This window comes from Emys orbicularis, chromosome 8, assembly GCF_028017835.1.
Source record: "Emys orbicularis isolate rEmyOrb1 chromosome 8, rEmyOrb1.hap1, whole genome shotgun sequence".
Classification (NCBI taxonomy): domain Eukaryota; kingdom Metazoa; phylum Chordata; order Testudines; family Emydidae; genus Emys; species Emys orbicularis.
In genome coordinates, this window is record NC_088690.1 from 19070210 (window position 1) to 19214388 (window position 144179).

At 43.7% G+C, this 144179-nt stretch overlaps 2 protein-coding genes across 2 annotated transcripts; both read left to right on the top strand.

The window, feature by feature from the left end:
• The first annotated feature begins 26980 nt into the window (after nt 1-26980).
• Nucleotides 26981-91539, top strand: DNAJC6 (DnaJ heat shock protein family (Hsp40) member C6). Its single transcript, XM_065409659.1, has 19 exons — nt 26981-27203; nt 50969-51119; nt 52179-52228; nt 52345-52493; nt 58920-59042; nt 60848-60981; nt 64514-64708; nt 65182-65299; nt 67834-67913; nt 70051-70244; nt 70356-70436; nt 71382-71828; nt 75691-75825; nt 79736-79804; nt 80796-80915; nt 82652-82918; nt 83673-83818; nt 89904-90080; nt 91438-91539. Exons 1-19 carry the CDS (start codon nt 26981-26983, stop codon nt 91537-91539), a joined length of 2961 nt encoding a protein of 986 aa, XP_065265731.1.
• An 18466-nt stretch (nt 91540-110005) lies between these two features.
• Nucleotides 110006-119513, top strand: LEPROT (leptin receptor overlapping transcript). The gene is made up of 5 exons (XM_065409124.1): nt 110006-110128; nt 113212-113287; nt 114222-114408; nt 115056-115863; nt 117514-119513. Exons 1-4 carry the CDS (start codon nt 110113-110115, stop codon nt 115170-115172), a joined length of 396 nt encoding a protein of 131 aa, XP_065265196.1. The 5' UTR covers nt 110006-110112; the 3' UTR covers nt 115173-115863; nt 117514-119513.
• The last annotated feature ends 24666 nt before the right edge of the window (nt 119514-144179 follow it).

The following is a 144179-nucleotide window of genomic DNA, read 5'->3' on the forward strand; positions in this document are numbered from 1 at the left end:
GTCCACTACAATATAGTCTCTTTAATCCATAATATTTTTTGGATTTACACTGATTGTTTAATGCAAGAAGGGATTAGAATTGTTATGATCTGTAGCCACAAGTGTCATTCCCCAGGGGAATGACAAAACATAGAAATGAATGTATCTGCATTTCTAAGCCATCTCACTTGCTTATTAGATGCCTTCTGATTTCAAGGTTCTCTACAAAGAACGCCTTTTGGATGCTGTTTTGTCTACATGCTCCTTTACCACTGATTTTTTCCAAACGATTTAGATTTTTTTTTAAATGAAACTTGATTCAGAACTGAATTAAGGGAAAATCCTTTGACTCCAGATCCTACTCCATGCCACATTTTAGAAAATGTGTTATGTCTGCTTACATCCTCATCCTTCTCTGCTTCTGTATAATTCTAACTATAACCCAATACCAGACACAGTTGCATACAATTATCACACATCAGTGCCCTGGCTTGATGGACATAGCCTCCATGACCTATGACTGGCCGTGAATGACAAATCAAAAGTCAGCATTTCACAAATCAGCTAGGCTTCCTGCTGATCTGCAGCAAGAGGAGGAAGAGGAGAATGAAAGAATCTGAAAATAAAGGTAAGAAAAGACCATAAAGGGAATTGCATACAATAGATGAAAAATGAGATGGTGCATAGTTAAATAAGTGGGACTGTTTACAGTATATTCAGCTGAGTAACCATTTTAAAAATGCATCCTGCATCTTTGATGCAAAGATCCCAGTTAAAAAAAAATGCAGTTATATAATATGCTGAGGGAAAGATTTTGCATCAACATCTGCTTCTGATTTCAATATATCACATATTACCATTTGATGGCAAGTTAAGATGCTGAATTTAGCAAGTGCATAGCTGAGTATTTAGCATTTGAATAAATGAAAAAAATCCCCTTTTCCACATACCTAGCTAATTATGTATAGATCATTAAAGCTTTGTTTGACTATCTAAATGTATATTTAACATTATGTTATCATCTGAGCATATTACCTTCAATAGAGAAAAATAATGTGATGTTTCCAGGTTAAAATAATAATGGCATGGTGTGATTAGTAGCTGAGTGCATCTCTGCTTCTGAGGGAAAGATTAACCAGGTATATGTTTAAGAATAAAATATTTAATATAAAGAAATACAGGCATTCAGTCTTTTCAGGATATATGGTCAAACTGACCTTCATAGCTAGAAAATTTTGAAAATTATATTTCAGTTCAGAAAAGACTTTATCACTTTCGGTTAAATGTAATTTGCTTTGACCTTATTAAGACAGATGCAAACAAGACTGCTCTGAGAGGTGAAGGCAGAAACAAATAATAACAGAACGTCAGATATGTTTCTGAGGCTGTGAATTAAACTACCATTTCGAAGGTATATATTCCGTACTGTAGTGTTTCTAGGTTCCTCAGGCTTTAAAACATGAAATGTTTTACTTCTTCCTGATATATTCTTGCCCTATATTGCTGTCCATAGTTTGGATACTATGGGAATGAAAAAGGCCTGCAGCACTGGAAAATTGAACCCTGTATTCAGATATTGAATTTGGATTAGGGCCTCCATCTTCTAACATCCCCTAAACTGAGGGTTTTCTCTGAGTCATAGCATCATTCTAGGGGGGAAAAAATCAAGTAATTTAGATGGTACACACAGCATTAAAACAACACTGGCTGTGCTATATTTAGTCAGCTGTGACAGAGCCTGCTTGTTTGTAGTCCCAGAAATGTTAACAGCTGATACATGCAGTATTTTTGAGCTCTCTGTCTTTTAAGGAGGAATCAAATTTTGCCCTTGAGTACTGGTTTTTACTGCATGTCATTGGTAGTGTGAGCTCAAATGTTCAATTGCTGACTGAACTAATCTGTTTCACATACAGCTTTACCCTGGTGCAGATTAATCCTGGATGTAGCCAGATAGCATAGGCCCCAAGCCTGTTCCGTTGCCTGCTGTATGTTTTTATTTCCCCCCACACACACAATCTTTTTGACAGAGTTGTGTATTTTTTTATAAGAATTTTCTAAAACTGCTTCTACTTGGATGAGGAACTTAACAGGAAACGGTTGTCAAAGGAAGTCCGTTTACTTTGATGGTGGAGAGAGTGTAGCATTGAAATGCCCTGTACAGAGGATTTTTGGATCAACATTAAAGAAACTAGTCCTACAGTCTCAGAGCATATAAATAAATCATGGTGCTTTTAATCTAATATCTAATACACACTCAGGATTGTGTATCCTGACACTATAGGTCTGTTTACATTTCAATTATCAGTGTTCGAGCCTGTGTACTGTAGATAAGGATATAATATCAACACAACTAATGAATACTCTGGAAGTGACTACTGCTCTTGAGCCAATATGCTTTGGAAGCATTCAGAAATGTATTAACTAATGCTAAGGTATTGTGAGAATCTGTTCTTCGTTGTGTGTGTCACACACCTGTTAATGCTAAGGCAAAGAGAGGAGAATAAACCTCTATAAACATGCACAATATATTCTATAAACCACAATTGTAACGCTACAAGATAAATAGGGTGCCATAATTTCCATTCACTTTAAAAATCAGATACAATGAGATGCTGATTCACCTTGGTACTGATGCATAAGCAGCTGTGTAAAGCCGCTTAAATGAAAATACCCATAAATATTACTTTACACACTCTAATTATTTGTATTACAATAGCATGTAAAGGCCCCAGCAGAGCAGACACTGGAGCCTCATTGTGATAGGCTCTGCACATACTCATAGTGAGACACAGTCCCTGTCCTGAAGAGTTTGCAAACTTCATAGACAAAAACATACAAAGGGTGGGAGAAGAGATGCAATCCCTGTGTTGTAGTTGGGGCACGGACACGGAAAGATTAAGGGAGTTGCACAAGGTCATACAGGAAGGCTGTGGCAAAATTAGGAATTAGACCCAGATCTCCTGAAACTGGTTTTCAATTAGAAATTGAGGTTTTGGTGAAACTAAATGTCTGCAATCCATGGGATTTTTTTTCATAAAAAAACAGAACACCCAAACATTAAAAAAACTTTTGGCTGAATGTTTTATTATTATTATTTGAATTTCTGCCAAAAATATATATTTTTTCCTATGGAAAATTTAGATAAAATATTTTTTTTCTGTTTTAAAACATTTTGCACAATATTCCCCCCCCCCAAACAGCCCTATTCCTGAGTCCCAGTCCAATGCCATAAGCAGACCATCCTGCCCCATAAGGAACCCTGGAGGTGTGCCAATAATATAGGTAGAAATTATTTTTTAAAATAGAAATTTCACTTACTTTAATTCAGAATGTCCACAGTTACCATTCTTGGAGCTGTGGGGACCTTAAAAATATGTCCCCTACAGTAGGCACCATTAACAACTCATTCGCCACTCCACACTGAGTACCACAGCATCTTTTCATTTAAGTTACTGCAGGGCCTGTGGAGGTGAATGTTAGGATTTTAATGGCAGAGCATCATCCCACTTCTGGGTAAAGTTCATCTGACTCTTGCACCAACAAATTGCAACTGAGGGAATTCCCTAAGTGACCTTACCCTCTGACTCCAGTCCAGGAGAGTTGTGCTTCGACTCTTGGCCTCCCTGTTAATATGTGTATGTGGCTGTGACTCCTTGAACATGTGCTGGAGATTTAGCAACATCCTGGAGATGAAGGGACACAGAGGTGGGAGGGAACTGTTTGAGGCCAAATATGTTTATTTAACTAGAACTTTCGAAAACCTACCGCTGGTCCCTGTTTTGCTATTAGCTAAGACAAGGTCACATGACCTTATCGGAAAAGAGACACCTCAGATGATGGTAACTAATGTTGCTGAAATTTTAAGGCAAGGTCACTTTTAAAACATATAAGAAATCAGGTAATGTGGTATATAGGGCAGGAGACCATCTTTTTTACACCCTGATCCCATGGGATTTCCTGTAGTTGAAAAATTTAAGCATGTGCATAAATATTTGCAGGATTGGGACCTTAGATTTCAAACTCTATGTTCATGAACATAAAAGACTGTCTCAGCTAGTTGTGTGAACTAGGCTCCTCAAAGTTAACTTTCAGGATTGATCTGAGTGATTGTAAATTAAATGTTTCTCATCCCAACTGATAGCAAAGAACATGAAGTGTATTTATCTGGAGAACTGGATTTTCTGAGAGATTCAAGCCTTTTATTCAGCCCTGTTCTTCACCATATCAGTCACACTTTCAGGGAGAGGCAAAGTCAAATCCTGTGGCTCAACAAAATTTTCGTTGATTCACTTAACCAGGTGCGAAAGGCAGACGTGACTTCATATCTTTGTGAAAAGTGAATCTCTTCTGCTGGACAAAGCCTACTTTCATTTAAATGGTCTTGATGTTCTTTTATTGTACAACATCCAAATACATCTCAGGAATGCAAGCCAAGACAGATCACAGGGCAGACTCCAAATCTTTGTAATCCACAAAAGGATCATTTAAACACGAACAGTGAGCTCAGTGCTGAACAAAACAGAGGATGATGTGAGTCCTGGTTTTCATTTACACTAAGGCAGGGGTGGGCAAACTACAGCCCGTAGGCCGGATCCAGCCTGCCAGCCGTTTTAATCTGGCCCTTGAGCTCCCGCAGGGGAGCGGGTTCTGGAGCTTGCCCTGCTCTGGTGCTCCAGCTGGGGAGCAGGGTTAGGGGCCGCTCCATGCGGCTCCCAGAAGCAGCTGCATGGCCCCATTCTGGCACCTATGCGTAGGGGCAGCCAGGGGGCTCCACTCTGTGCGCTGCCCCTGCCCCAAGCACTGCCCCTGCAGCTCTCATTGGCCAGGAACTGCAGCCAATGGGAGCTGCAGGGGCGGGGCCTGCGGACGGGGCAGCACGCAGAGCCGCCTGCCCGCGGCTCCACGTAGGAAACGAAGCAGGGACATGCTGCTGCTTCCAGGAGCCGCTTGAGATAAGCACCGCCTGGAGCCTGCACCCCCTGAGCCTCTCCCCGCGCTCAACCCCCGCCCCAGCCCTGATCCCCCTCCAACCCTCCAAATCCCTCGATTCCAGCCTGGTGCACCCTCCTGCACCCCAAACCCCTCATCCCCAGCCCCACCCTGGAGCCCGCACCCCAAACCAGAGACCTCACCCCCTCCCACATCCCAGCCCCAATTTTGTGAGCATTCATTGCCTGCCATATAATTTCTATTCCCAGATGTGGTCCTTGGGCCAAAAAGTTTGCCCACCCCTGCACTAAGGTCTCTGTACTCCACTTTGGCAATATAAAGGGGCCTCGAAGTGTGCACAAATGACATTTACATCCATCTGAATGCCCTTTACACTACCACAGGGGGATAAAGGGGTCTCCGATTGCAGTGTAGGTAGGTATTAGCTTTAATCTAGCTAGCACTGGTAACAGTGATAGTGAGAAAGAGGCAGAGTGGACTACTACCTACTCCAATACAAGTTCGCTGAGAACTCTGGCTATGTATTTGGATTGCTGATCCATGCTGGGATCCATGCTACTGCGTCTTCACTACTACCGTTACCTGTGCTAGCTAGACTAAAACTAGCACCAGTGTGCCTACCTGCCCTACAATTACACCTTAATTTGCGGCGAAGGCATACCCTCTTTGTGACTGTGAATCAGGCCCGAGGTCCCTGCACCAGTGAATTTACAGATCTAACTTCATGAGGGTTCATCTTGCGATGCCAAAAGTTGTTCCCATTCCAATGAGCGAAAATGTTTCTTCATTAGATTTGCACGAGTTATTCTTCCACAACTACATGCTACTCTGTATTTTGTCAGCAACAGATTGGGAGTGGGCGCAACCCAAACAGCAGCACAGGGGTGTACAGGTGAATAACTACTTTGGAGGTAGTGGAGAGAAGAGTAACAATTTTGAACCCCAAAATTCCATCCACGAGAGCAGATGCATGGCATGTCTATGAGTGCTGCAGATTTGGGGTAGGGACCATCTTTGTTCTGTGTTTGTACAACATGCTGCACAAGGGGGCCCTGGGCACTGCCACAGTAAGCAATGGAATCCTATAAAGGAGCAGAGAAACGTTCACGAAGAAAACAGTGATAGGGTGGGTTACTACAGATGGCAAATCTTGAAATGTTTGGTCCAGCTACAGTCACACTATAGCTCATGGGCCAGACTTAAAGGAAAACTGTCAGATTAGAAATCATATTGAGGGAACTCCATGAAATTTTCTTACTTGCATTAGGATCTAAGGCCCCACAGTCCTGTAAGCTGATCCCCTCTCAGGAGGACCCAGGCACCTGCACAGAGACTCACTGAAATCAATTATCAGAAGGGTAGCCATGTTAGTCTGTATCCACAAAAACAATGAGGAGTCCGGTGGCACCTTAAAGACTAACAGATTTATTTGGGCATAAGCTTTTGTGGGTAAAAAACCCACTTCTTGAGAAAAAGTGGGATTTTTACTCACAAAAGCTTATGCCCAAATAAATCTGTTGGTCATTAAGGTGCCATCGGACTCCTCGTTGTTTTACTGAAATCAATGAGACTTCATGTAGGCACAGGGATCCACCTTCACAAATAATCCCCCAGGATTAGCACCTCAGCCTGTGAAAACAGAACTGTTTACAAAGGAATTTTAAAGTTTTGCTTTGCTCTTTTTACTGTGAATGCAGATTGTTTCCTTTGCATTTCACTCAGGTTGGAAAATGAAAATAGACTACAGTAACTCCTCACTTAAAGTCATCCTGGTTAATGTTGTTACGTTGCTGATCAATTAGGGAACATGCTCATTGAAAGTTGTGCAATGCTCCCTTCTAACGTCGAAGAGCAGCCCGTTGCAGCTAGCTGGTGAGAGCTTGAAACCAGGGTGGACCGGCAGCCCCCCATCAGCTCCCTGCTCCCCTAAGTTCCCTGTGCAGCAGCTGCCCAGCAGGCTATCAATTGCAGCTGTCCCTCCCCCCACTGCCATGTGCTGCTCCTGCCCTCTGCCTTGGAGCTGCTCCCCGAGACTCCTGCTTGCTGTGTGGGGGGGAGGGGACGAAGAGGGGGGCTGTCAGGGTGTCCCCCTCGCCCCCTGCTCCTGCACCCTGCTTACCCCATCTTCCATAGAGCAGGGGGGATACACGACAGGGCTCAGGACAGAGGGAGCTTGCTGGCAGCAGCAGCTGCGGTCTCAACACGCTGATCTAATTAACAAGGCAGTGTACTTAAAGGGGAAATGTGCATCTCTCTTTCACACACACAGTGTGTGTCTGTGTCTCTGTCTCTGTCTGCGATGCTCTCTCCCCTCCCTCCATTCCTGTTGCCTTGTAGACTGTGAGAGTTAACCCTTGAGGGCTCAGCCAATTGCTAGTTCATCATTTAGCAGTAAGGCATTCCTGGGAAATATCCCACCCTCTGACTCCTCCACCTCAACCAAGCTTCACAATCATCATCACTGTGTACCAGTATTAAATTGTTTGTTTAAAACTTATACTGTGTGTGTGTGTGTCTGTGTGTGTGTATATACAGACACACACACACACACACACACACACACACACACAGAGTATAAGTTTTGTCTGGTGAAAAAAAATTCCCTGCAACCTAACCCCCTCATTTACATTACATCTTATGGGGAAATTGGATTCACTTAACATCATTTCGCTTAAAGTCCCATTTTTCAGGAACATAACTACAACGTTAAGTGAGGAGTTACTGTAGTCCGTTTTACTTTGATTTTCCTTTTCTATGGCACTGCAGCAAAGGGGGTTTTATACACCCTGCAGGGAAACATTTAAAACCAACTAAATGAAAAAAACCCATTTCACTGAAATAGGCATTTTAAAAAGCAATGGAAGTTTTTGACCTTTAGGTTTTCCAAAACCTTGATTTCACACAACCTAAACATGGAGGCTAAATTGATCTGAAGATGCCCCTTTGAATGTGGCCTGCATGCTGGAGGGAGCATCAGTGGCTCTAAGAACTTGCTTCTTCCCCACCATTGGGAGTTTAAAAGACATAAGGAATATAAACAGCTTCTCCACATGTGTTCCTTCCCTGTATGAAGCAAAAGGGAGAGAGTGGAAAGAGAGATGGAACAAAAGGTGGGAGAAAGAAAGTGTCAGGAGAAAGACAAAATAGAAGAAAAGGAAATTTTACTAAGAAAGATGTAGCCTGGTATGTGTGTATAGGTACATTTGTAACACAACTAGTGGATTAACTGCCATTGCCTTCCAGCCCCGTTGCTGGTTACTACTTCTACTTCTATTTTTCTGTCTTTTTTTTCTAACACTCCTAGTTGTGTTGTCGCCTCTTCCCTGCTCTGTGTCTTTCTTTGGAGGTAAAGGAAATGTGCTTCTTGGGACATTCCCTATTAGACTTTTTGACCCACATTTAATCATTTCTGGCCTACTGCTGAATATGATCAGGTACCATCACCATTTGGGACAGTTCTGCAAGGTCAACTAAGTGAATGAGGCAATGAAGCCGATGAAATGAAGGGGTAAGGAAGGATCCTCAACTTGCCCCCTCATGTACAGCTTCGCATAGTTATTGCAGACTGAGATGCAGTGTGATTCAGTGGGTAGGACACCAGATTGGGAGTCAGGAGACCTGAGTTGTGTTACCAGCTGTGCCACTGACCTGCTGTGCAACCTTAGGCAAGTCATTTCAACTCTTTATGCTTCTATGTTCCCTTTGACTCCTTGTCTGTTTCAAGTGTAAGTCTTTGGGGGTATGGACTGTCTCTTACTCTGGGTTTTATAGTGCCTAGCACTATGAGGTTCTGATCTCAGCTGAGGCCTCTCGGTACCACCTCACCATACAAATAATGATAGGCTAGGTGTAATATGGGTTAATATCAGCCATTGGCAACTGCCAGGGTGGTAGGATATAAAACTTGATGGAATAATAATCTGATACATTTCTCTAATTTTTCATTAAAACATTTTATAGACCAAGGAGAAAAACTCTTAATTTCATCATAGCTAGTGGGGAGCAGATGGCCTGATTTCTTTTCACAGATACTGAGTAATAAAGCCAATGAGACCTGAAAGTTCCTAACACCTCTGAAAATCAGGTCATGAGGATTTCTGGACATACAGTGCTGACTGCATCAAATGACATTTGAACTGGATTTGAACAAATATGCTCAGGGATCTCAAATATCTACGAAAGGAAATCTATTAGGTTCTTGGTTTTTAAGCTTTTCTTTAAAAAAGAAATTACTTTCTTTAAATAAAAAAATTGGGTTTTATTTATGTTTAAATATTTTTCTCTTAAATGAACCAAAACTCTTTCAATAATTTTTGTGCCCTAAACTGAACATTACAGCAGCAGGAATTGAAATTATCCAGTGGCAAGTCATTTGCTTATATTTCTAAAAGGCAGTCTGATGTTTTTAATCTTTATTTTAGCTAGTTGCACTGTTTCATCGAGAATGATCCCTTTTAAAAAAGAAATTCAAGCGCTGCAAAGTTATACTTTTTTGCAAAAACTGATTCCCAAATTCTTGCATTGTTGAGGTTGCACTTTTAAGCACAACTGAAAAACCCTATAATGCAACGTGCAGCTACAGACCTTACTTATACACAAAATGGCTAATTAATCTTTGTGACTCACTGCTGCACAATACTGAGGCAAACAGCTGAGTAAGTTGAATTGGAATTTTCCAAAGCACTCCGCATTGACCTAATTCTGCTCATGTTAAAATCAATGGGAAAACTCCCACTGACTTTAATGGGAACAACGGCGAGTGCTTCTAAAATTCTCACCCTCCACAAATCTAGTCGGTTAGTTTGGGTGCTTTAAAATATACATTTTTCAGATGTGCAAACAGGCACAAAGAGGTTAAGTGATGTGACCAAGGAGTCACAGTCTGTAGAACAAAATGCATATCTTCTAATTCTACATCTTGTACTTAGACCAGCAGGTCATACCTCCTCTCCAATGTTTTAACAAGATTAAAATATGACTACAACTCTTCAAAATTCAGACAAACAAAACCCATTAATGAGGTCTAATATCAGAACAAGGAAAGAAAGGGTTGGGGAGGAAGATTATAATAATTATGGGGCCAACACTGGTCATAGTACAAAACCTTGGTCATAAGAATGTTGAGGAATTTTTTTTAGCAGGAAATGAGGAAGGAAGCTATGTCAAGGGGATAGCTCTGCATATGGTAAAGCCTTCCATAGTGAAGGTAAGACCTAATGATGGTACTGTCTGAGGGCAGATAACAATTGAGACAAGGCTCAAGGAGGCCCATAGGGAAAGAGAACTGGAAGAGTTTCAGATTCAGATGTATTGTTTTAAAGATTCTTAGTAGAGCTGGGCCAACTATTCAGAATGCGATTTTTTTATTAAACTAGCCCTTTGCTCTTTTCATGACTCATTCTTGTTTAGATGTAGATTTTTACAAACTTGTTCAAAATTATTTGACAGATAGTTTAGACAAACATTTCTCTCTGTAGATTACTTGTGAACTACTTGCCAAGAAAGGCTTAAGTGAGCAACCTCCTAGCACAAACACCATAAGTCACATGGGAATGAATCTGCTCCCTGACTGACTCACTCTCAAACCACAAAATACTTTCAGGATGGCTGAATGAACACTTCTGGTGCAAGTATTTGAATGAGTACAATTGCAAATGTGTTTGTGACTTTCTTTCTTTCGCTGAATATTCTTGCTAACCCAAGATCAGATACAAATGTTTGTGGAAAACTATAAGAAGGGCCTTGAATAGTCACCAAAGTGACTTCATGGTTTAAATGTTTGTAAATATTTTTGAGGTATTTGATCTGCTCCAATAAACATCAACAAGGCTTTTGAGATCCCTGTTTGTTTTATACTTTGCTACAGTAGCACTCCTGGCTTCATCTGACATGGGAAAACAAATGTTTAATGCCTGAATCAAATGTCTCAATGTTCAAAGGCAAATCTGAAACATTTCTCACCTCTGCATTTACCTTTCACTAGAGATGGGCGAAACAGGAACAGCAATTCAAATTGTTTTGAATTTCAGCAGGAGAGGAACAAGGATTCAGATCACCAGATCCTACCTAGCCCTTATTGTTTGGTACTAGATTGGAACCAAAAGAAAAAGGGACCTATTTTCCAGTGACAAACTTTCCAAAATTTAAAATTTTCCTGAAAACACTATTCATGTACTAAGCCTGGGAGTAGTGTATCGGCATAAATATTATTGGCCAATGCATAGCCTCTCCCCAGTGATTAATGAAGCCTCTGATCACCACACAAAGGAGGAGCGTATCAGCCCTGTTTTACAGATGAGGAAACTGAGGTACAGAGAAGTTAACTGAGTCATCCAGCGTCACACACATACTCTGTGTCAGAATCAGGAACAGAATCCAGGTAGACTGACTCCTGCTTCTATACTTTAACCATGAGACTCTGCTTCTTCATATTATGTATGACTAAATATAGCTTCTACCACAAGAGTGTTAGGTGTCCATTCAGATAGGATGGTGCCTGTATCCGTATTTTATCAGTTAGCTGCATGTCTACAGGAGCATAGTTAGTGTTGCAATCTCTTGGCAAGACTGAGACCCCGCTCCCCTCATACAAAGTTCCTGTTTACCTCAATGAAAGGTCACTGAAGGTGTGGATTGGACATCAGAATTCTGGGTAAGGCTCCTAGAAGATATATATTGGAGACATCTGCAGCTGATCTAGAAGGCTATATGCTCTCCAGAATCCACCTGTGTCTGACTAGTTTTGAAGAAAAGTTATCAAAGGCCAGCTCCTGAGAGACTGCTAAAAATGCAGGCAGCTGCTGGAGCCTATGCTAGAGCTCCCACTGGTGGACTGGCACTGGTGGTACACCTCTACCCCGATATAACGCTGTCCTCTGGAGCCAAAAAATCTTACCGCGTTATAGGTGAAACCGCGTTATATCGAACTTGCTTTGATCCACCAGAGTGCGCAGCCCCCCCCCCCAGCACTGCTTTACCGCGTTGATGGCAATTTTGTTACCCATAAAATGTCATAAATGGGCATAGCTCCTTGTACCACCGAACTCATAATCTAAGGCCTTGGCCATGTGATCAGATCTTTGTGGGAGGAGCTCTCTACAGCCCACTGAAATCAATAGAACTCTGCGTAGGCCTAGGGTCTGCCCACATTAAACGGTTTGCAGGCTCGGAGCCTGAGTTTAGACAGAGTAAAATTTTCTAACACGCCTAACTGACTTTGGAGCCTAAGCCCCATTTTCAAGCATGACTTGTCAATGCAACTTAGGCACTTTTGAAAATGTTTCCGATAGTACAATGGATAAGGGTGACACAAATGTGGGTTAGGTAGAGCTGGCCAGGAATTTTCCAGGGAAACATTTGTTGGAAAATGCGAATTCATGTAAACCAACAGTTTGATTTCAACAATCTTCTGCCAAACACAGGCAGCTTTCTACTAGAAACCTGCCTGGTTTCCTCCCAGCTCACCTGGTAGGTTGCTGGTGAGCCTGGACTGCCAGAGTCCGCAGCTTCTGGCAGCCGCAGACTGTCTTAGGGCTAGGGCTTCCAGCTTCCTGCTATGCAGCTAAGAGCCTGGGAGTCCTAGCGCAAGCCATCAAATAATAATTCAAATAGAGGCACATCTTACTACTACCGCAAAGGGCTACATAATATGCAGGTGATGGAGCTCAAGTCCCATGCAGCAGCGGTACATCTCTGAGATGGATGCATATAAAATATATGTGCTATTCAAGCATTCAGATAGGGCCTTGAGAAACGGAACTGATGTGCATGAGTGGAACTAATATGTCCAGTTGGGAGGTTTTAATTTTATTTTTAAATTTAAAAAAATAGTATTTTTCTAGTGTTCAAGGGTCATCCAACTGTTTGTATAACAATGAAGTTATCTACAGTGCTAAATTATAGCTGAAGAAGAAAACTGTCATGCTTTTTTATATATTTTTTTAAAGGGTGTAAAAAAAAATGGTCGCTTCAGTAATGACCACTACTAGAGACAGTGTTTTTGAAATAGTCTGAAAGAGAATGTAAACCCAGTCTTGGACTCTAATTCTGTAAGGTATCAAGAACTGGCAGCCAGTGTCTCAGCAGATTGGACCTTTAACATGTAAATGATGCAGTGCAGATACCAAAGAGATGAATGTGGTATTAGAGTAAAAAGGTTAGATTAGGTAGCCTTATTAATGCTAGTAAGGATTCTGCTAGCTTTCCAAAAATTATGAATCTTAACTATGCTAAATTCTTGCAGTCTAACTACGCTAAACATCAAAATAACAAAATGGGAATCGAAGGAATACAATCCCTCCCTATCTAATATGTACTAGCTACTATGCTATAGATTCTAAGTACCTTAAACATTTAACAAGGGGAAAGCTATCTTTGCCACTCTCCTCTTACATTTATTAAACTAATTATTTTCACTAAGGGGAGTTCTCTTCCTTGGAGGATGGCACAGATCTTACACGCTTAAAACCACTAGACTATAATAACTGCATGCTGCATGGCATGGGTTGCCAGATTAAGGGCATCATCCGTCAAACCTTTACTCATGTGGGTAAGTCCTATTGAGTTCAATGTGACTTCTTGCTTGAGCTGGGACTTCTCACTGAATAAGCATTTCCAGGGATGAGTTCCAAGTACAGCCACTGAGCACTTCAGAATCTCAAAATTTGAGTCACAGGTATCCAAGGGCAGAATTGCTGTAGGGATTCTACCTTTTGACATCTGCCTTCTACATTCTTTGCTCTCCTGGGCCTTGCCTCTTAAAGCTGCAGACACTAATTCCTTTAGTGGTTTGGGCAACCCTTGGGGTGCAGCAGTTTGCCATAAAAAGGGCTGCTTTAATGACCACCAATTTGCTTATTCCCTTTTTGCTCATATGTCCTCAAATAAAAAATGCTGTGACACAAGAAATCCACGGAAAGAGCCTCATTAGGCCTCATTGACTGAACTGAAATAGGATTAGTAGCTGGAGCCACTTCAGATGCTGAATGAAAAATCTGAATGTACTTTAATGAGCTTCATTCACGGGGCATTGATAGCACATATTTCTATCTGTTGGAATAACCAGAGAGGGTCATATCAGTGGAAACTGAGGACATATAATATGGAAAAGCTGCATTCTTTGTATAGACTACATTCCACAAAACACAGGTATATTAAACATCAATGTAAATCCAGCCTCATTTGGGACCTGATCCAGTGCCCACTGAAGTCAGTGGAAAGGTTTTTGCTTTGGATGAGGCTATCAGGACCTGATTCTTCTCCAATCAAAGGGAGTTTTTCTATTGGCTTCAATGGGAGCAGGATCAGCCCCTTAATGCGTAGAACAACATTTGGTGACTAGCCCAAAATGTTTTGAAATATGTGAATATTTCAACAGTGCCCCCAAAAGTTCACTAACTTGGTTTCACTATGGTAAAACAGAATAATGAATAAAATATACTTTTCAAAGGAACTGAATGTAGTAATCAAAGCAACAATTAGTTCATGATTTAGGATGCAAAATTATTTTCCTTAAATTACACACCTTTTGTTCAACTGTCTTTTCTAAATATAAAATTTAGTCACAAACTTCAACCATAAATTTTTGTAGCTAGGGTGAAGTTGGCTTTGTTCTGATTCTCAGTTCCTATTGCATGTGTATTATTGTTCTGAACTACATTGATGAAAGAAACAAAAACATATCTTAAACAGCATTTAGAGCCAATTTAATTAACTAATTGAGACTACAAATGAGTTACACTTTCAGGAAAACTTTCTTGTTCATTACAGAATAGACTAATAAAAGGGAATGAATAAAAGGGAATGAATATCCTATGTAAATACTATATTGATACAGGCAATTTTTTGTATATTTAAAGGGGATAGAGATCAGTGAAATATTCAGATATGAAATTAGCTAGCCTTATTTAGAGTTGCCATAGACTTTAATCCGTTCTCCTCAGGTGTAGCTCACAGCCGTCACCTCTGTAAACCAGAGAGAGTGACCTGTTTATCAGACATTAGGATATTGGGTTAGTCATGAAGCTGTTATACTATGATGAGTGATACTTATAGGCGTTGTTCATGATCAATGTTACTAGTTAAGTGTATGGGTAATATCCTATTTTAAGGCAAGATGGAAGGAAATTACATAGCATGGTTAACTAAGTTCTTCCAAATGCAGGCTTTTAGCTAAAGGCACAGGAGAATGTTATTAGCAGTAGCCAATTACTTCATTTTTATCATTCATTTACTGTGTGATGTTGTGATTAACTAATATGTCATGTTATACATAATCATTGTATGCTAAATAAAGTTTAGTTGTAGGATTATAGAAGTATAAGATTGATTAGTAGTTAGAAGGGATAAGTATGTATTAGGTATCTAAGTACATAGAGCTAAAATGCAAGGCTTACACGCTGAGGCCTGTAAGATTTTAACTTAACCTTACTAGGCCATAAGCTTAAGAAATGCTTGCCATAAGTAAGTGACCAAAGAATGACCCTATGCCACAAAATTACAGGAACAGATGTACCAATGGGTGGTATTGGGAAAAATTAGCAGTAAGATTAATTTTAGATCCCAAAATGCCCTAGAGGCACATTTTTTTCCTAACACAGGCCCTAATCACAGGGTGCCCTATGTGTGTTGATGCTAATGAGAATAAAAGGGTCTACAAACAACCTATTAAAAATGGGGTACCCTGATATTCTTGGGGAACACAATACAAATGAGGAAAAAGAGTGTGGACACCGTCACGTACATGCGCAGAGTGTTAGGTGTAGTCAGCAAGACAAGATAAAAGAGAGCTCCCAGATTGGGTAAAATGAGTTCCCTATGGGAAAACTCCAGCAGGAACCATCCCTCTACTGATGATCAATTGGCAAGGCATCCATCAGACTCTAAGAATATCGTTAAGGATGTGAGCATGACTATATTTGTAACTTGAGCATAGGTCTTTATAGGATTTCTATATGTATGGGTAATCATAACTTTAATTGTAACTTTAATAAAACTTTTGTAAAACAGACTAGACCTTGTACTTGTACATATATGTGTGGTCACTGTCCTTGGCTTTATGTGTTGCTAGAGGCTCTAAATCTGAAGCAAGTAGCAGAAGTGACGTTCACTCTGTAGAGCTTGAAACTATAGCCATCAGAGCCTAACCCCCGGTGGTGTAATACAACATTACTAAATTCACTTTAAATAAAATAAAAGGCTATATAGCTGAACTTTTATGTTACATATTTGAGAACGATGAGTTAAAAAGTTGGGGCAAATGTTTAGTGAAATAAGAAAAAAAGATTTGGGGTTGCATTTAATTGTTTTACTCTGTAAAAAGATTTATTTTTCTTAAAGAACTGGAGCTGGCCTCCTATGAAATAGCACATCTATCACTCTTCTGTGTCCAACAATTCAAAACACACCACTACTTTTCCACCTATGTACATCTCTGAAAGGAGTCAGTTACAGTTCATGTACTCGCTTCAGAAACCTCTGGTCTGTGGAAGCCTTTATGCAATGTGATGTGTTAGCACTGTTCATAATGGAATAACTTTTGAGCTGATAAATATTTTCTATGGATAAAATTTACTTTGTAAAGGAATCGTTTAAGATATCAAACTAACTTTCAAGTTATACTTGTACCTTCGTTAAATTGAGTCATACTTTTCTTAGCAATGTACAGCTGAAATATATCAGTGAAGAAATATATCAGTGAATAGAATTTAGTTCTATTGCCTAAAGCTTCCAGTGGAGATTCGGCCTCACTGTACGAGGCACTGTATAAACACAACACAAAAACCAGTGGTCACCCGATGAAATTAATAGGCAGCAGGTTTAAAACAAACATAAGGAAGTACTTATTCACATAATGCACAGTCAACGTATGGAACTCATTGCGAGGGGATGTTGTGAAGGCTAAAACTATAACTGGGTTAAAAAAAGAATTAGATAAGTTCATGATGGATAAGTCCATCAATGGCTATGAGCCAAGATGGTCAGGGATGCAACCCCATGCTTTGGGTATACCTAAGGGTATGTCTACACCGCAATTAAAAATCCACGGCTGGCCTGTGCCAGCTGACTCAGGCTTGTGGGGCTCGGGCTACAGGACTATTTAATTGCAGTGTAGATGTTCAGGTTCAGGTGGGAGCTTGGGCTCTAGGACCCTGAGAGGTGGGATGGTCCCGGAGCTTGGTCTGCAGCCGAAGCCCAAGTCTGTAGCCCAAGTCTACACTTAAATAAAACAGCCCCTTATCCTGAGCCCCACGAGCCTGAGTTGGCTGGCATGGGCCAGCCACTGGTGTCTAACTGCAGTGTAGACATACCTTAAGTCTCTGACTGCCAGAGGCTGGGACTGGATGACAGGGGATGGATCACTTAATAAATGCCCTGTTCTGTTCATTCCCTTTGAAGTCTGTGGCACCAGCCACTGTCGGAAGACAGGATACTGGTCAAGATGGACATAGGTCTGACCCAGTATAGCCGTTCTCATATTCTTATGCAACACATAAGTCTCTGCTCTAAAGAGCTTGCAGTTGGCAAGACGAAGAATTGGAGGCACATAAAGGTGAATTGACTTGCCCAAGGCCACATAGCATGTCAGCGACAGAGCAGGGAATAGAGGCCATTTCTTATGACTCTCAGTCCAATGTCCTAGCTACTGGAGCATGCTGCCTCCCTAGGTCTCTACCAACTCCCATACTATTTATGGCACCTTATGGTGTTTGTGTTCAAACATGAATATACTATCTATCTCAAAGTTTTAATATCACTAGCTATTTGACACTTTTATGAGTTTCTCTAGCGTGCTCTGTTTCTCTTGTGTACAGTTTTTGGGAATTCTGCATGATGTAGATAATTATACTTAAACCTTATATGGCATTCTTGATCTTATATAGACCTCAAGGGAGGACAAATATCCTTCTGCTTTTCCCCTGGAATTATGATACCAAGGACCAGTTATGGCTCCTCCTTCTGCACTCCATCTTATAGGGGATCTCTGGGAAAATAAATTATATGGCCCTAGACTGCACTATCTCTTCATTTAAGTTGTCCACAGGGCATGATGCATATCCCTGTGTCCAGGCCTCACCAAACATGGGGCTACCATCACCCTGGTCAAATCCCACCCTGTGAAGGGGCCTTTGCAGAAAAGTGAGGGAACTAAAGGTGGCAACATAGGTGACCGCAAGCAATTTGGGGAAGGGACTGTCTTTTTGTTCTGTGTTTGTACAGTGCCTCTCACAATGGGATCCTGGTCCATGACTAGGATTCCTAGGCTCTACGGTAATAAAAAAATCAATAATAATAATAATTAATTAATACAAGGGGGGGATCCATGCATGGAGGATGGATCCCTCTGTGGATTCCCCACCCTCATTTACAAAATGTGAAGGAAAGAACTGATAGAAAAATCATGGATTAAGCTTTGTCTAATATAAGTACAACATGCCTGTAAAATACTGGAAATGTAAATGTTGGGCCAGAAAAACATGTGCTGCAGATTTCAATGGAACCTGATAACAAACTTGAATATAGGGAAACTCCATTTCTAATGATGTCTAAAGCAAATATCAAATTGTTTCAGTGCATAGTGAAGTGTAAGCTACAATTCCAGCTACAGTGAACCTCTGCTTGCAGTGAAACTGTTTAATGAAAAATGACTTCAAAGTAAGGTTCCCACTGCACTTTATAACAGGAAAGGCTGTGTATTGGAGTGTCCAGTAGAGACTCTCAGTATTTACTTGTCCAGGATGAGTTAAGATTTAGGGTCTGGCTCCACCTTTACTGATGCTCTTGTGCTACGACTGGACAAAGATAACAGAAAACAGATCAGTAAGTGCACTAGGCAACAGTCTGCTTAAACAAGGCAGATGTCCCTCCCCTTGGAGTGGGGCAGCTGGCACTATGGCTATTCCACTCCAACTTGGGCTAGGCTTTACTCAAGGACTAAGGCCTAGTCTGGTCTACACTGGGAGAGGGGGGGAGATCGATCTAAGTTACGCAACTTCAGCTACCTGAATAACGTAGCTGAAGTCGACGTACTTAGATCAACTTACCGTGGTGTCTTCACCGCGGTGAGTCGACTGCTGCCGCTCCCCCATCGACTCCACCTGCACCTCTCGTGGCGATGGAGTACAGGAGTCGACGGGAGAGCGTTCGGGGATCGATTTATTGTGTCTAGACTAGACATGATAAATCGACCCCCGCTGGATCAATCGCTGCCCGCCAATCCAGCGGGTAGTGTAGACATACCCTAACAGGACCATGAACTCTTTCAGAAAACACTGCAAAAATTGAATAGTCGCACTTTGAGCAGGGACACCAGTTTGGTATTTTTGAATAAAGAAAACAGAAATAAATTCACTCTGACTGATTGTACAAACATTCACAGCTTGCATAAGGGCAGCATAGGAATCATTCAGGATTTACCGGCTGCCTCATGTGAGGTGTGTCTCTCAACACTGCACGGATCCAGTCAAGATTAATTGAAAAAAATACATGAGTTTTGCTCTACTGGATATTCAGATTGGTTTCTTGTCAACATATTTCTCACATGAAGCATATTGGCGAGATTTGCTCTCTGCATTTTACTTCATACAGTATTTTAACACAATATAACGAAGGGGCAGAACTTATGCAAACCTACTGCAGAATTAGTTTTGATTTTCATTCCAAATTACATATCTTTGGAGATGGTGTCCTTTATTTTGTCACTTTCAAACTCGTGTGTTCTCCTTGCATAGGTGCATCTGTGGCCTAGAATCTTCTGTACCCAGCAATATAGAATTTGAGTTATATAATCAATAGTACATGACGAGTTATGATTGTACCAGCTGCCCACTCTCATGACGTGTTAAGCATAAGGTTGAAAGCCAAGTGTCTTTAATACCTCAAATTGTGGGAATTGCAATAGAATTTCATCTTGGCATTACTGCTTTCATGACTACTGCTTTACAGGAAAACACAATTTGTTTTAATTTGTTTTGCTATGTCCAAATGGTGATGAAACAACAAGTAGGGCAGGATGTGGGGAGGCCCACATGTAAAGCAATAACATTGCTTGGTTGCTTTGGTAGGCTGTGCAAGCTTCATGGTGGCTAAACTTTTTTTTTATTTTTTTTTTTATAGTCTGTATGTCAGATTTTACACTCCTAGATCACTACAAACGGAAATGACTAAAACATGAACTACCTAGGGTGCTTAAAATATAAATGCAGAGTAACATTTGACTATTGTATTATTCAAAGACAATCCTCTGTGTTATACAGTGAGAAATCCACCTATACAAATGTCTAAAAATAAATTGGGCAGAGCAAACAGAAGACAGGCTAGCAATTAATGATAAAAATCAAACATTTCAACTTGACCACCACCCATTCTAACCTAGTCTGGGCTGGCGATCTCTGCATCTAGATACTCACATAGGCTTCAGCACTGTAGTCAGTATCTGAGCACCTCACAGTCATTAATGGATTATATTCAGACAACACCCCTGTGAAGTAGGGAAATGTACCCATTTTTTACAGATAGGGAAGAGAGATTAAGTGATTTGCCCAGGGTCACACCAGAAGTCTGTATCTGAACCAAGAACTGAAGACAGGTCTTCTGAGTCTCAGGGCTTCTACACACCAGCACTTATGTTGGTATAACCTGTTTTACTCAGGGATGTAAAAAAGCCACCCCCGAGTCACGTAAATTACATCGAACTAAGCACCGGTGTGTACAGTGCTATGTCAGCGGGAGAGCGTCTCCCATTGACATAGCTACCACCACTCGCAGAAGTGGATTTATTTTGCCGATGGGAGAGCTCTTGCTGTTGGCATAGAGCATCTGCACTAGCAGCACTACAGTGGCACAGCTGCAGTGATTCTAGTGTAGTCTGACCCCAGTCCATCATGCCAACACTACGCCATCCTTCCTATCCTGCATTGGTCTCATCAGATGGGTTCTTGGTCTATATGAAATCAGCTTGGGTCATCCAATCCACACCACAAAATCCACCATCACAGTAGGCATGAACTAGCTGTTTGTTTGGCAGCCTCAGCACAGAGGCACCTGCATTATGGTAACCCTAAAACTGGGCTAAAGCACACATTCAGGACGGTGGCACTGTCAACATGAAGAGCATAAACTCAGGGATTCGGGATTTCATGGTCCAGGGCTATCAAATAAGCACCTTCCACAAACAAAACAAACTCTCCTAACATTTATTTGGGAGTGGAGAGGAGGGGAAGGAGGAGAGAGCCAACATTTAAAAAAATTGTTTGTGTCTCTGAAAACATCTGCTTCTCTGAAAATGTCGGCTTAATGTGCAGTGGCAGTCAAAAAAGCTAACAGAATGTTGGGAATCATTAAGAAAGGGATAGATAATAAGACAGAAAATATCATATTGTCTCTATATAAATCCATGGTACGCCCACATCTTGAATACTGTGTGCAGACGTGGTCGCCCCATCTCAAAAATGATAGATTGGATTTGGAAAAGGTTCAGAAAAGGGCAACAAAAATATTTAGGATATGGAACAGCAGCCATACGAGGAGAGATTAATAAGACTGGGACTTTTCAGCTTGGAAAAGAGATGACTAAGGGGGGATATGATAGAGGTCTATAAAATCATGACTGGTGTGGAGAAAGTAAATAAGGAAGTGTTATTTACTCCTTCTCAGAACACAAGAACTAGGGGACACCAAATGAAATTAATAGGCAGCAGGTTTAAAACAAACAAAAGGAAGTATTTTTTCCACACAACGCACAGTCAACCTGTGGAACTCCTGCCAGAGGATGTTGTGAAGGCCAAGACTATAACAGCGTTCAAAAAAGAACTAGATACGTTCATGGAGGCAGGGGCGGCCCTAGACTAGCTGCCAGCAACTGGCACCCCAGTTGAACTGTGCAATTGGCACCCCCACCCCCAAACACCAAGGGCAGGTCTAGGGTGAGGTTTTTGGTAAACTGGGAAACATTTTGCCCCTTTTTTCCTTTTGTATTTTAAGCGGGTTTTTTTAAACAGAGGCTTAATTATTCGGTTTGTCCATCCGTCCATCTGTCCAACCAATGTTTCTGAGATCAGATAAAATAGAGACATGAAACTTTCAGAATAGATTTGTAGATGACAGCTAGATGATATTTCAGTCCGATTTCAAATAAAAATGCATTAAAAATGTTAATTATAATTTTTATTATTACAAATCCAAAATCATCCATTACGCTATCCTGCTTTAACTGCCATTACCACCACATCCAATATAGAAAGAAATAAGAAAACTCTTCAATGAAGAATGAATCTGTATTTACAAAACACTCCGAATAAAAAACACTCTGTGCTCTTAAAACATGACTTTTCTTGCTTTAAGTTTTGAAAATTCAGTCACTAGTTCTTTTAGATCCAGTTTTCCAGCTATTTCACGTTCTGTTGACATTGTGGCAAGTCCAACAAGTCTCTCTTGCACCACTGTTGAATGCAGATACGTTTTTATCAATTTTAACTTTGAGAAGCTAAGGCTACATCTACACTACAGGGGGGGGGTCGATTTAAGATACGCAAATTCAGCTACGCGAATAGCGTAGCTGAATTCGACGTATCGCAGCCGACTTACCCCGCTGTGAGGACGGTGGCAAAATCGACCTCCGCGGCTTCCCGTCGACGGCTCTTACTCCCACCTTCGCTGGTGGAGTAAGAGCGTCGATTCGGGGATCGATTGTCGCGTCCTGACGGGACGCGATAAATCGATCCCCGAGAGGTCGATTTCTACCCGCCGATTCAGGCGGGTAGTGTAGACCAGGCCTTAGTTCCCCACTAGCTACAGAAACTGGCAAAGTTAAAAGAATGCGTAGAGCTATACAAATGTTTGGAAAAATGTCTGAGAGTTTATTTTCACAAACAAACTTCAGTACTTCTTCAGGAGTGGAATGTTTCTTAAGTTGTCTTGAAAAAGCCTGAAGCTCACTACACAAATCTGTAGCATCAATGTCTTTTGAATTTTCATGAGTCAATGCTGACTCCAGTTTTATACAAAATTTTCTGATCTGTTTTGCTGTTTTCTTTTGCAAGCTGTGGATATCATATAGAAAGCCAAATATTGACTCTAGCTGCTACACCTGTTGAAATCTTTCATCAACCGAGTGAATAGCAGTATCAAGGACTGCAAAGTAGAAATTCACTTTGGGTTCTGAATGGGTGTGTCTCGTCCTTCATACGAAAACTGCTGTTTCTTTTGCCCAATGCGAACTGGCTCTGGTTCAAATTCTGTTGGAAAGTCTATTTCTTCAGCAAGCTTGAGAGAATCTACCAGTGTTCTTTTGAACACTTCATCACTTCTGAATTCCTCCAGAATATTTTTAGTTTGCTGCAGTTTTTGAATAGCAGAATGTATGTTCAAGTTCTTTTCCTGAAGCTGCTTACTAGTGAGATTAAACTTGAAAAAGATATTATACCACAAAATGAGTGAAGTCACAAATTTGAACTTGGAAAGGCCATTTGCAAGAGCTTCTGCATCTGAACGTGCCATATTGCCAGATGATTCAGTAAAGGTAGTATCATCAGAAATTTCAATTAGGGCATCATAAATGTTTCCAAGTTCATAGCAAAGAGGCTTCAAAGCATCATTTGTTCAACATGACTCACATCTGGTGTACAGTCCAGTATTATTGAAAAGTATTTTGCAGAATGGGCAGCTTCTACAATTTTCTTTTTAATGACATTTGCTAGGATTTGAATCAGTTCATTCTACATATTTTTTTCCTTAGTAATGAACCTATGTTTCATGATCAGTTATTTTATGTAGATGTTACTTCATGACTGGATCAAACAAAGCTAGGTATTCAACAAATTTTAAAAAGTTTCCATTACCTAGAGTGTATAATTTTTCATTTTTACAGCGGCCGCGGAATGCTAAATTTTGCCCACTGAGAACTCTCACTAAAGCAATCAGACACTCTAATATTTGTTGCCAATATTCTTCTTTTTCCTTCATCACACGTAAATTTTCTTCATTGATAGTTTTTCCTTTTTTTCGTAATTCAAGTTATTTCAAATTTTGAAAACATTCCAAATGTTCTGTACTTCTTTCATGTGAAGAGAGAATTGAAGATATGTTTTTCCAGTCCTTCGAACCATTTTCAATAAGTGATGTACCAATTGCTTGATTTTTAAACAACTTGCAGCAAAAGCAAAACACAGAGTCCTTCAACACTGCATATTGTAACCAGTTTTGATGAATTTCTTCCCCATTAATGAGTTTCCTCTTGTAATGCTGAGCAGAGAATTTTCTTTTATTTCCATCCTTAGGAAGGGAAATTCATGAACTTGTCTGGGTCCATGTTCCATGAGAATTTGCCGCACACTGTCATCACATCTGGGCCATGAAGCTGGGTCGCCATACTGTAACTTGTTTGTAACTTCCTCATCCTTTCTTCCTTCTACTTCATTTACTTCAATGTCTGCATGTGTCTCTGAAGGTGAATAAATTTTCTCCACTTCCATATCAGATGCTGTGAGCTGCCTTCATCTAGAAGTAAGTTTCCATCATCTTGAGTTTCCAAACTGCTTTTTTGTGGATGTGAGCTACCCTCATCTCGAAGTAATATACCTTCATCTTGATGTTCCAAACTGCTTCCATGCGGATGTGAGCTAACCTCCTCTCCAAGTAAAATTCCTTCATCTGGATGCTGTGAACTGCTTCCATCTTTATTTGGATTAAAGAGAAGATATTTCAAGAAGGATCCCTGCTGTTTTGCTTGGTTCTTTTCCTTCTCAGCCTTTTGTTTACGATACTAAGCTCCTGAGGGTTTTCTTTTTCCTCTTTCTATCATGGGGCATTTGAATATTGTTATGTACTATGCTCCCGACTGCAAGCATTATAGCTTTAAGGATGGCTGACACACCCACCACATGGTTGGCGGTTTAAACCACATTGCAGCCATCCCAACATGTCTTTTCACTGCTTAAAGATTCAATGATTAGTAACATACACTCACTTACCTATTTAAACAGTTAGTTACAGTGTTTACATGGAAACAAAATGACCTTTTTCGACGTTATAACCCAACACCGGTTGTTTGGAAAGTAATCCCCTTCCTCACAGTTACCCGCTTGGAGTGTGACATCATCACTTTCATAGTCTATTAAGCGTTAACACTATTACTTTTCTTTTATGGACCTTATTTATTACATGTGAACCAGTTATAACAAAGAAAAGTTCATAATTATACAGCCCGATAATAACGCTAAGGTTTAATAACGCTTAAAGATACTCACATTTTGGATTTATAATGCTGAAAGACGTTATTCTTTATTCTTTGGCACCAAGAAATACAATTTTCCACAGTATTCGCTCGATTCTTAACCATCTACCTGCGATGTGTGTTAAAACGACCGTTTGACATGTATCAACTTGCGATATCTCCGCTCTATATGAATTTCTGGCTATGCGACCTTGATGTATATTCAAGTTAGGTGTCACTAACATTGCAGCTCTTGCTGCTGGCAGATGTGTTTCATTGTGGCTGAGTTATTGCTTATCAAAATTGCGGAGTGGGTCATCTTGACCCTATATTGCAAATTGAATTTTTTTTCGCTAAAATATTATTTATTTTTGCAGTAAATAAAAGATTTGACATATTAATAAATTATCAGAAATGTAGAGAAATGAATTATAATTCATATTCCCTCCGTACACGCACGGGAATTGAAATAATGGCATCATTGTTATTTTATTTGGGTTTTTTTTCGTCTTTTTCGTTTTTTTTTTTTACATTTGATTTTTTTCATCGAATTAGGCGCCCCATTTAACTTGGCACTTTAGGCGACTGCCTAGTTCGCCTATATGGACTGGCCACCCCTGCATGGAGGATAGGTCCATTAATGCCAGGGATGATGTCCCTAGCCTCTGTTTGCCAAAAGCTGGGAATGGGCAACAGGGTCACTTGATGATTTGATGATCACTTGATGACAGGATCACTTGATGATTGCCTGTTCTGTTCTTTCCCTCTGGGGCACCTGGCATTGGCCACTGTCGGAAGACAGGATACTGGGTTAGATGGACCTTTGGTCTGACCCAGTATGGACATTCTTATGTCTCTGCCACTGTCAATTTAGTCTAAGCCCTGTGGCGAGAAAGGTGGCATTGACAGAATTGTCCGGTGTAATTTGTTTGAGGGGGTTTGGTCCAAGTATCCTGGCAGTGCCAGTGACTGCAGTTTGTCTGTGGTTTTACAGTCCTTGGCATGGTTAGATTAGGTGAATTATAGCTCCGAATCAGAGAGACTTTCTCAGTTTTCTTTTTCCTTTTAACTCCTTGACTGCTAAGAGAAAATTGAGTTCAGAATAAAGAGCGGAGAAGACATGAGTCGATAATATATAGGGTGTATGTGCAGGGTGTGTATGGAGATAATACATAGGGTGTATGTGCGGGGTGTGTATGTAGATAATACGCAGGGTGTGTGTAGATAATATAATATATGGGGGGGGGGTGTTACACACGTGAGACAGAATTTTCGAACAGAGGCCGCGAGCACTCTGGCCCTAAGGCTGAAATCACCCCCCTCAAACCCTTTTAAAACGGGGGGGGGGGGGGGGAGGAGAAAGGCTTAAGAGGCTTTTTTAGCCTTAGGCTGAGCCAGGCCGCCATTAGGCCTTTTCACCCCCACCCCCCCACTCCCGCTGAGCGGCCCACCCACTCCCCTGCCCTGCCGGGCGGGGGCCGCTGCCATGCGTGCCCCTCCCCTCCCTGTCGGTGCCGCGCAGCCCAGGCCGCGAGAGGCAGGGCGCGGGCCGGGCCAGACGCCCCCTGGATTGCTTCCGGGCCCGGGCTCCAGACAGGAGCTGGCTCCCGGCCAGGGGCGCCGAGCACCGAGCGCTGGGCTGTGGCGGCCGCCGGGGAGCGCTGTGCTCAGGCCGCGCCGGTGGAGTCCCTGCGCCGAGCCGGGGAGCGGAGCCGGCGGCCCACGCCCAGCACACAGGGCCCTGCTAGGGCTGCTCCTGGCGGCCCTTCTGCCCCCGGGGAAGGCGAGGCGCGTGCGATTTCCCGCCCCTGCCCGCGCAGCCTCCCCCCCTCGGACTCGCCCATGAGCCTGCTCGGGAGCTACCGCAAAAAGCCCAGCAATGACGGGTACGAATCTTTGCAGCTGGTGGAGAGCAACGGTGACTTCTGCGGGGGCAGCAAGGAGCGAGCCGGCGGCAGCAAGCAAGGGGTGATCCCGGCCGTGTTGGCCGCAGCCCGGAGCCCGGCCCGACAGCAGCCGCAGCCGCAGCATCTGGACGGCAGCAGCAGCACCATGGACAGCTCAGGTAAGGGGCCTCCTTTCTCCCGCTTCCCCCCCAAGGGCCGACCGGGAGCGGGGTGGGGATCGTGCTCCTCGCTGGGGCTGACTGAGCTGCCCCGGCCCAGCCAGGCGCTGGCAGGGAGGGGGGATCTGGCTGCACTGGATGTGATCCTCACCCGGTGTCTAGGGAGAGGACACCCGAGATGGCAGGGTCCTGCAAATTTAAAGAGCTCTTCATTACCAGCCAATGAATAAACACAGCCCAGGTGCTGCTGCTCTGTCCTGCTAATGGACGAGGGGGCTGCTGGGGCTGATGTATTGTTCCTGTGGGGGAGGGGTTGCTGACACTTCTTATGGCAGGACATTTTTGAAACCATAGCAAGAAAATGTACGTTCATCGGAATGTAATCTGTGCATTTCCCAGGCATGGTAAATCTTTTGAATGAGCATGCTTAGGAGAGTAGGAGGGAGTTCATTATCTAAATGAGAAATGCATTGTGCTGTTGTGCAGCTAAATATACTGAATAGGAAACAACTATCCTGAAGATGTTGATGCTATTTTGTAAGCATTGATTAACTAAACAATGGTGGAGTTACCTTTGTAAGGCACCATGATCATGAGCCTGTATGGTAAGTGACAACAGAAGTCCTTTGTCCGGGCTAACAGCTTTCATAAGAGTAGGAACAACCTAGGTGGTTTGGGTGGTGGTCAGGTCATTCATAGATTCAATGCAATTTCAGAGAGATGGAAATCAGAAACACTTCTTGATAGTGTAAAATTAAAGGCAAATGACTATCATTGCAACTGATTTCTTTGTAATTTCCCCCAAAGAGAAGAAAAGCTGTTGTGAAACCATGGTAAATGGGAATCAATAAAAGGGGGAGAAATCCTGAATATAGTCTATTGATTTCTTTTGAAGTCATTTGGGAATCATTTTGTTCTAAAAACAACTTGTAGAATTAAATCGGATAAATTTTGATGCATGCTGCATGAACCTTTTTGTGTGTGTGTATGTGTTAAATTTTGCAATGGAGGGACCAGATGGCCCATGTGATTGGTAATAGGATATAGAGCCCTTCACCTCTGGGTCACATATTCAAATTTGCCTGAGTTACTAGTGATTTGAACATACTTATCTGATGATGGCCTTTCAATGTCTGCAGAAATGAATTGGTTTCAGTCCAGTTCCTAGTGGGCCAGGTGGTCACATCCCAATTACTACCCAGAGTCTTTTCAGAGAATTTTAGAGTGGAGACGTATATTGAGTAGTCGTAGAAGTACTCTTTTGAGCTCTATGGGTCCAATTTGATGTCTAAGCACTCTTAGAGGATGATATAGGGAAGTTTGCACTACCACAGTCTCCTTGAATACTTATTCTTTGGATGGGGAAGTTCAGTCCCAAGGCACACCTGTCAAACTAAGTCTGACACTCTACAAGTAATGAAAAGAATTTAATGTTAAAATATATTAAAATTTCTTCCTTGAGGAAAAGAATTCATGGCATAAGAAGTACCATACGGGGAAATAGTTACTTTTACGAACATGTGGGGAAAGTTCAGGTTAAGTACGTTTTTTGCAAATGAATCATGTCTTTCTAGTTTCTAACCGCCTCTCGCTCTGAGAGAACATAGAAATCTACTTTAATACTTGATAGTGTGATGTTGGTGCTAGACTTGCTTGCTAGACTCAGTATGTCAGCTGATGCTTATTCACAGTAGGTTGCTAAGTTCTAGCTATCTAGGTTCTCATATCTAGGCACCCATACGAGACACTTGGAGGCTATGGTCTACTTAACATATATTGTATTTTTGACATATTATTAAAGCAATTGGTCTTGGAGTTTATTAGAATAATAGAAATAGAGGGTAAGTGTGGCAGATGATTATATCTGGCCAGGTCTGGCAAATAGTGTATAGTAAATGTCAAATGGTGACCTTTGCTTAATGTTAGCTTGTACGTTACTTGAGTGTTCTTGCAATTGCTCTGCTGTTTGTTCAATTTTCATTATTTCCTCCCTCGGTAAAAACAAGTGTTCATGGTGGTGTTTACATAGTATTTTTCTATATAAAGGTATTAATGCAATTTTCAGCCATATCAAAAGTTCTACTGCTAAATATCAAGAGTCCCTGTGTGGTTAACTGTATAACTCCTACTATGAACTTCTAGAATTTGCATGCGCAAAATACATTGAATGCTGAAGGGCTGTTTCCAGGACTTCTCCAACACTTCTGCATTACACTTGTGTTGTATTCGATTTTAATGGTTGAGAAATCTGATTAGCCTTTTTCACTTCCTTCCGCTCAGTCAGCTGTTCTCACTGGGAGTATCTTTTGTTGTTGTTACTCTGCCCAGGCCTCCTGGGCGGGTCTGTTCGCCCACCTCTCCCCGTGCTCTGCCAAGTTCCTGCCCCTTTGAATGAGGTGTCTGCTCACCACATCCCCAGTGAAGCTGGAAGATGAGTGCCCCACCAACACCACAAAGGAGTCTTGGGGGAAAAACTGCAGAGAGGAACCAGCCAGACACCCCATCTTTTGGGGGCAGGGACCTTTGGACATTCAGAGAACTTTCCACAGGTTTCACTGGACTTTCTCTGCCATGTGCTGATTGATTTGCTGTGTGCTACAACCCTCTTCCTCTCCTACAGTCTCTTCACCGCAGCTTTATTCCACACCTGCCTCTCTTGTCCTCTTCTTATCTGTCCTGTCCCCCTCTCACCCTTCCTTCCCCTGCCCCCATTTAGATGATTCCCCTGACCTAAACCCCCATCCCTCCCAACAAATCATAGAACATGCAGTTTGGTGCCATCACATTGTTCACTCTGCTTGGGTGTTTTACCTCTTCCCCCACCTTGTGTCTGTCTTGTCTAGTTAGATTGTAAGTGCTTCAGGGCAAGAGTAATTTACTACTCTGTACAGCACCTAGCACATTAGGACCCCATTCTTGGTTGGCCCTTGAGCACTGCTGTAATTAGCATGATTAATAATATCCATTTGATGAATTTCAGAGGTGCTGCAAGCAACTGTGTGTCTAGACAGTGCAACAACAATACTCTGTTTATATGCTATTGAAATTGGCTTATGGGATTTCTTGATAGTGATTTGTCTCTGCTAAAAATGAAACCATTTTTGGATGGATGGAGTATTCTCAGCAAGATCAGGAATACTGGATCAACTGTGATATTCTGCTTAAAACTTGATGTCCATTTCTTCCACCTGGTCTTCCCAATTAAACTTTTTATGCTTACAAATGAAAGATTTTATCAGTTGTAGTCTACAGTAAATACATACATATATAATTTAGCTAATCTGCAGAATAAAACAAGTTTTAAGAGCTGAAACTACCTCTCAGGTGTGCATGTGGTTCCCATTGACTTCCACTGGGGAGTTGCTCATGAATGTAAGGACATAATTTGGTTTTAAAGCTGTACAAATGCGGATGGGTAGGTGGGTGAAATTAGCTAGTCCTACAAGACAAAGACAGTAAACGTAACCTAGTAAAACGTGTTATCAAAGGGAGCACACAGCAAAAGTGTCAAGATAATCTCCTTTCTTGGTAATCTGTATAAAACTTCCAGTTGTGATGTGGTGCAGTGTCACAAGATGGTTAGGGTCAGAACAGGCCAGTGTAGCCGACAGCCAATCCCAGACACCTAAATGCTGCAAGAAGTGATGTTGGTGATTCAGGTTTCTCTCTAAACCAATGCCTTATCATGGTGTTAAGGAAAATTGTTCTGTGCTTTTTTTTTTGGATGAGAGAAAGTGATTCCTGATTTATTTTTTTTATATGGATTACATATTGTATATTCAGAATATACAATATATAATCCATGATGGGGTCTTCTGGCCAGATTATAACTCATTTACTTTCTACCGACATGACTTTCCCCTGGCTTTTCAACAGGATACAATATTCTTCACTTCCCACGTTAAGTTATGTTTAGCGTTAGTGTTGGAAAGCTGGTTCTGGAACAGTTGCCATATTTCTATCACGGAGTTGGCTGTATTTGCGTGGTGGGAAAAGTGATCCCTCGGTGTAGCTTTAAGTTGTCAGGCATCTTGGGACTGTTCAGATTACAAGATGCCAAGAATGCAATGACTTGACATGTTTGGTTGAGACAGTTGTTACTGCACCTCTGTCCTGCATGTCTTTGGCTGCAGTGAAAGACTGGGGACCTGATACTTCACTGCATCACGTCGCTTCTGCACTAGTGGAACTCCACCGAAGAACCATTCTGTAAAACTGGAGTAACAGCGGGGAATCAGGCCCTTCACCTCTTTGCTGTATCAGTACATTTGAAAGAAGTTTCCAGAGTCAAATAGCAACCCCTCCTATTAAGCTAGACTTACACCAGTGGCTGAGGAGAAATCGTTGCTACTCTCCTGCAGGTGTTCCAATGGGGAAAGGCAGCTTTAAAATCTGTCTGGAGCTCCATAGGAGTCTCATTGATGGAGGCTTAATGAGCACATTTTCCAGTTGACCACTCTGGATCCCTCTTAGGCAAGCAATACCCACTTTGGGGGCTGCACTCGCTGGGCCTGGGCACTCAGGAGAGCAGGTGTTACTGGTAGCCTGTACCACCTGCACTCCTGGTGCACTAGGGTGCTGGAGTTTGGGTTCCTCTGGCCGTGAAGTGAACTGGACCCATAATTTTGATGCTGTTATGTTGCTGGTAGTGTTTCTTAGTGTTACATTTAAGAATGCTCTTCACTGTGTCAATAGTACATTAATAAAGTGCCAGTTACATTACACAAGGAAAACTCAGAGGAGAAAATAGTGCCGGAAATTGGGGCATAACCTAGGATTGGCTATATGGTTCCAATGTAAATACCAACACTTCATGACATAGATGGGTTTGGGTTTGATCAAACTCTGGCTTTCACTTGATTTGGGGTTGTTTTAGGTTTGCCAGTTATAACATATTGTCTTCTCAAGTCATATAAGATTAAAGGGACTTGTTTGTGCATAGAAGGAGGAGGAGTGCCCAGAGACCGACAGTGTGAAATATAAACAGATGTACAAAATATATTCCTTTTATTCCAGGTAGGCACTGTATGCTATTTCTGTTCTGTGAAGAAAATGTTGTTTAAGATTCGCATTTTGACAACATTAAATTTAAAGTAGCTTCATTACTCTAGAAGCATAGGAAAGTGTAGATGTAGATACGTTATAAAGTAATTAGGGAACTGAGGGTGGTGAGGGATTATGGTGAAGACATAACATTGGGAATTCTGGATCAGAACCTCAGCTGGTGTAGTAAAGTCAGTGCAGTTGTGCTAACTTATCCCAACTCAAAATATGGCCCTCTAGTTAAAAAACAAAACAAAAAAGATACTAAACCTTTTTTGGATGGTACTTAAAGATTGAAAGTAGGTCTAAACATTGGCTTGCAATCCTATAAATAACTCCTTGCAATAAGAATAACCAAACCTTTAGGCTGTATTCTAACTTCCCAGATACTTATGCAGGTAGAATGAAAGAATACCTTAAAAAAAATTTTTTTTTGAAGGATTAAGTTAACTAAAACCATATTTTGGCATATCTGGGGGGAAAAATCACTTTCAGGCAAATAGATATGGTGTGTGGGTATGTGTGTGTGTGTGTGTATGTATATATATATATATATAAAATTACAAAATGTAATATGACTAGAATGGGAGATTTTAACTAAAGTAAGTCATGTTTTGATCTGAACATCCCCTTCCATTGATTCTGTAGCATGTAAATGTGTTTGGTCCAAGCCCCGCAACATCGTGTTAGCACATGAAAACAAGAGACGACCTGACTGGTCTGTGTCCGTTGTCCAAGCTGAGTGAAATGGAGAAAGTTCCTGTTTGAATAATTTAAGATGTTGGTAATACAAGGTAGGGAATTTGTTTTATTTAAATAATTTGAACTTCGTTTCTCTCTGACACGACATAAGACATGAAATTTTAACATTCTGGTTCAAATTGCAATTGTGTTGACTTTACTTTTTGTTTTGATTAAGTAGGAATGCAAAGGTATAAATGACCCACAGTAATGCTGAACATTTACTGGTAGGATTCATGGATTTAGCTCATAGTTTCATAATTTTTGTTCTCAGTCATTATATTCCAGATAGGGCTGGTATCAGTGCTTATTAAGATTGACCAACATTTTCCATTATGAGACCCTGTGTTCAGTTGCATATAACTTTGCCAAACTTTAATCGTTTCAGCTGAAACTTTCCATGCTGGGTATCTGAATTTTTTCAAGAAAATTTAAGGCAAAATGGTCCAGTTATTGCCAAGAACAAGGCTAGGGGAGAAAACATTGTTTTGCTCATATTTTTAAAAAAATACATCTTGAGCTCTTTTCTTTGACCAGCTCTACCACACCTATGCTTTGGAGCAGGGATTTGAAATATGGCTGGTCTTTGTATCAGGGATATGCCTTTTGCTGTCCCTGTAAAATCTGCCCAAATTTGGCCAATTTATAAGTCTTTGAAAAAAAAATCTTAGTTTGCACATGCTCAGTAGAGAATTGCTAATGCTAAAAGATTCCATCGTCACTGAGCATGCTCCAGCCCTTCACCGCTCCTAGGGCTGACCAGACAGTGCATGCGTTAGTGAGAAATGTGTGTGATCCTGTAACTAAAAACTGTATCATAATGTATTTGTATATGTACCAGGGGGCCAAATTACAGCTGCATACTTTGAGTAGAAAATCATCCCAGACTACCACCACTACAAGACTTCCTTATGTCATTTTAATAGGTTCACTGCTTATCTTTGTTCAAGAATAATCTGAAAGACCAACCTCCAGAGAGGAATCTTAGGCTATGGCTACACTACAGAGCTTACAGCAGCGCAGCTGAACTTATATGGATGTAAGAGGTAGTGTGTACACAGCCTTAGGGTATGTCTACGAAATTAGGTCGATTCAATAGAAGTCGATTTTTTTAGAAATCGATTTGATACAGTTGATTGTGTGTGTCCCCACTAAGCGCATTAAGTCGGCGGTGTGCGTCCACAGTACCGAGGCTAGCATCGACTTTCGGAGCGTTGCATTGTGGTAGCTATCCCACAGTTCCCGCAGTCTCCGCCGCCCATTGGAATTCTGGGTTGAGCTCCCAGTGCCTGATGGATCAAAAACATTCTGGGTACATGTCGTCAGGCTCCCCTCCCTCCCTCCCTCCCTCCGTGAAAGCAACGTCAAAAAATCGTTTCTCACCTTTTTTCCTGGGTTACCCGTGCAGACGACATACCACGGCAAGCATGGAGCCCGCTCAGCTCACTGTCACCATATGTCTCCTGGGTGCTGCTGGCAGACGCGGTACTGCAGTGCTACACAGCAACATCCCCTTGCCTTGCCTTGTGGACGGCAGACGGTACAATACGACTGCTAGCTGCCATCGTCGTCCCGTGGGTGCTCCTGGCCGACCTCGGTTAGGTTGGTCGGGGGCGCGTGGGCAGACATGGGTGCTCCCGGCCGGCCTCGGTGAGGTCGGTCGGGGGCGCCTGGACAAAAATGGGAATGACTCCAGGTCATTCTCTTCTTTAAGTTTCGTCTAATGGAGATTCAGTCCTGCCTGGAATATCATGCCAGCTGGAGGCTTCTGCCTCAGGCTGCTCTCCCAGTCGGCAGCACCACGCGGTCGCATCTACCCCAGCCTACCCCTTGCTCCCATGGCTCATGAAGCCTGGACAGTAGTAAGGAGCAGTTCAACTATAGGCTGAGCAAGTGCATAATGGTGGACGTTTAAAAGCTCGCTGGCACAGTTTACTGACTCGGTTAGACCTCAGTGAAACCAATATTCCCATCGTTATTACTGCTTGCTGTGTGCTCCACAATATCTGTGAGAGTAAGGGGGAGACGTTTATGGCAGGGTGGGAGGTTGAGGCAAATCGCCTGGCCTGTGCTGATCAGCTCGCCACACTGGCCAAACAGGAAATTAAATTCAAAAGTTCGTGAGGCTTTTCCTGTCTACCTGGCCAGTGCATCTGAGTTGAGAGTGCTGTCCAGAGTGGTCACAATGGAGCACTCTGGGATAGCTCCCGGAGGCCAATACCGTCGAATTGCGTCCACACTACCCCAAATTCGACCCAGCAGGGTCGATTTCAGCGCTAATCCCCTCGTCGGGGAGGAGTACAGAAATCGATTTTAAGAGCCCTTTAAGTCGAAAAAAGTGGCTTAGTCGTGTGGACGGGTGCAGGGTTAAATCGATCTAATGCTGCTAAATTCGACCTAAACTCGTAGTGTAGACCAGGGCTTAGAGTGGACTGAATTTAGAACGAGGACAAAAAAGGCAAAATTAGTAATGGAAGATTTGAGCAAAAGCGGAAAGAGACAGAAAATATAAAACAAATACAGAAAAAAATAATACCTGATACGGAATATGGAGAAGAGTTTATGGGTGGCTGAAAGTGGTTAGAGAATGAGGAATAGGCAATGGAGGAGTAAGATGAACTTCTTGCTTCCGCTGTGATGTGTAGTGATGCTCTCTCGCACTAGCAAGCTGAATATTGAAAGAAAATGAGTGTTTGGTTAAACACACAAATATGAAAGTAACAGTAAGAACACGCTTAATAAAACTAATGAAATTGCTGTTCACATTGGTCTTGTACAGTGTTCTTAAATTATTCATAATCTGAAAATTATCTAAAATCCATTGGAAGTATAAAGTCAGGATTTCTTTAACTGTTTTAAATTTGCATACCCACAAATCTAAACTTTGTGTGTTGGTGCTTACCCCGACTGAGTCAGGAGAGAGACATCTCCATATCACTGGCAATGAGATAGAGGATCTCTCAGACAATGTCTGCTTTGTTTTGTGTCTCTGCATTTTTAAAAGAGAAGGTTCCATTTCATAAGCCTCTTTGTTCTGAACACTGAATAGCATGGCCTGATTCTTCTTGCATGTGATGTGGCAGTAGCTTTACATGCTGTTTTTTCTCAGTTTTAGATTTAGTGTAAACTTTAAAAACAAGTTTCATGGCTTTGACAAGTTTCAGCATTTAATCACTTTGACTGCCAACACATTTTGCTCATCATAATGTAAATTTCACAAACAAGGAAAATCTTTCATTTGGTATAAATAAACTTGAATGACCAATGGGGAAGGCGGGGGGAGAGGGGAATTGCTCACAGTGCAGATGTTTTGCTCAGGTCACTTGTAACACTGGGTTATTTTGTACCCTTTCCTTAAAATATATCTGCTTGTTGTTGTTAAGGAATATTGTTTAGACAACAAGGCAAACTTGTAAAGTTCTTAAGAAACAGCAGTAATATTTCCTAGAGTTCTCAAAAATGTCATGAAGTTTATATGTAGGCAGTCTGATTATAAAACCTTAAGGCTTTACTCATAAAAAATTACTTATGTGGTCATTCTGTGTTGGTTTTATAAATTTGTATACAAATGTAAGAATTATTCTTGGAATTTATAGTGCTGTATGTTTACATGAGCTGGTGGGGGACGACGACTTGAAATTGAAAGAAACTGAAGAAAAATTACATGTGGAATTTAATTGCTAGAATATTCACATGTAGCACTTTTCATTGGTAGATTTCCAAGTGCCTTACAAAGGAGAGCGGTATCATTATCCCCATGTTACAGGTGGGGATATTGAGACACAGAGAGGGGAAAGTGACTTGCCAAAGGTCATCTAGTAGATCACTGGCAATGCCAGGACTAGAACCCAGGTCTCCTGACTCCCAGTCCATTGCTCTAGCCACTAGGACTTACTGTCTAGGAGTGGACATAGCCTTTCTGTACATTAGCAGTGACTGCATAATAAACAAAGCTCATTCCTGCAAGTATTGACGATTTCTCTCGGAGTCTCTATTAGAATGCATTGTCCTGCATGGCAAGAACCTGCAACAATGCTCTGCACCTTTCAATTTATACATGGCCACCATGGCCAATACTTCTTCAACTTCTTATGCACAGAATAATGTGTTACTGTAGTCAAGAGCTCTATTTTAGTTACTCAGATAGCCCCCATTACCTTAATATCTAAGTGCCTTGCAATTTTTTAATGCTTTTATCTGCACAACACTCCTGTGAGGGATCCTATTCTCCCTTTCAGGCAGAGTCATTCATGCCCCTACAGGAGAGAATAAGGCCCAACAACTTTCCAAAAGGAGCTACGTTATTTGTAAAAGTAGACTGTCCTGGAACTTGCCTTTGCAGTCATTGAAACCATTTGGGACATATATAAAGTCTGGAGGCAGTTTCTGCCTGATGTACACAAAACTCCAGATAAAAGGTGTAGCCAAAACATGGGTGTTACAAGTTTAGTAAAATCAGAATTTGGACAAAATATTTAAATTGATGTAAATGCTAGGGATGAGTGTGCAAGTCACTTATTAATACTGCCTCATTTGAGTGAGCAGCATTCCTGGAGGCTGGGCGATCCCTGACTTTGGGTTTTTTAAACTAACATCTCTCAGGGATAGTCTAATCCCGCTTCAGTGTGGGGGGATGGACTGGGTGACCTCTGCATTTCTGTGACTATAGATAATTCACACAGGACGTAAAGAAATGCCTCTTGTTTGAAAATGAGAGATGGGTGAATCTCCCTTTTTGGAAGTGTGTGTGGGGAAAGGTTATATAAATAGGAACAGTAAAAGGTGTGGGGTGTGTGGAAGAGGAGATAAGCTTGGCACACGTTCTGGAAGGCTACACCTGCACTTGTGGCTGTACACCATTACACGTGCCTTGATGTGTCATGACCTCCCTATTACCCATATCTAAAACTTAGGGGGTGCTGGTGCCATCATATATTTATTTTAAACCACCATTACTTAGAAATTTAAGACAAAATTGTGAGTAGGGACCCATTTTTAGATTGTCTGTCCCTGTACATCCTTTATTTCTCCCCCCAACCTCCACACACTTTCATCTAAGATCAAATATAATATCCGTTTAATATCACGATGTGGTGTGCCCACACCTTGACTACTCTGTCCAGTTCTGGTTGCCCCATCTCAAAAAGGATATAATAGAACTGGAAAAAGTTCAAAGAAGGGCAACAAAGATGATCAAGGGTATGAAATGGCTTCCATATGAGGAGAGACTACAAAGATTAGGGCTGTTCAGTTTAGAAAAGAGACGACTAAGGGGAGATACAATAGAGGGCTATAAAATCATGACTGGTGTGGGAAAAAAGTGAATAGAGAAGTGTTATTTACTCTTTCCCACAATACAAAAACCAGGGTTCACCTGATGAAATTAATAGGCAACAGTTTTAATACAAACAAGAGGAAGTACTTTTTCACACAATGCACAATTAGCCTTTGGAACTCATTGCCATGGTATGTTGTGATGGACAGAAGTATAAATGGGTTCAAAATAGAACTAGATAAGTTTATGGAGGATAGATCCATCAATGGCTATTAGCCAAGGTTGTCAAGGATGCAACTGCATGTTTGGGGTGACTCTACACCTCTGACTGCTAGAAGCCTGGAGGGGAAGACAGGGGTGGATCACTCGAACTGCCCTGTTCTGTACATTTCCCCTGAAGCTCTGGTACTGGTTATTGTTGGAAACAGGATACTGGGGTGACCCAGTATGGCAGTTCTTATACTTTTATATTTGTAATCATCGACTTGTCATTGACTTGGACTATTATCCTGCATTATGAAGGGAAATGGACACGATCAGTCAAGTCAGATAAGTTTTTTTCCTTGTTTCTTCCTGACTTTGGGTTTGAGAGGGAGGAGAGAATGGGTGTAGAGGAGAGGTAAATTGGCTAGGTTACCAGCTTCCTACAGAAGTGGTTTTCAACTTTTTTTCATTTGCAGACCCCTAAAAAATGTCAAACAGTGTTTCAGACCCCTTTGGTAATCTTACATATAATCTGTGGGTCTGCAGACCTCCAGGGGTCTGCAGACCACAGGTTTAAAACCACTGTCCTAGAGAATTGTCTCACTTGCAACCTTCAAAAAAGTGTGAATGTTTACCGATAAAGGAATAGTTGGATGATGATCTTAATGTTCCATTTTACATGGAACTGTGCTCCAGTAATATACTGGTTATGTCCTAGATGAATGTCTGAGAGAATGCATCTGTGCTTTGATAGATGTAGACTGTAACTTCATAAACAAGTGTTAGTGCCAAGAAATATGATAAATCACTGCCTTTTATAACTCTTTCACTAGAACAGTACCCAGAAACGTCATTTACTCTTCATAGAAAACAGCTAATCAAAACTTTCAGTTAGAACCCTCTCTCTGATCAAAATTAATCAATCAAAATCACAATTGTGCTTCGTCAAGGGCTGTATTCCCTTACCTATTTGTGTTACAGTAGGACCTAGATGCCCCACCAAGATTGGAACGCCTCATGCTAGCCATCGTAAAAACATATACTGTGTCCCTGTCCCAAAGGGATTACAACCAAAATGAACAAGGCAAAGGGTGAGAGGCAGAGAGTTGTCACAAATAGTGACTTGCCCAAGGTCACATGGCAGATCAGTGGGAGAGCTGGATATAGACCTCCAGGTCTCCTGACTCCCAATCCAGTGCATTATCCACTCAACCAGTATTTCTCAAACTTTTGAAAGAGGAACCCCACTTCAGGAGAATGTAACCAATTGTGCTCCCTCTTGTGCTGTAAAGGCCTACCCAAAATGAGGGGTCCCTCAGTGTAGATTGTGTAGATCTTCTTGCATTCTTAGACCAGCAATGAAACGTCAACAATGTTTACATTTTAAAATATCATCGGCATTTGAGTTAGCCGCATGGGGAAGAAGGAGGCAGTTCACACTACAGCACTATTGTTTCTCAGGCTGTCTGCAGACCCAAGCGAACATCACTGCATTACTTCCACTCAGGTCACTTTTTGGGGGTTTTCTTTGCAACCTTAACTAGAGACTCTTTCTAATGAAAGCTGAGACTCTGGAGAACAATTGAGACCTCTCTATGCCCCCCCACCTCCACTGCGAGGTGGGGGTGGGGGGTACACGCTCTACTTTACTTTGGAAAACACTGCACTAGACCACAGTGCAACAAACCTCTTCCTTCTGCTGTATACTTCACATAACCAGTCATGGCAGAACAACCACAGCCTGTTGGCTTGTTAGCTGACTGCCTCTCCAACATTGCTAAGCCGCTACATCATGGAGCTACAAAAGTTGTACCATTTTAAAAGTTCACTTTGCAAGTCTTAATGATATTTACTAGAAGTACAGGAATGAAACCTGTGTAATGGGATCCCAAAGGGTAGGCAAACCTGGAATTGATTACTATGCTCTGCTGATCTGCTCTGCTGATCTACTCTGTCAGAGCACATCTTGCTCATGGGGTAATGTTTCTGACAGGGACTGAGCATCTCAGGTATTACTTTATAATAGCAATACATGTTATGAGTTTTGTCCACCTGTGTTTGAAGGATTCTAGGGAATCTAACAATACTGAAAAACTAATACAAAAATTAAAAGGGCAACTGGCTCAAATGAGCAAAAGCTGTAGCTTAAATATTTCTTCTTTCAAATTTGCTAATTCTTTAGAAGCAGAGTTTAGGGTCTAATCTTTCCTGGATGCCTGAGAGATTTATGCAGGTAATTTTCATTAATGTGAGTGAGTTCCATTTATAAAACTACTATGCACTTTAGTGCTTTAAGTGTCTCATTTAAATTAGATGAATCTCGGAGGTGAACAGCATATAACTGATCACCTCCAATTTGCAATTATAAATAGGCATGGGCAAAGGATTGTCTCTAACACTTGTTAGATTTTGATGGCTACTCTTGCAAGTATATTTGACAAATGCAGCACTTAATATTATCCATTATGAGTGGCTGAAAGGAGTCACCTGTGCAGAGAAGTGTCCTTTAGAAATAACAATCACCTTCACATTTTAAGTGTGGGTTTGTATATTTCCATTAATGTTTATAAAATGACTTGAGATCCTCGGATGAAAGGCACTAAGTGACAAGCATGGAAGATAGCGTCAAGGCTCATAGTCTAAGGGAAAGAAGTGAGTTAGGATATCCTCAATTCTAATCTCCATTGGCACTCCCTATGGCCTTGAACAAGTCATAAATTTAACTTTCCCCTTCTGTAAAAATGGGGATAATACTGAAGCACTCAGAAATTTCACTGGCAGCTCTGGGGGCCCAGGGAATGCAGGATTAGATCCCTTCTTGCCTGTATCACAGAGCTGTTGTGTGGCTTAACATTGACTTAGAAGAGAAGTGCTGGATCATAATTATAGAGGTGTTTGTATGTCTTAGAGTTTGTTTAAAAACAGAACTCAAATGACATCCCTGATGCTGCCATGGTAATGACTTCAGGAAAAAACAATTCCCAGATCTGTAAAGTGAAGTACTTCGGGGGGAAATGTGGCATAAAGAGCCAGACATTTGGAAATGGTCAGGGAACTGAAGCACCGGCTGTGCAAAGTCACTTGCAAAGCTAGCTGAGCGCCTTTAAGTAGAGTGTCAGACTTCTCTCATGGAACCCCACGTATTCATTAGAGCATTTCATACTTTCAGAATGAAAGCAGCACTGATATGTAGAAGAAAATAGAAATCTTCCATTTTTTGATTTTTGAATTGATCTGTAGTTCCCACTCTGACTTAAATTATATTCTATTTTATTGCCACAGTAAATTTAACATATACTCTGCCAGCAATTTACAGGAGTCACCACCACTAGGGGAAACAGGAAGATATTTTTTCTCAGCATAGGGTGCTGGAGCATACTCCTGGGAGCTTCTTTGTTAAAGTTTTGCCATGATATTTAAGAGACAATTAAGGTGATTATACCTGTGCTTCTGGTAGAGTAACTCCCTCTTTGGATACTGCTAATACTAAATTATCCCTATGAGTGATTGCTTATCCATGGGTATAATGTAATGTTTAAAAAGCCCTAAAGATCCCTCCCCTCCTATTTTGAAATGGACCAGATTGCACCAGGAGGGAGGACAGTCCTGATTCTTTGGGGGAAGTGAGTGAGAAAGGGTTAACTTGCTGCAAGGACCACAGCTGCCTGCTCTTGTTGCAGGAATCTGCAAGAGAACAGGGTGGGGTTAGCCCTGGAGGCTTGGTGACTATTCAGTCTCCCTCAAAAGGGAGCAGAGAGCATGTGCAAGAGTACAGGGAAGAAAAATGTTCCTGGACTGGGAGCTGTCCCATGGAGAGTACCCTAATGATGTTGGTAAGCTGAAGTAAACCTGATTCCTTTGCTCTCTTTCTGTGTACTTCTGTTTGCCTTTGCCTTAAAGGGGACTTTCTTGGTTTGTTAGTTGTCTGAATGAAGGGTCTTATCTGGCTTAATTTCCTGACCTTGCATGTCTGCCTTCACCCCCCCATTTCAAGTTAAATACTGTCCTATCAACATTAATATTCAGACTAGCTCTTGAAAGTTTGCAAAGTGCATTTTAAATGCTTGTTTGCTTAATGGCTTTTTGTTTCCTTCCTAAGGTATAAGAAAAAGCCCTTACTGAAATGGGAAAGTGTCCTAGCCCTGCACCTGTTGCTGCCAGCACATGCATCTCTAGCACACTGGGTTTCTCACAGGCTGAGGTGACCTGCTTGTGGAAGCTTCTTGTCAAAATATAGGAAACTCATCTCTGCTATCGTCTCAGTCACTATCCTAGTATCTGTCTGCAAACACACTACATAAGAAGTGTCTCTAAGAACCCTGCATTCAGGGAAGATGTATGTAGAGCACTAGATTGGAACCAGCAGCTCTGATTCTAGTCCCAGCTCTAGCAGTGACCTTTGCACAATAGATTTAACTAACCTCTGGGGGGTCTGTTGGTTTTCACTCTTAAGACTTCTTCCTCTTCAGAGAGAGCCCAATAATTAAATGGCTCTAGAGGAGCATAAGCAAGATAAGACTGATTGTAAAGGAATTGAAACTTGAAAAAGAAGTTTAAAGGTGAGGGAAGGGCGGTAGTTCCTGACCCTTGTGTTGCTGTTGGTGATGCCTCACTGTCCAGGTGTTTACGTGGTCCTCATCACTGTAGCATCAGTGTGCCTTGGTCATTAATGACTTTTATCCTCCTCACGCCTGTGAGGTGATGGTATCCCCATTTTACAGATGGGGAACTGAGGCACAGGGTAGATTAAATGACTTTCCCAAGTCATAGAGGAAATCTGTGGCTGAGCTGGGAATTGGGCTCAGGTCTCTGTCCACTAGGCCATCGCTCCTCCAGTCTATCCCATCATACCAGGATGTGGTTCAGTAGAACTCCATCTGTTCCTTCTCTTCCCTTCTGACTCAAATCTTTCTCATCTTGTCTTCCTTCCACTTTGAATGAATTGTTGTTGTTCTTTGGTCTCCTCTTCCTCTGTTGCTCCTCCTGTCCCTTCTCTCCCCAAAGGGTATATGCTGTTTGATGCCAGGGAAGATCCATTGGTGTATCTGGAGGCTGGGACTCCTGCTCTCTCAGCAAAATGGGGTAGTGTGAGAGTAGAAGCAGAAAGCGTGGAATAGGGCACTGCTTCCTGCACCTTTAATCCTGTACATGAATGGCTCCTGTGGCCAGCTATATTTAGATGCTGTATCAGGAGCAGGGAGAGAAGGGGAGTTTCAAGGAGCTGCCCATCTCTTTACCCACAGCAGCATATTTGTAGTGGTGCGATTGGAATTGATTTAGGGTCATGGGGCTTTCCCTGTGACCCCCGGCACCAGTTTGGTGCCATCCAAGAGAAAATGCTGGGCTAGGGATCTATGTTGGTTAAAGGTGAATTGACTGGTCCCCCAGTATGATGCAACTTCAGCATCCCAGCCAAAAATGGGCACCAGTATTCCAGGAGTTGTATTTTGTATTTCTGTGAGGCATCCGGGGGGCAGAACTGTTCCCCCTTTATAAATGTCTGTCCACCTTTTCAGTTGCAATCAGTCCACTCCTGCATGAGCTCCCACTCTTTTTAGAAGGCTCCCTTTTATTTGACTTTGCACTGTTTTCATACCTTTAACTGTGCTATAGCATGCTGAGTGCCTTGCCTTATTGTAAGTGACAGTAAAGGACACTGCCAGGAGCAGCAGCACCTCTTAACATTTTTTGGGGGGAGCAGGGAGGGAGATCTGAATGGGGGTTTATCAGTTTTATTTGGTTATCACAAGGGGATTATCTTGGACAAGAACCAAGCAGACACCTGATGCAATTAGCAGAAATTTAAAAGTAACAACTGCATCCCTTTTTGTAGGTTAATCGGGGAGTGGCTGATATCCCATATGGTAGGGTGCCTATAACTATAGTAGTGCTGTATTATAAATAGCTGGTACGTATGCCTGATAATATGAGCGCATGGTAACTTCAGAATGAAAGGCTGCCTGTTGAAAATGAATGCATTCATTTTCTCTCTGACAGATGAATGTTTGAACTTGTCAACTAAACGAACGAAACTGTCACTTTACCAGTCTGAGCCACTGATGTGGAAATCTTAAAAGTGAGAAGATGGAAAAATTGTCATTGCTAATACAATTTTTTTTTTTTTTAAAGGGGAGGCATGTTAGCTTCTGTTTCGCTAGCATTTTACATTACACGTGCATTAAAAACACTATTAAAGGCTTCATCATTATTAGGAAAAGTAAAAAGTCATGGTTGGCAAAATACCTTGACTAAAACTTGTATCACAACTAATGACCAAATTATACAGAGCTAGAAGCTGTCAAGTGACAATCTCTCTGAAATACTTAAGCTTTTCAGTGACTATCCAATAATTGAATTAGTAAAGGATTCCTGCTGCATACAGAACAAAAATCTCATACTCAGCAAGAATCAGTTCTTCACAAACAAGGATAAGATCACTAGACAGTAATTTAACACAAGGTCAAAGTTAACTGGATTGCTATGAGTAAATGTGCAGAATATTGGATTGAAGGCCAGGTGGGGTACTCCTGCCATTCTAACTTGCAGGGGTGTATTTTTATGACGATACATTGGCACACTCCTAACATTGTAGAATAAAACGTTACTAGGTTTTAACACTGAATTTCACATATATGTTTATGGGTTTTAATTAATACTTCTAATATTGTTAAAGCATAAGCAAATAGGCACTTGCGACGCAATTGCTCCTTCCTGGGGAAAAAAAAAATCTCATGGTCTTATGCAGCAGCCTAGTTCCCCACACTGGTAATGTACAGTCTGTGCAAACAACGCTACAAAATGTGCCTGCTGCCTTCACATGTTAAGGAAGATGCTTATTGCCAAATATTAATTATCTTGTATTCTAGTTTTATATAGATTCTTCTGAATGCTGAAAGAACATTATGCTACAAACTGTGCATCCCTACCAAGCATGTGTCAATCTGTTGAGCTGTATGTTAGGGTCTGAATCATTCCCTCTGGTAATCAGAGAGCAGCTTATATTGAGAAGTATATGATCCTTGGTTGTTGATTGTCTTCATTAGAACTGCACCAGGGCTACTGATGATTCTTCTAATTAACAGTTTTGAAAACCATAATTAAGTGGAGTTTTAGCAGAGGTTGTCAATTGAATCTAAGTTATGTTGCTTTTTTAAAATCTGCTTAATTCCTTCCTCAAACATTCTGATGATTTCCATTTAAAAAGAAAAGAGTAACAGTAGGTACAGTACTGCTGAAGTTCTATTGATTTCTACAGAATGGAACAGAGTTTTGTGGATAGTGGTTAGGACGCTAAGGCCTTGTCTACACTACGCAGCTTTTAGCGACAAGGCTGTGTCGACACAGCCTTGTCACTAAAAGTTGGCGTGTGTGAACGCTTTGTCAGTATTTTGTCTGTACTTTTGCCGACAAAATACTTCCAGCCCCGTGAGTGGCGTTAGCTGTGTCGGCAGGAGAGCGCTCCTGCCAACAAACTGCGTTCACACTGCCACTTGCTTCGGCAAAACTTTTGTCTTTCGCGGGGGGGCTTTTTTAAGTACCCGTGAAAGACCAAAGTTTTGTCGACAACGTTGCAGTGTAGACAAGCCCTAACTCTGTCGTCTGCTGGTCACTGAGGTTTATATGCATCATATAAGCAAGCCTTTGAAGATAGGCTGTATATCCTGTTTTTTATGACAAATGCGCTCCCAGAAGTGGCATCTGGCTGGCTGATCAATGATGGCGGTAGTTGACACTAGACTTGCTTGACGGTTGCAACAGGAGAGGCTGGTGGGATATAACTTGCAAGCTTCTTGGGATAACTTAATGTCTTGTTCAGATGGTGCAAATACGACAATATTTATCCTGTTTGCAGTGTTGTAGCTGTATTGGTCCCAGGATCTGAAAGAGATAAGATAGGTGATGTTATATAATATTGGACCAACCTCTGTTGGTGGAAGGGACAGACTTTTGAGCTTCACAGAGCTCTTCCTTAGGCCTGGAAAAGGTGTCCAGAGTGTCCATGCTAGTTTGTCTAGCTTCAGATCCAAGCTAACATGGATACGCAGGAGAAGAGAAGGTAACCAGAAGAAGAGCTCTGTGAAGCTCAAAAGCTTTTTCCCTTCCACCAACAGAAGTTGGTCCAATAAAAGATATTACCTCATCCACCTGGTCTCTCTCAATATTTATCCTGGTTAATTCAGACTCGTGGTATGATATAGCTAATATTTTTTAAAAATTAATGTCTGCACTTGCAGAATCAGCTTTCTCTTTTTCAACAGTAAAAAATATTGCCCCACTAGTTAGCATGTATAAGACAAACAAGCCAAAAAATCTGGGATTTCTATTTCCATAAAAAGAAATGACTATGTAGAAATTACCTGAGCAGACTGTCGTTTTACAGTCCTTTTTTTATCATGGATTAATTCCTGGTTTCAGTATCCGTTGTTTGCTTAGCATGTGAGATGCTCTATCACTTCTGCTCAGTGATACTGATTTGTTCTGGTTTTAAACACTTTTATGCTTTTACATGGCTTTGGGAGAGAGTGTTTGCCAGGGACAGAGTAGCTGCTGATGAAGATATATATATTCTCTATAATTAAAGGATAATGTGCAGTAGAAAGAGAGAGCTTCAAGATACACTATCTCTGGAATGAAATGTCACTTTGTTCTCTTGTAAATTGTCTGAGTGATCTGCACTGTATCTCGTAACTAGGAAATTCGCTTTATCTGTCGGATCATAGGACACTTCCAATTCACTGACTAGAAGATACTGGGTCCAGTAACTACCAAGATTTTATGTCAAAGTGCTGGTGTAATGTAGGCTTCTCAATGTGTGTAGGATGGATAACTGTGATAACTGCCCATTGTTGAACCTTCATTATTGGTTCTATGCCCTCAGTTGCTTGACACCAACTATCTAAGGGTACGTCTATACTTACCTGCTGGCTCGGCGGCAAGCACTCGAACTTCTGGGTTCGATTTATCGCGTCTTGTCTGGACGCGATAAATCGAACCCAGAAGTGCTCGCCGTCGACTCCGGTACTCCTGCTCGGCGAGAGGAGTACGCGGAGTCGACGGGGGAGCCTGCCTGCCGCGTCTGGACCGCGATAAGTTCGAACTAAGGTACGTCGACTTCAGCTACGTTATTCACGTAGCTGAAGTTGCGTATCTTAGTTCAAATTGGGGGGTTAGTGTAGACCAGCCCTAAGCTTTTCAGTGGTAACAACTTGAGTTTCTTCTTCAATTCTTTTCCAGCACCATGGCTATCTGTAGCACATATGGACTTATTTGTTCTACCTTTGCATCAGTCTTAATTTTCTTCTCCATGAAGATCGCTTTTAGATTCTCTTTTAAGAAAGTCTCTCTCCTCTCTCACCTCCCCAGGCATTCACTTTCTAACTGTTGCGCATATTTATTTTTGGTCAGCCTTTTCAGTGTGTTCTTTTAGTTCCTTCAGCAAATAAATTTCAAAGGTTGACTACCACCTATGTTCAGCTACTTCTTCTATTTCCATGTTCTCTACTGTCTCCCCTCGGTTCTCTTAAAGGTGAATTGAAAAAACCAAGAGTATCTTTGAGTACAAAACTACCTCCCACTTTCTTATATGTTAGAAATATCAGATGTTCATCTCTCTGTACTGTTCTTCCATATTCCCCTGTCATATGCTCACCTTACTTCAATTGAAAGCTAACACTTTACTTTAATCAGTCTCTTACTACCATATGGCTATTTAGAAGTGTGGGGGGTGGAAGGGAGTAGTATCTACCTTCCAAAGGTAGTAAGAAGCACCGGCAAAGCTCTCTAATGAGCAGAAGTATCAGCTGACCAGTCTTAAATTTTACAGCTTCTGTAGGGGATCCCATTCTAACTATTCCGAAACTACCACAGTACCATATGCTAAACATGCCTTAGATAAAGGGCAATAATAGCATAACTTTCAAACTTTAGGATCCATTGGTTCATTACATGGTCTCCATTACTGTTTGGATTTTAAACAGCAAGTGTAGTGTAAATTATTTAAATAGGGACATAGGATTGGTAGTTTATAGCAAAGTAGAAACTGGATTTACTTTGTAGAGCAGCTCAGGCAGCCTCTGGGCCAGCTGCACTGGCTGCTGCTGAGGCAGTCTTGGGCCACCGCACCCCCCCACCCCCAGCAGCAGCAGGAGTTTGGGTGTGGGAGGAGGCTCAGGACAGGAGGTTGGGGCGCAGGAGGGGGTGAGGGCTCTGGGCGGCACTTACCTCAGGGAGGGGGGGGCTCCCCAGAAGCGGCACCATCCCCCTCCCTCAGCTCCTAGCAGACAGCTCCCCGTGCTGCCTCCACCTGCAAGCACTGCCCCGTAGCTCCCATTGGCCATGGTTCCTGGCCAATGGGAGCTATGAAGCTGGCGCTTAGGGCAGAGCCAGGTAGGGAGCCTTATAGTCCCATCAAACCTCTGCCCCAGTACCAGCGGGTCCCAGGCCACATGCCGCTGCCTGCCCCCTCAGTACCAACGGAGGTCCCAGGTTGCTCACCCGTGGCACCCCCTGGGTTGCCCCCCTCCCCAAGATTGTCAGTCAGGGCTGTATAATACAAGGTGGTGGAATCTCCTTCCTTAGAGGTTTTTAAGGCCTGGCTTGACAAAGCCCTGGCTGGGATGATTTAGTTGGGGATTGGTCCTGCTTTGAGCAGGGGGTTGGACTAGATGATCTCCTGAGGTCCCTTCCAACCATGATATTCTATGACAGGTCACAGGCCTGAATTTTTGTGTACTGTTTGTGACCTGTCCATGACTTTTACTAAAAATACCTGTGACTAAAACGTAGCCTTAATTATAGATAATCAAAGGATTTTTAAATCTTTTGCTAGACTGATGCTTTGCAGTTCAGTTGCAGAATGAAATAAAAGAACCTGTGTACTGCAATCTGTAACAGAATTGGAAGTCCCTTCCAGAACAATACTCTCAGCTGGAAATTAACAGAGATTCTGCATCCATAACAAAGATTTTCATAACTTAATTATTGATGATTACAATAAAAATAAATATCAAATCACTTTTTTTTTTTTAAATTTGTGACGTGAAGGATATACTGTGTATAAGAACACATTGCATAACCCTAACCCACCATACTAACACTCTGTTTTGTTTTGCTCTGGAACATTCACTGTATCCTATTGGCTTCTTAGCATTAAATCACAACTGTGAAGACATGCCTCTTCTTATTGTTTACATTACATTAATGTCCCAATCTAGTCCAAGGCCCATTATGCAGGGTGTTGAACAAACATATATGATTTTAATAAAATCCACAAACATGTCCCTTCTGCTCGCCCTCCCCCAGTAAAATTGAAACACCTACCTTGCCTGTTGACAACGGATATTGCCAGGAACACGTAACCCCATGACTATCTCCACTCCCAAGATACCCTGTCTGTGAAATGGGATGCCTACTATCATCCCCTCTTGCATACTGCGTGTATTACGAGGGTAGAAGGCAGAGAATAGAAAAGCTATTGGTTTGTATTTCTCATAGGAGACTAGATGTTCAGGGATTGGGAGACTGAGCCTGGGACTTCTGAGATGCATTCAGGCTGGTGACCACGTCAGCTGTGATAAGAGTTGCTGAGATTGTTGCCTCGATTTCATGGTAGAGAAGTCCGTTACAGGAAGGGCAACCTTGATGGAAACTGAATTCTGCTTGTACCCGGAGGCTGGGTTGAGGCAAAAAGTAGCATAGCTTGTACTGCTCTTGCCCATACTGTGCCTATTCTATAGACCAGGGGAGGCCAAACTTACTGACCCTTCAAGCCGCATATGACCATCGTCAGACGTTCGAGAGCTGGGACACACCTGCTGGGGCTCCGGGCTTCAGCCCTGCGGGTGGCACCTGCTGAAGCTTGGGGCTTCAGCTTCTTTTGCTGCTGCCTCTCCCCAAGGAGCTAAAGCAGAGACCCCCTCCTTGCAGCTCCCAGCTGTTAGCTCTGCAGGGAGAGGCAGCAGCAAACACCTGGGAGCTGCAGGAAGGGGCCACTGAGGGAAAGAGGGGGAGTGTGCCTGGGTGAGTGTGACTCAAGCTGTTAGGAGGTCTGAACCTTCAAATTGTGCACCCCCCCCCACTCTTACAGTCAGCAGTTGTCTCTGGCAGAAGCTCCTAGCCCCACCCTGCCGCAGGGCAGAAGCCCTGAGCACCCCTCCTCCCCCTGGTAGGCAGAGAATGGTGGGGTGTGGAAGGCTCCGGGAGCTGCACTTTAACTGCAAAAGAGCCGGGGTTTGGCCACCCCTGCTATAGACTGTCAACCTGATGCCTTGCACACAATGCTGGCAACTCCTAAAAATCTTCACCTTGGCCAGCAGGAGTGCTTCCACAACTCTGAAAATCGATATTTCGCTGGAGACCAGTGAGAGTAACCTGTTTCCTGATCTTAAGCAAAGCACTCAGCTGTGTTACCATGAGGCTAAAGCAGAGTGCCTGTTGGCAGTATGTTCTTTGTTTTGAATGAGTGACATCTGTGTGACTTTTTTTTTTTTTTTTTTTTTTTAAGGGGCATCATCGCCAGATATGGAATCCACCTATGGGGGAGGCTTACTAGACATGGTGAAAGGAGGAGCAGGGCGACTCTTCAGCAACTTGAAGGATAACCTGAAGGACACCCTAAAAGATACCTCTTCAAAAGTTATGCAATCTGTTGCCAGGTATAGTACAACCAAAGCCTCTCAACGCAGGTAAAACAAATACTGTAGCTGCAGGATGTTAGTGGGAAGGAAACTACTTTGTTCTTAACTGGCATTGGACAAAGAACCTGGAAAAAGACCAGTTTATCTAGAAAGCTTTTCTTTTCTTTTCTTTTCTTTGTTTGATGTGACCTTTATGAATGAGTCAGCCTTATAATTGGGTATATGGTTTAAATGAAGCTAAGACCACTAAAGCAGGATTTGTAACCTTGAGATGAGTGAATGTCAGAGATCCTGAACATCTGAATGGGCTTTTCCTATCCATTCTCTTCTCCAAGTCTCTTTACTACTCTTACCTCTATATCCCTTGTGCAATCCCACTTCTATCCTCTGCAGACCGTTTTTGTCTTTTTAAATACCGATTCTCCCAACTGACTGACCTCTGTTCCCTCACCCATCTGCTGCTCAACATGAGACGACAACCTCTCGCTAACATCTCACTTCTCCCTATTCAGCTCCCCTTATTGTTCCCATCCTTAAATCCATTCTTGACCGCTACCTTTTAAGAGAATTCTGTTGACTTGTTGCATGCTGTTGGTCACTGCTGCTGACCGCACCTCAGCTATGCACTGTGCTCTGGTGCCGCCTTGTGGTGTACACTGTGTATTCTGGGATAACTCTGAGCTGGCAGAGCACTGCATAGTTCATGATCTTAGGAGAGGCTTTCAGGTGTCTGTGGAAGTTACTGACTGTGCAGGTTGCTCAAAAATTTCCATTAGAAATTGAAGTCAAGGCAGATAATGATAATGAGAAGTGGAGGATGCTCTTTTGAGAAAAAAGAAGGCAATGGGGTAAAGACAGTTGGCTATAAAAAGGTTGTTCAGTCCATTGTTGGAAAGCAACATTTTAAAACTCTACTTCTGTCTTGTTTAGACTTAACTTCCAGTGTACTAAGTAGTTTGTCTCATCTGTTATCCATACTTAATCTGAAGTGAGTCTTTGTGGAGAAACATTGTTGTCTTGGCTTCTGTATGTAGGTGTGTATGTTAACATGTGTCTTCCCTGCTTTCTTTCCTTTAGTTACACCAAGGGAGAGCTAGATATTTCTTATGTTACCTCAAGAATCATTGGTAAGTGTCAGTCACTTTTGTAAATGAAATGATGCTGTCTGTGGTAATCTGTGTTTATGAACCAACTTCTGAACCCTGTTGTGGTCCGTACTCACTCTTGTGTTTGGTCTCGACAGTTATGTCTTTTCCTGCTGAAGGGGTTGAACTGGGGTTCAGGAATCACATTGAAGATGTGCGGACGTTCTTAGATTCACGACATCCTGACCACTACACGGTCTTCAATTTGTCACAGAAGTCTTATCGTAGTGCCAAGTTTCATAACAGGGTAAGTGCTTTCTTCTGGGATACCAAAGCCCAGGATCACAAAAATTGCTTCCGAGACCTCTTGCTATCTGACCCAGAGTTCTTACAAAACAAAGGGGGCAGGTTCTGTGCCTCCTGAGGCAGAGCACAGAAGGCTCAGTTCAGGGAGAAGGGGGACCAAAGGTGGCTTTAAATGCCCATTACGCTCCCTGGATTCTGGCCTACTGCAGGGCCTCAAACAGCCCCTGGCATAAGTTAAAGCAGCCCTTGAGGGCTCAGTGCTATGGCATGTACCTGCACCGGAGCTTGCAATGGGAGGGACTGTAGGGCTCCTTAGGTTGCTGCTATGCCACCTGTGGCTCCTGTACAGCTACTAGAAACTGCTGCAGAGGAGTGAGGAATAAGCACTTATTCTTTTAGAAAAATTTCTGAAAGATTTATCAGTCTATAAAACTTAGCGTTAATATACTGACTGAGTTGCACAACTCTTTAAAATTGTAGCGTGTATGAATGAAAGTAGCTGCCATCTGCATGACTGCGTAATAGCATCATGCTCTGATGCTAATAAAGGCCTGAAAAGCAGAGGGTAGTTGTGACTGGTTAGACACCCCCCCCCCCCACACACACACACACACCCTTCTTAGATGCCACCTGATGTACTGGGGTTTCACTGAGCCCCTCCTGCTCCACCAGCCTGGATTCCCTTCCCTGTTTTGCTGAATTAGGCTCTCCGGCCTCTTGCCGCACACACACAGGTAGGGCCACACCCAGCTGCAGACACAGAGTGAAGTCAGCTCTGTGTGAGAGGACTCACCCAGCACTCACGTGCACACCCCCCTTTGGGGAATAAACCCCAAATAATACTGTCTTGCGCTGTATAGAAAGATTTGCACAGTGCAAGCTCCTAAAAATTGGCCCTCTTTCTCAATGTGAAGAGAGATGCACAACTTCTTGCTCTCTCCCCCCCCCCCCAGTTAGAAATTGCACAAACTGGTTTTAATAATAAACAAAACAAATGTATTGACAATAAAAGGCAGATGTTACGTGATAATAGGGGATAGCAAACAGAACAAAACAGATTTTGAGCAAATAAAACAAAACATGCATATTAAGCTTAAGATCTTAGAGATTAATTTCAAGAAGTAATTTCTCACCTTAAATGTTGTTGTAGGCAAGTTGCAGTGTTTCTGTAGCTTAGAGTTCCAGTTATTTCTTCTTACAGACTGGATCCCTGTCTCAGTCTGAACTCACCCCTGCCTTTCCTCTCAGGTTGGTTCCTTTGTCCCTTCAGGTACTTTCAGCATCTTTCTTCTTGGGTAGACCATAGAGGAGAGTCTAGATCAACCCCCTCCCCAGCCTTAAAAAGGACTTGCCTAAGGCAGGAAACCTTTGTTTGATCCCTGTACGAGGAAAAGTATCAGCGGTGTCCAAGGTGGTATTTTGTATCAGGTGATCTTATCACCTGACCTGGTAGTGTCACAGCTACATCTCAGGAAGGCGAGAGATTAGTATCTTCACAGTCTTGTTGTTTCTTCCTAATGGCCCATCAAGGCTGTGATGGCGGGTTGTCTGGTGGGTGACACACACACAAACACACACGTAATTGTTACATAGTCAATATGCCTAATTTCAGATACAGAAATGATACATGCATAGAAATTGGATAATTACATTCAGTAAATTATAACCTTTCCAATGATACCTTACACGAGCCATCTTGCATAAAGTATATCTTGGGTATGCCATATTCATATCATATCCATATTTCTATGAAGAATATGGGGTGTGATGTCACATTATAATCACCTACTGCAGATGTGGGAAAACTACGGCCCGCGGGCCATATCCAACCCATGAGACCGTCCTGCCTGACCCCTGAGCTCCCGGACGGGAAGGCTAGTCCCCGGCCCTTCCCCTGCTGTCCCCCTTCCCCTGCAGCCATGCCGCTGCGCTGGCCGTGCTCTGGCCCGCTGGTAAGGGAGTTGGGGGGTTGGGTAAGGGAGCGGGGGATCCTGGGAGGCAGTCAGGGAGGATAGGGCGGTTGGATGGGGTGGAGGTTCTGGGGGGGCTGTCAGGGGATGGGGAACGGGGGGGGTTGGATAAGGGGGTGGGATCCCGGGGGAAGTTAGGGGCGGGGGATCCTGGGAGGAGGTGGTCGGGGATGAGGAGCAGAGGGTGGTTGGATAGGGGGTGGGAGTCCCGGGGGGCTGTCAGGGGGTGAGGGTGTGGATAGGGGACAGGGAGCAGGGGGGTTGGATAGGGGGTGGGGGTCCCGGGAGGTATGGGGACAAGGAGCAGGGGGGGTTGGATGGGTTGGGGGTTGTGAGGGGGGCAGTCGGGGGCAGGAAGTGGGAGGGGGTGGATAGGGGGCGGGGGCCAGGCTGTTTGGGGAAGCACAGCCTACTGTATTGGTACTGTCCGTAGGGAACCCTCACTTCACCAGACTCTCCTAGAAAGAATTAAAAAAGCAAAGCAGTGAGAACAGGTATCCTAGCAAAGGTGCTTTTAAAGAAGTTTTCTTTAAAATAAACTAGCATACTTCTGCGTTGCAAAACTGTCTCTAGCTACATAAAATATTGATGCAATTGGTGATATAACTTTATTTTGTGAGGGCAGGAATATCTGGTGGCTAAAGCACAGGGTTGGAAGTTAGATATGGGTTGTGTATCTGGCTCTGCCACTGACTTTTATTATTTGAGAAGTCACTAATGTTTTCTGCCTTAGTTTCCTCCTCTGTAAAACCAGAATGATACCAGACAGAAGTGTGGGGCTCCAATTCGTTGAAGGTTTTAAAGCATTTGGAGATCCCTGTAGATATGCAAGGTTAGGCATAACTGGTAGAAAAACTTTCCTACAAGCGATTTTCTTCCTCCTTCTTTCTAGCTCTGTCTTCCACCAAAATGCAACGTTAATTACTAAACTTAAGCTAGTGTAGCAAGAGATTACCTAACTTCAGTTTAGTCTGATCTATAGTTAATAGTCTAATTGCAGCTACTGTCTAGATCACTGGTAGCCATACCATGGATTTTTGCCACTAAAAAAATGGCCGTTTGTGAACGGCCTTTCTGTGGTGGTGTTGCATATGCTGTCAGTGAATCAGGAAAACCTGTTAGGTTAAAATAATCAAGGAGCTTTTAATTCACATTTGCTTAATGAATTCAGGTATATTTGTTGGCAATGAGGCTGAGATGAAGAGGGCTCAAAAAAACTGGACTAACATCAGGGCTCTTATGTATCAATAGAAGATGCAGTGGGATCTGTATTTTCAGCAGCTCAACTTAAAATATTTTAGTGGTATTGCTGCTGTTGTCATATATTGAAAGAATGCTATAGGGCAGGAAATAGTATTCATTATTTACTACTGTGTATGTTACCTACTAAGAATGACTAGCCATTTTGTTAGCTGTTGCCTCAAGACATGAGGCAAAAATGATAAATAACATTTATTAAAATGCAGCATCTTAAGGTTCTGGGCTGGGATAGTCTGTCTCTACTAGGCAGGCAGGAAAGATAAGGTATAATTTTGCATAATTGTTCCATGGTGCTCTTGCAGTGGATGTGGTATACATGGAAAAATACTAATCGATCCTAAAGGAGCTGAAATCCTTGTATAACTATTCTCCATTTAGGTTTTGGCTCAGGATTAACTGAGAAGTGTTCCTCCCAATCCCCTCCATGCACAGTAGCTGCTTGTTCTGTTGTGTATTTCAAGTGGATTATTCGTTTCCTATTCTCTAAGACTTTTTTTTTTCAAGAGGAATAAATCTTTATATAAAAATGTTTTAAATTCATGATTGCTGTTAAGTCTCCTCTTCTATAACCCTTTTTGCCTCCTACTGGCTCATTCACCACCTTTTTTTTTTTTTTTTTTTTCTCTAGACTTGTGAAGAGGAAAAGTAGCTGCCATATCTGAAGATAGGAGACAGTTTAAAAAAAAAATTAGCAAGGCAAAATGTAGAGCCACTGGAAGAATGTAAATTGGAACAGTATAATACTCATTAGTCCTTTAATATTCCATTCTTCTAGTGCAGGGGTCTCAAACTCCTGGCCTGCAGGCTGAGCCTCCCCAATGTGGCCTGCGCGGCTCCAGCAGTTTTGGGGCCAGGTCTCTCCCTTGGCCCCACCTGCCGCCCCCGGGCGCTCCCCCCTCTGGGGCCCCGGCAGCACAGTGGAGCTGAACAGCGTCTGCCTGCTCACTCCAGTGGCTGCCGGCCCCTCCATGCGGCCCTGGGGCAGGGCTGTGCCTCCGTGCACGGCCCCCGCCCCAAGCACCCCTGTGGCCAATGGGACGCTGCGGGGGCGGTGCCTGGGGGCAGCAGCGCACAGAGGCCCCCTGGTCCACCCCAGGTAAGCACTGCACCGCCAACCCCCTCCCAGAGCTTGCACCCCAGACCCCTTCCGCACCCAAACTCCCTCCTAGAGCCTTAGGCAGGTGGGGGGTGGAGTTTTGGGGGGCGGGTTCTGGGCGGCATGAGTGACCTTATTGGCCCGCTGGGAGGATTTGAGGACTGGCACTGGCCCTAAGGTATATTGAGTTTGAGACCCCTGTTCTAGTGACTTTCCTGGTAGTGGCTTCTCTGGCAGTTTCCCAAGGAAGCTGGGAGAAATTCAAAATAAAAGTCTTATGCACAAAAACAAGATGATGTTACGGTCCTAACACGTATCATAAACATGGCCACAGGCCCCCATATTTCAAAAGCCATATAAAACTTCCACTTACTTTTATGTTGTGTTGAATTTCCTTAGTGATATTGAGGTAGCACTTCAAATAAAGAAAACTACGTAACATATACTTAAAAATTTCCTAATTGCATATTTGCTTGCTGGCCTGTAATTACAGACCAAGCAAATGCATAATTATGGACTGCTGGAAATGCATATTTACTTTATAGATGGTAATGGCTTTTTCAGAGTCTGCTGTGTCAAGGCCTAGTTAGAGGATATTTAGTTTATGGGTGGTTGGTCATATTGACAGTAACAGCCTCTCTTGGAGAACTACAAAACACAATCTGGACTAATTGCCTGTGCAACTCCACTTTCAAAAATCATGATGTGAAAGTGTCTGGGGGGGGAAAAAAAGCCGAATGGCCAAATAAATGCTCATTGCGCTTCATGTGAGCACTCCCTAATGTATGCTCGTGCTACAGATCAAAATGACTATTTCTGACTATTGTACATAATTTAAAATAAGAATTTGTGTTACAGACTGTTACCTGCAGCAACAGATGCCATGCTAGGTGCTTACAATGGGAAACAAAACATTCTTATAGGGGGATTCCAGCCTTGCTATTGATCCTCTTACAAATATTAGGGTTCTAACTAAATACAACCCAAAATACAGAATTAATTGCTTAGACATTATGGGCAGAGTCTGAGTAAGCCGCCTTGCCAAATTTATATCATTCTCCTTTTAAGTGCTTATATGATTATCTAAGGAACTTCCCCGTATTTAGGAAGGTTTAACCAAACCATCTTCTTCTCTCCCCCTCCCTGCCCCTGGTATTCCTAAAGCAGAATTCAAATGTCTGCTGGGGGGGGAACTGCTCCTCAGACAAAGAGTGAAACTTGGTGCTGCAGCTTCCCCCTCTGGCCAGAAACCTCTTTTTAAAAGGCAGTTCAATTAAAAATAAGCCAACTGGAGAAATAGGTTTGTGGAAGGCTAGCCAATCTGCAACTTGGCACAGCACTGCAAAGATTGTCCTTGAGACAACTGTGTGATTCAGAGAGTATGTGGATGAGTGATAGCTAGAAGTGCTTTGCTTGTTTGTACAGCTTAGCATTTGAGGAATAATGTTCTGGCTGACATCTTAGTAACTCTTTATTACCAAGTCCTTTCTACAAAGAATTACTCATAAGATTGCTGTAGAAATCAGATCTCTCTCTCTCCAGGAATTAATATTTACTAATTAGGCACTAGTGGCCTGATCTTCAGGGTTGCTGAGGTCTCTCAAACCCCATTCCATTAAGTCAGTGGAAGCAAGAGATGCTCGGCATCTCTTGAAAACCAGGCCCTAACTTTAAGAACCAATTTGTTAACTTTTCAACCCTGTGACCTACTGCAGGACTTACTACAATGTAACTACAGTATAATCAAAGCACAACAATTTGATCCAACTCTTCCTTGCACAGAGAATTCAGTGCTTTAAATGGTTACTAAGGATGATCCAAGTTGCATGCTAAATATTTCAAAACTGTTTTAAAATGTATTGTCAGGGACAAAATATCAATTTCATATTATGAAACAAAAAATCCTCTTCTCTTGCCCCTTCTATAATTCATGCCTCCCCATTAAGCAGAGTTATGCATGAAAAGAGAGGCTGAAGGGGTTTAAAGCATAGCATTTACCTTGTGTGGAAGGAACATGCTCTTTTTGACAGGAAAGATCCATGAACAAAGCTCTCAATTAAAGGGATTATGAAGTTTGTTTGTTCACTATGTGATCTCCTAGGTATCTGAATGTAGCTGGCCAATGAGACAAGCGCCCAGTCTGCATAATCTCTATGCTGTATGTAAGAACATGCACAACTGGTTACAGCAGAACCCCAAAAATGTGTGTGTCATCCATTGCATGGTAAGTCAGCCAGTAGCTGCATTTGAGAAATCTCTGCTTGTAACCTCTTGCTTCCCTGGGGAACTGACCAGCAATAAATGCACCATTGTACAAGGATACAATGAAGTAAGTCCATACAGGAGAATAAGCATTATACAATATGCAAAAACCTAAACTTAAATATAAAGAGATAATGCAACTTGATTTAAGCTAAAATTGCTTCATGTCTTACATGTATTGCAATATATTTGATCACTTAGTTTGAGAGCCTTTTCTGGCCAACACAATGGCAGACATTGCTTTGAGTAGTGTTATGGTTTGTCACAACTTTAAATGTAGTTTCTAGTTTGGCTGGGGGGAGGAGCGCTTGAATAAGAATAATTAAACCTAACATTAAAATGTGGGTCTATTCTGAAAATTCTCTCTGCAACAAGAGGGACATTTTACTCATCAGATCTGCTTCCTGTGAGTATTGAGTCACTTTTCATGGAAGTTAGTATAACTAAGTCTGATGGCTTTTAATCCAGTGAGCCCTGCAGAGCCAACGTAGCTAAGGAAGATGAACCACGTTCTGTCCCTCCTTGTACATCAACAGACTTGTTAACAAAGTAGTGTTTCCAGGGCCTTGTGCAGATCCATTGAGGGCCATGTAATTGCACAGATGTTGAGGACAGTGTAGGCTGAAGATTGTGTCAGTGACACCTACACAATCACACTCTTTGGCCTGTAGAACCTTTATGGTTGATAATGATCCCGAAGGAGTTCTGTTTAACTTTCAGAGCCCAGGTTGGCATTCCAGGGCTGGCAGTTTTGGGCAGTAAAAAATTCCAGATGAAATCTGCCTAGGTCATAAGAAACTCCCGATAAATATTAACCCTGGTGCCTCATAGTGTCACTCTCAATATGAGTACAGCTCTACTGTGAAAATCAGAAACACATAGGTTCTCTAGGTATGTAGTTTCCCAACCCAAAAGACTCGAACATGACAGAGCTCCCAAATGAATTTTGTGTGTGTCGAAGGGCATTTTTCTCTTTGACCGCCCTCCCCTAACTAGCTTATACAGCCAGCCAAGTCCAAAAGATAGGCAGGTTACCAATATGGGGCCCCTCTTCAGCAAGGCACTTAAACCAGTGCTTAACGTAGGTATGCAATGATGTTGTACCCATGTTGGTCCCAGGATATTAGAGAAACAAGGTGGGTGAGGTAATATCTTTTATTGGACCAACTTCTGTTGGTGAGAGAGACAAGCTTTTGAGCTTACACAGAGCTCTAACCCTGAAGAAGAGCTCTATGTAAGCTCGAAAGACATGAGTGGTCCCTTTGCTTTCAAGCACATGCCCATATTCAGCAGGATACTTAAGCCTTAGTCTGTTCTAGGGTGGCAAATCCTGTATCCAGGTAAATCGCTGCTTTAGCAGATGTCTGAAATAGCAGATTGCAGTGAGCCCAAGATCTGCAGGTGTAGTTTAATATTACAAACAGCAAATTACTAAAACACACAGCAGAAGTTCCAATCCAAAGACGAGTTATTCCTGGGCCCTCAAAATCTTGTGTGAATCATCAGCTACACTTGTATGCACTTCTGTAAAATAGCTGAATCCGTTTAAATCAACTGTATTTAGTCCGGTTCAAAAGTTAATTACTGGAAATTAAAGCGCTGAAACAAGAGTTTCTATAGACCTTCCTCCTTTAGCTCTAATACAGCCGTGTCATTGAAATCTTGCTGAAATGCGCTTTTTAAATAGGGATTGGGTTAAAATAGACTGTCCTTTCCCTTCAATTAACAGGATATCTCTGATCTGTGCTCTTGCATTTTATCTGACAGGATGGTCGCGCAGCATCAGCAGTTCTGGTCAGCGCAATGTTCTGTTTCTGTCATCTCTTCTCTAGTCCAATCCCAGCTCTTCAGTTGCTCAATTCAAAGAGACCTGGAATAGGACTCTGGCCATCCCACAGAAGGTAGAGTATGTTAGTCGGGCGAGCACTATTCAACATAGTTTAAATGTATAACTGTTTTAGGCCTGTGGTCCCCATTTCCTTAGCTGTCCAGGCCTGGGTCCTGCAAACAATTCCGTGCGTAGTCCCGCTGAAGTCAGTGGAACTGCTCATGTGCCACATGCTAGCCTGAGTAATGATGGTCTAAAGTATTAAGCAAGAGGTTTGGAGTTTGAGTTCCAGTCCTAGTATGTTAACATTGCCAGAGCTATGTAGTGTCAGGCAAGTTCCTTAGTCTTTGTGTCCTAGCTTCACCCTGTGTAAAGTGAGAGTAGTAAATGCTGTTTTCCTCAAATTGTGTCCAAGGATTAATAGATGAAGGCTGTTCGTTTATGATGGCTTTGTTCCTTAGGTTGAAAAAAATTAAGACCAAGTCTGGGCTTAATATTGCTTCAAACTTCCCCCCAAATGACCGTTTGTCTGATCAGAAACTTGCTGTGTAAAACATCTTGTTTACAGTAGGTTTGTCTTGCAACTGAAGAATATGCTGTTGGCAGGCTCCCACAGAGTGAACAGAAAAAATGCAGTGATAAGTATATAGAAACAAAAGTTTAAACCCCTAAGATACTTAGCCTAGTTAAACTGAAAGCAGCATTGCTGTGTCCTGGCAAGTTTTGGATTTGTCATTATTTTTTCTTTTCCAAAAGTGCTGTTTAGGATCATTATAGAAACAAACCCTCCAATCCACTTAACTGGAGCTAAATTAACTGCTCTCTAAGGGTATATCTACACTGCAAAAAAACAAACAAACAAAAAAAAACACCGGCAAAAGGGAATCTCAGAGCCCGAATCTACAGACTCGGGCTCCTGCTACAGCACTTAAAAATAGTAGTGTAGATGTTCCCCCCTCAAACTCTGGAACCCTGCAAGGGGGGTGGGTCTCAACCAGAGTGGGAACATCATCTGCACTGCTATTTTTAGCACCATAGCATGAGCCCAAGTGTGATGGAGTTTCCAAAGCCACACTAAGGCTCAGGCAGGGAAAAGGGTCCAGCAGTGCTGGGTCAGGAAAGCTCTGCCCCTCACGTACTGCCAAGCATACTCCTGGGGAAAAGAATATAAAGAGTTCCAGCAGCCCAGGCTGGGGGTAGGAGAGAAGCCATTTCCTGGAGAAGCACTGCCCTGAGACAGGAGGAGAAGCTCTTACCAAGGAGGTCTGGCTGTGAGTGTTCCATTTCCCCCCTTCCCCTCCCCCCCGCCTTTTAGACATCACCCAAGAGGTAGGGGCACCAGAGGGTCACCTGCATCAGCCCTGAGACTCTGGGGTTCGAAGCAAAGGACTATAAGTAAACAGCAATCCCACTTCAAACTGAGGCATTGGGTGGGGAAGGTGGGCAGGAGGTGGGCCAAGCATAGGTCATACCATGCTATCATCCTTGGTGGAATGAGAGGGCCTGGGTCCCCCTAATTCCTCCAGATTCCCCTATGCCTAGCCCTGGGATGGGCAGGACTAGGGGGTTATCAACAAGGAGGCCGATCCAGCTGAACCCCATTCAAGGAGTTCAGGACACATTGAACTAAAAGAGACTGGAGAAGCCGGTGCTGACCCCTAGGCCTGCTGACCAAACAGACAATCCTGCTGCACCAAGTCTGTAGTTCTGGGCTCTGAGACTGGCTGGTGTGTGTGTATGTGTGTATATATAATTTTGTGCAGTATAGACTTTATTTATAAATGCAGAATTGGCATAAAATGCTTACATTGCTTGCTTTGTGGCTTGACGGCAGTCTGTTGTACAAATACTGACAAAATTTCATTCTTAGAACTTTACAAGCAGCTCATTGCAAGTTTATGCTCTCCAAGTGCCTCTCTTCTAGAAAACAGAAGTGATAATTGTGTGCTGGGTAGGGCTGTTGATTAATCGCAGTTAACTCACGCAGTTAACTCAAAAATTAATCGCAGTTTTAATCGCACTGTTAAACAATAGGATACCAATTGAAATTTATTAAATATTTTGGATGTTCTACATTTTTATATATATTGTATTCTGTGTTGTAATTTAAATCAAAGTGTGTGTTTTTATGACAAATATTTGCACTGTAAAAATCATAAACAAAAGAAATATTTTTTTCAATTCACCTCATACAAGTACTGCAGTGCAATCTCTTTTTGTCATGAAAGTGCAACTTACAAACGTAGGTTTTTGGAGTGTGTTTTTGTTTGTTTGCTACATAATTGCACTCAAACAAAAAAAGTAAAATTTCAGTGCCTACGAGTCCGCTCAGTCCTACTTCTTGTTCAGCCAATCGCTAAGACAAACAAGTTTGTTTACATTTACAGGAGATAATGCTGCCTGCTTCTTATTTACCATGTCACCAGAAAGTGAGACTAGGCATTTGCATGGCACTGTTGTAGCCGGCATTGCAAGGTATTTACATGCCTGATATGCTAAACATTCGTACGACCCTTCATGCTTCGGCCACCATTCCAGAGGACATGTTTCCATGCTGACAACGCTATTTTAAAAATGTGTTAATTAAATTGGTGACTGAACTCCTTGGAGGAGAATTGTATGGTCCCTGCTCTGTTTTACCTGCATTCATCCAAGACTGCTATAATATGAAATATATGGCAGATGACCCAGCACACATTGTTCATTTTAAGAACACTTTTTCACTGTAGATTTGACAAAATCCAAAGAAGGTACCAATTTGAGATTTCTAAAGATAGCTACAGCACTCGACCCAAGGTTTAAGAATCTGAAGTGCCTTCCAAAATCTGAGAGGGACGAGGTGTGGAGCTGCTTTCAGAAGACTTAAAAGAGCAACACTCCAATGTGGAAAGTACAGAACCTGAACCACCAAAAAAGAAAATTAATCTTCTGCTGGTGGCATCTGACTCCGATAATGAAAATGAACATGTGTTGGTCCACACTGCTTTGGATTATCGAGCAGAACCCGTCATCAGCTTGGACACATGATGGTTGAAGCATGAAGGGATATATGAATCTTTAGCGCATCTGGCATGTAAATATCTTGCGACACCGGCTACGAAAGTGCCGTGTGAATGCCTGTTTTTTCACTTTCAGGTGACGTTGTAAACAAGAACCAGGCAGTATTATTTCCTGCAAATGTAAATAAACTTTTGTCTTAGCAATTGGCTGAACAAGAAGTAGGACTGAGTGGACTTGTAAAACTTGAGAGCCTACATTGTTTTGTTTTTGAATGCAGTTATGTAACCAAAAAAATCTACATTTGTAAGTTGTACTTTCGCGACAAAGAGATTGCACTACAGTACTTGTATGAGGTGAATTGAAGAATGCTATTCTTTTTACAGTGCAAATACTTGTAATAAATAAATATAAAGTGATAACTGTACACTTTGCATTCTGTATTGTAATTGAAATCAAAATATTTGAAAATGTAGAAAACCTCCAAAAATATTAAACAATACTAGAATAGTATTTATTTAAACAGTGCAATTAATTCTGATTAATTTTTTTAATTTCTTGACAGCCCTAGTGATGGGATCATTTGGTAATGGCTCTCTTTGTTGCAGATACCTTGGATACATTTGTGATCTAATAGCAGAAAAGCCCATCCACCCTCACTGTAAGCCTCTTACTATCAAATCAGTCTCTCTCAGTCCGGTCCCCTGTTTCAATAAACAGAGAAATGGGTGTCGACCCTTCTGTGACATTCTGATTGGAGAAACCAGAATCTTTACAACCTCCCAGGAATATGAAAGAATGAAGTAAGTTACTATGGCTTTCTTATCTCTTAATGATGCTAATAAGTCTTTTTTTTTTTTTTTTTTTTTTTTTTTTAGTGTAATACATCTAATTTCCTAGGCTCCGGATGGGTGGGTGGGCGTTTTTGGTTTGTTTTCCCTGACTGTGATTAAATTGGGCAAGATAATGCTACTAGAAGTGAAAATGTTATTGGAAAGTTGATGCCCAGTGTTAAAACTCGACTGCCAGAGCTTGTCTGAACTTCTGTGATGAGGTGCTGGGGCTTACCCCTGGTATATTTCAGCACTATACTAGTAGTTCTGTGTGAAGCATTACTATTTCAACTGACAACTAGCCAGAGAACAGAATGCTACTTCTACCAACTAATCATGGTCTGAGTTTTGAGATTATGTATTTTTAAAGTACACAAGCCATAACTTTAATGGTACTGCGGAAGTGAGCATAACAATGGACTTCTTCCTCATTTGTTTTAAAGGGAATTCCGTATGCAAGAAGGGAAAGTCCTAATTCCATTAGGAGTTACTGTTCATGGAGATGTTGTCCTTTCTGTCTACCATATGAGATCAACCATTGGAGGACGACTTCAAGCAAAAGTATAGTTTGGTCTACCTTTTGATACGCACAACACAAACACTGAGTCAAAGACTGACCCTGGCACTCAGATTGAAGTGGAAGGAGGCAAAGTAGCCATAAAAATGTTTGTCATGACCCCAACCTCTCCAAATCTTTAGGAGTGAAGCTCAGAGTAGGCAGTGACAGTGCTGATGGCGCTGTATGGAGGGGGGCCAGGCAGGGTCCCTCCAGCTGCTAGACCGAAAGACCCTCTGCCAGTAACTAGCTTGAAGCAACGGCCCATTGGAATCCCTACCCTGCCACGTATGGAAGGAGGCGGCAACAAGCCAGTATCTCCACATTCCTAATCCCTACCAAATTCACGGCCATGGAAAAACTCATCCCGGACCATGAAATCTTGTCTTCCCCTGTGAAATCGTCTTTTTGTGTGTGTGTTCTTTTACCCTATACTATGCAGATTTCACAGGGGAGACCAACGTTTCTCAAATTGGGGGTCCTTTCCCAAAAGGGAGTTGGGGGCGGGGGGGTTGCAAGGTTATTTTAGGGGGGTTGCAGTATTGCCACCCTTACTTCTGCGCTGCCTTCAGGGCTGGGCAACCGGAGAGTGGCGGCTGTTGGCCAGAGGCCCAGTTCTGAAGGCAGCAGCACAGAAGTAAAGATGGCAATACCAGCTGCAGCTCTCAGCCGGCAGCCACCACTCTCCAGCTGCCCAGTTCTGAAGGCAGCACCGCCGCCAGCAGCAGCGCAGAAGTACCGCAAACCCCCTATAATAACCTTGTGACCCTCCCCCCAACTCCTTTTTGGGTCAGGACCCCTACAATTACAACACCGTGAAATTTCAGATTTAAATAGCTGAAATTATGAAACTTTCAATTTCACACTCATACAATTTTTTAAAATTGTCCAAGATGGACCGTGAATTTGGTAGGCCCTACTAATGTGCCATTTCATCATCCTCTGGGTGGACTGGGCTGGAGTGGAGTCTTCATTTGCAGGAGGAAAGTTCCTGCATTCTCTCAGGATTAGGTCAACAGACTTTTAACATACATAATGGCAACATGGTTGTCTGTCAGAACAGATATATAATAAAATCACTAAAATAAAACTAAGATTTCTTGAGAAATGAGAACAAAGGGGAGAAATGTTTACTCAGCACTGAGGTGTTCTGAATTACATGCAAGGAAGGAGAGTTGAAGATGATCAGAGATATTGGACTCTGAGATAGAAAAGCTGTTGTATGCTTGAAAAACAAATTAGGTGATGACATAATAAGACATAGGGGTCAGTAAAGACTTTCATTCACTTTACTCCTGAGGGCATTCTGTGCAAGAAAAATTTAAAATTCTGCACATTTTATTTGTCAAATGTGGAGGCTCCAGCATGGCAGGCCACTGGTTGCACAGAGGTGGGAGATCACTGTGCAGCTCCTCCCAGGACATGGACTCAGTGGCGAGGCTGCACCCAACCCTGACACAGCACAAGGACCGGCCTGCCCCAGAAACACCCCAGGGCCCTGCCCACCAGGTGTGCGCAGGCAGACTCAGCAAGGCAGGATCCAAGTGTGTGTGGGGGATCCATGTGTGGATTGAGAGGGTTCTCTGTGGGGCAATCTGGGTGTGGGTGGCTCAGTGGAGGATCCGGGTGCAGGGGGGATCTGGATGCACAGGGGCTTGTTTGGGGGGGGGGGTCTGGGTGCAATAGTAATGGGACTCTGCAGGAGGGTCCAGGTGAAGGTGCTTGGGGCTCACCGTGGAGGTCTGGGTGTGGGGAATTAGAGCTTGACAGAGGGGTATGGGTGTGGGGGAACTCTGGGGGGTCCAGAGGCCGCTGGTTGGAGCTTGGTGGGGATGTGGGCGGCTTGTTGGGGTGGTCCAGGTGCAGCTCATTGGGGGGGTTCTGAGTGCGGGGGGGTGAGGCTCAGTGAGAGGGTTTGGGTATGAGGGGGTCTGGATGCACAGGGGTTGGGCGGATGGGGGAGCAGCTCCTTCTATAGGGATCACTTCCCCTGCAACTGAGGAGCAATGGGTGCAGAAAGCCGGGGGGAGGGGGAGAGTTTGCAGAGCTTCCTTCAGCCGGGGGAGAAATCTGGGGTGGGTCTGACCCGGCCCCGGTTGCTGTGCAAGGAAAGAGGAAGTCCTCTCCTCCCCAGCCCAACCGGGACTAGCAGCTGAGCCTGGCACGGGATAGGAGCCACCAGCTGGATCTTCCCCAGTCCTGCCTCCTGCCCCACCGTGATTTACCTCTCTGCCAGCTGCTCTGGGCCCCCGAAACGTGCTGCTGGGGAGGGTCGCCTGACTACTTTTGTGGCTTCCCTTTGCTTCCCTGTCAGAAAGTCATTTTTCTGTAGGGAAGCAAATCTGCGGGGAACATAAATTCTGCGCATGTGCAGTGATGCAGAATTCCCCCAGGAGTATTTGCTTATATAGTTACAGTTAGTGAAGTAGAACTGATTAGCTGCCTGTATATCGTATAAATCTAGAGAATTACTTCCCTTTATTTAAAATGTGTATATTTAATCTCTTGGTTTTTTTTGTTTTGTTTTGTTTTTTTTAAGATGACAAACACACAGATCTTCCAGATTCAATTTCATACTGGATTCATAGCACTGGGAACAACTATGCTAAAATTTACAAAGTAAGTACCTCTTAGAGCAGAGACCAGTACTGCATGCAAACTTCAGCATGTTAGCTGCATATAAATAATCTGACCATCACTGACTAGTTTGATAAAGTAACCAATGCATGTTGGCATATAAATAGGGCATAAATAGCTCTTCTAAGATCTGCTGCCTGAGTAGCTTTGACAACATTACTGATAAAAGACTAAATTGTCAGACTTTTATTCCAGTGTCACTCAAATACCTGTTCTGAGGTGCTGGGGAAATGAGAAACAGGGTTTTCTGCAGACCATTTTTTCTTTTACTTTGAGGGAGCCAACTCTTCCCTAGGTACCACTCATTCAGTGATTCTCAAACTACATAATGGGCAATTGTGAAAATGCAGAAAAAATATTTGGGCTTCCCATAATGAGTGGTCCTCTTCCTCCCTATTTTTTTTTTTTTAAATGGTCCAGGTTACTTAATATATTAAATGCATGCATGAGTGCACTCTTCTTGTCTTGCTGGCTCATATCCACTCTGGACTCTGCAGTAGGAGAGCTGTCTGGAGCACCTGGAATATACAGTAGAATGTTTTACTCACATTTTCTGACTACTAAGTGAAAGTCCCTTAAAGGGAAAATACTCTTGGACTTGCTGAGCCTCCCTAGAAAGGCGAGTCTCCCCTTTTGTTTCCAGTATAACTAATACCTGGACATTCCTTCAGCTGGCTCAGGTCTGCCTATCTCTGCTTAATGGGGAGGGGAGTTATGCCCACTACTTCCGCAAGGCTGGTGTGTTGTGGTAAAATATCCAAGAACATGAGTTATCCTAGGCAAATGTCTTAATTTCTGAGATGCAACTTTTATTTTCAGTGCCCTAGGTAACTTAATAGGTAAAACAAACAGATCCTCGCATACAGTCTGTGGTATATCTAACCCCTGCAAGGGTGACCGCATGGTGGTGTGGAGTATGGGAGGATGAGGGGAACAATAAAATGGGTAAGATCTTGTTCCCTTTCATGGGTGAATGGAATAAGATACTTTCTCTGTAGAAGTGTTCAAGGGAAATGTCTCTTATTGATTTCATTAACTCTGTTTTACAAAGTTTTAAAATAACCAAACTAAGGCTTGAGTACTCTAAGAATGTTCACTGCTTACAACTTTTGCATTCATTAGACTGCAAAATCAGATACTGAGTATGCTCTTTACATGGTGCAGTGACAATAGCTTATTACTGTGCTGTTTTTCCTGACTTCTCCTAACTGCAAAGTGGTAGAGTCCAGTCAAAAGGCAGCTTGATCCATGTGATGGGGTGTAGAAACCCCACACTAGGTCAGGGAGCAGAAATGAGTAATGGTCTGAAACTGAAAATGGCAGACCAGAAATTTCAAGGCTGGAGGAAGTATGCAGCCTTCAGGCTCCTAATCAATAATTGAGAAGGTAACAGAATAGACAGAAGGGAACACCAACTCCCCCGACTCAGAGGGAACTGGCTTGACAAGGACTACACCCATGTGATGAGACAAGGAACTTTCTTGGGGACTGATTTACAGACTGTCCAATCACTGGATGAGTAGGAGAACATGGCTGTGGTTTCCAGTATAATGACAAGGCCTAGATATGGAATAGTTGATTTGGGGATGTGTCCTAGCCCACATCTACCTTATGGCAACGAGTTTGCAACTTGGAGCAGACTAATTTGGGTAACTGATTCCATTTTATTTTAAATAAAGTATCTCTATTCAAGAGGAGTGTAGAGACCCAACAGCAGTTGAAAAATATAGACGGAGTGCGGACAGCAGCACAATCTGTCAACAAGCGAGGTTGATTTTTTTTGAAATGGGGACTATTAGGCTGGAGTGAGACAAGAGTCTTTAGAGTACAATTTCTGCCCTCCCCTCTCTCCTTCCTTGGGCACTTGCTAAAGAATAACTTTGTTGATTTGTACGATTCATCTCATAGTAACACATGCCAGACACTTGCTTCATCCTTACCACTTTGCTGCTGTTTGTGTGCAGTTGAAAAGATGCTAGGAGTGAATAGGGGAAAGTGTAAAAATCAATAACGTGGACGTATACACACGTTGAAGACTTCAAACTTTATTTGTGTCCGCAAAAAAAAAAAAAAAATTGCTTTACTACTTTTAACTGAACAGCTTTCTGTCAACATTTAGACCTGAACTGGATGCATGTGACTCCCCAGAAAAATATCCACAGCTGTTTCATGTTACATTGGAGATAGAAATAGAATCTGCTGATAGACAGACTGACCTGACTCCTCCCTGGGAGAACTTCACAACAAAAGACATCAATGCAAGCATTCTTTTCTCCTCTCACCAGGAACATCAAGATGCTCTCGCCTTGGCAGGTGAGAACTGCCCTGCTTTGTGCACGTTCTTAAGCTTCTAACGCTGACGATGCCCTTTTACTATCTTGTGACTTTCTTCTATCCTGGTGCATTTGGTTCTTTGTCTTGCAGGTCGAAGCTCTGTAGATGCACCTCAGGATAACATAAAAAATGTTGGACAGGGGGCATTCCTCTCCTCTCTCAGCTGGCAAGGTACTTGGACTTGGCCTCTAGTATTTTCAGCCAAAGTATTGTAAAAAGTTGTCTCTAGTTTTTAAAGGATGAATTTGCTCAAGCAAAGGGTAGGCTTGTGAAAGACAAGATCCCATTAGATCACCGTGGGCTACTGGTTAGGCTGCAATTTGAGTTCAAATGAACACTCCCTTCTTCTGAGGTGGTGAGATCACTGTGCCTACTTGCCCTGGATTTATCTGACTGAGGTAGTTGGTTCATAATCTCAAACTCAAAACCATTGATTCCAGCTGCTAATACCCATTAAAAGACCGTTTTAAAATACTTGCCTTTCCCAGTATTTCTCTTTCACTTGCAGCATCCCTGTGGCACCTTTATGTGACTACGGACAGGGAGGAAGTGGTCTGTGCCTGCCAATGGGAGGGTTGGTGTTCCATGGGATGTAATGGTCTAATAGAACACGTTCCACATTATGAACAAGCTTGAGAACCTCTCCTGTAGCCTATATAGCACAAGTCTCCTGCAGCATCTTTGCAACATACAGTTTAGGAATCCAGCATGAGGATTCCCCCTTCTACCAAACTAAAAAACTGGATTCAAGTTATGCTTTCATTAAAATGCTTCTACGTTTTTGCCCTTGCCATGTGTTTTAGTCCCCCATAAATGAAATCCTCGACAAATCAGTCGAGGCACCACATCTGGACCCAGGAACAGCTTCTGTTCTCATCCAGGCTCTTACACTGTCCTGTTCTGTAGGCTCAATTTCCCTATCGGTAAAGTGTGGATATTTCTGTACGGTACAGAGTGATTGGGACTTGCCTAATCTTTATTAGGCACTTCCATTTTAAATGTAGCTGAACACGTGTGTTTTGCTATTGCTGCCTTTTTCCACGGGAAGCTAATAAACTCAGTGTATGTAAAAACCTAAAGGACCGAAAGCTAACGTAAATTCTTTTGCTCACTTAGATCAGAAATCCGACAAAAGCAGTTCTCACCCCACCTCTGAGGATCGGGCAGCACTAGTGCATGAGGAGAGTGAACAGTCCGACGATGAACTCTTATCCCTTTCCAGTCAGCACAGCAATGCTAGCAGCGACAAAACCCATGGGACTCCAAAACACAGCAAAAAGCAGCAAGAGCCTCCAGCACCACTTCCGCCTGAGGATGTCGACCTTCTGGGTCTAGACGGTAGCCCTATGAGCAAGAATTTCCCTGCTCAGTCCACTGCTCTCCCCTCTAACTCAGACTTGCTGAGTGATCTGTTTGGGGTCAGTGGTTCCAGGGCCCACAGCCAAGGTGGACAGGCAGCTGCTGAGGATGTCTTTCACGTGGGTGGGCCTGGATCTGCACACTCCACCCCTCGACGCTCTGCAGCTTCAGCATCTCCATCTCCATCCCCAAGAGTAGGAGAAGGTAACACTTCTTAGCCTAGTGCCTGACTTGGTACAAATGTGTGATGTTATCCCAGTGTTAGGCTCATTCTACAGTTGTTTCTGAGCTATTGGACTTGTAGTAGAGATGATGGACGAGTGAGATTCTACATAGGGAGGGATTTGAAGTATCTGTGCGGCCTTGCAAGGAAACCAAGGCATTTTGCACTACACAGAGCATTGCCCTCTGAGGAATCTCAAATACTACATTTTCAGTGGGCCCTGCTAATGTGCACACATACTTCTCGGGTGAAGGGACCTGTCCATTACACTCCTGTCCAGGTGAATTAGTTACATTGGTGACATTTAGTATTTTATTTCTGTACGTTTATAGTTTGTGTTGGGGGACTATTTAAAATGATACTGTGTAACAAAGGTAGAAGGAGAATATTTTAGAATTCATAAATCTTAGTGACCCAGTGTCCATCTAAATGAAATTGACGATTCCAAACTCTGAAGACCACCAGATATTTCTCATAATTCTCCAGTTAGAGGGACGCTGTGGGGGCTGGTAGGGGTATGCTCTAACCTACCAGCTGTTCGATTTTATGCTAGAGATGGGCCTGTATAGCAAAGTCTGGATCTCCACTTTCTCTTAGCTCAGAGGGGTGAGGAGCTGTGGTCGCAGTCCATCTCTGTCTATTTCTGCCTTCTCTCTTCTTTCAGCAGGCAAATACTGAAACATTAAAAATTCTCTCTCCTCCCTGCCTGAAGAAGTGAGTTTTTTACCCACTAAAGCTTATTCCCAAATAAATCTGTTAGTCTTTAAGGTGCCACCGGACTCCTCGTTGTTTTTGTGGATACAGACTAACACAGCTACCCCTCTGATACCTGCCTGCTGAAAAGTACAAGGCAGACTGTTTAGATGATACTGACACTGAGTGTCGATGAGTTTGCCCATAGGCTGAGTGTAAGAGATAAGGGACGGGGGCCAGACTCCTTTTGGAAAGGAGGAATGAAGAGGATCTGTGAAGGAAATGCTGAAGGCCAGAGTCTCAAAGGCCCAGATTGGGGGAAGTCTGAGAAGTGGTTAATCAACTTTGCGAAAGGCAGCTGCAAGTTCTCAGAGAATGGAAACCCCTGGTCTAACTTGATTGCAGGCTTTGGAGGAGCTATTCCAGATCACTGGGCACAATACTTAAATTGCAGCGTGTCCCTATTGTGGGTGGGCTTTTAGTTCTGTTTTAAGAGAGAGCTGTAAAGCTGAACTTCTTCCTTTTTGTATTTTTTTTTTTTTTTTTTTAACACACATTCAGAACCAGTTAAAGAAATGTATGGTAAAGGCTGTGACAGTTTGTCTTTTTAACCCACAACTATCAGTCTTGGGGCTTGTCTTCACTACCCACCTGGATCGGCGGGTAGAAATCGATCTCTCGGGGATCGAATTATCGCATCTCGTTGGGACGCGATAATCGATCCCCGAATCGATGCGCATACTCCACCAGCCCAGGTAGGAGTAAACGCCGTCGACGGGGGAGCCGCGGCGGTCGATTTGCCGCCGTCCTCACAGCGGGGTAAGTTGGATCGGATACGTCTAATTCAGCTATGCTATTTGCGTAGCTGAATTTGCGTATCTTAAATCGATTTCCCCCCCCAGTGTAGACCTAGCCCTAGTTTCAAAGAACCTGTTTAGTGGCAGCATACGTTCATTGATGCATATGCTGAACTTCCTGATAAATAAATATTTATTTTATTTTCCTCTGCAATTTAACAGCGTTAAATGCTGAGTGTTAATGCTGTGGTGTTTTTTAAAATCCGCTTGTAGTGCACTAGATCAGGGGCAGGCAAACTTTTTGGCCTGAGGGGTGCATCGGGTTTCGGAAATTGTATGGAGGGCTGGTTAGGGGAGGTGCCTCCCCAAACAGCCAGGCGTGGCCCGGCCCTCGCCCCCTATCTTCTCCTCCCAACCACCCCTTCTCCCTGACTGCCCCTGGACCCCCTGCCCCTGACTGCCCCCAGGACCCCTGCACGCATTCAACTCCCCACTCCCTGTCCACCACTCCGAACTCCCCTGCCCTCTATCCAACCTCCTGCCCCCTTACCGCACTGCCTGGAGCACCGGTGGCTTGCGGCACGGTTGTGGCTGGAGCCACCCACGCCACCGCACAGCACAGAGCTGCCCGGCTGCCCAGAGCATTGTGCCGGTGGCACGGTGTGCTGAGGCTGCAGGGGAGGGGGAACAGCAGGCCAGGAGCTCAGGGGACAGGCAGGAGGGTCCCGCGGGCTGGATGTGGCCCGCAGGCCGTAGTTTGCCCACTTTTGTGCTAAATCAACACAGTGTAAGACTTGAGTAGAGTTCACTGTAGTAACACCTACTAAATGTGAGGTTTTCACAGCCAGTTCCTGAAGATCCTAAAGCTAACTAAAATCAGTGAATCTAGTGTCCTATTTTTAGAGGGAAACTTTTATTTACTAGTGCACAGACACCAGATGTGTCTACAAAACAAATTGAAAATTGCGACCGTTGCAATCTAAACCATGATGAGAACAATAATCTTCATGAGGTGCGGGGATGGAAGGACACTGACAGATTTGGAGAAGGAAGAAGTGAGTGAAGGCCAAGGTACCTAGGTTCCTTGTGTGAGCAGTATGCTCATCCTGAGTATCTTGCTTCTGATATGATTGTGGTTTATGACCCTCAAAGTTGATTTGTGAGAACACTCTTAAGAGGGTGATGGTGTGGCAAAGGGCAGGAGCAGACCTAGACATTGTCAGTCACGGTGGAAAACACATTTGGCCCCCTCTCCCCAACGGCTGAGCAATAACAACAAAACACCCAGCCAGCCAATCAGCAAATGGGGGAAATAAAAAGCACAGCAGTTAGGCACCCCCTGGGAGTTGGTGCCCAGGCCAATGACCTGCTTGCCCACCCCTAGAGCCAGCTCTGCCACTAGGGTCAGGAAAGGATCTCCAGGCAGAGTGGAACCATATGTTAAGGGGCGGGAAGGTAGTGGTCAAATGAGCAGCTTGGGCAGAATAAGGAGGACAAATGAGTGAGTAAGCCAGTATTTGATTATTAAGTAACATGACCGATGCTGCTACCACATAAGTGTAACTTCACTAGCGTACAGTGTTCAGAGCTCAGAATTGTCTTCTGTAACGTGCTGTGTTATTACAATAACATTTTGAGTAGTCAGATTAGATTGCTCCCCTCTCTCCTTAAACTTTGCTCCTTGTTGTTGGCAGCTTCTCCAAGTTAAAATGCGATGGGCTAAGCATGTATTCAAAACGGAATTTATGGAAGAGCTGAACTCAGTACCCGTGTCACAGATGTGGAAATGGTTCATATATACAGGAAAGGCACTAGTGCTTCTCTAAAGCTATTTCTGCAAGAGCCTTTTGGAAACTCCATAATCTTGGTGACATCCTCTGGGTGTCTTCAAAGCTTTTAGAGAACTTCCAACACTCCCCATCTTATTTCTCAAATAGTTTTAGGAAGGGGAATGGATTAGACTCCAACACCTGAAGTTTCTGGGCTATTCACTCATTTCTCCACACACTGTGCAAGTCAGAATTTAACATACGTTCCTATAGCTTCCAACTTCAGCTGAATTTAGGAGCAGTTATCCTCCTTGGATAAGACAGATGGGATGTGCATCTGTGTTGCCATGGATATATCCTACAGAACCTAGAGTTGTAGCACTTGGTTGGAATACTTTTATATATTCAGTGTAAATCCCAGTTATCAGTCTGTCTCTCCCGGTTGCATCCTACCTCCTGTTAGTGTCTGTGGGAGTTAGAAATGATGCCTACTTGTTTTGAGGAGAACAGCTCTAATCCAGACTAATTAGAAAGGGAAAGCATGGTGTGAAATGGAGAAATTAACCTCTAATGCATTTTTACAGCAACTGCCTTTGACCCATTTGGAACTAGCCCAAAGCAATCTGGTCCGGATCTACTGGGTTCTTTTCTTGGTTCATCAAATGCCACTGGTGATCCTTTCCTTCAAGCAACAAGAAGTCCTTCACCTACCGTGCACAGTGACCCTTTTCACATGGGTAAGAAACTCAATGCCTCATCTATAGTATTTAAAACAGGTGTTTGTATAAGTAATGGTGAGGGAATAAGCCATTAATCAGCACGAACGTGCTTATCTCTGAAATAATGACTAAAGCACAGCTGCTCAATGGAGAGAGAAGAAAGGGCTTTCAGTCCTTAGATTTGCAGCTTATTTCTAATTTGAAGCCTGTTACACTCCCAATCTGTATTTAATTATTGAGCCATTTGTGCACATGAAGAAATCGGACCGCTAAACAGCGATGCCTGCTTGTGTATTCATGTGGTTATGAGGTCTGATATGAACCAAATTACTATTAATTGCACGAAATAGGGCACAGCACATGGAGTCTGGTAAAGAAAACTCAGGACTCTTAGTGTTTAGTCAGGCATCATCCTGGATCTAGATTTCTGGTGGTTCTTCACATCAGACGTATTTTGTTGTTGTTCAGTTGTTTCATTTTATCTTTGAGTCTCCATCAGACTGATGCTAAGCTTTGTGTGTTTAAAAAAGAAAAGGCAAGGAGCTTTTCTGCAGACAGCAATCTTCTCCTCCTCCTCCTCCTCCTGCTCAATCTGAATATCGTCTCTCTTTGCCCATTTATTGGTGCATTACCACCAAATAGTCTCTCACTTGAAGTGAACTAGATATCACGTTGCTCATTCAGATACTGAGAACTTTTGATCCTGTCGCCTTCTCTGGCTTAAACAAATCCAGCCCCAAATTAATCCTCGTGTCTGATCATCTAAAACGCCTTTCTCGGGTGGAAAGAGAACAGGAGTACTTGTGGCACCTTAGAGACTAACAAATTTATTTGAGCATAAGCTTTCGTGGGCTACAGCCCACTTCATCAGATGCATATAATGGAACATATAATAAGAAGATGTCTATATACATACAGAGAACATGAAAAGGTGGCAAGTGCCATACCAACTCTAAGAGGCTAATTAATTAAGATGAGCTATTATCAGCAGGAGAAAAAAACTTTTGTAGTGATAATCAAGATGGCCCATTCCAGACAGTTGACAAGAAGGTGTGAGGATACTTAACATGGGGAAATAGATTCAATTTGTGTAATGACCCAGCCACTCCCAGTCTCTATTCAAGCCCAAGTTAATGGTATCTAGTTTGCAAATTAATCCTAGTTCAGCAGTTTCTCATTGGAGTCTGTTTTTGAAGATTTTCTGTTGCAAAATTGCCACCTTTAAGTCTGTTACTGAGTGACCAGAGAGGTTGAAGTGTTCTCCTACTGGTTTTTGAATGTTATGATTCCTGATGTCAGATTTGTCCATTTATTCTTTTGCGTAGAGACTGTTCGGTTTGGCCAATGTACATGGCAGAGGGGCATTGCTGGCACATGATGGCATATATCACATTGGTAGATGTGCAGGTGAACGAGCCCCTGATGATGTGGCTGATGTGATTAGGTCCTATGATGGTGTCACTTGAATAGATATGTGGACAGAGTTGGCATCGGGCTTTGTTGCAAGGATAGGTTCCTGGGTTAGTGGTTTTTGTTGTGTGGTGTGTGTGGTTGCTGGTGAGTATTTGCTTCGAGTTGGGGGGCCGTCTGTAAGCGAGGACTGGTCTGTCTCCCAAGATCTGTGAGATATCTTAGGTGGGATATTCTCATTGGAAAGTTAGTATTACAAAAGAGGGGATTTTTTTTATCTCACTGGCACTGGTGTATTTTAGCTCTGCCATAACATGGAAAGGGGGAGGGTACTGGGCATATCAACTTTGTTAATTGGACACTTGAGTCCTAGCCAGAGCCGGCTGTATCAATGAAAGCAGTTAAACAGTATCTTGGCTCTTTATGGTACTAAATTACAGTGCTAGTGCCGAGAATTAATGAGGGAACTTGGCAGAAGGTGGTTGTGCAGTCCAATAATGTTTGAAACCCTGACCACTTGTTTCTCTCCGCTGCATTAAAGAAACCCAGTTTGGTTTATCTGTGTATTTTTATACCACTTCATTAGAATGAAACAACTTGTTGTCCCCTCTGAAATACAGTTACACCTTTGCTTTCCTTTAATGTTTCTGTGGCTGCTGATCTTTGCTGACAGGAGGATGTAAGGTTTTACTTAACTGCTAAGGCTTGCTCTGGAATGGAGAAGTGCTTAGGAGAGTGTCTTTTGGCTCCTTCTGAAGCATGATGCTGGCTCAGAACTGTGCTACTTTCTGTAAAGACCAGCTTGAATGATTTCCCCCACTCACCAAGATGCTGTATTTGATGTCACTTCCCTTCTATCAGAGCTGGGCTTTGCATTTAATGTACATGTTTCACTTCTGATGTTACAACTGAACTTTGTTTTACAATTTGCTTTCTCTACCTTTTTTTGTTTGTTTGTCCTAATGAAACAATTCCCTGACTCTTTATCCAGGGTCCAGATCATCTTTGGGGGAGAAACGTCAGGGGGAAAGGGCTTATGGGGTGGAAATTTCTGTGAGCGTTACCCTGTTCGCCAGCCCCCACCCCCTTTCCAGCACAAACATCTGAACCCTGTGGAGGATATGTGCAGTCAGTGCTGAAGAGAATCCATGCACTACCGTGGTGGAGGGAATGGGGACACATGTAATCTAGGAATAGTGCCCGTCACCATGGTATTGGAGCACCATTTCTGTATTGTTCAGAAAGTGCCAACTTATAATGTTGACTAGGTTCAGCTCTTGATAAGCAACTGTTCTGGCAGGCTGTTTATGTCCAAAGCAAGTCACCACATCGTGATATTGAGGCTTATTTATGAGGTGCATTTTTCATTTGATTTTCATTTTGCATTTTCCCTTTGTGCTGCTATGTTTATATTTAGGGGGTCCTTACTTTCACAAGACAGGCCTGTCGCTCCAGAGAGAAGCTCATTTTCTCAAGAGTGGTACAAAAAGCTCAACAAAAGATAGAAGGGTCTGTAGATTTTGCAGCATTCAGTTGAGTTCAGCAATTTCTGGATTTTTTTTTTTTAATTTTACTTAAGTCACTTAAGTGTAAGGGATTATAAATAAATATATAAGGTTTCATAGTGTTGCTCACCCAAAAGGAATTCCAAAGTACTTCAGACTGCCTGGAGAAATAGTCAGCATTACTAAGGTAGAGGGAAATAGTAGTAGGTTTCAGGGCAGGTAACATACATGGAAGACTGAAATCTTGCTTAATTTTAAAGCACTGAATTCAAAAATGATCCTGATCTAACTTGGGTTAGAACTATTTTCTTTACCCAAGACAGGTCACGTTTTTAATGGACACACTCTCTCTTCTAAAATATAGGATTCTGCAAACATTTCAAAACTTGAATTCTTCTACTGCTGGCACTTGCTAAGACGAAGGCATCTGTTGAATGTGCTAGATTCTTTGCTCTGACCTTCCACCCAGTACAGTATCTCTGTGCTCTGGTCACTACTTAAATTCTTTCAGGTAAATTTAATGTGTGGTAATAGGCATCTCAAACTGGCACAACCTTAATTTCTGATAAATTGAGTGCAAGCCAACTAACTTTGTTGCCTAAAATAAAACTGCCTAAAATCATCCCCATTTGATAGCTACAGATATTTACTTAAAAATCCTAATGGGTGGTGATCACATTGATTTTATGCATTGCCTTTAACCAAATCAGAGAAGTTTGTATTGGACTGTGCAGCTTGTACAACTGAGTCACTTGAAACAGACATTAAATCTGTGTACCGTGCTTAACAAAACGTAATGGGGTGGGGTCAAAGAGAAACCTTACTCACAATAGCTGTGACTCAATACATGACTCTTGCATCATTACCAAATCACAGAGTACCACTATACAATTTCATTCTGCACTATAGGTTTCTTTACTTTTTTGTTTTTCTTCTGAGGCTGGGTTAGGTTTTCTTTTTGTAATACCGTAATAAGTAACAATCGTTTTGTTTAGCTTCTAGTACACCAACGGTTGCCATACAACCAGATGTTTCAGGTGGCTGGGAGTGGTCCAACAAATCAGGTTTGTATGGTACCACTTTCTCACCCTTTTTTAAAGGTGAATTCTTAATGGGGAAAATATTACAACTAGCTGAAGAGAGCTGGTTTCATCTTCCATTACCTAAAACTGTACTCACTTAATGTTGTATTACAACAACAACTACTTTATCTACTCCATTGATGGAACACACAACTAAGATTCTCCCCTGAACTTAAGGGATCTAGTGCATGCTCCTTCAAAGGTACGGAGGAAGTTATGCATGTGAAATTGCTGTCCTTTGAAGGTGACAAGATTGTAGGTTACTGTAGTAACAGTGAACACTGAAGTAGTGCAAACCATTTTTCATGCAGAATTTCACATCCCTTCTCAAAAAAATAAGTCTAAATGAGGTTGTGTGGCCCTCTCTAACCTCCAAATTTTACTTCTGACCATCTGTGAAAGCTGTTTTTTGCATCAATGTGCAAGACTTCCAAACTCTGCGTGGTACAATGTAAAAATTGATCTGAAGATGAAGGGTTTAGCTTGAAAATTGAACCATTTGATTGAAAATGGTCCTCATTTTGAGCAAAAAACCTGCAAAATGTAGCAGGTGTCTCATGAAATCAAATGAAATGCGAACTTCTCAGCCACTGAGGTCTTCAAATACATTGTGGAGTCCTAACTGTGGCTAATGGCTAGCCACTACATAAAATTAATTCAAAGCTTTTAAAGTGTTTCACTTCCCCCCCGCCCCCACTACATATGATCGCAAAATACCATGGCTGCTGTAGAAGCAATCTGAGAATACCAAGCCTAATATTTTCTTGCATAGTTGGTGTTGAATTGTGAGAGATGAACCATTTGCTCTTCAAAGTATAAAATGTCAGTTCAATATACAAAGCACCTTGATGTTCTACAAGAGCATGCTTGACTTAAAGATTAAGATGGTAATATACTAGTGTGAATCCCAATGGTAAGTTTGAGCAGAGCTAATGTTACAGATTGGTTTTACAAACTCTGTTTCTCTCTGTAGGTGGCCTTGGTATGGGAAGCAAGTCAGCCGCTACAAGTCCCACAGGATCTCTCCATAGCACTCCCACTCATCAGTCCAAACCACAAACTCTGGATCCATTTGCTGATTTGGGGGCTCTTAGTGCAAATTTAGCAGGTTGTTTTTTAATACCTCAAATCACAGGCTGGCCAGTTTAGAAGAAATGCTAATGTGGAAGGGTTGAGTTAGAATGGGCAGCAGTATTTCTGGGGGGAGGGAGGGTTGGAGCAGTTTACTACACTGGCACCTCAGAGATGGTTTTGGAAAGCAGCTGTTTCGAAGAAGGGAGGGGATGACTAGATTCTTTATGCCTCTTCAAAGCTGGACTTCTTCTGAGTTTGCATCTACAGGTGCTTGTTGGAAGTCTTGGCTGGGACCTCACCATTGTTAGGCAGCATGGGTTTGTAAGTTATAACATGAAGTCAATGACTCGCCAATGACAGGTTTTAACTTGCGAGGGGCCTTGGTTTTTTTTTTTTTTTATCCTTCGCTTAAATCTGATGGCAACAAACGTGATAAAACAACAAATGGGGCCTGGCTCAACCAATATTTTGGACCCCCCCAAAATTTCAGGGGTTCCTGGGAATGACTCTCCACCTGCCCTTTCAGTGGGCTTTATTTCTTCTGCCTGGGCTTTGATCTTCCCCTCCAGGCTATGCCTTTTTGCTGTGCCTGCTGCTCTGCCCTGACTCGCTGCTCCATCCACACTTCCCCTAAAGCTGGGGCCTGGAACCCCAAGGATCCTGCCTTAATTTGTGTCTTCCTGCAAATGACACTTCACTTTCTGACTCCTAGATAAATGCTTTTGGCTTAGGTTGTCCTGCAAAATGATCAGAGGCCTCCAAACGCTACTATTGGAAAGACTTTTGATCACGTTGGTTTTAAGACACACTCTCATGTGGTCAATATCTCCGACTTTCTCCCGCTTCCACTTCAGTAAACACAGAATTTTTTTTTTTTTCCTCATTTGCCAGCTCCTCCCACCCTCTGCTTCTTACATTGGACGAACTAACATGCCTTTGGCTGCCGTTTCATTTCTTCATCTGTGTCAATGTCAGCATGGTTCTGAAATTAGGTTTCCCAGTTCCCTCTGCTGGCTTGCCACTTGCTCTGCTGTAACAAAACAAACAAGTGCCAGGCATTATGTAAGAGAGCAGTTGTTGTTCTTGCTTTAGTGAATCTGTGTAGTGATGTGATGGATTCTAAAAACAAGCAAGAGGTTGGACTCTACAGGATATGGACCAGACTTTAAATGTTCAGCGTAGTTCACATTTTTTAGGTCACATGAACTTAACCAAACTTACATTAAATGTATCTGAATTCAGCTTGACACTTTAAGCTCCGAAGGATCATATTTTTTGGTTACATCATTATTTTAGTTTTGGCCATTTTGGTACCTTATGCCCCTCAGGAAGTAGTGTGTGTCTATGCATACAATCTCATGGCAAATGTTTTAGTAAATGTTGCTTGGCATTGTAACCACCACAAGAAATTGTTTGGTTCCTGACTGTCCACCATGTGTAGCACACAAGGAGCTACCTGTGCTTATTGTTAGTTTGTATTACAATAGCCTCTAGAGGTTCCAATCCAGGTCAGGGCCCTTTTCTGCTAGGTGCAGTATAGACTTAGCAAAGGAAATTCCCTGCTCCAGAGAGCTTACAAACTAAATATAGACTAAGACCAAAGGAAACCAGTGAAGTGACTTGCTCCAGGTCACACAACAGGGCAATAGCTGAGTCAGGACACTGGGTTCTGTTCCCAGCTCTAAGACCAGTGCCCTGTCTATTGGAACATGCTGCTAAACTTTTCTTTTTTCCTCACCTCTTCCTATATCGCAGGGGGGTCTTCATTTGCCAGCAAACCAACCACACCGACAGGAATAAGTGGAGGATTCCCTCCTATGGGCTCTCCACAGAAACCATCTCCCCAGCCAATGGGAGGTAGTGGTTGGCAGCAAGGTGCCGGATACTCCTGGCAACAATCACAGTCCAAATCCCAGCAAAACATACCACATGCCTCTCCACAGAACAGGCCCAACTACAATGTGAGCTTTTCAGCAATGCCTGGTGGGCAAAACGATCGTGGGAAAGGACCAGCCAATGCTGGTAAGTGTTTTTCCTCCGCCCCCAATGACTTCCAAAATGTTTGCTGCTATTTAATGTAGCTCATTGCAAAAAGAGAAGAACAATTTATGACCGGAGTAAATACAACCAAACTGATCATTGTATGATCTCCAAGGGCAATTACATTTTGTACTTGGGTGGGGAGAGACGGAGGGGAATGATGATTCTGAAGTTCGGTGGTATTCCGGAAATTCTGCATTCCTAACGCTCCTACAGCCATATGGGAATGGGCGATGGGATGAATCACTTGATGATTACCTGTTCGGTTTGTTCCCTCTGGGGCACCTGGCATTGGCTGCTGTCGGAAGACAGGGTACTGGGCTGGATGGACCTTGGGTCTGATCCAGTATGGTTGCTCTTATGTTCCAAAAGTGGCCGTAGATTTTGTGTGGCTCTGTTTGAGTGTCCAGCTAGACATGTCTGATTGCAGAACATATGTGTTTCCCTTCAATTGGAGCCTAGTGCTTGGAATGCCTGAATCTGGAGCCCAAGTGTATCCAACTTAATACATGCAACTAGTTGCCATTTCTGAAAATGCCTTATGCTCTGGGGGGTGGGGGAGATGGTTTCTACATCATGAGGTGAGAATTTACATACAGACTGTTGAAGTATTAAGAGGTTATGTGCTTTGTGATCAGAATATTGCTTTGGTGGGCAACTTGAAGAAAACGTTGTTTAATCATACTGCATATTTACAAGAGTAGACGCTAACTTAAGCTTTCTGACTTTTATTAAGACTCAAAACCAAAGGTGTCTGCTGATTTTGAAGACCTATTATCTGGTCAAGGCTTTAATGCCCACAAAGACAGAAAGGGACCCAGAACAATAGCTGAAATGAGAAAAGAAGAAATGGCTAAGGAGATGGACCCTGAAAAGTTAAAAGTAAGCTGCATTCTTGTTGTAGTGTGATAACTGTACCCACATTTGGAACGACTTTCCTTCCAGCAAGCTGAAGACTGAAATCCAGCTCAGTTTCTTCCTTACAATAAGTAAAACTAGTCACTTTTAACTTGCCACAAGCTTGGTTTTTAAGAACAAACTCCTGTGCCAGAAACTACTAATGCCTTCGTTTATGGTATTCCTGTATTCACTTAGCACTCACTCCATTCTAGTATGCACTCATCTACTTCATGCTTGGGGTCCAAGATCTTCTAAAATTTACAATGTCACACTGTATTCCTCATCTAGGCAGGAGCGGCACCAGGGTTTTTGCCACCCTAGGCGGCAGCGCTCCTCCTCTGAGCATTCGGCAGCGGGGGTCCTTCCGCTCCGCGTCTTCAGGGCACTTCGGCGGCGGGTCCCGGAGCAAGTGAAGGACCCACCGCCGAATTTCCGCCAAAGACCCGGAGCGAAAGGACCCCCCGCCGCTGAATTTCCGCTGAGGACGGCAAAAGGCCGCCCCCCCAAATCCTGCTGTCCTAGGCGACCGCCTAGTAGAAGCGCCAGCCCTGCAGGTAGGCATCAAACTGTCATAGTAGAGCCACATTTACATACAAATGATCACTAACTCCCTCGCTTTCCACTCACAATCCTTAACTACTTATGTGAGATCTGCCATCTGGGCCAGCACACTGGGGGATTGAGCTGGGGACCCCCAGAGCTGAAAGCTTGAATTGCTACAGTTTGAACTAAAGAGCCACATCTCTTTAGCTGTGTCTGTAACCGACTTGCATCATGTGCAGATTGGGTTCTGAGGGAGCCGTGTATCTCACACCAGTGAGTTACATTTGCATGGAAAAGACACACTTGGAAAGCAGCTAAAAATGCATTAGATATCTTAATACAACTTAGCAGCTAGAAATGAAGAGCTCGCACTAGGTGACTAGTCAGCTCTCTGGAGCCCACCAGCAAATGCTCTGGTTGCTGACACATCACAATTTGGGGAAGTTTGTCTTTGGAAAATCCCAATTCTCAAATCCAAGATCGCAAAATACAACTTTTTTTTTTTTTTTTTTTTTGCTATTTAGAATAAAGAGCACTTCAGTACAGTAAATTTTTTTTCTTTTAAAATGTTAGTCCAGAATAGAGCTGAGCAAATCTGTGTTTTTTTTTTGTTTTTTTGTTTTTTTCCCCTCTGGTACAAAAAAAACCTAGAAGCTTCATAAGGTGGCATGCTGGAGAATTCTTCTTGTAACTTTCAAAAGCAGCCTTTCCAAGTGAAAGCTGCTCTTTCACCTAGGATTTTTCCCTCTTCCTTCCCCCCCTCCTTTCCTGCTCCCCCATCCATAATGAGGGTGTAGGAGAACTAGTGTTCAGGTCTTTCAGTAAATCCTTAAATATGCTCTGGATTTGAGAACAGTCCTCTGGGAATGTTCCTGCAGCTCTGGAGTTCTAGCTTATGGTTTAGATCAGTCTCTGTAGTAAACTGGGTTTCTTGCTCAGTGACATTGCCATGGCTAGTGGTCTGCCACAGGACTTCAGTTAGCCGTACCTGCTAAAGTCAGGGCTGCATTTTGTTCTCTGTATTTGTTGATCCCACATGCTCTAGCATTCTCCTGTTTCCTCTGCTGAAATTCTTTCTCTTTGAAGCAGACTTGTTGATAGAATTGCCAGATTATGTCCTGGGTGAGCCATTCCAGGAGGGAAACTATGTCACTACTGAAGCTATCAAGGTAGAATGGGGAGGGAGGAGGAATAGCTCAGTCAAAAACGAAGTAAACTTCATTAGCAAAATACAATTTGTTAAATTTGACAGTGAAAGGCTTGGGGATCAGTCTGGATGTGCAGATAATAGGTGCAAAATGTTCTAAACATTCAACAATGAACACTAATACCAGCTTGATTACAACTACACCTCTACCTCGATATAATGCTGTCCTCGGGAGCCAAAAAATCTTACCGTGTTATAGGTGAAACCACGTTATATCGAACTTGTTTTGATCCGCCGGAGTGCGCAGCCCTGCGCCCCCGGAGTGCTGCTTTACCGCATTGTATCCAAATTCGTGTTATATCGGGTCACGTTATATCAGGGTAGAGGTGTAGTTGTAATCTTCTTCATACTTATTGGATATTACTCTTACCTAGTATAGGCTACATAATTCTTCTAGTAATTCAGCTGGTTTTGAGTTTAGTGCATGCAATATTGTCTTCCCATTAGCATCTTGCAGAGCAAATGAAATCACCAGTCCAGCTGATTTTCACAATGCCCTTTTCTTCTGATGCTTTTTACTTCTGTGAGTCATCTCTTATTTTAGAGCTGTTGAACTATTTATAGTAACTTTTGTCTGTCTTGTTAATGGGAAAGTAGGGCTGAAATTGACAACAGCTAAAGATTACTAGATTGCCTATGTAGTGTATAACTACCATTTTTGGCTATTGGATTATGTACCTTGCTAAGCAGCATGAAGGGAAACCTTAAGGCAAAGTCCTCCGAAATCTAAAGATGCATTTCTTCTAAAAGTTACATGCCCAAATGTGGCTCTTCTCAGCCTCCTGTAAAAGGATTATTTTGGTTATACACCTTACATTCAAAGGAATGTACATATTTCAAGCTTCATATGGAGCATGAATTTATGGAGCTCAACCACTAGAGTGTGTTACGTTGGTAGTCCATCGATGACGACAAAACCTGTGCAGGAATTTTTTTGTGAGAAAGCCGTTGCACAGGGGCAATCCCACTCTCTTGGCTGTGGAAGCCAGATTCCAGTGGCATGAAGAATCGTTATGGCTGGGGACTTCCTTAGCTGCAATGGGTGACCAGGATATCGTCCATGCCTTGTCGTGCTGACCATCCCCCATAGCACATTGCTGAACCGCCTTCATGGCTGTTGAATCACAAATTGATTTCCTCCACCCAGTCCGTCGGAACAGTCTTCGCGTGCTAGAGAAAGGCAGTTTCCCTATCTCGCCGAAGGCAAACGACCCATCGGCTACCCTCACCTGGTTTAGCCCACTCATTGAAGCAGTTTAGCGGGGTGTGGCTGCTGTCACATGCAAACAGCTACTTGGGAGCCACAGGTGAGAGCTGGGTGTAGATGGGGACCAAAGCAGATGAACTGCTCCCTAAGGAGCATAATGTGTTCTCCAACAGAGGTACTACCCCTCCCTAGTATCCCCCATACACCCCACCACTAAAGTCCTTGTCTGAGAAAGCAATAACAAATTACCTGGCTCTTGACCCACCTCTAGCATGTAGTGTGGTCTTTCCTGGTGCATGTCTGCACAATACTGACGGGATAGCACATTAGGACTGAGAGCGAGCTCATCATTGGCATGGTCCCCCTACATTGCCACCTATCTGGATTTCAATCTGCACAGATTTAAGTGGAGGCTAAGTGCCAGTATAACATAGCAACAGATCTATATCTAGTTTCAGGTCACCTGGGTACTCTGGGGACTAATAGCATAGGGCCTTGCCCATCTGGCTGGCTGGTTCATATCCTGTTTAGGGCAGTAGCGGTCAAATGTTTCCAACAGAGTGTGAGCTGGTCAGTCCTCTTCCTAGTGGCACTCTTATTGGTGACCTCAGCGGAGATGTCAAAGAATAAATGGACACAGAGGGAATTACCCTCTGATTCCTAAGGTTGGGTCTTCCAAGTCAGAGCTGAGGAGCCATGGAAAAAATGTTGCTGTTCCTATTCTATGGATAAATGAAAGATTTACCACAGTGAAGACTGAAATTCCATCTCTCACACTTTTTGATGGCACTTAATCCTCATCACAGCCTTTTGAGGGGAACATAATCTCCACCTTAAAAATAGGGAAACTGAGGCTGAAAGATGAGACGTTTTACTCAAATCCAGAGGCACAGTTACTAGAGCTGGGTTTCACATTGAAGAACTCTGACGCTGCTGTGCAATTTAGAGTTGTAAATGTCAGCTGACGGTGTGACGGGTTGGATCACAGAAACCCCCTTGGGGGCTGCCAACTGATGTGCCAAGACTACTTCTGCCCCTGCTTTCCCTGCCAGCTTGGGACTCCAGCACCCTGTCTTGTTGAGCCAGACACACCAATCTGCTCCAACACAGACCCAGGATCTGAACCACGTGCCCCAAAGCTGCAGACTTAACTAAAAGCAACTTAAGAAGTGTTCCTGTCTTTAACACTCAGATGCCCAACTCCCAGTGGGGTCCAAACCCTACATAAATCCATTTTACCCTGTATAAAGCTTATCCAGGGTAAACTCATAAATTGTTTGCTCTCTGTAACACTGATAGAGAGGTATGCACAGCTGTTTGCTCCTCCCCCCCCCCCCCCCCCCGGTATTAATACATACTCTGGGTCAATTAATAAGTAAAAAGTTATTTTTATTAAATACAGAAAGTAGGATTTAAGTGGTTCCAAGTAATAGCAGACAGAACAAAGTGAATTACCAAGCAAAATAAAACAAAACACGCAAGTCTAAGCCTAGTACAGTAATAAAACTGAATACAGGTAAAATCTCACCCTCAGATGTTTCAATAAGTTTCTTTCACAGACTGGACGCCTTCCTAGTCTGGGCACAATCCTTTCCCCTAGTACAGCCCTTGTTCCAGCTCAGGTGGTAGCTAGGGGATTTCTCATGATGGCTCTCCCCTTTGTTCTGTTCTACCCATTTATATATCTTTTGCATAAGGCGGGAATCCTTTGTCCCTCTGGGTTCCCACCCCTCCTTCTCAATGGAAAAACACCAGTTTGGGTGACCTGATCACATGTCACTGTAAGACCCCAAGGCTTCATTCCTCCCAGCCTGACTCACAGGAAGGCCTGCCTGCAAACAGAGCCATCCACAGTCAATTGTCCTGGTTGATGGGAGCCATCAAGATTCCAAACCACTATTAATGGCCCACACTTTGCATAATTACAATAGGCCCTCAGCGTTATATTTCATATTTCTAGTTTCAGATACAAGAGTGATACATTTATACAAATAGGATGACCACACTCAGTAGATTATAAGCTTTGTAATGATACCTTTACAAGAGACCTTTTGCATGAAGCCTATTTTTGTTACATTATATTCACACTCCTCAGCATACTTTCATAAAATCATATAGAGTCCAACGTCACAGACGGCTATTGGCCATTCCCCTTTAGCACTGAATATGCCCTTCCGAAAGATGCTATTCTGTAGATCCTTTTTTAAATCCGGTATCCGTTCAGTGCTTTGTGGGAGTGACTGAAGGTTGTCATAAGGAAGGTATTGTAGGGAAAAATGTGTGCAGACTCTTTAATGACTAAATTACTTTCTAAAAAAGGAACAGATTCCAAAGGTGGAACACGAGAAGAATGGGATGGGGAGGAAAGGAAGTGGTACTGGCTCAGTCAGTTTCTGATCTTCTTTCTGAAAGTTATGTGACTGCATTCACCAGTGTCTGGTGAACTGCCCTGCTGGGACATAGTTATCGACTCTCCAGGGTAGTCCCTTCACAATTAAATGCTTAAAGGGGCTGTTCAGTCATTACAGTTATGCATCAAAGCTTGCCATGAGAAGTCCACCAATCTATTCCCAAGGGAGGGTGGTGGTGATAAGTAACAAGGTCAGACTGCCACAAAAGGCTATAGTGGTGGTGCAGTCACTTTGATGATCCTGAAATACTTTATCGCCGAGACTGTACTCATATGAGTCATGTACAGAAGGTGAGTGGAATCTAAACTGTTGTTCCTCCCCACCCCAATACACCAGAGACTCCTTAAACGGATGCTTCAAAAATTGGAAAAACGGGACTCATCCTATCGTTTCCTCAAACTTTATAGGTTTTGCTGCCTAGATAAACACTACTTGCTTTTAAAGCCTCCTCCCACCTATGCTTTTGCTATAAAAAGACAGTCAAGCCTTGTAAAAGGTGCTTTTTAAAAAGAAAAAAAACTTTCCCCACTTTGAGACTCTCTGATAACATGTTCTTCAACCTTTTCTAAAATCTGGGCCTGAGTGTTGGGGGGGAGTGATCCTTGGAAACCCTTGCCATCTAAATGGCAAAATGTGGATTTGACACTCTTCGCATCAGTTATGGATGCTTTCTTGCTGAGAATTGTCTCTTATCTCCAGATCCTAGAATGGATTGAAGGGAAGGAGAGAAACATAAGAGCACTGCTGTCAACGATGCACACCGTGTTATGGGCTGGAGAGACTAAATGGAAACCCATCGGCATGGCAGATCTTGTAACTCCAGAACAAGTAAAGAAGGTCTACCGGAGAGCAGTGCTTGTTGTTCATCCTGACAAAGTACGTATATCTTTTTATTTTAAGAACTAATCTCATGAACAATTGAAAGGTGAGCTAGAAAGCATGAGATGTGATTGCACCAACTCGTTAAATGGTTGAATAGGGAAACTGAATCCAAAAAGTGCCAACCGTGTTCTCAGGACCAGCCCCTTAAATGAGCCTCAGGCGGTTCAAATTGGGTACAAACTTCCCCCAAATACAAGGATGTTCAGATTCAGGGTTTTGGTTCATCCTCACATTTTAGTTTTTTTTAAGGCAGATTATCCATGAACTGCTACCATACTATCAAATGTCCTGCAGAGCATTAGTTTATAATGAATGCAGATGGGAAGAGTTGTTTTTTAAAGTGATCTTTACTTTTATAATGATTGAAAATAGAAGACAGGCTACAGTCTGTCAACAGTGTGACATGAAACCGGAGATTGATGTTCAGATTTGATCCATTAATCCCTGGTAGTCTGGGGATGCTTTGAGAGGATGGTGGCTTTGGTTTTGCTCTACCTGTGGCCCCAAGACTGGGTTTGCATAACCAGGGATGACCTTTGAGAACAATGTTTGGGTTGTGAGGCTTGCAAGATAGGGAGGGAGATGCTTCTGTTGGGGAGATGGAATGCCCTGCTGTCAGCAGGGCCGGCTCTGGCTTTTTGGCCACCCCAAGCGCAAAAAAAAAAAAAAAAAAGGCGGCCATGCGCCCTAGGATTGGGCAGAATGCCGCCTCCAACAATCTGCCGCCCCAAGCACCAGCTTGCTCAGCTGGTGCCTGGAGCCGGCCCTGGCTGTCCGACAGCAGCACCCTTCATTGCATGTAAGGTGATGGCCAATTCAGTGTCCTTTCACGAAAGCCTGAGGTTAAAACCCTCATTGCCCTCATCTTGGGGCTGCAGTGCTATATTCTGGAGTTGCAGGCAGCCTCCAGACTAGCTGTGAGGCACCCTCGTATACTGAAACGCTATGGGGGAGCAGGAGAGCCATGAAGTTTCATTAAGCTGTACTCAGGGTGAGTAACCCTAGAAAGAGCAGGTAGGTTTAGGGGGGAGGGATAGCTCAGTGGTTTGAGCACTGGCCTGCTAAACCCAGAGTTGTGAGTTCAATCCTTGAGGGGGCCACTTGGGGATCTGGGGCAAAATCAGTACTTGGTCCTGCTAGTGAAGGCAGGGGGCTGGACTTGATGACCTTTCAAGGTCCCTTCCAGTTCTAGGAGATGGGATATCTCCATTAATTATTTAAGCAAAAGCAAACTGAGAAGCCTTTTACTTCAAGAAAAACAAACTACTTTAAACTACAGTGTTTAAATGTCAGTTGTATGTATTCTGGTTTAGCAGATGGGTGATGGATTCTTTACTTTGTTCTCTTTTAGGCTACAGGGCAGCCATATGAACAGTATGCAAAGATGATCTTCATGGAGCTAAATGATGCCTGGTCAGAATTTGAAAACCAAGGCCAAAAGCCTTTATATTAAGCTACTTTCTCAGACCTGTGCTCGTGCTTGTATAGTCTCTGATCACAACTTTGCCATTTTCACAGATAACCAAAATCTGGCTGGAAATTTGGAAGTTTCAAAATTGCTCATGAACCTAACACTTATCACGAAGAACAAAATGGATATTCCCTCATACATACATCACACAAATTTCAAAAGCACAGGAAAATTTTAGCCACATGTCTCCTAAGGGGACCTGTGTAGCTAAAATTGCTCATAATACTTTGGAAGTATTTCATATTTCCAGAGTTAAGTGGGGTGAGGGAGGAATGCATTCTAGACAAAGGTGGAACTGTTTTGTCTTGGGACACTTGACGTCCCACTTCTGACAATGAATTCTAGTGAGACCCCGCACTTCAAGTGAGTGTAATAACTGGAGATTATGTCCAGCCTTCCAAGCTGAGATCCAAATGTAAGTGTTCACCTCCAGGGACCTGGTTTAGGCACCTAATAATAATAATTAATCCTCATTTGATATCTCATCACTTTTAGGATATTCTCAAAGACAAAACTGAGCAACTGGATAAGTCAATATGGCAACTTAACGCCTTAAGCAGAGAACTGTACTTCACATTACAGCCAAGCAGTGAAATATTTAGAACAAATTCTACAGCACCGTAGAGCAAAGAGTGACTTAAACTGAAGATCAAATATTTGATGTTACACCAGCCTAAGCTCAACACCTGTTAAGATGCAATGTTCAGGGAATAGTGAACTGTGTGGGCGTGGGGTGAGTCCATAGTTGCAAAACAGGAATGGTAAGCATTTACCACATTCCTGGTGAAGCTCTACCCATAAGTAGAACTGTCTGATAGCAATCTTAAAAAACATGGGCTATGTCAGTTATGCTGCTGCTTCAGAAGCTTCCCACATTAGTTAAAAATATTTCCCATTTGAGGGTTTGGAAGATCTTGCTTCACCATGTTTTATCAGTTCCAACCAACTGTCTAAAAGTTTCTCAGAGCACTTGGGCAAGGGGTCATGATAGAAATGGAATCTGTTACCACTTCACCCTGCAGATCACAGTACGCGAGTTATCCAGGCATGTGGAATTTGTCTGGCCTTTTTAGAAGTAACAGGGCAGTTTGCATATTTAAAAGTTGCATTGGTCCACAGCAATAATGGCAACATACAGGCGTGTCTGATGCTGAAGCCTTTCTTATCTAGTTATGCGGCAAGTTCCTTTGACCCAGGCTATTTCTCCTTTTGTAAAGTAACTAGAAATAATGGTTTATTTACCACACTTCATGGATGAGATGAAATCTCATATCTGCTTTAGCTTTAGAAGTTCAGCATATGCATAGGATGGGCAGAAAAGTTTCCATATTAATTCTTTAAGGAAAAGATCTATATCTGAAAATCTTTGGAAAGCTGGTATTTTTAAAGACAATCCATTTTTGTTTATTTACTTTAAATTTTAATTTTCCAGTGGCAAAATAGTTACAGCAAAGGCAGCATGTCCAAGGACATTACTTTCTGTATAAAACTTCATCTTTTTGTTGTATTGGTCCATTATTTATTACCATTAACTGACAATGTGATACCAACACACACTTTTCCTTTTTATATACAAGACCTTGAAATGTTCAAGATAACCATAACAAATGATGTTATTTATTAACATATTATGAAATGTTTTTGATCCAGTATGTGCTTGTCTTATTTAAAAAGATAACTGGAATGTGAATCATGTTCCTGTGGTTTGCTGATTTATTTTGTTTCTCATTCACGTTTGTAGATATTGTGTGAACTATGCCTATATAATAAAAGGATCTCATTGATGTAATGTACATTTTTGAAATGAGAAACTACATTCACTTTGTATCAAGTTTGTCATGGCAGAGAGCTCTGGATAACACCTCAATGTTCACAAAATACAAACCATCATTAAACTTCAAATAGCCCAGGGGAAAAAAAACCTCCCCAAATTTAAACTTTGATTCTTCTCCAACCTAATGTTTTTATGGATGCATGAAAGTTTTGGGACCTACTTATCTCAAAATTAGTTAACTTGGCAATTCATTTATTTTCATATCTTGTAGTGACCGAGCTTATCAATGTTCAGGTTTACTGTTTTTGTCTAAAATTATTGTAATTTTTTTGTAAATATGCTATATACTCAAAATGAAATGTGACTAGTCTAAAACATTTGTGTATATATATTAAAAAGCTCAAATTCAATAAATTCAGGTATGTTCTGTGCTTGTAAAGAAACATCCACTTTATTACTCTGAATACAATTTGGGGGAATAAAACTGTGTAAATACAGTATAAGCAGGAGAGCGAGTGATGAAGTTAAAACTGTATTTTGCAAGATTTTTACATGTGCCTAAACAGAGCCCCATTTAATCACGTCTCAGGAGGAATGGACCCACTCAGCTATGCACCTGAAGTAACTATTGCTACTTTTTTCTGGAGAAACAAATCAACACTGGGTGCTCCCTAGAGACTTATGCATAGGCTACATTTCCTCTAGAGCAATAGTTTTTAAACTTCTTAGGCTGCATACCCTTTTTTCCAAATAATGTAGTTTACCACATATCCCCTCTGAGATAGGAAGAGGCAATGTGGGGGAGCACGCAGGGGCATGTGCCCCCCCCAGAATTTTGCCTTCCATTTAGCAACTGCTAATAGAGGTTTTCAAACTGTGGGGGTGCAGCGGAAAATTGGGGGGGGGAGGGGAGCGGCGATGCCAGGGGGCTCAGGCCAGCCCTGCCTCGCAGGGGGGTTTGGGGAGGGAGTGCCACCTCCACTCCCTGACTCACCTCAGCAGGCCACCCAGCCTGTCTGGGTTAGAAGGTGCAACCAAAAATAGTAACTCAAAGAAGTAACTGGTGTTGCTGCTTACCCTTACCCCCCCCCCAACGTTCCTCTGTGCCCCCCTAGCAGGGCATGCCCCACCGTTTGAAAACCTCTATACTAAATAAAATGTGTTGTCTGCCATTATAGGATTTTTCTCATGTACCCCCAGTTTGAAAACCACTGCTCTAGCACAAACAAGCTGAGCAAGGAAGTTAGTCAGCTTTGGTTTCTGTTGCTGAAGTCAAACTAGATTAATAAGGCAATAATATCTTGATGCATATGAAGAACAGGTATATTGCAAAAATACACAACTAGAAAATGACTTTTTTAAAAAAGCAATTATATTAAAAAAACCTAAAAGGCCAGAGTCTGATTTCATTTATGTATATATCTAGACTAGTGTTTAGATGAGTGTAAGTGGAAATCAGGTTTTGTATGTTTGTGCTTGCTGTGCTTATGGCTTTGTGCCTATCGCCATGTCTACACTACAGACTTTGGTCAATGCAGGCTATGTCGGTGGAAAGCTGCAATTACTGTGTTGTTTGTGTGTGAGCACTTGGCTGCTTGGGTCAGCGCTGCCTGTACTCACCAGGAATGCTTGTGTCAAAGCACAGTGGATAGGTATCCCAATGTAGCACTCACCACCATCTGGTGCACTGTCTTTTGGGAAATGTTCACAATGCATGGTGGGGCAGAAATCAAGTCTTGCAGGAGTGACTAGGAGCTAGGGGTCAAGCTCCCATCATGCAATTTTCTCTGTCCCATAATAACATCCACATCCTGTAACTTTTTTTGTGTGTTTTAAATCCTACAAACCCACCTGGCACTCTTTGCTCTCCACCATCTCTGACCGAAGCATGGAGCCCACAGAGCGCTGCGCTATTATCCTGAACGTTGCAAACACAGGACCAAGGATCTCTGCTATTTGCAGAGCCCCAGGGAGAACCACAACAACGGGGCGACATGACTATTTCTTCAAGGACAGATTGCTGAGGGATGTAGTGAAAACCAATTCAAGGGTCTTGGTGGCATTCACGGAGCAGCTGCCAGTGGTGGAGCACCACTTCTGGGCCCAAGAAAAAACTATGGACTGGTGGGATCACATCATAATACAGGTCTGGGACAATGAGCAGTGGCTGCAGAACTTTCAGATGTGAAAGACCATGTTCCTAGGTCTGTGGGCCAAGCAAACGCCAGCCCTCCTTCACATGGATACCACAATGAAAGCTGCATGGATAGTTGAAAAGTGAGTAGTGATCATACTCTGGAACCTGGCAATGCCAAATTGCTACCAGTCAGTAGGTAATCAGTTTGGAGTTGGAAAATCCACAGTGGGGTCTATTGTCATGCAAGTTTGTAGGGCTAATAATTGTCTCCTGCTATGCAGGACTATGACTCCTGGCCAGGGCATCAGAGCCTTCCCAAAAGTAGGGGGGGGGAGGTGGGCTCCTCACAGCTCCCCATGTGGTTCTCCCCAATCTGGCTGTGGCTGGGGGAGGGGAGGGGGCACAGAGCTGCAGCCTGGCCATGTTAAAAGCCATGCGGGCAGCTGTGGAGAACCATGGCAGCCCTTCCACCTGCTTGCAGTGCTGGGGGCTTGCCAAGAGCAGCCCCCGGCCCAGGCAGGTGGAGGGTCCATGGCCCCCCTACAGCTGCCAGCGCGGCTCTTACCATGGCCGGGCTGCAGCTCTGAGCTCTGCCCCCCTCTCTCCCCAGCCGGAGCCAGATTGTGGGGAGCCGGCACAGTCGTGGACTCTCCACCTCCACCTGCCCTGGGCCAGACAGGGAGCCCGCGGGGTGGGGACACTGGCCAGGGGCTGCTGTCAGCCCCCCTGCACCGCAGGCAGGTGGAGGGGCCACACAACTCCCACAACTGCCCTGGCTTCCCAGCCGGGCTCCATGCTGGCCTGGCTGGGGGTTGGGGTCTTGTGAGGGGGAAGTGGACAGGCAGGGGCCAGGATCTGCCCTGGTGATAAGTGGATGGGTCATGCCAGGCCTGTCCACTTTCAAAAAGTGAGAGGGCTTTGGTATCCCTGGTTCCAGTGCCACTGACTCCTGGCACTGTGCAGGACACAGTGGAGGAATTTGCAGTATTAGGATTCCTGAATTGTGGTGAGGTGATAGATGGCAATCATGCACATCCCTATTTTGGCACCAGCCCACCTTGCCACAGAGTACATCAATAGAAAGGGCTACTTTTCTATGGTTATTCTAGTGTTGGTGAATCACCGGGAATACTTCCCAGGTATCAGTGTGGGCTGGTCAGGGACAGTGCATGACACTTCAATCTTTAAGAACATATGACTGTTCAGAAAGCTGCAAGCAGGGACCTTCTTTCCTGACCATTGGATTTACCAGAGGCAATGTTGAAATGCCAATAATGGTCCTGGGGGATCCAGCCTACTCCTTGCTCCTCTGGCTCATGAAGCCATACACGGGCCACCATGACAGCACTAAGGAAAGCTTCAGCTACTGGCTCAGCAGGTGCAGAATGACAATTGAATGCACTTTTGGTAGACAGAAGTGAGGCTGGCATTGGCTACTCACTAGAGTGGATCTCAGTGAGCAAAATATCCCTCCCTGTTGTGTCTTGCACAACATCTGTGAAGCAAAGGGGGGGAATTGCCACCGGGATAGCTCAGTGGTTTGAGCATTGCCTTGCTAAACCCAGAGTTGTGAGTTCAATCCTTGAGGGGGGCATTTAGGGATCTGGGGCAAAAATCTGGGGATTGGTCCTGCTTTGAGCAGGGGGTTGGACTAGATGACCTCCCGAGGGCCCTTCCAACCCTGATATTCTGTGATTCTGAGGGTGGGATGCAGTGGTGGAGCAGATGTCTCCTGAGTTTGAACAGCTAGATACAAAGGCTGATAGAAGAGCTCAGTGCAGAGCTATGCAACTGAGGGAGGCCTTGAAAGATCACTTTAATGGCCAGCCACAGTAATGAGGTGTGGTGGACTGCGCTTTACCTGGCTCTGAAGTGTTGGGGGCTGTTATGAATTGTGTAATGGTGTAAATTTATCAATACACCTGAGTTATGCACTGCTTGGTATACATTTATACTTATTACACTGTGGGATAGGGTGTATTTTCCCCCTACTGGCCCTGAGAGGGTTGAATGGGGTGGGTGGGAGGAATCAACCACTTAAGCAGCAACAAGGGGAGAGATTTAGGCTGTGAAGTGGCTGCTAAGTGGAAGCAGACTCAGCTGGGCAGGAACTGGAAGGGCCTGTGTAAAGCCCAGGAGCTGGGTGTAGCAGGAAGGCAGGCTCTAGTCACTCCCTGGGAGGAGGGAGGTATGGTCAGGACTCTAAGGTAGTCAGAGGTGAAAGTAAGCCGGTACAGGCCGGTACAGCATACCAGCAAGAGCCGGTACGCCGTGCCAGACCAGACCGGCTTCCCCAGGCTGGCGCTTTAAAGGGCCAGGGGCTCCCTGCAGCGGCTGGAACCCCGGGCCCTTTTAAATAGCCTCCCAAGCCCTGGGGCTCAGGCAGCCAGGCTTGGGCGGCGATTTAAAGGGCTCAGGGCTCCTGCCGCTGCCAGGAGTCCTTTAAAGTGCCGCCCGAGCCCTGCCACCTACCCTTGGGCTCAGGCAGCGGGGCTCAGGGCTCCTGCCGCTGTGGGGAGCCCCGGCCCTTTAAAACGCCATCCGAGCATAGCTGTTGCTGCCCTGGGGCTCCGGCAGCCGGGCTCGGGCGGTGCTTTAAAGGGCTTGAGCCCGGCTGGCAGAGCCCCGGGGTAGTGGCGGCAGGGCTTCATCGGCGATTTAAAGGGCCCGGAGCTCCGCTGCAGTAGTGGCAGCCAGAGTCCTGGGCCCTTTAAATCGCCCCTTAGCCCCAGGCCTCTGCAGCTGGTAGCTCCGGGAGTGATTGAAAGGCCCCAGGGTTCCCAGCCGGAACAGGGCCTTTAAAACTTGATTTAAAGGCCCCGCCTCTTCCGGTTGATGCCACGCCCCCGCTCAGGACTCGAGCATACCGGTAAATCCTTTGTTACTTTCACCCCTGTGAGTAGTCTATAGCTACTCCCAGGAACGTGGGAGGCTGGTAAATCTAAAGAGAAGGGAAGCCAGGAAAGTAGGATAAGGCTTGGGGAAAGCAACAAGGTAGGACAGTACAGACTTTGGCTGCTGTGGGGCCCCTGAGCTGGAACCTGGAGTAGAGGGTGGGCCCGGGTTCCCCTACCAGCCACTCAAGATGTGTCACAGACCATGTAGAGGACAGTGGACTGTGTGGGATGATTTGTCCCGGAAAGACTTTGATACCCCCTCAGAAGGGGGACCCATGGAGTGACCTGGTGGGAGGGCTGAGTCATCAAGAGGAGACTGGTTCCTGGAGCAGGATGAGAGGACAGTGGGAGAGAGATCACCAGAGAAGAGCACAATGCCTGACCAGAGCTAATCCCCAGAGCTAACCAGGGGAGGTGCCACCAGCGGTGAGTGATCCCTGCAACACACTGTTTTTCACTGAACCTGAGTTCTGTACAGTAACAACCAGTGGGCGTGCTGGGTAGCACTAGGCATTCTGCAGTACATGTTGTGAAGTGATAAAAATGAATTCGTTTCCAAAACAATAGAAACTTACTGTATACCAAATACAGTGCAAAAATGTAAAACTACAAAACAAATATACTATAAACATCTAAAATATGCTAACAGAACTTGAAAATTAGAAAGGTAGAAAACATTCGTGTCCATTTCAGTCCTCTTTGGCTACACACACAAACCCGTGAGAGCCAGAGTTGCTGTATATTTGAAGCTGCAATTCTCTTTATTGGCTCTGGTAAGGGTAGGGATGTGGCTCCTGAAACAATGCGGACTGTAGGGGGTGGTAGAGAGGTGCTAAAGTGAAGCTCTCCATAGATTGTACGAAGAAGTGAGCCCATAATTGTTGGACCTTTAAGTCAACAAGAGTCTACAGCAGCAGTTCTCAAACTTTAGCAACCTGAGGACCCTATTTTGATTTAAAATTTTTCACGGACTCCCCAACCCCTGCTCAGTCCTGGGCCCTGCCCCTGCTCCACCCCTATCCCTCCTCTTCCCACCCTCTCTCCCAAGTGTGCCCCGTCCTCCCTCCTCCCCCTCCTTCCTAGTGCCTCCTGCATGCTGCTGAACAGCTGTTCCCCAGAACTAGCCAGGGGAGAGAGGTGGGGGAGGGGAGTTGATCAGCGGGGCCTGCCAACCCCCTGGAGTACCCTCGTGGACCCAGTTTGAGAAACACTGGTCTACAGTATTTATATTGGCTGCCTAAGAAGCCGCATTATGTCCTGGTGCATCTCTCGCTCTCCTTTTTGCTGGGGGGACTCCTGGGCCTTTCACCTGTCCACTTTTTTTTCTTTTCCATGGTTTCTGTTGTATTCACCCACCAGGCCCTCTGAGCACAGTCCATGTTGCACTGGCTTGTAGTAGCTTATTGACCCTAGTCTCCCATGTTCCCTTCTTTCTCCTCCTTCCATACCTCCAAGTACCCTATTCATAGGAACCCTGGGCCTAGGGTGGGGAGCCTTTCCTATAGGAACCCTCACCCTAGCTCCAGGTATCCTACCTATAGAAATACTAACCCTAAGGTGGAAAGCCCTCTCCATAGGAACCCGACCCCTACCTCCTACTACACTCTCCCTAGGAACTGCAACCCTAGGGCAGGATGCCCTACCGCCAAATACTCTACCCAGAGGAACCCTAATGCTAGCAGGTTCAAGTGTTCGATGGGTGTGGGATGGGGCACCTTAGAAGGCTGCAATGGCAGTAGCTACAGATAAAATAGATGTACCATTGTATTTACAGTCCAAATGGAAAGCAAAAGTTACATTTCAGAGTGCCCTTTCCTTTTCCCCACAAAATTTTTATCTAAGCCAGGCTTATTGACACTTCAGCTTTGGAGCGCCACAGTACAGCCCTCTAGCCACAGCCATGGGGAGCATGGCCCACCGGGGTGAGGGTGGGGTGAAACGAGAGAATTTTTTGGTTGAATGAAACAATAAAATCTTGGCTCCTGTTCCCATGGGTACAAGAACCAGGCAATGGTATGGAGTACTGGTTCTACTGGTGGTGGTGATTTTAACTGTTATCTCCTGAGGGTCAGACATACGCAGAGAGCACAGATGCTGCTGGTTCCCGAAGCCTTCTGGGCTGGTATGCTGTTACCCAGTTTATTGCAATGGTGCCAGCCAAACTGATTGTGGAGTGGTGCGGAAAAGCTGCCTACAGCGGAGGAAGAAATAAGGCTGCCATCCCTTCAGGAGAGGATTGCAGAGTACCTCCAGGAAAGTTCCACTGAAAGAAAGGAGGATATGAATGCCTTCCCTATGTACATCAACAAACTACTCTGCATGCCTGCCCTGCCCAACCCCACAGGTCAATGAAGAGCAAATAACAACTCTTCCTCTGTTTGTTGTATCAAAAGAGGTAGACGTACAAGTAAACCTATGAAAAGTTGATTCCTGTGTCCTGCTAACTTGGGGTTGGGCTGGGCACCATCTTTACATTTAAACATCTTAAGGAAAAATGCATGCACACACTTACTCGAGGTTCCTTCCACTTAATTTAGTGCCAGCCGAGGCCTTATTCCTACTTTATAAGAAGTCACCAAAGGACTGTTCTATATAGTCACTTCTACATCATGGTGCATATGCTACCTTCATGCAGCTTTTCTCAATTAAACATTGCTACTGTTACTGGTCTAACTGATGGCGTCATTAGGCCTATATATGAACCAGAGTTCTTCCATGTTTAAACTCTGTTCTTCCATGTTTAACTTTAAGCGGCCTCAAGAGCCAAGGACAGGAATTGGAATGTGTAAATAGTCAGTTACCTATTACGACCTTGCTTATAACCAGGTCCTAAGCAATAATGATGAGGTTTGCATGTTTCTAGCTGGAGGAAACATGCAAACATAGTAAACTAGAGTAAAAAGGACCCAATGATTGTTTAGAGGAATGTTACTAACAAGCTAGATTTATAGCCCTAGAATGACTTAACGGCTTAAATGTATGAACATGTCTTCGGTAGAGAAGGGAGGGGGAGTGTGGGGGGGGTGATGCGGAGGGAGAGAAGGGGGGGGCTTGATTGTAAAGTATAAGACGAGAGAAGCTGCTTTGTTCTGTGTGCTCGATTTGAGACTTGCCTGTCTCCTTGCACCACTTTGAGATCTCAAATAAACCTTTGATTGTTTCTCCACCCCGGTGTGTTTATTGGCGCGAAGCACGCCGGGCAACGAACCCCTGTTGCTTTGCCTCGGGCACCTCTGTGCCAGCAACAGTCTTGGCGTCCCTGGGTGGGCTCGAGGCTGAAATTTAGCCTTGCCCGGACCCCTCTTGGAGGCCGACGGACTACGGCGACGACCGACGCCCAGAGCTCACCGGTGACTTCATCGGGGGCCTCGGCGGAGACGTGGTTTGCTCGACCCCGGAGGGCACAACGGTGCAACGCGCTTGAGTAGTGGAGAAGCAGCTGCGGGCGACGGTGGGGAACCGGTCCTGTGGATAAGGTAGGAACAGTCCAGTGGGGACTTTCTGTCTTGACCTGGGGACGCCCAGTGTCTACCTGTTTTGACTTGGGGACGCCCAGAGTCTCCCTAATATGGGGCAGGGGCAGAGTACTGCAGGCAGGGCAAGGTGTACACCCTTAGAATGCATTCTGGTGAACTGGAAAGTGTTTGGATCGGATCCGTTGATTAAAAGTAAACTGAAAAGATTCTGTACAGTAGACTGGCCTCAATATCAGCTAGAGGACCAGGAAAGGTGGCCACCGGAGGGATCACTTAATTATAATATGATCCTTCAATTGCTTCTGTTTTGTCAGCTAACGTGTAAATGGAATGAACATATGTATGTACAGTTGTTTATGTTGTTAAGAAATAGGTCAGATCTTTTGCAAAGGTGTAATTTGACTCCGACAGGTTCGGTAGTAACTACTGTTAGTCCCCAGAACCCTCCCCCGGTTGTGATGGCAGAGTCGGTGTCCCCTTCGGCTCCAACACCCCCACCATATAAAGACAGGGTCCCTCAGGTCCCAGAGATTGCCCCCTCGGTGGGATTCTATCCATTGATTACTGAGACTCGGATAGCCCGTACTGGAACAGATAATCGCCCAGCCACTACAATGCAGGTTTATACCCGGTGGATCTGGCAGCTTTTAAGACACAGGCAGGGGAATTCTCTACGAATCCAAGCAAGTTTATCTCGGTTTTTGAAGGGTGTCTGGCTAGTCATAAGCCTGACTGGGATGACTGTAATGTCCTTATGCGGACCCTGCTGTCTGAGGTGGAGCGAAATCAGGTTGCGTCTAAGGCACGGGAGGAGGCACAGCGTAGACATGAGGCAGATGCAGCAAACGTCCCTGTTGCTGCAGCTCAGGTCCCTACAGCAGACCCCCAATGGAATCCCAATGTGCCGGCGGATTTTACCCTTCTCACTGTATACAAGGAGCTCCTATTATATGGTCTCCGACACTCAGCTGTCCGACATAACAATTGGGCTAAGCCATATGAGCTAGTACAGGAGCCAAAAGAGAGTCCGGTTGCTTTTTGCAGCGTATTCGGGATACCATCAGGCAAACTACTAATGCAAACCCCGATGATCAGGCTACTGAGGCAATTATAAAGGGTATCTTTACCAGCCGTGCTGCCCCTGATATTAAAAGGAAACTGCAGAAAAAGGAGGATTTGATGGGCATGACAATGGCACAGATTCTGGAAACTGCAAACAGGGCTTACAGCCTTAGGGAAGGAGAAAAGGAAAAGAGGCAAGTGAAAATGATGGTTGCAGCAGTACAGGCTGGTGGCAGGGGAAGATTTCAGGAAGGTGGAAGAGGCCGGGGAATGAGAGGACCTCCCCGATTGTCCAACGCCTCTATTGGGACGGGACCTGCTTTGTCGCTTAGGTGCCACCCTGCATTTCACTCAAGATGAAATAAGCCTCACCTTACCCCCAGAGAATGCCTGGATAATGACACTTGCAATTGAGCCCTCAGCTATGCAAGCCCCAGAGTGGAGTCAGTGGGAGAAGCGGGTTTTTCCTCTGGTATGGGCATCAGGGATCCCAGGAAAGGCAGCCCATCATACTCCTATTATTGTTCAGCTCTTGCCAGGAAAAGGTCCAGTGCGAATCAAGCAGTATCCAATCAAAAGGGAGGCCAGAGAGGGACTGCAGGAAACTATAGACCAGTTCCTAAAGTGCGGGGTACTTCGAGAATGCCAGTCAGCTTGGAACACTGCTATCTTGCCTGTACAAAAGCCCAATGGCACATACCGGCTGGTCCAGGACCTGAGGGCAGTTAATGAGCGGGTTAAGACTCTACACCCCCTTGTTCCAAATCCGTATACATTGTTGGCTTCTATAGGGGGGCAGTACACCCATTTTTCAGTCCTGGATTTAAAGGATGCTTTCTTCACGATTCCGGTTGACCCCCAGTCACAGGAGATTTTCTCCTTCGAGTGGGAGGACAAAAGGAGGGTTAGAAAGCAGTTTTGCTGGACAGTGCTGGCCCAGGGATTTAAAAATTCCCCCACCCTTTTCAGCCAGGCCCTGGCTAGAGACTTGGAGGAGTGGGACAACGAGGACAAAGTCCTCCTCCTGCAATATGTGGATGACTTGTTAATTGCTGCTGTGGGTCTAACCTCTTGCCTTAAAGCCACTGTGAGTCTCCTGAACTTTGTTGGACTCCGAGGATATCGAGTAGCACAGAGTAAGGCTCAGATTGCTCTCCCAGTGGATGGAATCTGATAATGGAACACACTTCACATCCCAAGTCGTTCAGAAGATATCAGATGCCCTACAGATCCCCTGGAAGCTTCACATGCCATGGCGACCGCAGGCCAGTGGGGTAGTGGAGCGTACAAATCAGACTCTTAAGCGGCACCTCTCAAAGGTTTGCCAAGAGGCTTCCCTTAAGTGGCCTGATGCTTTGCCCCTTGTTTTGCTCCGCATTCGCGCTCTCCCTAAGGGCAGGTTAGGGCTCAGTCCCTTCGAGATTATGTTTGGAAGGGCATGGCCTATGAATGGTACACCGGTTCTGGCAGGGGAGTGGGAAATGGGTTGTGGCTTCTTATCTCAGTACATGTGCTCTCTGTCTGCTGTTCTTTGTTCTCTCCACAGGTATACCAAAGATTTGCAGCCTCTCCCGCTGGATGCCCCGATCCACTCCTTGCAGCCAGGTGACTCCGTACTCGTTCGGACCTGGAAGGACGAGCCCCTCCAAGAGAAGTGGAAGGGACCTCACACCGTCCTGCTGGTCTCCCATACAGCGGCAAAGGTTGAGGGACACAAGAACTGGATTCATCACTCTCGCCTGAAAGCGGTGCCTGCTCCTGAACAGTGGACCGTCCAGCCTGCAGAGAAGACTGCCAGTGACGATCTGGGACTTAAGCTGTTATTCAGGCGACAATAGTGTCTGCTGGGAATGCCCTGTGCTCTCTTTGGACAGTCACAGCGCACTCCCCGCGAGACCTTTGAGCGTTGGTTGTGTTTATTTTCACAGGGCCGGCCTAACCTGGTGGCCTGGTCCCTGTTGTTTTTAATCTGCTTGCTATTGGTAATTGTTATTTTGTGGGTATTTGGGGAATTGTGATTGTTAGGCCCTAGGATCACCTGCCCAATATGGGTTCAGGTCTAGGGTCTGCCACAGTGGTGCTCTTTGCCATAGAGACACTCCTCTTGTTAACTCCCGTTTCCCCCCAGGCACATGCGGGATGGAAAGGAATCCCTACTAACTTAGAGACAAATACATATGAGTCCCTGAAGGTTTGCTTTGCCCAAGAGTTTAACCTCTCCAACTGCTGGGTATGCTCCCAAATCCCGCACCATGCTGCAGGGTTACCCTGGAGGGTAGTTCCCCAGAATTGGTCAGATATCTGTTGGGGATGGTTCAGTAGGGGGAAAAATGTCTCAGGTACCCCCTTGTCACAGAATTGTACCATTGAGTCCCAGTATGCGTTAAGGGACGACCCCTGGAAGCCGCAGGCCAACTCAACGTATATCCCTTCCCCTATTAGGTTGCGGCCAGTGGCCCCTGGTTTGGTGTGCTATCGACAGTTTAAGTCCAGCAATCACACCTGGTTTGCTGGGAATAGCACCTGTCAGTATTATTTATCCCCTGACAGTGACACTTCCATCCCTGTCTATGTTAAAGGCAAATCCGACTCTACCGCCCGGTTCGGATCGTTTAATGACAGACAAGCAAATAAGTGGAGTAGTGGTTATAATGGCTTGGTAGGGAATGGCCACTCCTTTTATATTTGCGGTACCTCTGCCTATAAGTGGCTGCCGCATCGGTGGTATGGAAGCTGCTACCTAGGATATCTTGCCCCTCCCCTTCGTGTTTTCCCTAAACTGCCCCCTGGCCGCCCTAGGCAGCATAGATCTTTGTATGCCACCCCAGAGCCCATTTCAGAAGGAGACAGATTGGGTATGATCTTTCTCCCATCCTATGGGGTGGGATGACTGGCTCAGTTTTATCGTAGGCTCTCTCTGTTTCTCACCAAGTATGCCAATGAGACCTTGGCCATAGAGAAAAGCCTTAATTCAGAGCTTTACCAGCTCCGGTTGCTGTCCCTGCAAAACAGACAGGCCTTAGATTATGTTTTAGCCTCCCAGGGCGGAGTGTGTGCCCTTATTGGGAGTGAATGTTGTACTTATGTCCCAGAAAACTCACAGGACATTAACAAGCACGTCCTGTCAGCCGAACAGGCTTTTGAGCAGTGGAAGGCTCAGGAAAGGGAACCCACAAGTTTTGATTCCCTTTGGAGTTGGTTGCCCAACCTAGGAGGACTGGGAAATAGCCTTGTGCGTCTCCTCCTCACAGGTGTGGTACTGTGCCTGGTCACCCTCCTCCTGATTGCTTGTTTTAAATTGCTCCTCCGTAAGCTTTGTGCCCCCCGTTCCCCAGAAATCCCAGCATACCCTCTCATTGAGAACCCCAGCTCCATGGCACTCAATCATATCTTGTCTACAGAATATGAGAAAACTCAGCCAAAAGTTTGTTGAGTATTCTCAAAGGAGGGAACTGATGGCGTCATTAGGCCTATATATGAACCAGAGTTCTTCCATGTTTAAACTCTGTTCTTCCATGTTTAACTTTAAGCGGCCTCAAGAGCCAAGGACAGGAATTGGAATGTGTAAATAGTCAGTTACCTATTACGACCTTGCTTATAACCAGGTCCTAAGCAATAATGATGAGGTTTGCATGTTTCTAGCTGGAGGAAACATGCAAACATAGTAAACTAGAGTAAAAAGGACCCAATGATTGTTTAGAGGAATGTTACTAACAAGCTAGATTTATAGCCCTAGAATGACTTAACGGCTTAAATGTATGAACATGTCTTCGGTAGAGAAGGGAGGGGGAGTGTGGGGGGGGTGATGCGGAGGGAGAGAAGGGGGGGCTTGATTGTAAAGTATAAGAAGAGAGAAGCTGCTTTGTTCTGTGTGCTCGATTTGAGACTTGCCTGTCTCCTTGCACCACTTTGAGATCTCAAATAAACCTTTGATTGTTTCTCCACCCCGGTGTGTTTATTGGCGCGAAGCACGCCGGGCAACGAACCCCTGTTGCTTTGCCTCGGGCACCTCTGTGCCAGCAACATAACTGCACCTCACAGATCTCCTGATCTCTCTGAGCATACCCCCTCCAGGTGCTCGGTGCTAGTCCCCTGTGTATCCACAATGATTACCTTAGCAGCAGCCCTGACTTGGGCTCAGACCCTGCAATTCTACTACCTCAGGGCCAAGAACAGCAGTAATGGGTGACCAAGTAGCTTCCTTAAAGCAAAGTATCACTTATTTAGAACAAATGAACTTAAGAGAAAATAAATCTTTAAAATAAACCAGCCTAAGTATGCCTGCTTTTCCCTAATGCTCACCATTCCCAGGGTGTGGGAAATCCCCATTCCTTCAGATTCCCTCTGCAGAGTCTGCCTGCTGAGACAGCTACTCACCACTGAATGCCCTTCTCCTACGCAGTACTTTTTAACTCTAGGTTTTTAGTCTCTAGTTACCAGCCCGGCAAAACAAGGCTTACGCTGTCTTGGAGACAAGATATAGGATCTTGAAGCTGGTCCTACTATCTTCCTAATGTGTACCATCTCTGACCTCTCAGTCCTTATCCTCAAAGGAAATCTGCACAACACCTTCAAAAGGCTAGCCTGGGAACTTTAATTCATAATTCTGCTAGGCTCCAAAAATTATGGACATAATAAAGACACTGGATTTATGGCTCATTACAACACTCTGTAACCCAATAACCCTCCTTTGTCTTACCACTTAAATGGTCTTTTCAACATGTGTTAACTCCTTTTCTGTTCCACCCTTGTATTTAGCTCTGACACTCTGGGCCGGTCTACACTTAAAACACTGCAGCTGTGCAGCACAGTGCAGCTGTAGCGCTCTAATGAAGACGCTCTAAGATGATGGGAGAGAGCGCTTACATCAGCATAGTTAATCCACCTCCCTGAAAGGTGGTAGCTATGTTGGTGGGAGACGCTCTCCAGCCAACATAGCGCTGTCTACATGGTGGGTTAGGTCGGGTATAACTGTGGCTCAGGGGTGTGGTTTTTTCATACCCTGAGCGATGTAGTTATATTGACATAAGTCTGTAGTGTAGACAAGACCTCTGAGTGCCTTTCCCAGACATGAAGAAGAACTCTGTGTACCTCCAAAGCTTGTCTCTTTCACCAGCAGAAGTTGGTCCAGAAAAAGATATTACCTCACCCGCCTTGTCTCTACTGTGTACATACGTATTTGTATCTGGAAAGACATTGTTTTGCCTTCCTGTGCAGTTCCCCATTGAATTCAAGCAGTATAGGCATATAATAAATACTGCCCTAACTCCAATAAGAATTAGACCAATGTATTCACACAAGAAAGTCTTCTAACGCACAGAGGAACTTCCCCTTGCTGACCTGGTACCATTGGTATATATCAGTATTCATAGGTTAATACACTGCAGCTCCTACAGTATTCATAACATTTCATATTGCCTCCATTTCTATCAAACATACACCAAGAACGAGTGTGTAATTTCTCAGTTGCCACAAGGTCTACCAATTTGTTTTGTTTTGCTAGGTTTATCCTTTGCTACTCCTACTGCGCTACCATACAAATGGCAAACCTCATTTAATGGGCCCATGTCAGTGACTATGACTTTCAGCAAGACTGATCTAATTAAGTAATAAGTTGTAGCGCACTTGGATAATCTTGATGCTGGTTTTCTATAGGAGACAAATTAATAAATTTGGTGCTCATGTTTTAATTGGGTGGTAACCCCTGATCCGGATTTGCGGTACCTCTGGTTCGTACCCAGGGCCAGCTCTAGGATTTTTGCCGCCCAAAGCAAAAACAATTTTGGCCGCCCGTTTTTTAATTACCCCACCCCCGGCCCCGCCTCAACTCCGCCCCTTCCCCAAATCCCCAGCCCTGCCTCCTCCCCCCAGGCTCTCAAGCCTAGGAGGGAGGGGGAGAAGCGGCACCCGCACCGCTCCCACTCGGGATCTCCCCCTCCCTCCCTCCCTCCCTCCCAGGTTTGGGAGCAGCGGCGCGCGAAACGGCCGCTCAGGATCTCCCCCTCCCTCCCAGGTTTGAGAGCCTGGGAGGGAGGGGGAGACTCCGAGTGGCCGCGGCGCGCGAAACAGCCGATTCGCGCGCCACTGCTCCCCCTCCCTCCCAGGCTTGAGAGCCTGGGAGGGAGGGCGAGAAGCGGCGGCCAGGGCACATTTTTAGGGGCAGCATTCTGGCGCCGGCTATGCCGCCCCTAAAAATGTGCCGCCCCAAGCACCAGCTTGTTTTGCTGGTGCCTAGAGCCGGCCCTGTTCATACCATCAGTGGGCTGTAGACCACAACTTTATTATTAAATTCAAACCAGCTGACTTCTGTAGGACTGTTTCCTTAGATGAGCCAAGGCAGGGGCAACACTACAAGACGGCGTCTAGAAAAATAACTTTTTTGTTAAGGCTCTTTTCAGCTGAGAATTGCAGACTGTCTACCTGCAAGACTCTCATAGGGCTGATGGGGGAAGGAGCAGGATTAGGGTAGCAAATAGAAGCAAAACCTGATGTAGCCGCAGCAGCAGCAGCAATAGTTACTCAGCCTGCTCAAAACTCTCGTCTGTCCAGTGCTTATTACACCGAAACACGTGGGAGAAAAAGTCTCTCTGGGGCAGGTTCCTCCTGCTCCCCCTGGCAGTGGGACTGTGGGAGGAAGGGAGCCTGCCAGGGCCACGCCCCACTCTGGAGTCCGCCAGCCAAATCCACGCGTGATGCTGCCGAGCGCTTTAAGGCACAAGCCACCGGCCTCCAATGCAGCTGGCAAGGAACCACCCCGGGCCTTGTCGCCCTCCCTCTGCAGCTGGCCCAGGCGGGCTGCGATGGAGAGAGGGCGGCTGGGTTCAGAGGCTCGCTGGGGACGAGCCCGCTCGCGGTCAAACCTCGCTGGAGAGGTTCGGGGCTTTGGCGAACCGAGGGTTGGTTCACGGGGGGGGCGAAGGGGAATAAAGCATCCGCGGGGGACGCGGACAAGCGCGGCTCCACCCGCTGCAGGGCGGGGATAGACACGGGCTCCCTCTGGTGCGGCAGAGGCGGGGCTGAGCCTGAGGCGTCAGCGTGGAGCCGCTGGCCCTTTAACGGCGCCTGCCCTCTGTGGCCACGTGGGTTGGGCCGGGGCGGAGCTAAGGGGGGGTGTCTCCGCGAGCGGAAGCCGGAAATAGCCGCAGCCCGCAGATCCGCTCGGCGCCCCAAAAAGCGGAGCTCGCGCCTCGTTCTCTGCTCCCCGCGACCATGGCGGGGGTGAAAGGTACCGAGCGGCGCCGGCCGAGGCCTGCACCCAGTCTCCTGGGGAGCTCCCGACTTCTCCCCGAGCCTCGTCACCTCCCCCCGACTCCCCCCCGAGCCTCGTCACCTCCCCCCATTGCCCCCCGAGCCTCGTCACCTCCCCCCACTCCCCTCCCGAGCCTCGTCACCTCCCCCGACTCCCCCCCGAGCCTCGTCATCCCCTCGTTGCCCCCCCGAGCCTCGTCACCTCCCCCCCGAGCCTCGTCACCTCCCCCCGACTCCCCCCCGAGCCTCGTCACCTCCCCCCGACTCCCCCCCCGAGCCTCGTCACCCCCCCATTGCCCCCCCTGAGCCTCGTCTCCTCCCCCCGACTCCCCTCCCGAGCCTCGTCACCCCCCATTGCCCCCCCGAGCCTCGTCACCTCCCCCCGACTCCCCCCCGAGCCTCGTCACCTCCCCCCGACTCCCCCCCGAGCCTCGTCACCCCCCCATTGCCCCGCGAGCCTCGTCACCTCCCCCGACTCCCCCCCGAGCTTCGTCACCCACCATTGCCCCCCCCGAGCCTCGTCACCTCCCCCCGACTCCCCCCCGAGCCTCGTCACCTCCCCCCGACTCCCCCCCGAGCCTCGTCACCCCCCCATTGCCCCGCGAGCTTCGTCACCTCCCCCCCGAGCCTCGTCGCCCCCCCGAGCCTCGTCACCTCCCCGCGAGCCTCGTCACCCCCCCCATTGCCCCCCGGAGCCTCATCACCTCCCCCCGACTCCCTTCCCGAGCCTCGTCACCCCCCCATTGCCCCCCCGAGCTTCGTCACCTCCCCCCGAGCTTCGTCACCCCCCATTGCCCCCCCGAGCCTCGTCACCTCCCCCGACTCCCCCCCCGAGCCTCGTCACCTCCCCCGACTCCCCCCCGAGCCTCGTCACCTCCCCCGACTCCCCCCCGAGCCTCGTCACCCTCCCGTTGCCCCCCGAGCCTCGTCACCTCCCCCCGACTCCCCCCCGAACCTCGTCACCTCCCCTCGTCACCTCCCCCACATTGCCCCCCGAGCCTCGTCAGCTCCCCCCGAGCCTCGTCATCCCCCCCCGAGCCTCGTCACCTCCCCCCTACTCCCCCCGAGCCTCGTCACCTCCCCCCTACTCCCCCCGAGCCTCGTCACCCCCCATTGCCCTCCCGAGCCTCGTCACCTCCCCCCGACTCTCCCCTAGCCTCGTCACCTCCCCCCATTTCCCCCCGTGCCTCGTCATCCCCCATTGCCCCCCCGAGCCTCGTCACCCCCCGAGTGTCCACCCGCCACGATATTCCCCCGAGCCTCGTCATCCCCAGACTCCCGCCCCCCCCCGAGCCTCGTCATCCCCAGACTCCCCCCGCCACGATACTCTCCCGAGCCTCGTCACCCCGACCCTCGTCATCCTCCAATTCCGTCCCCGAGCCTCGTCACCCCCGATTGCCCCCCTGCCATGATACTCTCCCGAGCCTTGTCACCCCCCGACTCCTCCTCCGAGCCTCGTCAACCCCAATTCCCTGCCCCCAGCCACGATCCCCTCTGCCGAGCCTCGTCACCCCCCGATTCCTCCTCTCCCAAACACCCTACCCTCCTGAGTCTGGACATCCTGATCCCCCCATCTCCGAGCCTCGTCACACCTCCCCCCGCCGATTCCTACTCTTCAAGCCACTCCCAAACCTGGACACCCAGATTCCCTCTCCAGCATCCTAATCCCACTACTCCCCTCCTGTGCCCCCCAGCCACGGTACCCTCCCGAGCCTGGACTAGGGTTGCCAAGCCTCCAGGATTGTCCTGGAGTCTCCAGGAATTCATCCAACCAAAGTTGGCAACCCTAGCCTGGACACCTCGATTCTTCCCACCCTCCGTGAGCCTGGACACTCTGATTTCCCCTTTCTGAGCCTCATCACCTCCTGAGTTGCCCCCCTCCCCCCCCAGCTACAATACCTTCCTGAGCCTGGACACTCCGATTGCTCACGCCAATTCCCTACTATGAGGCTCATCACCCCTCGATTCCCTCCCTGCCCAGTCACGATACTCTCCTGAGCCGTGTCATCTTGATTCCTCCCACCTGGAGCCTGGACACTCCGATTCCTCCTTTGGAGCCACGACATCACCGAGTTCCCGTTCCCTCCTCCCTGAGCCTCGTCGCCTCTCCCTCACTGGGTCGCCCTCCCCCAGTTCCTCCTCACCTCACTCTCCTCCTTGCCCCCTGAGTCTCCCTGACATCCCTGATTCTCCCGTTCCTTCCGTCCTGGACACCCCTCCATTTCTCCCCGCTGTTCCCCCTCGCCTCCGAGTCTGGACATCCCCAATTCTCCCTTGCGGCCCCCTCTGATTCTTCCCCATCCTCCCTGTCCTCAAATCTGGTCCCCCTCAGTTCTCTGGATCCTCTGTTTCTCGTTTTGCCCCCAGAGTAGCTTCCCAGCTCCTCCATCCTTCAGCAGGTGTTCCCTGAAGTGGCTGACATCTGTAAAAGTTGTGAATAGTTTTGAAAGGCTTGAGGTGATGTTACAAAAGCCCGTATCCTCAAAGATCAGGATCTGATGATACTTTGGCCTTTTTTAGCTTGGGGATAATGAGAGAGACTTGTTGGTTTCATTTTTTGCTTTCCATGCACTCTTAGGGTGCTACAGTGTGTGGATTGCAAACACGATAGGGAACAGTTTAAAGTCCAATAAAAGCCTTATTTGTGTTATGGTGTGTCTTGATTTCACAATATATAAAAATGCTATTATTAGATTTTAGTGAAACTTTAAAAAGAGTAAAAATCCCCAAACTTCTATTTTGAAGCATCAATAAGTTGTTGCTATGGTCATTCAAGGAAGAATATAGTATCAAGAGCAGAAAAGGTGAAGAATAAAAATCAAACGAATGAGGAATGCACTTGTCTGCTACAATGATCATTAGTAACCAAATCACACAATGAATTGAAATAATGAATCACTTTGCATTGCAGCTGCTGATTCAAGACAAGGCCAGTTTTTACTGACTCTTGGAGAAAGTTTTGCTCTGACAATGTCAGGGTGACTTCCTCTTAAAGTTATAATAATTATTGTTTCGTTTTGAGTTTTCAGCATAACAATCCATTTCTTTGCTCTTGTACAGCCCTTGTTGGTTTATCCTTCAGTGGAGCCATTGGTCTAACGTTTCTTATGTTGGGATGTGCCCTAGAATATTATGGGTAAGAAATAATTCAGTTCAAAAATAAAAATTGACTTTGTTCTAACTTTGTGTTCTTGAACTGCCCATGTCAATACGCATATGCAGTCTAGTTGTATGTCGGTCCCATATAATTTGGAGTATGCACATTTAACCACTGTTTTATTAGCTAAAAGATAAGTTTAGTAGTTGTTAACTAAGAATTGTGGACTCTGATTGGATGGCTTTGTAACCCATTTAGCTTTGCATTTACGATTATTCATATTAAGCCTACTATCCTAGAACACCATTGTAAGGTCCAGAACCAACACATGGTAATGGGGCTCTAGTTATTGTAAATACACTATTTTCATTGATGTTTAACTCCTGTAAAAACTGGACTAAAATCATTGTATACTGAATCTCGGTTGGGTAGAAATATAGTATTGTTTAATGAGTCAGTAATTTTAACTTTGTAGAAGTATTTTTGCAGTAGATTTCTCTAGTATTGATTTGATTTTAATCAATATTTTACTGATTTTTATTAAAATAGTAATACCGAATTAATGGAGTAGAGGTGAATTTATCTGACATGCACAAGCAGCATTAAAAAAAATACAAATGATATTTAAATTTTACTAATTCTAAACAACAACCAGATGGTTTATTTTTGAAAAAATATATAAAAATAACTGTAAAATTCACTGAGTTTTAAGATTAACTATTAGATATACACTTTTCCAATACTGACTGAAGGGCAAAAACATTAAACATGCTTACATATCAATTGTTTTCTGATCATCAAAAGGCTAAAAAGTAGGTTATTTAGCAGAAACGTTGGTCCTGATCTTACAAAGACACACATACTTAATGTTGTGCATGTGAAAATCCCTTTGAAATCTATAAAGTTGTCTGTCTGATTTGATTTCAATGTGAAAAGTAACTTTGTTTTCTTTTTGGGGCTTTTTCTCCCACAGTGTGTACTGGCCCCTGTTTGTCTTGATATTTTACATCCTTTGTCCCATTCCTCACTTCATTGCAAAAAGAGTAAGCGATGACACTGATGCAGCTAGCAGTGCCTGCAGGGAATTGGCCTATTTCTTCACAACTGGAATTGTTGTTTCTGCCTTTGGAATGCCTATAATCCTTGCACGTGTTGAAGCGGTACGTTCTGCTGACTCTTTCTTATTATTCTCATTCTAATGTATTTTGAAATGCTCTGTATGAAGGACACTATATAAAAACAAATTGTTTTAGCAATTGTAGGTTTTTGACAGTAGTCAAAACCAGAAATGCCCACAAGAGGGTACTCTAATCCCTAGCAACATCTCCTAAAAGCAAAATATTTTTAAGACTGGGGCATGGGATTGTTTGGCTACAAAAAGCTATTGCTATTTATTTTTGCAAATTATTGTTCATTGATATTCCTTGCCTTGATTTTATGGAAGATATTCCAATCTGTAATGCATAGAAGCTAGGAGAAAGCACTGAGTTTGAAAGAATTTTCTGTATCCTGTATTATTTGTTCTTTTTGCCAAGATGATTCTGCTTTAATTATTCAGTTCTGAAAGATAGTATATTGCAGAAGACTGTCTAATGAAGGGAGAATTTATAAGTATAATACTAGTTACTTCAGTGCTTGCTAATTGAATGCTTGAACTGAATCAATTGTTCGTTGGTCTTTTCTCTTATGCTTTTAGCACCCGTGTGTGATATTTCATTTAGCTTATCTAATGCATGAAAGTAACACAGATCTGTACACGTCATGTAAACCAAATAAGGATTTTTTTTCTTCTCATCTTGTATTTCAGATCAAGTGGGGAGCCTGTGGTCTTGTGCTAGCTGGCAATGCAGTCATTTTTCTTACCATTTTAGGCTTTTTTCTTGTATTTGGTAGAGGAGATGACTTTAGCTGGGAGCAGTGGTAGGACTTCACTATGATGTTGGTGATATGCAACATACATGTTTATATACTGTATATATGTATGTGTGTATGTTGGAATGTTTGTGCCTGCACATGTAGCCTTATGCTATCCGAACATAATATGCTTTTTTACACTTGTATGTCAGCCAAATTAAGGGGAAAAGAGCCTTCTGACAGCTTTTTAAATAGGTACAGAATAAGCTGAAATCACAATAGCTAAATCTGTCCTTAAATCTTTGTTTACACAGTGTGCACTATTTTATTGATTTTTAGTTTTTAATTTTGATATAATACTATTGGAATGTATGTTGGGAGTCAGCTAACATAGCTGACATTTTTAACAGCATAATCAAAATGGGCCTATATATTGACTGCACAGTTTAGTCTCCTGGTTTCGCTAACTTGATTAACTTCTGTTTTGTGACTAGGATGGAACAAATATTTGCCTTTGTATTCAAATAATTGTAATTTTCAGTAGCTTGTTCTCTCAGTTTAAAAAAAAACAACCCATTGAATACCTATAATAGCTGCTGCCAAGTATCTCTTGTCCAATCCACAATAAAGGGAGAGTGAGAAGTTTTGGATGTTCTAGGAGGCTATGTTCTAATTTCTTTGCATTCTCAGGCTCACCTTTGTATTAATGGCCCATAGTGCACTACCAGAACCACATCTGGTCTTGGATCTCACTACAACAGGTAAAGGGAAAGGAGATTCAACAAACACCCTCCCCTACACTCCTATTCAGCATTCAACAAATAAAAAAGGAAAATATTCTGTTTTCATCCCACTCTAGTTGTAACTGTGGGTTTATGTTGGGGGTAATCTGATAATAACTCCATTTTAATGTCTTACCGTGTTATAAACTGACATTACTTCTTACCGTATATACTTGTTCATAAGCTGAATTTTTTTAGTAAAAAAGGGAAGCATCAGAGACGGGGGTCGGCTTATGAATGGGTATAGAGAGGTACAGCCCCTCCCCCCCAACAGAGGGAGCAAGGAGAGGCAGCAGAGCCAGAAGGGAAGAGGTGGGGCCAGAGTCTCTCCGCTTCTGGCCATGCTGCTCTCCCCCCAGCCTCCGAAGCAGCTGCAGCTTTGGGGCTGGCAGGCTGCAATCGTGCCACTTGGCCCCACCCCCCAGAGCAGGCTGTGGCCGTGCCGCCCGGCCTGCCAGAGCACGCTGCGGCCGTGCCACCTGGCCCAGCCCGCTGGAACATGCTGCGGCCGCACCGCCCGGTCTGGCCCGCCGGAGCAGGCTGCGGCTGCGCTGCCCAGCCTGCCGGAGCAGCTCCAGCCAGGCCAGAGACATCCTCCCCTGGCCCTCCCCAGATAAGGTGGGAAGGGATGGGATGGGGAGAGTGTGGGGGTCCCGGGTTATGGGTGGGGTCATGTGCGGGGTGGTCACGGGTTACTCCCCTGACTCCCAGCTTCTCCCCCCCCCAAAATTTCCCCACCAGTTGCTGTCCCAGCCCATCAGGGTAAGTAGCTGACGCGCCTGGACACTGTGTTTACTTAAGTTTACCTCCGTGCCTGCGGACACTCGAGGTAAACAAACCATCTCGGACCACCAGCGGCTTATCCCGATGGCCCGGGAGCCAAAGTTCGCTGACCCCTGAATTATAGGGTTGGCTTATGAACGGGTTATAAAAATTTTCCATTTTTACTTATCCATCTTGGGGGGGTCAGCTTATAAAGGAACCGGCTTATGATAGAGTATATACGGTATGTATAGTTTCCCCACCAAAGAAATATTTCAAACTGCTGTCGAAGTTTATAATCAGAATGCACTGAACACCTCTGTTGTGTTGTGAGTCAAATGCCTGAATTACAAAGAAGTGAAATGTTCCAGTTAGACATCTTTAATACAGCAGATGCTACAGGACTCGGCATTGCCTCAGTTCTTGTTAGTTTTTTAAAAATACTTTTACTCACACCCTTACTTTCAACTCTTGTAAGAAAAAATGGTAATATTCAAACAGTACAATATATTTTTAAATGTCATTATTCTAATAAACATTCATATAATCACACTATTATTATATTAGCACATTTTACTACTATGAGATAGTGAATCCTTCAGATTGTGAAGGAAGCATTTAATTTTGTAGAGGTTCATTCTGGCATGACCTTAACTTTAGAGGCATATGTAATACATTTCAGTACACCTGAAAAGGAGCAAGGAACCAGTAACTCTAATTTATTTTGTCATAGAAAAATAGGTGCATCAAATTATGACATTTGCAATTAGAAGAAACTGAATATTTAGATTGGATAGTTATTTTAACCACTAATTTTGTGGAATAGCAATTTGAGAAGAAACAATTTTCATGCTTGCATATTTTCAGCTTATTCATTCGTAACTGAATGTTTCCAGGCTGTGATGATCTGGAGAATAAAATACCATGAATAAATATGTAACAGCCATGAAGAGAATTGATGTGATGCTATCTCCCCTAACCTAGAAAAATATCTGCACAAGCATTTGATGTCCAAAGTAACTTTTCACAATTGACATCCTGTGGATTTCCACACAAATAAAGGCTTGAAAAGTAATTACTGCTATGTCAGTACTCTGAGACTGTGGACTTTGGTTTATCCTTCTTATCAGTGAAAAAAATGTAAACTGAAAATATTTTTGAAACACAAATAATGCAATGTACTCAAATTTCACTTTGCTGATAGGAATATGTTGCTTATCATATATTTTGCATAGGTATAGTTTTAAATTTTTTTAGGCACAAAACCGTTATTTTATTTTCCAAGTTGAGACTGCACTATATTGATGTGATGAAAGTTTCCACAGCACTAACGATTAGATGCAACATTTTCTATTTGCTGCATTTTCAGATTGAAGGAAACTGAAAATCATTGAGTGTATCTAAAACACAATTTTTCTTGTTAGTTTTCCTGGCCTCTTTAAAATGATCATTGTGGGCTTCACTGTAGGACATTTAGCAGAAGAATATGATGTCAAACATCAGCAAACATTCTTGTGTTTTTGTTCATGACTTTCACAATCAAGGCCACTATCCTTATGGGTAAAATTTGTTGCACCATGCTGATTTTAGTGTAGAATGTTATAATTGTAAACTATTACTCAGGGAAATTACGTGCTCAGATTACGAGTTGAGCTGTTTGAGGAAAATTCACTTTTGGTTTATCTGTTTTGCCTGGATTTTGAAGAAGTAATTTTTTGTATTACAGATTGCTGTTCTTTAACTCCACCATTTAGTTGAGTGAAAAATAAGAAAAGGATAGTTTAAAGTACAAATGGTGTCGGATTCTGCAGATAACTAAGCTTGTGGGTTGCCCCATTAAATTTAATGGAACTAATGTGAGTAAATGATTGGTCCCTCGTGGTTTAAATGAATGTTTCATATTTCACTCTTTGGACTTGATACACAGAAATGAAAAGGATGCACTAAACACATTTCTAAGTTACCACTCCAGAGTTTTCTTTGAGGTGGTGGTGATTTTTTTTCTTTTACTCAGAAAGGGGGGTTTGTTGTATGGGCAGGTGCTCTATGGAAATAGAGATTGTGAGACATTAACTGTCAATATCCCCTTCTTAATCAGCATCAGAAACAATCTTTTAAAAAGAAAACAAGGTCCTACTGAGGCTGCTCTAATGCTTTGAAGACTTTTTGTGTTGCACCTAGATGCCATCGGGGTGGGTTCATTACAAATCAGTAGATAGCTGTTGGGTGGAGACAGTAAACATTTTTTTCTGAAAAATTGCTACATACGCTAATTCTCACTGTCGGTTTCCATGCAATTATCATCATAGTTTTTCCTTTTTTTAAAAGCAGTTGAAATAATAATTAAAGTCAATAAAGAGTTTAAATCTCAGAATTCTCTTCTGGCCTCCTTAAATCTAAATTTGCTTGAATTAATCTTTAGTTAAATTATCAGAAGTAGGAAGAAATAGCCTTCAGTTTATTTGTCAAGAGCTGTGCCCATTCACAAGAGTCTGGTACACTGACAGCCACTACTAGGCATAAGAGCATCCATTTATTGCAGTCTCCTTATAATGTTTTTTCTTATATGCTAGTGAACATATATGCAAAGTGCCTTAGCCTCAAGATTTATTGTAGGTTTGAGAAGGCATAGACATAAAAACACTATTTTGCAATCGGATTGAAAAACTATCATCACATAATATATATCTTTACTGTTGACTAATAGCCTTTTCTGTATTTCAAAATACATTACAACTTTTGTAACGTTTGTAAAATATTTCTTTTCCATAATTGCCAGGTTACTGAAATCATTAATACATTTGTAAATTAAAGCAGTCTCAACTTTTTTCAAGTTGTCTAATAAAACTGCCTAAATGTAGATGACACTCAAGTTGTCCTGTGTCTGTCTTTTGTTGGTTGTGTTTTGAATTTTTTAAAAAATTCTCTGCCTTTTATTACACCCAATGAAGAGAGAGGCTAAGAAACAAAAGCATAATTAACGTTTTAGAGCAAGGATAATGAGCTGCCTAGATGGTCAGTGCTGATGGGATCAAAGCATGGTGAAACAAGTTTCAAAAACCGTATTCTAATTCAGATAGGAACAGTTCCCATTATCTAGTAAAGGTTCCTGCCTAGATTAGAATATGCGTTTGGAACAGTGTTCTGCCATGCTTGCATTCTGTTGGCACTTGCCACCAAAATTATCTTAAGAACGCTGTTCCACTGCACCTGAGTTTAAACCACGTTCTAGCATGCTTATTAAACCTGGTGAAAGTGCGGTGGAGGTGGACCCTCCTGGAAATTAGTCTTTCCTTTAGAGCTTATCACTAATAGAAATTGAGTGCTCTGTAGAAGTTTTTCCTCACATTCTTCTCCTATTGCTCTAGCAGAGGAACAGCTGCATGAGTGGTAGCAAGAACGTTGACTGAGTGCTTGTGTTTGTACCACTGTATCCGCTAACCCCGCTCTCAACAGCTGTGCAACTAGCTTGCTTTGTGCAGTTTTGAGCATTGACTTAACTTTCCTCTGCCTCGGTTTCTTCATCCATAAAATGGTAACAATATGGAGCCGGGGTCTACAGAGGCCTAATTTATTTTTTTATAGACCACTTTGTACTCCTAGACTAATTGTCACCACACTTTATGGGACTCTCAAAGGATATACACAGTTCATTATTTAATTCACTAGTGAGTAAGCAATGTGCCTGGGTATATGTTAATACTGAGAGAACATCTGTTTTCCCATCAAATGGAAGCTGGTTCCAGATATTCTTTCGGTAGGTTAGTCCATGTTGGCGCTCAACTTCATAACTGCCACTCAAAGCTTGTGTGGAGAACCTTTCACAAGAGGACTCCCCTCCCTTACAGATATTGAACATAAGAATGGTTATATTGGGTCAGATGAGTGGTCCATCTAGCCCGGAATCCTGTCTTTCGACAGTGGCTGGTGCTAAATGCTTCAGAAGGAATGAACAGAAAAGGGCAGTTATTGAGTGATCCATCCCCTATTGTCCAGTCCCAGCTTCTGGCAGTCAGAGGTTTTAGGGACACCTAGAGCATGGGTTCCATTCTTGTCCATCTTGGGTAATAACCACTGTTAGACTTTTCCTTCGTGAATGTATCAATTTTTTAAAAATCCAGTTATGCTTTTGGCCTTCACAACATCCCCTGGCTCTGAGTTCCATAGTTGACTGTGTGTTGTGTGAACCATGTGAACTTTTGTTTGTTTTAAACCTGCTGCCTATTAATTTCATTGGGTTCTTGTGTTACATGAAGGGGTAGATAACACTTTCACTTTCTCCACCCCGTTTGTGATTTTATAGATCTCTATCATATTCCCCCTTTGTTGTCTCTTTTTTAAGATGAACAGTCACAGTCTTCTTAATCTCTCCTCAGATGGAAGCTGTTCTATACCTCTAATCATTTTTGTTGCCATTCTCTGTACTTTTTCCAATTCTAATTTTTTTTTTTCTTTTTTGAGATGGGACAACCAGACCTACATGCAGTATTCAAGGTGTGGGCGTACCACAAATTGAGATAATGGCATTATATTTCTGACTAATTCTTTTCTATAGCAACAGGAACAGTGTTCAAGTATGACCCCTGATTAACATGAAAGGAACAATGTCATCTCCAATTCAATCTGCCCCCAGTTCTACAGTGGAGAGTAGAGAAAAGACTGGATGGATCAGGATTGGGAAATAGGCTCGGGAGCCTTTCATCTTAGTAGGAACTGGTTCCTCTCTGGGTAAGGTTGGTGAGGCTTTGGAAGGGGATTCAAGCCTTGGACTGCAAGGTTTTAGTTCAAATCCAGAGTCTGGTAGGTAAGGACTAAAAGTATTTGCCAGGTGTCAGTTGTTCAGGGGCCATTGTGTGAAACGAGTTGCTGTGGCCTGACAGTTCCCTACATACAGAAGTCTGCTTCACAGAGCTCCCATGAAAGTTAGCACTCAGTGGGAGCCTTGTTGGCAACGTTAGCAGAATGGCCAAGGACTGAATGGACCATGGATGCTACAACCCTTGACCACCATAGGAGGCTACTGCAGGTCATGGCTGAGGCATATATCTTGGCGGTAATAACTTAGCTTGTGCTGTCCCTGTGATAAATAAGAGAGCTTTAGGCTCCAGCTGCTGTCTTTCCAGCACCTTTTTGCAGCACTAAGTTCACTTGCATTTTTTTTTTAATCCACAAGGCTTGTAAAAAATGAATGTCATTATTAACATAAGTGTAGCTAGGTGTGTCGAACACCATTGCTGTAAGTTCCACGTATGCTGCTGTGCTGCAAAGGGTGGCCATCCATTGCTTATTTTAAGATCCATAATTTATTCAGTGCCAAACGTCTTGTGTTCTGAATCAAATCAGTATAGGTCACACTGCCCCATATTTCAGCAATAATCATACATTGTGATGCATGCAGCTGTATTGTGTAGATGGCACAATTTGGTGGTGTTGCTTAAAAATAAGCTTTCCCTTTATTTTTCACCTATATTTTGTTGAACCCAGGTGGTCAGCCTACTTTAGAGTTAAGGAAAATAAAGGGTTAACATCTAGAAGAGAGATGGATGGCATGCTGGAAGGCAGTTTTTAGGCAGCAAGTATTCTATGAGTTTTAGTTCATTAGTCATTTCTTTTTCTAAGTATCACTGTATCTGTTTGCTATTCAGGCTAGAAAAGCTCATTCTTTAGTTTGAAAATGAATCACAGAAACCTGGAATTAACCATTACAGAGTTTTAGCTTCTTAGATATTCACTGAAGCTTTAAAAGGAGCACGAGGGCTTCTTCTGTCAACCTAGCTACTACCTCTTAGAGAGGTGGATTAACTACAGCAACAAGAGAATCCCTCCCATCACAGCAGTGAGTGTCTACACTGAAGCATTACAGCACCATAGCTGCAGTTGCGGTGCTGTAGTGTTTTAAGTGTAGACATAGCCTAAGCATGACTGTTCAATTTTAACATTGCATTGGGAGTGGTACTTCCATATTCCCATTTGGAATTGTTTGGCTTGAGATTTCCTGAACCCAGCCACCCTTGACTGAGGGTTGGTCCCGATCTAGGAAAATATTTTATTTGTTAAATTTGTTTAAAGTTCAGAACTCAGACTTTCTTACCTATTTGACAGCTAGGTGCAGGTCTCCAAACGGCACAAGGAACCAAACTAGAGGAATAACGCCGCACTTGACCCTTCCTGGCCAAGTCCAAAATGGAGTATAGATGAGTCAAATGCATTTTTAGATAAGTGGAAAGAGAGGGTGGGCAGTGTGTAAATGTGTTAGCATTTCAACCCTGAGGAACAGGTTTCAAATTGTGGCATGGATCACAAGGGATAAGGAGGCTTCTGATCTCACCCTATTTCCTAGTGATCATTTGTCCACTTTACAGAATGTTACATGTCACTGAACAATCTTACATGACTGACTGCCTCTGAACACAAGAGAGTTAGGCCTAGAATTAGAAGGGTTTTGCAGGCCATGCACTAGGCACAGTAGCAGAGCTGTCTACATGGAAAGTTGAACCAGTTTAATTTAAATAATCTTCTCAGTTGAGATGGTTAAACCAATGCAAATCCATGTGAGACTCTCATTTCAGTTTCAGTGGTTTATTGCAGTTTAGCTTAAACCTGTTCCCAATTGACCTAAATTAAACTGAAGAGAGACACTTTGGAATAAGAGGGCGTCCACAGAGGAGTTTGCACTAGTTTAATTATATCCATTTACATTCACAGCTTACCTTAGATTACACTAGGAGCAACTTTCCTAAGGCCTGAGAAAATGTTCCTGGTTCCTGCCTCTAAGTAGTGCTGTTACTTTCTCAATTTAATGAGCAATAAATTCACACACAGAAGTTAAGCAAACAATCAAAAACAAACACAGTAGAGTCAGCCACATACTGTTATTTTTATATTAAACTAAAATGATGTAAAGCTTTATAATGATTCCTAGAAAACTGACCTTAATTGTTTACACAGAATGATTTTAAGATGTGGCATTGTTGGCTCTGTCGTAATTGTTTTTGATCTGTGATACTGCATGAAAAGACTATTTTATTAAGATGGGTTCACACAGGTGCTAGCAGCTCGTTGATTAATTTAAATGGCTCTTAAAATATGACAGGTGCTTAATGGGGGTGAGTGATGGGAACAGTGCCTCTTGATAAAATATGAAAAGAAGTGCTGACTGGTGAATTGTGGCTACATTGGAATTTAAGGACCAATTAGGCATAGAAGGAAGTATTTGATGATGATTTTATTCCATAGTTTGTGTCTCTGGTTGCTTTTACCTTCCTGATGAAGTTTGTTTTTAGCCATAGAGCAGGGTAATTGGGAAAGCAGAAAATAAGGATTTTGAGGGCAAATGTGAGCCTGCTGGAAATCAGATGTTCTAGTCCCACAAGGACATTTGGATATATTAGAGGTAGAGTGGAAGAGAAAACAATAGTGACTCCAGTATTTCAACAGAAAAGCAGTTTATTACTAGGGCAGAATAGCAATGGAAAACTACCCTTTCAATCTATATATACAGTCAAAGTACTACCTAGAAAACATCATCTTTGCTTAGATAACACAGCTATCGCCAGTTACAGTCTCCTAGGCTGCAGAGCAGCTTGCTTGGAAGGCTGGTGTATTTTAGCTGCAATCCTGTACCCTTAACTTTCCATCTGACCTACAGAAAGAAAGTGTCTTTACTACAGAAGCTCAGTGTTATTAAATGGTATTCATGCTCTGGGGCAAAGAATTCCTTCCACCAAAGGTAGGTATATAATGCTCCGGAACTCTAGGCCGGCCATTCCTTGCTGCCCCCTACTGAGTCTGATCTGGCAAGTTGAAAATGCATCTCTCTTCTTTTTGGCTTCATTCTGCTTAGGGTTCAAGCTACTTCACCATATATCGTGCAGTCTGTAGCCCCTCGTCCTACTTATAGTTGGCTTTCAGGTACCATAGAGTTCAGCCTGATTCCTCTACTGAAATTTCAATACTTCTTTGTAGATTCACTGCAATAGCAGTGGAGTTCTATTTTGTTCTGGACTGGTAAGTGCCCAAATTAATCTCAATCTACTCCCTTGGAGAGCTCAATGCAGCTATAAAGTGACCTAGGTGACAGTCAATGGGCTTTTGGCACCTAAATGCCTAGATCCCTTTTGAAAATGACCCTTAGAGTTTGCAATGCTGAGCACAGCAAATGCCTCAACACCTTTAAAAATCTGGGCCCTAGACTTTTAGGACACAATCATGGTGCTTATTCTGCTATCCTTGGTCCCATTCTAGTAGCTGACCTCTACCTGAAATTGTACATGCAGCAGTTCTCTTGATTATGCATAGATTTTCTTGCTTGTGCTTCTACTCCTGTCCTGGCTCCATCCCCGAATCACTTGTAGCTCCTTATTTCTCACAGTTAAAACTTCTTCTGGAGCTATTACTGCTATTTTGGAATCCTCACAGACTAGTTCTAGATTTCCATGAATGTTCTGGACACCAGGTAAAGCTCTTGAAATCTATCTGAGCCCAATGGTTAGTTTCACATAGACTGACTGACCATACCCTGCTACTTTGTTCTATAAGGGCCATCAGTCCTCGTCTTCGTGGTCGTAGATGTCTCTCCCGCTTGCTTGCGTTCAGTGTTCAAATGCTTGTTAGGCCATTTGTGAACCTAGGAGGGTAAAACAACTGGGAAAGAGGAAGGGATTATTGGTTCCAACAGAACATTTCTGAGGAGAACATGAGAGAGGTGAGGACTAGGGTTCATTGCCCCTTTATACAGTCTCTGTTATTTTTGATGCTAGGTGTGGCTGGTAGTGCTATTTTATGTACAATACAATCTTGCTAATCTGCACTCTTTCCCCATAATCTTCACACCAAGATTAAGTAGAGTGAAGTCTGAAAAGTAAGAATTAATTGTTTTGTACACTAAGGTTCTGTGTGGTATTTTCACAAATAAGTGAAATGAAACTACAGTGATCCAAGTCCATTTTGTGGTGCAGAAGCCTTCATTTTGTTGGCTGTTCATTTACTAACTCACTCATTTGCAATGGCTCTCCTGGTCATTAGTATAAATTACTAAGGTTTTATTGTATTTATTGCAACTACTCAACAACATGTTTTCCTGGGGAATGGTTACAATTAGATGAACTGATTCAGATGTGAAGTTAAAAATGCCAAGCATAAATGGTGGATTCTCCATCACATGAAGTCATTAAATCAGGACTGGACATTGTTCTGAGAGAGATGCTCTAGCTCAAACAGAAGTTACGGGCTTAATGCAGAAATTACTGGGTGAGGTTCTGTGACCTAATATGCAGAAGGACAGATTAAATCATAAGGGTAGGGTCCTTTCTGGCCTTAAAACCTAGGACTATGAACTTTATTTTGTGTTCTCTGGCTTGGATTTCACTTACCACCAACTGAATAAGGTTAGTGTTATTTTCTTGGTCCATATAAATGAATTACTGTGCTTGGAGTTTTGTTTTTCTATTTGAGGAATTGGGGAGAAGTTAAAGGGTATTTATCATGCTACACAAAAGCTTATGCTTGGAGTTAGAGGATTGATTGTGACATTGATATGTTTCAGTTACCCTTTGTTTTGACTTTTTAAACTAGTACTGAAGTTTCCTTATTCATTGAATTCCTGCCTAAGCTTGGTATTTCACAACACAGTAGGGAACTTTATTCCCAGTCCTCCATTTAAAATAACTTTTTTGAAAAGACCTTGCACAACATAAAAACAGAAGTGGTGGTAGCTGTAATGGTCAAATCCTCAGTGAGAATTTGGCCATTGATTTAAATGGAGGCAGGATTGAGCTGTATGGGCCTGATCCTGTATTGTGCTGTGCACCTTCAGATTGGGCCCTGTGTGTGTGTATTCCTGCTACTGCCTTATAGTGAACGTGTTAAACGTGCCCCCGCATGACTGCCTTCTAATGGTTGGACTACAGAAGATAGACACACCACTACAACTAATTGGAGAGCCCGGTGGTTTGTAAAATTGAAGTTGCAAAATATTGTGTGTTATATGGTCTTTGTTGCTAGCAAATCAAAGTTACTGTATGACGGGGGTCAGCAGCCTTTCACAAGTGGTGTGCTGAGTCTTCATTTATTCACTCTAATTTAAGGTTTTGCATGCCAGTAATACATTTTAACATTTTTAGAAGGTCACTTTCTATAAATCTATAATATATAACTAAACTATTGTTGTATGTAAAGTAAATAAGGTTTTTAAAATGTTTAAGAAGCTTCATTTAAAATTAAATTAAAAGGCAGAGCTCCCCGGTCCAGTGGCCAGGACCCAGGCAGTGTGAGTGCCACTGAAAATCAGCTCGCGTGCCTGCCTTTGGCACACGTGCCATAGGTTGCCTACCCCTGCTGTATGATATGGTACACTCTAATAGATCTTAATATTTAAGCTAATATTAAATTCCGTTCTTTTGCACCTTATTATGTGTCCCCTTTGTCTCTGAAGTTCTGCCATGGAAAAACTCCATCTCTGTTCCATAACTGATAAGCCAGTTCATGACAACTAAAGAGCTGATCTTGGAAAATCCAGGCATCATAGTGTTTAGTGTCTTCAGTAGTGTCAGTGAAATCAATGGGATTACTCAGGGTAGTAAGTATTCTGGCTGGTAGCAAAAGTTTTCAGGATTAGAGCCGCACTTTGATTCTTCAGCCTTAGGTGCTCTATTCTTTGAGGCGATCAGTTATTTAACTGCTCACCTTATTTTTAAACAACATTTTTAGAGCAAAATTCTCCACTCCCCAAGCTTAGCTCTGATATTCTGCTTTTCCTACATATGTAAAAATCTTCAGTGGCAGTAACGAGAGATCTGGACATTTTAGGGAGATCAGACTATCATAGGTAACATCCCACAAGTGGGTGTCAGAGAAGGATTTTACTCCTAGTTTGGTTTTAAAGTAGTAAAAACATTTACAGTGTAACTTAATCTGCATTTTACTTTGGAATCAAAGCAAACTGTACAAAAATAAAATATTGATGGCCTGGGGCATACAGTTATGGCATAGTATTGTATTAACATATGTACCCTCAGGCATCTTATTCACCATCCAAAGAAGAAAAGGCTGAACCCTTAATCATTCAAACATGCCCCTATTGGTAATGTCTGCAGATGAGATTAATTTAACTTACAGAGGTTTAGTTAAAAGAATCTTGATATAAAACAATCCCTAAAATGCACTCTGTTTAGTAGTGGTCTGAAAAATGTATGCAGTTAGTTATCCTCTAGCACTTATCCTTTTAACTGAGACCCAGATTTTCAAAGGTGCCTATAGATGCAGATAGGTAACTTGTGGGATATTCAAAAGCACAACTAATTCCATTGAAATCAGTTAAGTGCCTAATTTGTCCTGATGTTTTTGAAAATCCCACTAGGTGCCCATCTGTACCTAAATTGTGTTCTTAAGGCTATTACAGGTAAAACTGTATTCCAGTCAGATTACAGATGTTTAGGTGCTCAATTGCCACCTAGAAGAAACATATTGGGAGGCAGGACATATGTCTTCCATCATATCTGAGAGGCTGTTGGACAGGGTGCTCAAGGTCTTCAGACTTCTTTCACATGGTTTATGGTATATCAACAAGTTTCCAGTTTGAATGAAAAGGCCGACAAATGGCAATTCAGCTTCAAAAAGAGCTCGTTTACAGATCCCGTACTAATCATTGTGGCTGTCTATGGATTTGACTCGCCTCATGTTTCTAATTTATAACTTGTGTCTAGTAGAGAAAGGACAAGAGTGTTTGCTGTCCCTCAGAAAAAAAGTGACTTTACCCACATGCATACTCTGAGAAACCCCTGAATGAGGATTCCTCTTGTTCAAATTATTCACAAGAGTATTGTCAAGCTTGAAATGAACAATAGTATTGTCAGTGTTAGGCCTAAAATTTCCGGAAGCTTCACAAAGTGAGCCTTGTAAAATTAGCTTTAAAAAGCAAGCTTTGCAAAAGGAAACAGACTTGCGGTCAAAACACGCTGCAACCAGATAACACATTATGCTGACTCCTATAAAGTGAGATAAGTTGTACCCTCCGGGCACAGCTTGTCTAACCCACATTAACCATATTTAAAACAATTGGCTACAAGGAGATAAGTAAACATAAATTATACAGTAAAAGCGACAGCACAAACCACAATAAGAATTTGGCTTACCCTGATTGGTTGGTCTGTTTTGGAACACGGCCGACAGATAAGATAAAAAGAACGAAGGCACGGGACTGTGTGTGTGTTTTGGTCATAAGGGAAACTTGACCCACACCTCCTGAACCGAAGGGACGTGGACTTCGCGACCATCTGTACCTGGTCAGTGCGGAAAACGGCCGACTGAAGGGTAACGTATTTTTCGGATGAATGCAGGGTAAGGTTATGGAGTAAAGAAGTCTGGGTTGCTCGAGCTGATTTGATCTCAAGTTGTGTTGACACTACAGTATTAAGAATAGTAGTGTCGGGATAATTTGACCTCAGGTTATATCAATACTGCAGTGTTAAAAATAGTAGTAAGTACCTGATGCATAATATTACATGTACTTGTGCTTGCCTTCAGTATAATTTGCCATTTATATTAATCCTTATTTAGTGCTGGTCTTTAATTCTGCTTTTCTTATTTTGTCTGTGTTGCCTTTATAGTCAAAAGTCATTAAAAGCCTTTTTTGAGGAATAATCAGTTGTTTTAGTTTCTCTTATACGGACCCTGCTCAACCTCATTACATCTGTGTTGGGTGGTGGGAAGTAGTGATCACCCAGGGCACCATTGGGGCCCTGATGCGTGTCTCCTTCTTCCTTTATCTCCGCACCTCTAATGAGAGAGATATAGATGCACTGGCAAGTCCAGTTCATCCATTCAAGCTCAATGGACTTTCTTGCTTTTCTTACCCTATTTTTTGCTCATTAGTAGCAAAGACACTATAGGGCAGGTAGGGGCAGGCCATGGCTTTTTGTGTAACTTGCTATGGCTATCTATATATGTAAATGTGTTCCTCTGTTTTTGTTTTTTGCAGGATAATCTCACTTCATTAAAACTCAGGCTTGAATTTTCATTCTGCCACAACTACATTGAATGAGGTTATAAACATCTTGTCTAGATAGATACTTGAACGTAGATTCGAGAGAGGCACAAAAGGGCATGTAAAGAAGTTTCTGAATACTAATTGTAATCAATAGCTTTCCTCTAGAATGTTTTGGTTAACTGATGGGTTTAGGTAGCAGGATAAGGCTAATACCCTGGAACAGTGGTTCTCAAACTTTTGTATTGGTGACACCTTTCAAATAGCAAGCCTCTGAGTGTTACACCCTCCCCCCCCCCTTATAAGTTAAAAACACTTTTTAATATGTTTAACACCATTATAAATGCTGGATGCAAAACAGGGTTTGGGGTGGAGGCTGACAGCTCATGACCCCCCATGTAATAACCTTGTGACCCCCTGAGGGGTCCCAACCCCCAGTTTGAGAACCCCTGCCCTGGAATGTCATCTTCTGTAGATCATGTGGTGCTCCCTTTTAAAAATGTATTGGGGCCAAGCAGAATCTAACTGGGAACAGATTCAGAGATCAGGCCCTTGTTTTAATTAAAAAAAACAAACTGGAAATGTCCCTCTTTTAATGCATATGTTTTTTTGATATACTGTGTGAACAGGATATTGTTTAACTTAAATTGTACATAAATCCAGATAAGTGGTTGATGAATGAGGCCTTTAATCCCTGTTTATATAAAATGTCCACTACAAATCATATTTCAATATAATTGGCATAGTAAAAGTGTCCAGAATAAGATCACAGATTGATTATCTTATCTTGTTCAGTAAAGCCCCTTGAAACTAATGGAAAGACACCTGTTGACTTCAATGAGCTATCGATCAGATCTTAATAGAAAACTGCTGCCATAATTTTGTACATATAATTCCACTTTTGGGACTAGACAGTACTTAATGTACCAATGTAACATCCAAAATTTATATAATTGCCCAGAAGTCTCTAACAAAATATCCTTCAGGACAGATAATGTCAAGGATGTGTTTGCAGGGGCATAGCCAAACCTGTTCTCACTTCTTCCTTTAATGTGCTCCCTCTGAAACAAACCCTAGTGGGGAAAATATCCTCAAGCTTAAAGAATTCTGTACAATGACTCCAGGATGAGGAAGAAGTCACCCATTATAGTTATTCCACCACTGGAGAACATAGACATACAACAGCTTTGGAAACTATATGGATGCTGCCTCTTTTGTTTTTTTTCTGCAGCAAGTAATCAACTTTAAGCCAGTGCAATAGCTGCCCGATATTGAGAGAGTTTGGGCCTAATTCTGCCTTCAGAAGTTACTGAGATGCCACCATATCTCTGAAGGCAGAATTGAAATCAGTGAGGACAAACTGGCAATCTGACACTTACTCATCGACTTTAAGGTCAGAAGGGACCATCATGATCATCTAGTCTGACCTCCTGCACATTACTCTTGGGAGAATTCTGCACCACTACGTGCACACATAATTGATGAGCCATGCAAATTTTTAATTTTTTTCTGCAGAAAAAAGCTTCTGCTGGAAAGTTGCTAGAGTTCTGACTTTTGCTCACCAGAGGGTGCTATGGCAATGGAACAGAGCAGCAGCTCCAGGCCAGCTAGGGAAGAGAGAGAGCCTGCCTTCTTCATAGCACCTGTTGGGCTGAGTCAGGAGACGGGATATGGAGAGACAGACAGACAGCATGGGGCTGCTGCGGGGGTCAGACAGAGGCTCATAAGGGCTAGTTGGGGAGGACAGACTGGGACAGGGGCTGAATGGGAGTGGAGGCGCAGGGCCACATATGGACAGGGGAAGGGGTGTCTGGGGGTGGAGGGACATGTGGACAGAGGGTGCAGGGACACATGGGGATGGGCAGATGTACCTGACTGAATGGGAGAGGCTAGGGGTCAGGCAGGGTCTGCATGGGTGAAGCTCCTTAACAATCCCTACCTGTCTCTCTTTCTCTCCCCCTCCCCCCCCAAAAACCCCTGTTGCATACTTTTCCCACCCATACCCAACAATCCTCCAAGTTCACACCCAGGCTCCTTCCCAGCAATTACTTCCCTCTCCCTCAGCTCCTCCCCCAAGCCTTTGCACTGGTTTTGAGGGGTGTGGGAAATACATTTTCTGTATTCTAGTTTAAATGAATTATTATTCAGAGTTCTGTATTAATATGCCTGGTAAGAAATCTATTTGTCAAAACATTTCCTGAATCTTTTTGTGTGGTCTGTATTGTTACAAACATGCTCGCTGACATGTATTTTGAAATAAATGACCAAAAATAATCAAAACTGGTGTGATTATATTGTGTTATTTTGACAAATAAAATACACAGAATTTGAAATATTGTGCACAGAATTCATTTTGTTGCAGAATTTAATTGTGTGGCACAGAATTGCCCCAGGAGTAGCACATTGCAGGCACAGAACCTCACCCACCCACTGAGCTATGGTGGTAGGACTCCTCTTGAATAAATTAGGCTACCTGATCTGTGGTGGCCTGAGTCAACTTAATTGAAGTCAGTGGGCTTTGGATTAAGCCCCCCTTACAATATGTGCTAACTACATATGCTAAACAATCTGTTCCACCTTTCATTTTGCTGTGACACGGGGGGTTCTTTTCCCAACCTGCAGAAGAGCTCTATGTGGCTTGAAAGCTTTTGTCTCTCTCATCAATATAAATTGGTCCAATACAAGATATTACCTCACCCACCTTATCTCTCTAATCTCCTGGGACTGACATGGCTACAGCTACACTGCATCCATCTCGTCACTGACTATTTGAGATCATGTGACTAGTAAGGACATCAATGCATCATGAGCGTAGTCCAACTTCAATGCTGATCTTTCCATTGACTTCCAGGCAAGTTGGCTTTAGACCCACCACACTGATTATATACATGATATAATGGAATCATTTGCCTGCAATATAGAGGTGGGAAAAGGCAGTTACTCAAGTTAAGGTTTCACAGAGGACCACAGAGCAGCGGAGATATAATACCCTCCCATCAACAAACCAAGAAGGGGTTATGGCTGTGTTTTCAGAGGCAGGTGTATATGACTTTTTCAAAAGCCTGTTGTCTGTAAGACTAATTTTAGATCCTTTTATTATAGTATTATATGGTATAGAATATGTTCTACATTATACTTAAACAGGCATTTTGGGTAACATTTATGATAAGTATTCCCATGTTTAACATTTTCACTACAGTTTTGTTCTTTGTCTGAATGTTTCAAAATACTTTTGTCATCTCTAATTTGGTTTTCTCTGAATTTTTAACTTTTTAAAATGTTCTGTAGTTAATATAAAAACTGGATGAGCTGTTATTTTATATCTCAAAGTACGTGGCCTGACTGTGTGTGTGTGTCTATGTCTAACTTTAGTGTTAGCATGTGATCCAGCTGAAAATACTGGTGTCTTCTGAAACTTTTCAGGCATGGGATTTCTCTTAAATGCATTTATTTTTTCACTTGGTGTGACAGAAGGTTTATTTAACTTAGTTCCAACTTCAGCTTCTGTTATATAATGCTGCTGCTGACAAGTGATGGATGAATAAGTAGCTAATAATAATAACTCATGGCTATGCATATTACATTTTCTTCAGTGCCAAGAATAATTAGACTAATAGACAAATCAACAAAAAGTAGACTTCCAGTATCACTTCCCATAGGGAAGTACTGAACTTTCTTATTCTTTGTAAAAGAGTTTAAGTAAGTAAATCAAAGGGCAAAACCCAATGTTTGTTCTTCCATTTGTTCTTCTGACACCTAAATGGACATTTTATTGTATACCTCTCCACTAAGTTATGGTGCCAGGTATTATAAGTTCCTGAAACTAATTTTATTTTCAACATTAAATCTCTTTTGTAATGTGAAGGTAATGAGGAAGTCTGTAGGTAAACTCATTATGAGGATCAGTCAATACATGTTTTCCTGTAGCGTTTCTAGTAATTGAATTAACTCAATAGCATTTCCCTGGCTTTCTGCAAACTTTTAAATTGCAGTAATAGACATTTATTATTATTGTATTTTTACTTAAATAGGATGCATGGGAACAGGTTTTAGGCTATTTTGCTCCCATTTAAACATCTTTGGTTCAGAATTCCCTGCCAGAAATAAACATCTTGAAGTTACTTTCATTAGTTGTGGTTGATAGTTGATTTTCCCCTCCCCCACCCCCCGGCTCTTCCACACACAGTGAGACAGAGGCAACGGAAGGTCCCGCCGCCGAAATACCGCCGCGGTCGCTGCCCCCCAAATTGTAGTGCCCTAGTATCTTTCATCCAAGAATCTCAAACTAACTTACAAATAATGCATTTAAGCCTTCCAACATTCTTGCCCAGCGTCCCACAGGAAGTCCAAGCCAGCAATAGCACCTATGATTCCTGTGTCTGTGTCCCTTGCTTTTATCCACTAGATAATGCTTCCTCTCTGGTTGGGAATGTGATATCTGACTTGATTATTCAAAAATGAAAGGTGAGTTCATAGGTGCTGGAACTAAGGGTGCTGCTGCACCCACTGGCTCAAAGTGGTTTCCATTATATACAGGGTTTACAGTTTGGTTCAATGGCTCTCAGCAACTCCACTGTAAAAATTGTTCCAGCCCCCCGGATTGGGTTTGTACCAATGTGTTTCATTTCCTCATTAGCATTCAACACCATTGATATAACATGACAGAAAGAGGTGGGGGAAAAGTGATGAGAAGAAATACCTGTGATGTGGTGTGGGTTTTTATTTTAGTGTGTTAATGTAACTGCTACTTTCAGCTTAACAGGCTGAGAGAAGGAGCTCTCCTATTTAAGCCCTGATTCTGCAATTGGCTCTGTTTGGATGAACCCCCACTGAAGTAAATGGGGCTCCATATGAGCTCAGGGATGTCCATGCATATTCAGTTTCAGGACATTAAACGGCAAGCTCTTTGGGGCAGCTATGAGGCTATCTCTGAAGCATCCAGCACACTTGTGGTGTGCTACACGGTATGCCTGGCTTGACTCGAGTAATTCAACATGGGGTGGGGGTGGGCTTATTTCTTGGGAGACAGGATTAGGGAGGTAAATAGATCAGCAGGCTGGAAATACAATATCTGTGCTAACTAAGATCGGTAAATGGGTCACGTAGGCTATGAGACACACTGCCTGAACTTGCCAAGATAAGGGTAGGGGGGACCCCCGGGAACCATTTACAATGGACAAGATAAGCCTGAAATGTAAAATGAGGTAAAGAGTAAGTCGTGCATAGACATAGCATGCTGTACAGGGATTGGTTCCTACAAAGTAACTAAGCTAGTCACAAAATGTGTAATGCAATGTGTGTGTGTGTGTGTGTGTGTGTGCGCACACACACACAGGAAGAGGGTTTGTGTAACTCTTTGGATTTATATACCTTGCATCCTCCCCCTATGCTTGAGTCTGATCAACTCAGAGTAGCTTTGCTGTATGCAAAATTAAAATACCTGAATGACAAAATCTGAAGTTGAGCTGAGATCTTGGGAAGCCAAGTGGAAAGAGGTCTCTGAGGGAATCCCAATATACACAAGGATATTAATAAAGTAGTGACTTGAAAATGAGACTACTAAAATTAACAATGAATAGGGACACTTACACTTACATTAGTTGCTTTTTTTGTCACCTCTTTCATATACATTGCTATATCTTGTTTGATTAGAACACTCTTCTGGAGCTACACAAGTATCCTCTTTCTAGGATCTATTTATATGTAGCCAAAATGTTCAAAATGACTAGTTCCTAGTGACCTTTTTTAAGTGCCTCAATATTTGGGTGCCCAACCTGAGATACCACAAAGTGGCCAGATTTTCAGAAAGTGACGAGTGCCTGCCCTTTCAAGATGGGCACCCAAAATCACTTGTCCCCTCTGAAAATCTTGGCCATCTACTAATACTCGCACCATGGAATAAATGAGATCAAACTGTATAGTGTTGCTGAATCTTAAAGTTGCCTCTTAAAGTTCTGTTCTCCAGTACACCGTTAGAGTGTCAATCTTTAATATATCTGTTTAAATTGTATTTGAAGTAATTTGCTATAAAGCATCATCTAATGAAGCAACAGGACAAAATCCTCCAGAAGCCTATCATAAGATGTATGTTGGAGTAATGCTGTATTAAAGATGACCTTTAACTAGAAAAAGACTCATCTCACTTAAATCAAATCAGACTTGCATTTGACACATTTCAAGCAGAGACCTTTTGGTTACAACACCTGATAAATAAAGGGGGATCACGTTATTCAGAGAGAAGAACATCTAAAGGGCAGAACCAAGGACTATGATCTTTTAAACAAGATCCAAGAACATAGGCTACAGGTGAAATACTGCAATATGTTTTGTAGTTGAATTTTCTCATGCCTTTAATGTGATTTCACGTGGATGGCTCGGATGGATTTGAATGCAGTGTCTACCTTTGCAGGAAAGCCCACGGGAGGAGGGGGAAGTTGTTTGAAATTTAAATTTTACCTCATGGTGTTTGACCTCAGCCAGGAGGGGGTGGGTGTGTGTGTGTGTGTGTGTGTGTGTGTGTGTGTGTGAGAGAGAGAGAGACCATCCTGTGGATTCTTGGGGTTAGTGGGGTTATCCCAACTGACTCCATCATTAACGGCAGGGCAGGAGTACAAAAGAGCTTAAGTCTCTGTGGTGCTCTCTGAACTCCCATTTTCCTCTAGCATCAAGATGCCTTTTGGGAACTATTGACCTCCATGTGTGTGAGAGGCTCAAAGAAGGGAGTTAATATTGCTTGAAGCAGCATTAACTCCCATGTGAGTTTCCTGTTGAAATGGAAGAATACCACCTAGAACCGCTGTTCCCCAGCACAGTCTGCCTCAGCGTATCAATGCACTACCATATACCTGTGGAGCTTCAACCATGCAGTGACGAGTGCGCTTCAGATGAGCTTCCGCGTGGCTGGAAGCACGTTCCGTGCACCTTCTTTCTAAATATGCTTCCAGCTTTTTTCTACCTACTTTTTCCTCTCTCCTGTCACAATTTAGGTTGAGAGGAGCATCAAGCCCATGATTATTAAAACAGAATACAGTTGATACAGTACCTAGTGGCATATTGCCTACTATTTGTCTTCAGCACTCCAATTGTACTGTGAAGTAAACATATTGGCCAAAATTTTCAAACTTCAGTGCCTAAGGTTAGACACTTAAATTGTTACTTCATGTCCCTGTACCTCTCTTCTCCGCTCTATAAAATGGAGATAATGATACTGACTCCCTCTGTAAAGAACGGTGAGATCTACAGATGAAAAGTGCAATATAAGAGCTACGTATTACTAGTTACCTGATAGCCTCTTAAAAACCAAGCTATTTAGGTGACTCAATACGGATTTCGTTGTGTCACAGGGTTCACTCACCAGAACAGCACCTTCTGCTGGCTGTCTCAGGGATTAGCTCTCTCAGCCGGAACACCCTGTCCTACCACCTTCTCTGCCTGCAGACCCGCCTCAGTCCAGGAACCTCAGCATCCGCTTCATGACTCAGCCTCTGGTGTCACCATCCACATTTGCTCCCCTTCCAGGGTGGTGGAGATAGATATCTCAGGCCAGTCCTGTCACTTCCCTAGTGGACAGGGGGACCTGGGCCCATCCACTACTCTGGGTTCTGGCCCAGCGACCCTCTGGATAGCAGCCTCCTGCTGCCTCTCCTTAAATTCTCCACCAGTGCTGCTTCAGTTTCCTGGGCCACTTCCCTGTGGCCCCAGCACCTTCTTCACCCTCTTCTCAGACCCTCCAGCCCACAAGTCCCAGTAGCCAGCCAGGAGCTACCTCTTGCTCCCCAGATCCCTGCCAGCAACTCCTCTGTCCAAGATGCTATCTTCCTACAGCTTGCTAGGAACACGGTTCGCTTTCCTTGAGCTCCCTGCAGCAACTGACCCTGCTCTACCCTGCAACTCCCTTTTATATGAGTCCTCTGGACTCAGATTGGCTGCTCCCTGTACAGCCTCCCTAGGCTGCTTTTAACCCTTCCTTTCTGGTGTGGGTTGAACACCCCATTACAAGGTGCCTAATCTTAGGCACCCAATTTTTTAAAATTTTGGTCACTGAACCTTTTATAATTTAATTGTAGGAAATCTCTTCAGCATTTTATTACTAAGTGCTTTAAATTTGTGGGGAAAAACTCCAAATCTGTACATAAAATGCCATGATCTTGCTCAAAAACATTTGACCTAATTTTAAATAAAGATCTGTTTTCATCATTGCATTGACTCTGGAGCGAGTTACGCAATTATGAAACACAGCTAGAACAAAGTTTGCTCTCTGTACAGTTAGCAGACAATCTATTATAAAGTGGAGCCAAAACAGAATGAAGGCCTGATAGACCTCAAGTAAATAGGAGGCTAGAAAGTTGCATTAAAACAGATAACGGTCACTTGACTCACTTGAAAACTACAATGTACAAAGTTGTTGAACCAGAACTACAAGCCATAGGATAATACTTCAATGTGCTTGGATACTACAGTGATGGAAGCCATGTAAGTAACTGGACAGACGTATGACCTGGCACATGTTCTGTGTAACTTTAAGTAGCATGTACTTCTGGGCGCCATATCAAAAGTGAATTACAAAAAGGGACACATTATTAGCAGTATTAAACTTCGTATTCATTCCAAATAATATGAACCATATTTTTTAGCTGGTGATAAAAAAGCAAATGCTCTATGTAACTTTAGTGGCTCCAGTCATAGTTCAGATAAGCATAAACATATTCAGCATGTATATGCACGTTATATAATATATGATCTGTGCAAACCTCTCATCAGTAACGCATCCATCCCAGCCCCATGCCAATAAGAGTTTACATTGCCTAACATATTCCAGTCATGTTGATAAACTCACAAGGTTCCCCAAAGAGCTTACAGTCTAATCAGTGTACTTATTTGAACACTGACAATGGGCTCAGTACTGTATGAGCCACAAAAATAAAGCGACTTTATCTGAAGAGTTAAGCCTTAAAGACACAGGGATAAGAAGATGCTCCAGGACATTTGGAGGGATGGAGTTTAAAAAAAAAATCCAAGTTAAGTATTAATTCTGAGCTAATTCTCCTTCCTCTCCACCCCAGCATTACATGAGAGGTGATGTTTGATATGGGTAATGTGGAAGAAATGAGTCATCAGAATGGATTTGAATAAGAGAATGGGGAGGGTATCTTATGCACAGGTACACTCTGTGCCTTCTTCCAAAAATAGGAGTGGGAGAAGAGATAATGTTAAAACTGGCCTTATTGGCAGATCAGAGGGAATGATGCAGGGACGTAAGAGACATGAGCTGAAAGAGATGCTCAGCCAGAGTTGTGCAAGGCCATGAATATGAGGCCTAGAAGTGATGCACTGCACAAATGTTAATTAATCAGTTTAGAATCTAATTCAGCCACAGGTTGTTAGGCTTGATGCAGGAATCACTGGGAAAATTCTGTGGTCTACATTATGAAGGCAATCAGACTAGATGATCATAATGGTCTCTTCTGGCCTTAAAATCTATGAAGCATCAATTGAAAGACTAACCTCAGTCAATGTTCTTTTAACACTATACCTAAGGCTCAGAAATGAAATGATAATGTGATCCTTTCATGCTTCAGACATGTTTAACTGAGTGTCTTCAACCATCTTAGAAGTTCTGGTACTCCTGAATAATCCCATTGATGTACTACTACTACTACTACTGACGTTATGACCTAATGGAATAGATTAAATCTTCCTTTTTCTATTTTTATTTTTAAAATCATTAAGGACTGCTACTTAGTACTGATTGAAACATCATATTTTATTTTCTAGATCAAAGTCTCTCCTTGTTTATGTTGTAATGAAACAGCATGACACTTTTTAAACAAGAAAATAAGATAAGCACTCAGCTGCTCCTCTCTTTACTACGCTGTCTTCAATAGCCTTGTATTAGCCTGGAATTATTTTCTAGGGTATTGGAACACTTGCTCCTCTAGTTACTACTGTGTGCTTTAGTTTTCCCTTCCTTGTCATTTATTCATGAGTGTACAGAAGGGTAACTCATCTGAATAGGGCTGTACAAGTTGTTCTCAAAGCGAGAAGAGGTTTTCTTGTTTGTCTGATTTACAAAATAGTCACTTTTTGAACAGCCTGTGAAATCTTGTTCTAAAATGGGTCCATTTTCATTCAGAAATGGTACAGTTTCAGGTTCCCACAAAACAAAAAAATGTTTGGTATTTTGTTTGGATGAAGACCAGCTTTCACATCTGGGGTGAAATCCTGTCCCCACTGAAGTCAATGGCAGAACTCCAATTGACTTCAATGGGACAAGAATTTCACTACTGAAATATTGAATTCACTGATGAGAAACCAGCAGGTTTGGAAAATTTCACAAGATGCAAAGCTTCTGAGCTCCAGAAAGGCCAGGAATAAAACTGTGACTAGTTCTGCGTGACATTTTATAAAATATTCTGTCATTTTCACTCACCTACTAGATGCTATGCAAGATGCTTGTGAAACTGAGTTCCTGGGCAACTTTTATAAAGCTCTTTCTGGAGACTGGGTTTTTGTTTTTTTTGGCATAGGAAATAGCATTTACCTTATTTTGGTGCATATTGTTGAGGCTGGATCTTATTCCAGTAGAGGATTATATGGTTAATAGATTCAACAATACTTTTTCCTTTTAAACTCATGAGCAAATTGTACTTTTGACTTAGTTACAGCTAAAAGGAACTTTATGTGACCAGCAATGTTCCTTCTGTGCCACTGAACCATTCATGCACATTTTCACTATAGTCTGAATAAAGCATACATCAAGAAGGAAAATGGGAGGGAAAAACAACTAGTCCATTGGAGACTGTTCTGTCTGGAGTTACTAATGCTGCTTATCCTCACTCATTCAATTATCTGCCTCTGCTCTCTTATATTGTCCAGTAGCTAATTCCAGGCAGGTAAGTGCATGATCTACAGGCGTTTTTACTGGAATCAGGAAGCCTGGCTAAAACACCAGTAATTTTTTTTACATTATATAAAACTACATCATATTTGTTCTATATTCCTCTTCTTCCCCTCTCCCCCAATATTCCTCTCCTGTTTCTTTTTTTCTCAAGACCTCTTCTTCTGTTCAGAATGGACCACTATAGGGAGCACACATGCTCTATTAAGCGTTGAGCACATTTGTACAAAACAGGAAAGTCTTGAATTATCTTATTCTGTTCCTGTAGCTTGGAAATCTATAAGTGGCATGTGACTCATAAATTGGCCTCGAAGCAGAAAGGGAAGCATTAGGGGAAAACCCTGAAGAAACTGGCCATGTGCATCGTTAGAAACAAGCAGTGGGAATTGGAATTTTAGCTTCCTTTTCTGTTTGGATCCAGATCTGGGTGTGGAGCTGAATAGTTGGTGACATCTTCTGCCATCTAACTCCATTGGTTTCCATGGAGTTAGAACAAGGACGAATCTGACCATGGTATCATCCTAACTTGCGCTGACATCATGACTTAAGCAAAGCAGGCTATATTTGTCCAGCCCTAAATAGGGATGCCAGAGGATAGGAGGCAAATAGACAGATGGACAAGGATCTGCAAGAGCAACACTAAACAACAGTTAAGCAAGGGTGACAGGACGTGCTGCGCTTCGTAGTATTGAGCAAAACAGTGATGACGCAGACTGACAGGTGTTTGGCAGTGTGAATATAATGGACTGATGCAGGTAACTGACAATGGAAAAGTATCCATAAGAGTAAGGGCAAAGGAAAATAGAGGTAGCAAAAGGGACAGTGTGGACCAGGAAGTGCGGAGATCGCATTACAAGTCATCCCATGTTGCTATTGCAATGGAACAGGCATAGAGAGAGTCTATTCTCCCAAAGAAATATTAGTAATCATCATTTTAACATGCTTCCCACAAGAGAAAACCAAAGCTAGAACTAAAAAGCCATAATATTCCCAACTCCCCCTGAACCTGGTCACACCTACCCCCCCCAAACCCCTCTAAGACAGTGGCTCTCAATCTTTCCAGACTACTGTACTCCTTTTAGGAGTCTGATTTGTCTTGTGTACCCCAAGTTGCGCCTAGCTTAAAAACAGCTTGCTTACAAAATCAGACATAAAAATACAAAAGTGTCACAGCACACTATTACTGAAAAATTGCTGACTTTCTCATTTTGACCATATAATTATAAAATAAATTGGAATATACATATTGTACACTATATAGAGCAGTATAAACAATTAATTGTATGAAATATTAGTTTGTACTGTCTTCGCTAGTGCTTTTTATTCCAATATATTGGAATTGGAAAAGATTCAGAAAAGTGCAATAAAAATTATTAGGGATAGGGAATGGCTTCAGTATGAGGAGAGATTAATAAGACTGGGACTTTTCAGCTTGGAAATGAGATGACTAAGGGGGGATATGATAGAGGTCTATAAAATCATGACTGGTGTGGAGGAAGTATTATTTACTCGTTCTCATAACACAGGAACTAGGCTGGAGCAGTGAGTTATATGGGCCCGTGGTGCCCATGCTCCAGGAATATTCAGGGCCCGGCTCCATTAACGTTTGGGGCCGAGTCTCTCACCCGGCCCCACCTGCTGCCCCCGCGAGCTTCCCCCAAAGCTTCTCCTGGCCCTGCCTGCTGCCCCGGGCAATTTAAAAGGGCACGAGGGGCCCTGACCACCGCCGCCAGCACCAGCAGCGCAGCAAGGCTAAGGTGGCTTCCTGCCCGGCCTCACTCTGCGCCACTTCCGGAAGCGGCCGGCACGTCCCTGCGGCCCTAGGAGGGGGTGTGTCTCCGTGTGCTGCCCCCGCCCCAAGCCAGGGCCGGCTCCAGGCACCAGCCCACCAAGCATGTGCTCGGGGCGGCACCTGGAGGGGGGCGGCGCGGCGCTCCGGCCCGATAGCGGGGCCGCGACTGGGCTCGCCACCCTCCCCCGGCGCTCTGGCCGCCGGGGAGAGCGGAGCCGCAGCGGGCTCACCGCCCTCCCCCCGGCGCTCTGGCCGCCAGGGAGAGCGGAGCCCCGGCCGGGCTCTCCGCCCTCCCCCTGGCGCTCTGGCCGCCGGGGAGAGCGGAGCCACGGCGGGCTTGCCGCCCTCCTCCCGGCGCTCTGGCCGCCGGGGAGAGCGGAGCCGCGGCAGGCTCGCCGCCCTCCCCCCGGTGCTCTGGCCGCCAGGGAGAGCGGAGCCCCGGCCCGGCTCTCCGCCCTCCTCCCAGCGCTCCGGACGCCAGCGGAGTCGCGGCGGCCTTGCCGCCCTCCCCTGCCATGCTCCTCGCCGGGGGCGGGCGGGGTGGCGGGAGGCTTTTTTGCCTGGGGCGGCAAAAAAGCCAGAGCCGGCCCTGCCCCAAGTGCTGACTCCGCAGCTCCCGTTGGTCGGGAACTGCAGCCAATGGGAGCTGTGGGGGCGGTGCCTGCGGGCAGCAGCACACGGAGACCCCTGGCCTCCCTGCCTAGCAGCCACTGCCAGAGGGGTGTACGGGTCGCTTTCAGGAGCTGCCTGAGGTATGCGCCACAGCCCTCACCATCTCCCGCACCCCAACCTAGCCTAGAGACCACACCCAAACTCCCTCCCAGAGCCTGACCCCCGCACCCCAACCCCCGCCGAGAGCCCGCACCCAAACTCCCTCCCAGAGCCCACACCCCTCACCCCTCCCATACCCAAACTCCCTCCTAGAGCCCGCACCCCTCCTGCACCCAAACTCCCTCCCAGAGCCTACACCCCACACCCCCTCCTTCACCCCAACCCCAGCCCAGAGCCTGCACCCAAACTCTCTCCCAGAGCCTTGGGCAGGTGTGTGTGTGTGTGGTGGGGGGGGGCAGGACTTGGACCCATTCTGGGCACCTCCAAAAATTATAGAAACCTGCCACCTCTAGAACTAGGGGTCACCAAATGAGATTAATAGGCAGCAGGTTTAAAACAAACAAAAGGAAATATTTCTTCACACAATGCACAGTCAGTGTGTGGAACTTCTTGCCAGAGGATATTGTGAAGGCCAAGACTATAATAGGGTTCAAGAAAGAACTAGATAAGTTAATGGAGGATAGGTCCATCAATGACTATTAGCCAGGATGGGCAGGGATGGTGTCCCTAGCCTCTGTATGCCAGAAGCTGGGATGAGTGACAGGGGATGGATCACTTGATGATTACCTGTTCTGTTCATTCCCTCTGGGGCACCTGGCATTGGCCACTGCTGGAAGACAGGATACTGGGTTAGATGGACCTTTGGCCTGACCCAGTATGGCCGTTCTTATGTAACCTATTGTAAAATGAGGCAAATATCTAGATGAGTTAATGTACCCCCTGGAAGACCTCTGTGTATTCCCAAGGGTATGTGTGTACCCCTGGTTGAGAACCATTGCTCTAAGGGTTAGTCATTTAAAAGAAAAGTAGCCCAAATGTATCTTAAATTGTAATGTGAGTGATAAAAACCTTAGGGACAAAAATGTCAGTTTTTTGGATAATAGGTTTGCCTTTAAAACAGTGAAATACAAAGGTTCACATGGCAGATTGGTTTTCTGTATCTCGGAGGCAACGTAAATACAATCTGTGATGTAAATGTTACTATAGTAACTGTTGTTTTTATTTAAAAGGCCCAGTAAAAAGACATATGA

What these genes read in the sequence shown, in the direction of transcription:
- DNAJC6 (XM_065409659.1), top strand. Translation starts at nt 26,981, where the DNA reads ATGAGCCTGCTCGGGAGCTACCGCAAAAAGCCCAGCAATGACGGGTAC. An exon ending in AGATGCTCTCGCCTTGGCAG is followed by an intron (nt 70,245 to 70,355) that starts GTGAGAACTGCC and finishes TTTGTCTTGCAG; the next exon opens with GTCGAAGCTCTGTAGATGCA. An exon ending in CTCCTCTCTCAGCTGGCAAG is followed by an intron (nt 70,437 to 71,381) that starts GTACTTGGACTT and finishes TTGCTCACTTAG; the next exon opens with ATCAGAAATCCGACAAAAGC.
- LEPROT (XM_065409124.1), top strand. An exon ending in TGTGCCCTAGAATATTATGG is followed by an intron (nt 113,288 to 114,221) that starts GTAAGAAATAAT and finishes TTTCTCCCACAG; the next exon opens with TGTGTACTGGCCCCTGTTTG. An exon ending in TCCTTGCACGTGTTGAAGCG is followed by an intron (nt 114,409 to 115,055) that starts GTACGTTCTGCT and finishes CTTGTATTTCAG; the next exon opens with ATCAAGTGGGGAGCCTGTGG.